At 44.1% G+C, this 144179-nt stretch overlaps 1 long non-coding RNA gene, 1 other non-coding gene and 2 pseudogenes across 4 annotated transcripts; 1 reads left to right on the top strand and 3 right to left on the bottom strand.

Moving 5' to 3' along the window:
- Window positions 1–59172: 59172 nt before the first annotated feature.
- LOC143657523 (tetratricopeptide repeat protein 19, mitochondrial pseudogene) lies at window positions 59173–59745 on the bottom strand (annotated as a pseudogene).
- An 18305-nt stretch (window positions 59746–78050) lies between these two features.
- On the top strand, window positions 78051–139521 carry LOC143673993 (uncharacterized). Of its 3 annotated transcripts, none has more exons than XR_013170813.1 (3): window positions 78051–78263; window positions 86806–86915; window positions 139225–139521. It is a non-coding gene; the product is annotated as an uncharacterized LOC143673993 (long non-coding RNA). The 3 variants fall into 3 exon arrangements; XR_013170816.1 differs by lacking the exon at window positions 139225–139521 and adding an exon at window positions 132679–133111 and having other exon boundaries at window positions 86806–86911; XR_013170814.1 differs by lacking the exon at window positions 139225–139521 and adding an exon at window positions 103923–104182.
- LOC143675156 (5S ribosomal RNA) lies at window positions 109509–109627 on the bottom strand. The gene has a single exon (XR_013171400.1). It is a non-coding gene; the product is annotated as a 5S ribosomal RNA (ribosomal RNA).
- On the bottom strand, window positions 124529–125494 carry LOC143654299 (sterile alpha motif domain-containing protein 5-like; annotated as a pseudogene).
- Window positions 139522–144179: the final 4658 nt, after the last annotated feature.

The following is a 144179-nucleotide window of genomic DNA, read 5'->3' as shown; positions in this document are numbered from 1 at the left end:
TAGATACCTTTTCCAAAGATATAAAAATGGCCCATAAACACATGAAAACATGTTCAATATCATTAGCCATTAGGGAAATGGGAATGAAAACCATAGTGAAATACTACTTCACACCCACTGAGATGGCTATATTCAAAAAATAGAAAAAAACAAGTGCTGGTGTGGATGTGGAAAAAATGGAGCCCTAGTATAGTGTTGGTGGGAATATAAAATGGTACAGTGACTGCAGAAAACAGTTTGGTGGTTCCTCAAAATGTTCAACATAAAGTTACCATATGATCCAGAAATTCCACTGTTAGGTATATACCCTGGTCTACTGAAAACATATGTTCACACAAAAAGTTGTATATGAATATTCATAGCAAAATTATTCACAATAGTCAAAAACTTGAAAGAGCCCAAATATCCATCAACTGATGAATGAGTAAAATAGTGTGGTATATCCATCCAGTAGGATATTATTCAGACATAAAAGGGAGATAGATTCTGAAACATGCTTCGATTTGGATGCACTATGAAAACATTTTGCTAAGTGAAAGAAGCCAGGCCCAATAGTTGCATATTGTATTTGATGGTTTGAAAATATTATGTACCCTGGAAAAGCATATTTTAATCCTGATCTACCTTGTGGAAGCAGCCATTTCTTTTAATTCTAATTTGATAATATAGGTTGGAATCTTTTGATTAGGTTATCTCCATGGAGATATGACACACCTGTTTGATTTCAGAAAAGGAATCCTAAGAGCAAAAGTAACTCTTGATGTAGACCCCCCTCCTCAGCATCATTGGCAGGTCCAAGGATCCAGATATGAACTAATTGCCATACTAGCTAGTATTGTATCCTCCAGACAGCACTGCTGCTAACACCCTCTCCTGCCAGAGTCTCATTCTGCCCAATACATGCACCTGTACATTAAAGGAGAATATTTCAGCAATCTATCATATGCTAAGTCAACAAGACCCCATCCAATCAAGGGGCAACACACCACCTAGTGGGCACCCTCCCATCCTGGCATCACTTACCTTTTAAAACACAGCTCCCAGAACAAAGAGTCAGAGCCATTTTTCTAACTTCCACAGACCTTTGTGTTGGTGGCTCCCTTCTGCTTCTTCCTGCTTTCTCTTCCCCCAATAAATCTGTTAAGCTTTGACTCGCTGTCTCATGTGCCTAACAAACCCATTTGTAGGTATTTTGATTAGATGGAAATGTGACTCCACCCATTCCAGAGGGTGTTGATTAGATTACTAGAGCCATTAAAAGAGGAAACATTTTGGAGAAATTACAGATATGGCAGAAGCAACAGAGCCAACAGAGATAGAGCCAACAGAAACTTCAGAGCAGAGCTGACACAGATACTGACACTTGGAGAACAGAGTCATGGGTGTTTGAAGATGCTTGGAGCCCAAAAGATGTCACCATGAGATGCTAAGCAAGCCAAAATCTGGATAAAGTCAAAGGAAAACAAGAGATGGAAGCCAGCCCCAGAGAAGCAAAGTGAAGAGCCTCCTCAGGGACAGAGGCTGAAAGTAATGAATCACAAGAGCAAGCGACCAACAGATACCAGTCACATGACTGCTCAGTTGACAGAGATGTTCTAGATCCATCTATCTTTCTTGAGTGAAGGCAACTTCTTATTTATGCCTTAATTTGGACACTTTCACTTCCTCAGAACTGTAAAATTGTACTTCATTAAATTTCCATTTAAAAGCTATTCTGAAATAGAGAAAACTCTGACCTACCCAAGAAAGCAACTGAGCCTCTGAGAAGTGGACAAAACTTTATTGTTGCCAGACCCAAAGGACTCTCCATCAAAAATCTGAGCCCCCATTATTCTTTGTTTCTAGATTATATAGGCCAGTGAGCAAGGCAGGAGTTACTAAGGGAATTGGTGGTAAACACTGGAAAAGTACAGAGACAGAACTTGCAGGGTGGGCATTTATATCTGGCCCTTAGCTGAACTCTTTCATCTGAGATAAGGGCAGCTCCTGTTCATGGCAAGAAACAGACCTGGCAGCCTCCCTGTTTGCACACCAATATCTTCAGACATGCTTGAGTAAGCCTGGACATGATTTCCAGCACTGCAGACATTCTGATTTTCTTCCTTTGAGAAAGCCTACATTTATGTACCTTTATGAATGCATAAATTTATAGTGATGCACACAAATATACAGGGTAATATGCATAAATGTATATAAAGTGATACACATAAATTCATAAAGTTATACAATAATACTGAGGTTAAACTTGTAAACTATCTCATTCTCCCTTTTAATGATAATATTTATCATATTTTATTCTATAGGTGTAGCACCATTTTTGCTTGTGGGGGCTAATTCATAATTGTGATAGTTCAAGGGGTGCCAGCCTCTGAGATGAAGTAAGTGGGAGGCAGTTTTTCTGTCCACTAAGGCTTCTATAGTTTGACTTATACTTTTTAGCAAACAAGGGAGGAGGCAAGGGAGGATAAGACATATACAGAGCAGCCCTAAAACACTTCCAATTAGGGTTTTGAACCTTCCAAAAGCTGAGAACCACCCTCTGAATACATTTTTGGGGTACCAGCCATTACAGGTTTGTTTTACTAGGACATGGGCTAGGGTTCTCATGCAATTGGTGACTTCCTCTATTACTTTTCCTTGGCTGTCTAATTCCAAGCAACAGTTGGAAAGGTTGAATTTTCCACAGACTCCACCTTTATTGGCTAACAGATAATCAAGAGCCAACTGACTCTGATAGATGGCTGTTCTAAATTTGGTCTGTTGCTGTGCCACAGATTCAGAGCATGGGCAGTTTCATTTGTGATTAGTTCTACCACTGCCTGAAGCCAAATAATGCAGTTTAGCACATAAATTGGGGTTTGATATCCCCATGATCCATCCTCCATCCATGTTGCTAGCCCATAATACTGGATAATGTGCTTGGGAGGCCACTTGTTGTCTTTCCAATTCCCTATTTGCATGTCTCTTTTTTGGACCCAAGTTAATTTCTGATTCATAGACTGGGTATGAAAGCAATAATTCCCCTTGCTTCCCATGGCTATTTGTTCCTGATATTTGTTCCTTCCTCTACAGACATAACAGGAGGACACATTTAGGGATGAGGCCACCTGTTCTGCTAGTTGAAAGAACAGATTTTGATTGTTTATGGAATTAGCTGGCAGGTCATTCTTGTATTTCCTTATAGAAGGAATGGAATACCTGAAATTTTTATCATTATAAGGTTCATGGTTCTTTTCATATATAGGCTGGGGCCAGTGATGACTTTAGGGGACCACTTCACTCCAAAGAGCACCTGGACTTTTTTCCCACTGAGTATCATGAATATTTAAAATGGTAAGACTAGTGAGGTTGCAATGCTTCATCCTGCAACTGGGGGTACTTGGTGTTATTTGTAAGAGGGTACATTGGGAGTTTTCCATTTGGTAAGCACACAGCAACTGGTGGTACTTAGTGTTCTCGGTAGGAGGGCACCTTGAGGGCTTCCTATTCATTGTAACACACAGTGCCTAGCCAGGCCTATGGCAGGACAGGCAATGAAAGTGTTAAAGAGTAGAGACACTGCTTGTTGGCTTATCGAAGCAGTGGCTTTGCCCACTATTATTTCTTCCCCCTCTTTGTGGAATTTTAATTCTATCACCATTTTGTGCTCAACCTTGTTAGGGTTGTGGCAGATGTAGTGATGGTCCCTCCCAGGGTCACAGATTGAGTATGTGATCTGATTGTAGGTACAGAAGCCCTTGGGGACACCTTGGCAAGTGTAATGAGTGTGAAATACCAACGTGGAAGTAACTGTGTCTTCCAGCTGGGTGATGTGGATGCACTCATGGCAGGAATCTGGGGCAGCAATTCTGAAGGGACCTCGGGAAAGTACAAGCAAGATTAGATATAAAAACAGCATTCTGCAACTTATATAGGAAGGGGGAAGCTGCCTGGATATGAGGGATCCCCCAAATTAGAGTAAAATTAGTTCTTGGGAAGAATTCTAGACAACCTACTTCTAGGAGGGCTAAAACTGCTAAGTGAAAAACAAACACAAAGAGTAAGAAAAAGGCAGTAAGTCCACAGACCCAGCAGGCCGGGATGTCTATCCACTGATTCCTCAATCTTCAGCTGTGCATAGATCAGTCAGCTTCCAGGATGACTGAAGCAAGACTCAAAGATATTCTCAGCCTCTGGCTTTGGCCCTGCATAGACAAGCCAATTTCCAAAGCTGTGGGGTCAGGGCAGGTGGTTTTCTTACACAAAGTCAGATGCACTGGGTTCTCTGGTTCAGCTTGGCATTTCCAAGATGGAATTGAGCCATTTCCAGGCTTCAGCCAGGAGTGGTGGATCTAGGGGATGATGTCGGCAACCTTAACAGCTATAGGAGCAGAAAGAAGGACCATATAAGGCCTTAACCAAGTAGGTGTTAGTGTGTGATTTTTCCAATCTTTTACCCAGACTGGCGATCCTGGGGTGAAGGAGTGCACAGGGGGCTTTAATTGTAGTGGGAATCTTTCATTTACCCAGCTGTGCAACTTAGAGAGAGTGGAGCTGCCTTTGTAAAGTTAATTCTCCAAATTGTGTAATATTTCCTTTGAGTTCTTTTATCAGCAGTGGAGGCCATCTGAACAGAACTTCAAAAGGGGAAAAGCCAGTTTGTTTTGTGGGACTGCATCTTATTCTCAGTAAGGCCATGGGGGAGTACATCAGTCCATTTTAGATTGGTTTCCTGACAGAGTTTTTTCAGAAGTGACTTCAGGATGCAGTTCATTCATTCCACTTTTCCTGAACTCTGCAGTCTATATGCTGTGTGGAGATTCCAGTTTACATGGAGGGCTTTGCTGAGATTTTGTATGATCTGGGCTACAAAGGCTGGTCCATTGTCAGAGCCCAGGTCATACCTCAGAATGATTTATGTGCATAAGAAATGGACCAATTCCTGGGCTTTTTCTGAGTAAGTGGGATGGCTTCCACCCATCCTGAGAAGGTATAGACTCCTACTAGCAAATAATGATACCCCCTTGCCCAGAAGAATTCTGGGAATTCTATTTGGGTGTTGTTGAATAGCATCTGTCCCACGACTTAAATTCCCAAAGGATGGTTTTGGCCCTTGTCAGGTGTTGTTTTGAGCACAAGTTCCACATTTAGCAAAGGCTGCTTGGGCAAGCTGGTGCAGTCCAGGAACATAAAAGTACTGTTGAAGAAACTGCTCCAGGGCTGTTTTTCCATAGGGACTATTTTCATGAACTTGTGAAACCAGGGTTTGGCTGAGTGTTTCTGGAATTGTTAATCGACCATCACTGAATTTCCACTGTCCATTCAGTAGGAGGACACTGCCTTCATGGCTTAGCCAGGAATGTTCAGTGTCAGAATATTTTGGCTATATACCACTTATAGGTTCAGGTAGGAGTGCTGCTGCTGAAGAGGTGTAGGCTCCCCTTAAGGGTGTTGCTTTGGCTTCCTCATCATCCAGATGGCTCTCTCTGGCTACTGTTGTGCTTTCTGACTGATATTTGGGGAAGTGGATGACTGCAAACTTCAAGGGAGCCCATACTGCTTCCAGGAGGGCCAAGATTTCCAGGCTGTGTTTTATTTCCTTTTCTCCAGCATTGATCAGTCCTCTTTCTTTGTATAGGGCCCTGTGCACCTGAGCAGCATTGAAGGCATACCTCAAGTCAGTGTAAATGTTGACAGTAGAATTTGCCCCTAACATCAGGGCTCTGATAACTGCAATGAGTTCATCTTTTTGAGCTGAGGTGCCTATGCAGAGGGGCCCAGAACCCATAATTGAGCCCAGGATTACCACCACATACCCTGCTTTTTGCATCCTGTTGTGGACAAAACTGCTGCTGTCTGTATAGTATTCTACATCAGGGTGGGAGAAAGGCTGGTCCTTTAAATCTGTCTGTTAGAGAACACTTCTATGGTTTCTGTACATTCATGCTCAAGCAGCCCTTCTCCCATTGTCAAGAGAGTAGCTAGGTTTAGGCTGCATACAGCTTCCACTTGAATATTCAGTTTGCCACATAAGAGGGCCTGATATTTTAGCAGCTGGGAAATAGAAAGCAAATGATGTCCCTTTTGCTGGAGAACTGCTTTGATTTGGTGTGGAATGCAAAGGGTTAATTGCTGGCCAAAAGTTAACATCTCAGCATCAAGAGTTAGAATGACAGCAGCCACTGATAGCCTGCAGACAGGGAGGCAATCCTTTGGCCACCGAGTCTATCTGCTTCGATAAATGAGCTACCAGGTGATCCCAGGAGCCTAATTTCTGAAGTAGGACCCCTATGGCTGTTCCCTGTCATTCATGAAAGTGAAAGACTTGTCAACACCCAGGAGACCCAAGGCTGGGGCTTAGATGAGTTCCTTTGTTAAGAGTTTCAAAGGCTCTTTGTTGTTCTGCTCTGCAGGGCAGAGGCAAATTCTATGCTTTTTGCATAGCCTCATACAAGCAACTTCAGTGAAGTTAGGGACCCAGATGTGGCAGAACCCTGCAAACCCTAGGAATTCTCATACTTGTCCCTGAGATGTGGGTATAGAAATTTGACAAATGACTTGCTTTCTTTCAACCCCAGGTGTCTGGTGCCTTGAGCAAGGTGAAATCCAAGGAATTTCACCTATTTCTTGCAAATCTGGGCTTTTTCTTGTAGCCTCTTTGATTTAAGTGGGTCAGGAGTGCTTTAGTACCTTCTAGTCAGTCTTGTGAGGTGGTGCTGGCTAACAGCAGATCATCCAAATATTGGACTAAAATGTGATTAAACTTTTTGTCATGGAATTCCTGCAAGTCCTTTCCTAGGGTCTGGGTAAATATAGTGGGAGAATTCTTGAACACTTGAGGCAGGCACATCCAGGTGAAATATTGTTTTCTTCCAGTGCATGGATGTTCCCACTCAAAGGCAAAAATGGGTTGGCTGACTGGTTCCAGATGAACACAGAAGAAAGCATCTTTCAGGTCAAGGCAGGAGAAAAATGACGCTGTTGCAGGAATTAGGCTCAATAGAGTATATGGGTTTGGCACTATGGGATATAATGTAACAGTCACTTTGTTGATGGCCTGAAAATCTTGAACAGCATGGTAATTATTGGTTCCAGGTTTTCATACTGGTAGCAGAGGAGTGTTCACAGGGACTGGCACTTCTGTAGTATGCCATGAATAAGCAGGCAGTCGATGTGTACCTGAATTCCCACCTGGGCTTCCCAGGGGACTGGATATTGTTTAAGACACACTGGGGCAACTCCCAGATGGAGTTCCATGAGGACTGAAGGGGCATTTTTTGCTAGCCTCAGTGAACTATTTTCTGCCCAAACAAAAGGATCAACTCCTGGCATTTATGGATGGTCAGGCAGGTTTTGGTTTTCTTTGGTGAGAAAGAGGCACCACTCTTCCATCTTGGGGGCTGTCGGGGTCACCACAATTTTTCTCTCTGGGTTCTTTTAGCATCGGGAAATGTTATCCTTCTGCATTGAAACTTATCTGGGCCTGGAACTTTGTCAGGAAGTCTCAGCCCATTAGGGCTACCGGACAGTCAGAAAGGCAAAGAAATTGATGAGAAACTTCATGAGATCCTAGCAGACACTTGCAGGCTGTTAAAAAGGGATGTTGAACCAAAATGCCAGTGGCCCCAATAATGGCCCCAATTGGGCCTTTTAGTTTTAGGCCCAATTTGCTGCATGACAACAGAATGTTCTGCTCCTGTGTCTACCATAAAGTCCATTTTTGGGCCCCCTGCCTACTGACATCATGACCATGGGCTTCCCAAGACCAAGTATGAAGTGTCCCAGTCTGTCTCAGTCTGAATTATCTTCAAGGCCTATTAGGCCTACAAATCCAGTAGCTATGGGATCCTCATAGCTAGCGGGATGCTTGCTTCCCCTTTCCCAGTTTTTTGTTTGGGCATTCTGCTTCTCTGTGTCCCTCCTCTTTACAGAAAGCACACTGATTCCTTCCCAGTGGAGCTGCTCCTCTTCATTCTCCAAGTGGCCCCCAATAAATGGGTGTTTTATTTTCTGGCCCTGGACACTTGAAGGTTCCAGGTTTCAAGAATAGGCACTTCTCTGTGCCCTGGGCGAGTGCTGCAGCAAGCAGGTCTACTTTTTTCTTTAGTCGGTTTTCTGCCTCTCTCTCTGTGCCTCTTGGTCTCTGTTCATGTAGACTTTTATAGCTCCTTCAAGGAGCTGGAATATATTCATCCCAGAAACCCTTCTAATTTCTTCAGGTTTCTCTGGATATCAGGTTGGGCTTGCCCAACAAATGCAGAGGTAACAAGTTTCTGGTTTTCTGGCACCTAAGGCTCAAAAGGAGTATATAGTCTAAAGACTTCACAGAGGCACTCATGGAACTGGCTAGGGGCTTTGTCTGGCTTTTGTAGAACTTCAGCAGTTTTGACATAGTAATTGTTTTTCTGGCTCCCTTTTTCATGCCTTGAATGATTGTATCTTGGTAGAGATTCAAACTGTTTCTTCCAGGTTCAGTGTTTGGGTCCCACCATGAGTCAGCATCTGGGAAGGAGTTTTGAACATATTTAGATGCATTTATGGCCCTTTTGGGAACACTTTCTTCTAACCACTTCAGAGCAGCTTGTGAAATTAATCTGTGCTCTTCTGTGTTGAAGAGGATGATGTAGAACTGATGGCAATCTCACCAGGTCAGTTGATGGGTGTGTAAAATTGACTGGAGCAGGTCGATCATAGCCTGGGGCTTCTCAGTGTAGAAGGGAGTGTCATTTTTCCAGTTGATGAGGTCAGAAATTGAAAAAGACTGGTAGATTAACATGGGCTGGCTTCCTGTCACATGAAAGGCAACACAATTTTTGTGGCCACTTAATTTGGTTTGGATTTGTGGGACAACACAGACTTCAGTGTTTTATATCACTTCAGTGTTTTATATCACTTCAGTGATATAAAAACCGATTTTATTAGGAAAGTAATTAGAGAAAATAATTGAAAGATAGTAATTAAAAGAGTTTTAAAAAATAAAGCATAGTTACATCATCAGATAAGATGGCACTAGCAACTGGAAAGAAATGCTGGAGAGTTTCAGAAGCAGCACTCCAAGTCTCACTCATAAAAATCCACAGCAATCTTAGAGACAGCATTCAGAGTCTCCTTAGTTAAAATCCATAGCAGAGCATAAGATTCTGATGAGGTGCTCTCCCTCTCTCATAAGATTCTTCTCCCTATGTAACTGCTTGCATGCAGTTTTTATATCTTTACACAATAGTGACCAAATTCTAATTTACTTACTTGACTGGACCCAGTTTGGTCCTCTGGGAACTGGCTAGGGACCAGGAGGAGTTTCCTGGGACCTAGATATCTTTATCAAATTATGCTCCCTTCCAGGAGGATAGCCAGTCTTCACAGTTACAGTACACATTTCAACCACTTTTTTTTTTTACAAAGGTCATATAATAGCAACATCCATTGCATGCAATGGCAACATCAGGTGAATAGAAAAGACCCTAGAAATGTATCTTTCCCTTACATTTGGTCCTTAGGGCCTGATCTGTTCATGCTGTAACCCATGGTCATTTTGGGGATAAATTTAGTTTATACATATATTTTCATTAAAATACAGGACAAAGGCCAGTACCCAGGCCTCCACGAGCTTACAGGCTGGGGGCAACAGTACAGGGACGGGGTTTTGGGTGCAGAGAGATCTAGGTCTCTGATCAAGAGTGCCAGTGAAGCCTCCAATGTCCCCATCATCCTGCAAGAAAGGGCAGACCTGTACTTCTGCGTCTCCAAGTTCTTTTCGGTGCTTCACGTGGCCAAGGCCACAAAAGTAACCCCTGAGGAAACCTATCGCCAAGGCTGGGACTCTCTGGAGACGATGAGTCTGGGATGTTCTTTGGGGTCAGTCAGTGTAACCCCCTAGGAGATTTACTAGACACAAGGAGATAAGCCATGGACCGGTGGACAGAGGGGAAGGGATTATTTACCTCATCTTGAGTAAGAAAGGTCTCATTTTGAAGCGGCTCTAAGTATAATTCAAAGAGGTAGCTCAGATCCTGAAAGTCAAAAGAAGAGTCTCTTCAGCACGCAGAGCCCCACCATACCCAAGATCACCGTGGCCCGGCCGCAGCTCCAGATGCTCCTGCTGGGAAGGACGACGTCATGTCTGGTTAAAACCCTGACCCTAAGAGTGGCTGTTACCTCCACCCTCACTCGGAGAGGTGACCGTCACAGGTACAGCCAACAGCTGGAGGCCACTTTTCTCTTTATGTCTTGATCACCTGCTCTGCTGAACTAAATATGCTCCCAGACCAGACCTGGGAAGCTCTGTAACTTGGTGGTTGAGGCAGTAGCAGAATTTCCATCTCTCATATCCAGAGGCAATGAAAGTTTTCCAAAGATGAACAGTTGTCATATTGATAATTGAGGCCATAGCTGGGTCCTAGTAAACTAGGCAGTGCAGACAAGTGGGAGGGCACTGTATTTATAAAATCTTTAAATAAGATTTGCTTTTCATTTGATAATGTGAAGCCAAGCTCTGGATATAATTCAGTGCTAGAAGAGACTTCTTTTTCTTGTTGCATTTATTCTCAAGAATTTTGGGGCCCAAAATATTAGTAGTAGTTAGCTACAAAACCACCTACTTTGCCTCCCTCATTTGACAAGGAAAGATCCAAGCCCCCAGAGAGCTCTGCAAAGCCTGAGGGCCCCCCATGTCCTCAATGATGGAGCTGGGTGCTAAAGTCTGGCTGACGCCCCAGAACCCGGGCTGCAGGCTCTGAGAGCAAGTGGATGGGCCCCTGATGTAACAAAAACCTCCCTAGCCTTCCCTCCTTCACCCTGTTCCACAAGTGGCAGCTGCAGTGCAGAGAAGTTACTGAATCATACATCTGGGAACACAAAAGTGCTGGAAATTTCAAGTAGTATGCAGGGATCCAGGTTAGATGAAACAACAAACACAAGGAAAATTCAGGGTTAGATGTCAGCAACAAAAAAGAAATTTAAAAAAATTTAAAGAATGTGTGTGAATTTCAGTGGGCACCAGGTGCTGGTTATTTCATCAGAGATTGTGGTGGACCGGTCACTCATTCCTTATCAAGGCTAAGCCCGCGCAGGAGGACTTAGTGCACACTCAGGGCAGGTCTGCACTGAGCTGGGGGTGGCAAGGAGCCGCGGCACTGGGAGCCTATGGAAGCAAAGTGCAGGCTTCTAGCAGAGAAGGAAGAGTCGGTCCTTTCTGCCCACTTCACACGTAGCACCCATCTTGCCACTCACCGTGACACCCCATCAAAATGACCCGGTGCATTGCAAAGAGATGGAAACAACCAAAATGTCCATCAACAGACGAGTGGCTAAACAAACTGTGGTATATACATACGATGGAATATTATGCAGCTTTAAGACAGAATAAACTTATGAAGCATGTAATAACATGGATGGACCCAGAAAACATTATGCTGAGTGAAACTAGCCAAAAACGAAAGGACAATTACTGTATGGTCCCGCTGATGTGAACTGACATTTGAGAATAAACTTGGAATATGTCATTGGTAACAGAGACCATCAGGAGTTAGAAATAGGGTAAGATAATTGGTAATTGGAGCTGAAGGGATGCAGACTGTGCAACAGGACTGGATAAAAAAACTCAAAAATGGACAGAACAGTACTACCTAATTGTAATGTAATTATGTTAAAACACTGAATGAAGCTGCATCTGAGCTATAGTTTTTGTTTGTTTGTTTGTTTTTTATTTTTTATATATTTTTTGTATTTTTTATTTTTATTTTTTCTCTATATTATCATTTTATTTCTTTTTCTGTTATCTTGCTATTTCTTTTTCTAAATCGATGCAAATGTACTAAGAAATGATGATCATACATCTATGTGATGATATTAAGAATTACTGATTGCATATGTAGAATGGAATGATTTCTAAATGTTGTTAGTTAATTTTTTTAATTAATAAAAAAAAATGACCCAGAAAAAAAAAATACAGGACAAAGCATTAAAATATTTTATATAGGTTTCATATTATTTAAACATTATTTAACTGGTACAAAGAGAGTTTTAAAAGATTAAGCCACCTGGTCTGGGGCAAGAAAAGAAACATCAGCCAGCCAGTACAGTATTCTTCAATTCTTCTGCCATGGCATAATATTCTCAGATCAACATTCTCAAATCAATATTTTCAGATCTGTATTCTGAAATCAATATATTAAGCAGAGTACATGGAACCCCAAGTAGTGACTCACACTTTGTAGAGTTTCCCATTAAATGTTTGACGAAGAGTACAGCAACAGGAGAATAAACAGCAAATTAGAATCTGAGATACTATTATATCAGCTAATGTCATTAATATTGAATGCCAACTTCCAGGAAGGAAGTTCCACCATGACTGTAAAGGGTCCTCAGAAGGGGTGTTGTGGTGGTTAAATTCACATGTCAAATTGGCTAGGTGCTAGTTCTATTGCTGTGGACATGAGCCAATGGCATGTGACCCTCATCTGTTGCTGTTTACATCTGCAGTTGGCTAGGATGTGTGCCAGCTGCAATGAATGATGTTTGATTTAATTGGCTGGTGCTTAATGAGAGAGCTCAATATAGCACAGCCAAAGCAGCTCAGCATACTTCATCTCAGCACTTGCAGCTCAGCCCAGGCCCTTGGAGATGCAGAAAGGAATCACCCTGGGGAAAGATGTTGGAACCCAGAGGCCTGGAGAGAAGGCCAGCAGAGATCACCCTGTGCCTTCCCATATAAGAAAGAACCTCAGTTGAAAGATAGCTGCCTTTCCTCTGAAGAACTAATGAAATAAATCCCCTTTTATTAAAAGCCAATCCATCTTTGGTGTGTTGCATTCCAGCAACTAGCAAACTAGAACATGTGTGCATAACTTTTACTTCCTTATCTATTTCTTGTAAAGCATTTTCAACAGAATCTTGATTATCAGGGATATATACACAACATTTTACATGTATAACAGCACAAAATCCTCCTTGAACAGCTGTTAAAATATCTAAAGCCATTCTGTTTTGCAAAACTATTTTTTTTATTTGAGTGGCTTCATCTAACATTAAAGCTAGGGCTTGCCTAGTTTGATTAAGAGCCCAAGCACTATGTTCAGCCAAGTCTTCAATATCTAATTCTACTTTAATATCTCCAGCCCCTGGAAGAAATATAGTTAGAGGGTAAAACCACCAAGCAACATATTTTTCTCTCTGCCATTGGTGGTACACTGTGTCCCAATTAGAAGAGGTTTTTGGTAATGAATTAAGAATTTGTCCTTCATAAAAGGCTGCCCCCAGGTACATCTACTCATCCAGTTAGCTGGTAAATAAGAATATCCATATCATCCACATACCTACATATATCCTTGAGGAAGTCGGTCAGTAAGGGCAGATCCATACCATAACAATGACCATACCACCACTTGTTGGGAATAGCTGACAATAAGTAATGTTACAAAATGATTCTGGAGTCCACCCTGCTACCCACTGAGAGTCTTGCTGATGTTGTTCAATACATCTTGGTACTTTTTCTCTTAAATTTACATGTTCAGCAGTTAGCCACCCAAACCCATTGTGTGTAGCATGCTCCACCAGGGGAGGGGGTTTGTTCATATTGTTAGTAATCTGTTTATCAACAGCTCTCTGTCCTTCCTCCCAAGCTGAGGAACTATATCAGTGTGTACCAGCCAAGTCCAGTTCTGTTCAGTAGTTGGTGTTATTCACCATGGAAGCCTTTCAGTGGCATCGTTGAGAACTCAGTACAGATCCAGCAGTGAGAGACGTCATGTACTTGTGCATAGGTATGTGTCTAAGATGCCATATTATTAGTTGCTCCTTTAGCAATTATCCAGTTGAAGATGATGAACACTGTAACATACTTATTCATGAAGAAAATGTTGGTTAGTAGGCAAATCTCTATATTGTTTTGTCCTGAATATGCTATTACTACAGTGTTATTTATTCCTTCTGCAGGTGTCAATCTATCTCGTGGATATTTTTTCACCCATACTTTGCAGCCAATCTTCATCTCTGTAGATCCAAAACCACCACTTCTAGTAGTGATATCTGGAGGCTTTGCAATTGTTCCCATTCTCCTTATTTATATGGTGTTATAACTAATTGAGCTCTTCCTTGAGTCATCACGTACTGGTTCTTTAGAAACATTATGAAATAGTACTTTTATTTCCCCATCATATTCAGCGTCTATTACTCCAGCCATAATTTGAATATCTTTTAATGCCAGATTAGACCATAGGAGAATATGTCCAAAATAACCATTAGGAATTTTAACACCAATTCCAGTATGTATAATTTGTTTTATTAAGATCAATCCACACCTCTTTAGCGGCATATAAATTATTACCTGCTGAACCCAAAGTCCCCAAATATAGGGCTTGGGTTTATGGAGTTACAGCCCACCATTCTAGTATTACTCCTGTGTATTGATCCCTTATTTGTAAATTTGGAGTCATCATTCCTGCCAATGGAGTAAAATTCCATAGAGGTCAGTTATTCAATTGCTGTAATGCAATGAACAAATTATCTTTCCAATTTTTATATGAATTTCCTCCTAATTTATGCAATTTTTCTTTTAATAAATCATTCATTCATTTGATCAATCCAACAGCTTGTGGATAAGAAGGGATATGATATATCCATTCTAAATTATGTTGGTGACAATAATCATCTATTTCTTTTCCTTTAAAATGTGATCCTTTATCACTTTGAATTTGTAAAGGGGGTCCATAATATAAGGTAATAATGTCTAAAGTTTTACAAGTATTCCCTTGGATGGCATGTTGGTATGCACAGGCAACAAGCACTCAAGAGTAGGTATCTATACAGGTACATATATATTGATACCCTCTATTAATAGGCAATGGTCCAATATAACCAGTTTACCATATTTGAGTGGGTAGTGTTCCTCTTGCCAATATCCCTGTTGCTATTTTTATATTGTTTGTAAAGTATCTTTTTTACAAATTTCACATTGATTTTTAATCTGATTTAAGATAGAAAAACGTAAATCAATCCCTCTGGCTTCAGCCTACCCATGCATAGCTTGTGCGCTTAAATGTCTAGATTGCCAATGCACCCATTGTGCAGGAGCAGAATCTTCTTCAGTAATAGAATTCACAGCAATTTTTGCCAAGACATCTGCAGTAGCATTATGCCTCATTCAGGTGAATTTAGAGTTGAGTGGGCATCTACATGAAAACCAGATATTTAGTACACTGGACAATTTCTCATATCTCTTCCCATAATGTTTTTCCCCATAATTCCCTTCCAGGTATTTTCCAATTGTTCTGTTTCCAAATAAGCAGCCAAGTAGTTAATCCATTAATCACTGCCCATGAATCAGTACATGACATCCACCCCCTTTCTTTTGCATTGATACCTGACGCACTGCTTTCAGTTCTGCCAATTGACTACTACCTTTTTGTCCTGTAATTTCTAGAGTAACTTTAATTTGAGGATTATAAAATATAGCCTTCCATAATCATATTTGTCTAATATATTCAGCTGTTCCATCAGTAAACCATGCATGTTCCTTTTGTTGAGGAGATAGAGAAGCTATCCTTGCCCCCTTTTACAGGAGACCTTTGCCTAGTCTTTGGTTCTGGCAAGGGATTGTCATTACTATTGCTAGTAGCCACCTGTTCATGTAAATTATCCACTCCTCCCTTTCCTGCTTTAGCTCTGTTTTGTATGTACTGTTTCCATTTTATAATACTCGCTTCTTGGGCATGTCCTATTTTGTGGGATACAAGGGAGCTCATTTTCCAATTCAGAATGGGGATTCCATGGTGGAGCAATACATCATGCCCTAAAGTCATCTGTCCTGTTTCAGTTAAGCCCCCAAAACAGGGAGCACTTGTTGTTCAGAGGGAGTGTATGATTCACTAGAGGAGGGCAGCTTTCTAGATCAAAAGCCTAAGGGAACCTTTTTCCCTCTTGTCACTGCCATATACTCTAGTTAGCATATGAATCTTTCACAGTTACATGAATTTCTATTGGTCCTTGTTTCAAAGGCCATAAATCCATGGCAGTCCGGATTGCCATTTTTGCCTCTTCAAAGGCTTTCTTCTGTTTTTCTCCCCATTCAAATTTATATTTTTTCTAGTTATTTCATTTAAGGGCCTTAAAATTGCACTCAAATGAAGATCGTGATCTCTCCAATCTCCAAATAACCCTATGAATTTTTGTGCCACTTTTTTTTTGTCTAGGTGGGAGAAAATCCAGAATTTTCTGTTGAGTTTTAGGCAGTATTTCTCTATGTCCTCGATTCCAATTTATTCCTAAAAATTTTACTTGCTGTGCAGATCCTTGTATTTTAGCTGGATTAATTTCCCATCCTTTACTTTTTAATTGAGCTATTAAGTCTTGTAGAGTCTGTTTTACTAGGTCCTGACTCTCAGCCTGTAGCATGATATCAATATAAAGAGTTAATTGAATATCAGGAAGAAAGGGGAAAGTATCTAAATGTTCCACTACAGTTTGATGACAAATGGTTGGACTTTGCAAATATCCCTGCGGTAGTCTAGTAAAAGTATATTGACAACTCTGCCAAGAGAATGCAAGTTGATTCCATTGTTCAGGATTTATTTGAATGGTAAAGAAACCACTAGCTATATCAATAACAGCATACCAGTGTCCCTTATACTTTTGAATTCATTCAATTAAGGTAATAGTATTGGGCACTGCTGCAAACAAAGGAGGAGTTACTTTATTAAGTTCTCTATAATCAACTGTCATCTGCTGGGAACCATCAGATTTGCATATGGACCACACAGGACTATTCCATTGAGTGGTAGTAAGAACTAATACAGCAACCTTTACATATTCTTTTATTGTATTGCTTATTTCTTCTTGCCCTCCAGGGATTGTATATTGCTTCATGGTAATTATTTTAGCTGGAGTAGGCAATGTTACTGGAGGCATATATACTTTTACCACCAGCACTATGGACACCTATTAAGGCTCATACTGCAAACTGATATTTTCCATCAGGCAAACATAAAGTCATTCCTTTTAGCACATCTCTTCCAATAATATATTCAGGTATTGGAACCATAACAACAGAATAATCTTGCCATGGCAATTGCCCAATTTTCATTGATAATGTTAATTGCTTAGCTTTAATTTCAGCTCCACCTAGACCAGTAATAGTAATAGGAACACCTTTGAACTTAGAGCAATTACCATATATTAAATTGGCCATGTGTCCCAGTATCAATTGAAGCTAGAGCTTGAATTGAGCTCTAGCAATTGAAGTTGATCCATTTTTCCAATATATAGTTAAATTTATATGAAGGCAAGAATTTCATATATGTATATCTTTGATAGACAGTGAGGCTTGGCCTGATCCCTATGCCTGAGTCTGAAAGAAAGGGGTTAAATCAGAGTATAAAGGTGCTGAGGGAGCTGGAGACAAATCTTTTCTTTTGTCAAGAAGGAGGGTATTATCAGCATCTACTTTATGATTATGACTCAGTTTACATTTTTCTTTATACATTCTCCACATTTCATCAATACTCTCTGGTTTGACCCCAGCTTTTAGCAGGGCATGGAACATGTCTCTGTGAGAAATTTTGTCATTTGTGTTAGAAAACTGGTTTCCATTATATCTTTCAGTTTCTCCTTCCCCTGTTGTCCAATCTCCTATATCTCCTAACTCTGCTAGTTTATCCAGAACCTCATTAAACGGATGGCTTGTTTCTCCTGATAAAGTCATTACCAAATGTTTATATGCTGGAGGTGCTACCTTAATTATCACATTTCTCTGTGAGGCAGTGTTCTAGTTTGCTAGCTGCCAGAATGCAACACACCAGAGATGGATTGGCTTTTAATAAAAGGGGATTTATTTTGTTGGTTCTTCAGAGGAAAGGCAGCTAACTTTCCACTGAGGCTCTTTCTTACGTGGAAGGCACAGGATGGTCTCTTTCCAGGCCCCTGGGTTCCAACAACTTTCCCTGGGGTGACTTCTTTCTCCATCTCCAAAGGCCTGGGCACAGCTGCAAGTGCTGAGATGAGGAATGCCGAGCTGCTTAGCTGTGCTACATTGCAATCTCTCAGTTAAGCACCAGCCAATTAAGTCAAACGTCACTCATTGCAGCAGACATGCCTCCTAGCTGACTTCAGATGTAATTGGCAACAGATGAGGTTCACGTACCGTTGGCTTATGTCCGCAGCAACAAGATTAGGTATGCGTACCTGGCCAAGTTGACAACTGAATCTAACTAACACAGGCGGTAATTGTAATAAGGTGATATTCCTCAGCCTCCTCTATCATGATTGCTGACTTCAAAACTTCCTCTTTTACTTTCTGCATGGCACTTTGTAATTTGTACCAAGGCTGATCACTTCACAGCCACATGGTATCAGTAGGGTATTGTTTATTACAACCCTGTGCAGTCAATGCTAGCAAGTTAGAACTTTCTCCTGCCCACTGACTAAACTCTAAGAAATCAGTCTGTATAAAGGGATTGATGCTCATTCCTATAAATTTCATACAATCAGCATAATCCAACACCACTCCTCTAACCCCTGCGTCAGTGATTCTAACCATCCAGGTAATTAATAGCTCACCAGTTTTCTGAGAGAAATGGCCAAGAATGCCAGTTATTTCTTGTTCTGTAAAATCTTCTATGGTGGTTTTGAAAGTAATCTGATCACACTCTTTGTCTTCCTTTCACCTTTGTATTGGGCACACTCCCATTTCTGGAGGATATTTATTTACTCTTTTCTTTCTGACAAACTTTCTCATCTAAAGTATTCCAATTTTGCTCATCATCATTCTCATCATCTGTTTTATCCCACACATCACAATCCCACTTATCAGGGTTCCAATTAACAGTGGCAGTGGCTATTACCATATGTACTTTCCTTTTGTTCACTTTACCTCATCTCTTTGTATGTTTATATTGGGCCACATGAACTGCAGCTTTTTCAGCTACTGTCCAATAATTACAAACTTGATCTTCCAGCACCAAATTGTGTCACTGTAGCATATTTTCCCCTGTAATTCTGTCAATTCTTTTTCATAATTCTTTTTTTTTCAAAAATTGCTTGATCTCTCTGTTCACACATTTTTCTAAATGCTGTTAAGAAAGCCCATCCTCTTCTACACACTCCAATCATTTTTTCCCTTTTTCTAGTGGAATATTTTATAGACAAAGAGTAACCTAAGTAGGTTCTCCCTGTTTAATTCTAGTGTCCCAATATTCATAGGGTCCTGTATATTTTGCCCATTCCCTTGCAAGTGAGGAGAAAAGTAGCTCATCCCATCCTGGGATTTCCTGGCTCTTTACTGTGGGCTTAGAAGAATTTTTTACAAAGAACTTCTTTAAAAATGACATTTATTAATTGGTATCCAAAGCTTATGACCCACTATTAATCTCTTGGTAGTATTTGGATGAAGGCCATGGGCCCTTGCATCAGATATTGCTAAATGCCTCTGCCAACTCCTAAATAAATTTCTTACTAATATTTGTAACAATGAACACACAGCCAAAACGGATAAAGGAGATGGCACTTTTTTATTTTTACAGAGATTTTGACCTTCACTGCTCTCACATCAGTGAGACTCTCTGACATACAGGAAGTTTGTACTGACCTACAAACTCCCAAATGTCTTATAGCAGTAGAAAGCAGAATGCAAGGGGATATCTGAAACTACCTTATTCATACAAAAAGGACAGGAAACTGACAATTTCAAATCTATCAAAAATGGTCCTAATAAAGCATTAAAATATTCAGAAGGGCACAATCCATATGTTTTACACAAATCTTCCAAAGTTCGTCTTATTGACATTCACCACTATGAAGCTGTGCTGAAATGCGAATCCTGATCACAGCACCAATTTTGTCACATGAAAGACAATGTAATATTTATGGCCACTTAATTTATAGGTCTGGGTTCATGAACAACACAGACTTCAGTGATATAAAAACAGGTTTTATTAGGAAAGTAATTAAAGAAAATAATTAAAAGATAGTAATAAAAAGAACTTTCAAAAATAAGGCATAGTTACATCACCAAATAAGATGGCACCAACACCTGGTGAGAAATGCTGGAGAGTTTCAGAAGCAGCATTCCAAGTCTCATTCATAAAATCCACAGCAATCCTAGAGACAGCATTCAGAGTCTCCTTAGTTAAAATCCATAGGAGAGCATAAGATTCTGATGAGGTGCTCAACCTCTCTCATAAGATTCTTCTTCCTCTCTAACTGTTTGCATGCAGTTTTTATGATATCTTTACACGATAGTGGTTGAATTCCAATTAGTCTACCTGCCCAGGCCCAGTTTGGTTCTCTGGAAACTGGCTAGGGACAGAGAGGACTCTCCTGGGATCTAGATATCTTTATCAAAGTACACCTCCTTCCAGAGGACAGCCAGTCTTCTCAACTAGAGTGCACATTTCAACTGCTTTTTTACCAAGCTCACATAATAGCAACATCAGTTATATGCAATGGCAACATCAGGTGAACAGATGCACACATCTGTTCTACAATGTGTAGAATGTATCTTTCTCTTATACCTCTACAAATGTATCTTTCTCTTACACCTCTCTGCAACTTGCCTTCTGGATCATAGTAAAACAGTGCTTGGGTTTCCCACAGGGGCAGCTGTAAAGCCCCTAGGGCACCACAAGCTTTTCCAGCTTGGGAGTAAAGGTTTCAGGTTTGTGGGATCTCTGGAGAGAGTTCGGGCAGACTGGGACCTGGCGAAATGGGAAACAGCTGTGGAGAGCTGGCTGGGGTCCCTGATGAGGTGGGGTTCTCAGTAGAGGGCATCAGGGGAGCTGATGGTACCTCCAGAACCAAAACTGGTACTTGTGGTGGGGGTTGGGAGGCTGGAGCTGAGTAAGTCAGAGGCAATGGGTTTTCTTCTTCAGCTGGGAGGACTGGAGGTTTTTCTGGGGTTGAAGACTTAGGAAGGCCAGGGTAAAGAGTCTCTGTGGGCAGCGGGGAGGGTGCCAAGGCTCCAATGATCATGCTCTGATGTGCACAGTCACGGAGAGCTTCTGTCGGCAGTGGGGAAGGTGCCAGGGCTTGGGCTTCTGTGCCATGACTCGCAGCCGCCAGCAGTGAGTGTCAAGAGTGGAAGCAGTGGTGGCAGTTTCTCTGTCTCTTTATCTAGGTGGTCGGAGTGCTTTTCTCTCCACAGCAGAGATCTTTCTAGGGTTGAAACCTTCATGGCTGTGCAGGCTAAATTCTTTGTGGCAACCTCTCCTGGGAGTGGAACACCCAGGTTGGCATGGGCCACTAGGACTGTTGCATGGCTTTCAATGCAAGCTTTTAGCCATGGTGGTGAATTTTGAAGAGTTTGGAGCCAGAAGTCAATATATGGAAATTGGTCAGGTTGTCCAGGCTGTCCCGTGACAACTTGCCAGATGGCTCGGATCAGCTGGGAGTCAAACAATCCCTCCGACAGCCATCCAAATCCAAAAGAGGGCCAGTCCAAATGGCAGAATTTACACAGCTCCTGGGGCTTGAGCTTCACTCCATAGTCTCCAGAAAAACTTCCCTCAAGTTCTTAATGAGGCATGCTAAGGGAGTTTTGCTCTCAGTACCACCCATAGTGATCCTCCCGGGAAACCAGATGACAAATAAACAAATAAACAAGATGACAATTGTTCATCTGTCTCTGACCATTTCCCTCACGGGAATTTAGGGTTCTCTTGGCATAAGGTGGGTTGGTATAACCCCCCAACCCGGACCCTCACAACTCTCTCATTTGATCGAGGGCACCGCCGTGCAAGCCATAACAAGAACCCACAGAACTGCAGATTGGGACACACACTTCATCACGTGGGTGATGAAACTCCAAAGCCTCTGGACAGAGCCACAACTCATTCATGCACTTTCACACACCAGGAACTCAACAATATGACAAATTATGTATGACTCCCTCCCCAAACCAGTGTGTTTCTAACTACCTGAGGTTTCTCTTCCAGCTTCTCTGAAGGTAACTTGGCCTGGTTTAGGAGGAGATCAGCCTCCTCCTCTGCCTGAAAGGCAGAATCTGACAGTTCCTATACCTGCTCAATAGGTGCTCAGTGAACAGCTGTTCTTACCAGTCCAATGGGTGGAGCTCTGGGTCAGTTCTCAGGGCTGCAGAGGGCCTTCCCAAGTCCAGGCAAGCCAGAGCCCCATTCCAGTCAGATGATCTCAAACTGTAAAAAAAAGTTCTGGGAGCACCCTGAAGATGATTGAGATCAGTACACAGCAGGGAGGGGACATAAGGGTATCTCTTCCTTGGGGTGCAGAGTTTCCCAGCCAATGCATTAGAAATGAAGTAGGAAAAACTCCAATCCACCCAAGACAGCACCTGAGCCTCTGAGAAGTCAGCAAAACTTTATCACAGGAAGGCCCAGAAGACTCTCTGTCCAAAGTCTGAGTCCCCATTATTCTTTGTTTCTAGAGTATACAGGCTAGTGAGGAAGGCAGGAGTTACTAAGGGAATGGGTGGCAAGCACTGGAAAAGTATAGAGACAGAACTTGCAGGGTGGGAGCTGCTATCTGGTCCTTAGCTGAACTCTTTTGTCTGAGATAAGGTCAGCTCATGTACATGGCAAGGAACAGGCCTGGCAGCCTCCTTGCTTGCACACTGATATTTTTTAACATGCTTGAGTAAGCCTGGATGTGATTTACAGTAATGCAGACATTCTGCTTTTCTTCTTTCAAGAGAACCTACATTTATATACCTTAATGAATGTATAAATTTATAGAATGATGCACACAAATATACATAAATGCATAAAGTGAGACACATAAATTCATAAAGTTATACAACAATAATACTGAGGTTAAACTTGTAAACTACCTCAGTTCCAGTTCTGATATATTGCATTCTGGCAGCTTGCAAACTAACATGTATAATTCCATATATATGATATGTTCAGAATAGGTAGATCTATAAAGACAGAAGCAAGGTAGTGGGTCCCAGAGTGTAGGGGAGGGGGGAAATTGGGAGGGACTGTTAACTGGTATTGGCCTTATTTGGAGACTGATGGAAACATTATAAAAGTAGTTAAGTGATGATGGTTGCACAACATAGTGTATATTCTAAAAATCAATGGATTGGAGGAAGACTAACAGTATAAATTTGTGGCAGTGTAACAGGGTTCACCCCCAAAGAGAAACCTGGCAAGATAAGAGAAGTCCCTGTGATGCACCTGTCATGGTCAGGTTGATGTGTCAACTTGGCCAAGTGGTGGTACCTGTTTGTCTGGTTGGGCAAGTGCTGGCCTGTCTGGTGCAATGAGGACATTTCATAGAATTGAATCATGATCATGTCATCTGCATCCACAGCTGATTCTATTTGTAATCAGCCAAAAGGAAGTGTCTTCTGCAATGGGTGATGTTTAATATAATCACTGGAAGCCATTTAAGGAGGATTCAGAAGAGACAGGCTCTCTTCCTGCTTTGACTGGTGAGCCTCTCCTGTGGAGTTCATCCAGACCTTCCATCAGAATCATCAGCTTCAAAGCATGCCCTGTGAATTTTGGACTCTGCATTCCCACAGTCACATGAGACACTTTTATAAATTTTATATTTTTGACTGTTCCCTGTTCTTTAGAGAACCCTGACTAATACATCTTGGTACCAGAAGTGGTTCTTAAGAAACAGAATCTTAAAAATGGATTTTTATGAATGGTTTTCTACTCTGACTGGACTCAAAGACACGAAGGATTCTGATACCCATAATCAGAATGACATTCCCAATTCATGGAGTGAGTTGGCAAAAGAGATAGTCAAAATATCACCATTTGATTCTCCTAATGCTTCATTTGTACGAGGCCAGGCTCTGGAGGAAAATGTTTTTGATACCTTTACAGAGTTTTGTAGAAATAAGAGGTATAGAGATGTTGGTTGGTTGTTGTTAGATACACTGGCTACATTAAGGAGTGAAAGGGATGGGCTTAAGGCCTCAAACAAGAAGCTTAAATGCCGTCTAACAGATGTAGATGTTTCTATGAGTATCCTGAAGAAAAATCTTATTCCCTGTAGTCATAGACTGGAGATCTCTGAAAATCAGACTCAGAATCTTATTGTTAGAGTAGCAACTTTACCACATAAACTGAAATCTCAATCTTGCATGGTGTCTGCCATTAAAGTGAGGGCATTGATTGGAAAGGAGTGGGACCCTGAAAAATGGGATGGGGACATACGGATTGATAATGATGTCAGGGGTGAGGTTGAAACCCTAGATCATGCTGAGTCTTCTCTAGATTACCTTGTAATAGTTTGTCCTGAAGACATAACTGCCCCACTTCCAGCCTCCATTGAGGAGCTGGCCACCCAACCTCCTCCTGAAGGGATAAGCTCTAGAGTGTTTCCCCAGATGAAACTGCAAATGAAGGCCCTGAAGCAAATAGCTTGAAAGATATTTCTAATTCTTTTCATGACCCACCCCCACCACTCCTCATTTCTTCCAGACCTATAACTAGACTAAAGTCCCAACAGGCCCCTAAAGGTGAGGTATAAAGTATCACACATTAAGAGGTGTGTTATACTCCAAAAGAACTGTGTGAGTTTTCCAATTGATATAGACAGAAATCAGGGGAATATGTGTGGCAATGGATTTTAAGAGTGTGGGATAATGGTGGGAGGAATATAAGGCTGGACCAGGCTGAATTTATTGATATGGGCCCACTAAGCAGAGATTATGCATTCAATGTTAGAGCTTGAGGGGTTAGAAAAGGTATTAACAGTTTGTTTGGATGGTTGGTTGAAACATGGATCAGAAGGTGGCCAACATTGCCTGAAGTTGAAATGCCAGAACTGCCCTGGTATAATGTAGATGAAGGGATCCAGAGGCTTAGAGAGATTAGAATGTTAGAGTGGATTTATCATGCAAAGCCTGCTCTTATACCCCAGGAATGTCTGGAGGATGCACTTTTTACCAGAACAGTGAGAAATAAATTTGTGAGACTAGTGCCATCATCCCTGAAGAGCTCTGTAGTTGCACTTCTCTGTAGGTCAGATATTACTGTAGGAACTGCTGTCACTGAGCAGGAATCCTTAAACACAGTGGAGATGACTAGATCCCGAGTTGGGAGAAGCCAGGTGGCAGCACCTAATCACCAAAGACAGAGAAGACGTGGCTATTATAATAGACAGCAAACTCAAAGCAAAAGTCAAAATTATATGACTCACAGAGATTTGTGGCATTGGCTAGTAAATTATCGGGTACCTAGAAATACAATAGAAGGGCAGTCTACTAAATTCTTGTTTGAGCTGTATAAACAAAAGAGTTCTAGGTCAAGTGAACAGAAGTCTAACCTGAATTACAAAACACAGAGTCAAGGCCTCTTAATCAATTTCCAGACTTGAAACAGTTTACAGACCCAGAGCCCCTTGAATGAAGGGAAGGCCAGGTCCCTTTGGGGGAGAACCCTGTTTCACTGCCACAAATTTATACTGTTAATCTTTCTCCAGGCCTTCCCCAAGGAGACTGATGACCTTTTACCAGGGTAACTGTGCATTGGGGAAAAGAAAATGATCAGACATTTAGAGGATTATTAGATGCTGGTTTAGAAGTGACATTAATTCCAGGGGATCCAAAACATCGCTCTGGTCCACCAGTCAGAGTGGGGGCTTATGGAGGCCAAGTGATCAATGGAGTTTTAGCTCAGGTCCATCTCATAGTGGGTCCACTGGGGCCCAGGACCCATTCTGTAGTTATTTCCCCAGTTCCAGAATGTATAATTGGTATAGACATAATGAGCAACTGGCAGAATCCCCGCATTGGCTCTCTAACTCATGTAGTGAGGTGAATAATGGTGGGAAAGTCCAAGTGGAAGCCACTAGAACTGCCCCTACTGAGAAAAATAGTAAATTAGAAGCAATGCTGGACTCCTGGAGGGATTACAGAGATTACTGCCACTCTTAAGGACTTGAAGAATGCAGGGATGGTGATTCCCACCACATCCCCATTCAACTCTTCTATTTGGCTTGTGCAGAAAACAGATGGGTCTTGGGGGATGACAGTGGATTATTGTAAGCTCAACCAGGTGGTCACTCCAATTGCAGCTGCTGCTCCAGATGTGGTATCATTGCAAAGCAATACATCCTCTGGTATCTGGTATGCAGTTATTGATCTGGCAAATGCTTTTTTCTCAATAGCTATTAGTAAGGACCACCAGAAACAGTTTTCTTTCAGTTGGCAAGGTCAGCAATATACTTTCATTGTCTTAACTCAGGGGTATAGCAACTCTCCAGCCTTATGTCATAATCTTGCCCACAGGGACCTTGATCATTTCTCCCTCCCACAAGACATCACACTGGTCCATTATATTGGTGATGTCATGTTGATTGGACCTAGTGAACAGAAGTAGCAACTGCTCTAGACTTACTGGTAAGGCATTTGCATGTCAGAGGATGGGAGATAAATCCAACAAAAATACAGGGGCCTTCCACTTCAGTGAAATTTCTAGGTGTCCAGTGGTGTGGGGCATGTCAAGATATCCCTTCTAAGGTGAAGGATAAGTTGCTGCATCTGGCACCTCCTATGACCAAAAAAGAAGCACAATCCCTAGTTGGTCTTTTTGGATTTGGGTGACAACATTTTCCTCCTTTGGGTGTGCTACTCCAGCCCACTGATCGAGTGAATGAAAAAGCTGCTAATTTTGAGTGGGGACCTGAACAACAGGAGGTTCTGCGACAAGTCCAGGCTGCTGTCCAAGCTGCTCTGCCACTTAGGCTGTATTATCCAGCAGATCCAATGGTGCTGGGAGTGTCAGTGGCAAATACAGATGCTGACTGGAGCCTTTGCAGGCCCCTATAGGAGAATCACAACACAGACCCTTAGGATTTTGGAGCAAAGCCTTACCATCTGCTGCAGATAACTACTCTCCTTTTGAGAAATAGCTTTTAGCCTGCTACTGGGCCTTTGTAGAGACTGAACACTTAACCATGGGCCACCAAGTTACCATGAGACCTGAGTTGCCTATCATGAGCTGGGTGTTGTCTGACCCACCAAGCCATAAAGTTGGGCGTGCACAGCAGCACTCTATTGTAAAATGGAAATGGTATATACGAGATAGGGCCAGAGCAGGTCTTGAAGGCACAAGTAAGTTACATGAAGAAGTGGCCCAAATTTCCATGGTCTCCACTCCTGCTACATTACCTTCTCTTTCCCAGACCAGAGATATGGCTTCTTGGGGAGTTCTTTACAGTGAATTGACTAAGGAAGAGAAAACTCGGGCCTGGTTTACAGATGGTTCAGCATGATATGCAGGTACCACCTGAAAGTGGAAAGCTGAAGCACTACAACCCTTTTCTGAGGTGTCCTTAAAGGACAGTGGTGAGGAGAAATCCTCCCAGTGAGCAGAACTTCAAGCAGTGCACCTAGTTGTTCATTTTGCTGGGAAGGAAAACTAGCCAGAGGTGCATTTGTATACTGATTCATGGGCTGTTGCTAATGGTTTGGCTGAATGGTCAGGGACTTGGAAAGACCGTAATTGGAAAATTGGTGACAAAGAGGTCTGGGGAAGAAGTGTGTGGATAGACATTTCTGAGTGGGTTAAAAACATGAACATATTTGTGTCCCATGTGAATGCATGCCAGAGGATGACTTCAGCAGAGGAAAATTTTAATAATCAAGTGGATAAGATGACCCATTCTGTGGATACCAGTCAGCCTCTTTCCCCAGCAACTCCTGTCATTGCCCAATGGGCTCATGAACAAAGTGGTTGTGGTGGTAGGGATGGAGGTTATGCATGGGCTCAACAACATGGACTTCCACTCACCAAGGCTGACCTGGCTACAGCCACTGCTGAGTGCCCAATCTGCCAGCAGCAGAAACCTACCCTCAGCCCCTGATATGGCACCATTCCCTGAGGTGATCAGCCAGCTATGTGGTGGCAGGTTGATTACATTGGACCACTCCCTTCATGGAAGGGGCAGCAATTTGTTTTAACTGGAATAGACACATACACTAGATATGGGTTTGCTTTCCCTACATGTAATGTTTCTGCCAAAACTACCATCTGTGGGCTTACAGAATGCCTTATCCATCATCATGGTATTCCACATAGCATTGCCTCTGATCAAGGAACACACTTCACAGCAAATGAAGTGTGGGAATGGGCTCATGCTCAAGGAATTCTCTGGTCTTACCATGTTCCCCATCATCCAGAAGCAGCTGGATTGATAGAACAGCGGAATGGCCTTTTGAAAACTCAATTATGGTGCCAACTAGGTGGCAATACCTTGAAAGGCTGGGGTTATGTTCTCCCATAAGCTGTATATGCTCTGAATCAGCATCTGCTGTATGGTGCTGTTTCTCCCATAGCCAGGATCCATGGGTCCAGTAACCAAGAGATGGAAATGGGAGTGATACCACTCACTATTAGCCCTAGTGATCCACTAGGAAAATTTTTGCTCCCTCTCCCTGTGACTCTGAGCTCTGCTGGTCTACAGGTTTTAGTTCCAAAAGGGGGAGTGCTTCCACTAGGAGAAACAACAATGATTCCATTGAACTGGAATCTAAGACTGCCACCTGGTCACTTTGGGCTACTTATGCCACTGGATCAACAAGCCAAGAAGGAGGTTACATTATTGTCTGGGGTGATTGACTCTGATGTCAGGGGGAAGTAGCACTGCAACTATATAATGGAGGTAAAGAAGAATTTTCTTGGAATATAGGCAATTCTCTAGGGGGTCTTTTAGTACTACCATGCCCTGTGATTAAAATCAATGGAAAAATGCAACAAGCCAATCTAAGCAGGACTACCAATGGCTTTGAAACTTCAGGAATGAAAGTTTGGGTCACTCCACCAGGCAAAGAGCCATGGCCAGCTGAAGTGCTTGCTGAAGGTAAAGGGAACATGGAATGGGTAGTGGAAGAAGGTAGTGATAAAATGAACTTCGACCGCCTGATCAGTTACTAGAAACAAGGGCTGTAATGCTGTTTTGTTCACGTTACACTATTTAAGTTGTAAGATATCAAGTTAAAGGATAAATATTACCCAAGGATTTGCATCTTATTCTAGAGAGATTTAATGTGTTTCCAGTTATATGCAGGACAATTGAGTATTGTTAGATGAAAGAAAAATTGTGCATTTTGTTGTTTTTTATTTAGAAATTTGGTATGGTTTAAGGTGATATGTATAGCTGCCAAGTTGACAAGGGGTGGACTGTCATGGTCAGGTTCACATGTCAATTTGGCCAAGTTGTAATATCTGTTTGGTCAGGCAAGCACTGGCCTGTCTGTTGAGATAAAGACATTTCATAGAATTGAATCATGATCTTGTCAGCTGTATCCACAGCTGATTCCATTTGTAATCAGCCAAAGAGGAGTGTCTTCTGCAATGGGTGATGCTTAATCTAATCACTGGAAGCCTTTTAAGGAGGATTCAGAAGAGACACACTCTTCCTGCATGGGCCGGTGAGCCTCTCCTGTGGATTTCATCCAGACCTTCCATCAAAATCATTGGCTTCACAGCTCGCCCTGCGGATTTTGGACTCTGTGTTCCTGTGGTCATGTGAGACACTTTTATAAATTTTATATTTGTGAGTGTTCCCTGTTGATTCTGTTTCTTTAGAGAACCCTAACTAATACAGTGCCCTACCTACCCACACCCACCCCCCGGCTGCACATCTGCTTCTGTAAACCCAGTTTTGTGCCCTTCCTGATTTAAACCAGCCAATCATTTACCCTGTCTTTAACATGTCATCTAATCTATAAAAACTGATGTTAACCTTTTGTTTGGGGCTCAGACTTTCAGAGGCTATTCAGCTGAGCCCTATGGTCATAGACAATAAAATCTACTTCCTGAAACTTCACAGCCTTGGCCCCAGTTTATTCTGTTTCCACATAGCATTCCAGGAGCCTTGAAGCCTTGCCCCTGTTTTGCACAACATTTCTGGGGGCTAGTCCGGGATCGAGAGGTTGGTGAATTATCACCTCCCTTACCCATGGTGGTGGTGGCACCCAAACTAGAGACCCAACAGATCCAGTGCTGGCAATGGGGCTTTTACTCATATCTCAGATTCCTAACCTCCCCAGGTAGGGCACCTGTCATGGCCAGAGTGGCAATGGATCTGGGACAGTTTCTGGAACCAGGTTTCTGGGCTTACCACCTATCTGTCTGGTAAGTGCCCAGGTGCATCAGTTTCAGCCCACTCATAAAAGGTTAGGAGAGCCTAAGTGGAAGGGGATCCTGATCTCTGAGTACCAGTCTCCTGTTGGAGAACCAGGAGAAACAGAAGTTTTCAGGTCCAGATTTGGGAAGGGCAGTGCAGGAGGGGTGTTGGAGTGTGTGAATGAAAGGAAGTCCTGGGCCATGCACCAGGCTGTGAGTGAATTCGGATTCTGCAAGTTCATGGTGATCCTCATATGGCTTAGGGTGGGCAACCCCAAAAGGGGGCCTGCTGGGGGGTTATACCAGACCACAAAAGCCAAGAGGCACTCAACATCCCCACTAGGGGAGTGGCCTGACCAAACGAAGTGACAGTTTATTCAAAACACTTTGTTGTCTGTAAGCCCTCTCACTAATCATTGGCACCACTGATATGAAAGAGAAAGTCAGTAAGACACCGTTGTGGTGCATGATTTCTAACTTTAAGAAAGCTTTTACTGATGACTGGGGAAACAGAATGACCGCTGACTGATTTAAGAAATTGTGTGAATTAAAGTGGACCACTTTTAGGAAGGATAAAAAGAAATTCTCTTGTATTATGGCTTAATATTATTCTGTCTCATGAAATTTTTACATTTCAGAGTAAGAGGAAAACATCTGTGTTTGGGTTTTAAAATTGATCTCATTAAGAGAGTCTGTTCTGTACAACTGATGTTGACATTGCCTGACCTTGGTAAGAAACAGCTGAAATGTGCACTCCAGCTGGGAGGATTAGCTATCCTCCTGGAAAGAGGTATACTTTAATAAAAATATCTAGGTCCCAAGAAGCTCCTCTTAGTCCCTAGCCAGTTCCCAGAGGACCAAACTGGGCTTAGTCACATAAGCTAATTGGAATTTGGTCATTATTATGTGAAGATATCATAAAAAGAGTAGAGAAAAAAACTGCATGCAAGCAGTTAAAGAAAGAGGAGAAACTTAGGAGAAGAAAAGAGAAAAGAATCTTATGATAAAAGGAGAGCACCTCATCAAAATCTTATGCTCCGCTATGTATCTTAACTAAGAAGACTCTGAATGCTGTCCCCAAGATTGCTGTGGAATTTTACCAATGAGAGTTAAAATGTTGCTTCTAAACCTCTCCAGGACTTCTCTTCAGGTGCTGGTGCCATCTTATCTGATGATGTATGCTTTATTTTTGAAGACTCTCTTAATTATTTTCTTTAAAATCTGTTTTTGTATGACTGAAGTTTGTATTGTCTGCGAATCTGAACCTATAAATTAAATGGCCACAAATATCATGTTATCTTTCTGCCACAAAATTGTCACTGTGAGCAGAATTCACATTTCTCATGGCTTCATAGTGGTGAAGATCTGTAAGATAAACTTTTAAAAATTTGTGCAGAAAATGTGCACTATGTTCACCTAAATATTGTAATGTTTTATTAGGACCATTCTTGATAAATTTAAAGTTGCCGGTTTCTTCTCCTGTTTGTATGCAGAATGCTTTGGATTTAAACATTTTGTCTCCCTGGGTTGTACTTTCTAATGCTACAAGGCACTTGGGAATTTTTAAGTCAGTAGCCCCTCATCAAAATTTACTTAAAGAAAATTAATAATTAGCCATAAGCTTTAGACATAGATTAAGAAATAATCCATTAAAAAAAAGTCCTCTAAGCTCAAAGTAAAGAACCAAGAAATCCCAGGATGGTATAATTTACTTTACTCACTTGCAGAGGAATGAGCAAAATGCACCGGAACCTGTAAAGTTTGGGAGAATAAAATTAAACAGGGAAAGTCTATTCAGGTTGCTCTGTGTCTAGAAAGCATTCCATTAGAAAAAGGGAAAGAAATAATTGGAATGTATATAAAAAAAAGATGGGCTTTGTTAATGGAATATAGAAAAATATGTGAACAGAGAGATCAAGTAGTTTCTGAAAAAAAAAAGAATTATAAAAGTGAACTGGCAGAATTGCAGAAAAAAACTGTCCATGCTGCAGAATCAAAATTTTGTTTTGAAAAATCAAATTTATAATTATCAGTCAGTAGCTGAGATGGCCACAGAAAAGTACTTTTGGTATTAACCACTGCCACTGCTGATTAGAAGCCTGATAGGTAGAGTGGGGATGTGTGGAATGAAGCAGATAATGAAAAAGATGGGAATATTTTAGATGAAAAAGTTTCTCAGAAAGAAAAAAGTAAATATACTCCAAAAATAGGACCTGGCCCAATACAAAGGCAAAAAGGAGGAAAACAGGGCAATCAGGTTACTTTCAAAACCACTATAAAAAAACAAAAAATAACTGACATTCTTAAGCATTTTACTGAAAAAAAAAAACCAACAAACTGGTAAGCCATTAACAACCTGAATGGTCAAAATTGCTGATGCAGGGGCTGGAGGAGTGGTGTTTGACTATGCTAATTGCATAAAATTCATAGGAATTAGCACCAATCCCTTTATGCAAATTACTTTTCAGGAGTTTAGTCAGCAGACTGGAAAAACTTCTAACTTGCTGGCATTAGCTGTGCAAAGGTGTAATAAGCAATGCCCTGTTGACACCATATGGCCACAAAATAATCAACCCTGGTACAATTTGTGAGATGCTATGCAGAAATTAAAAAAGGAAGTTAAGAGGTCAGCAATTATATTAGGAGAGGCCAACACATACCACCTCCTCCTTGTCAATGCTTCACAGAAAAATGCTATCATTAAGGCAGCACTTCCAGCATATATACACTTGATAATGGCTTTATTATTAGGAAAAACAGGCAATCCACTAACAGTGTCTTAAATAAAATGGCAGAGCTGGGAGACATGGGAGACTGGAAAACAGGAAAAGGAAAGGCCAAAAACTTTAATGGGAAATGGTTCCCCAAGACCAGCAACAGAATTTCCCACAGAGACATGTTCCAAGCCCTGTTGGAAGCTGGGATCAACCAAAAAAAATACTAATGTTTTGTCAAATAATGAGGTAAAGAGAATGTATGAAGAAAAATATAAACCAAGCTGTAATTATAAAGTAAATGCTGCTCCTACTCCTGGCAAGGGAGAAAACCAGTGTCCAGCTCCTTTGGCACCTCTGTACCCTCATCTAATCCCTTTCTTCCAAACAAAGGGATTAGGTCAAACCCCATTATCTTTGACTCCAAATTTGTGGCTCCCCTTTGGTTTTATGTTTCATATTTTTTAATTGGGGAAGTTGTTAAATATTGAAAAACTCCTTGCTTGCAAGTTTTATCCTTACAGTTTTTTTTAAAGTCTTGATATGTGCCATCAATCCTTTTAAAAAAAATTATAGACTGAGGTTTCAAATATGCATTAATTAAAGAATTTTATATGTTTAACATTATTCTGACAAATTCAATTTTGATGTTAATTGTATGTGATTAAATGTTTGTTTAAAGTAATAACTTAAGTATAAAGGATGTGTTTTACTAAAAGGAAAGGGAGAGTAGTTTTGTCCTAAGATAAAATAAAAGGCTGTTACAGAATAAGGAAAATGTAAGACAAAGTCTGAGCAAATACAGTAAGTTGCTGAAGGTTTGTGAAAAAGGAAATTATGGTCAAAGTTAGGAAAAACTTTAGGTGAACTAAAAGGGGTGGTAGTGAAAGGAGTACCCAAACTCTAGCACCTACACTCCCTTACATGAAGTTAAGCCAGGGAACGTGATGTGGATAAGAGACTGGGGAAAAAAAGGCTCCCTCCTTACCATGTTGTTTTAGTAAACCCAAAAGCTGTCAGAGTCGTGGAAAGCATCCCATGATTCACCACTCTCAGGTCAAGAGGGCCACCACAGACAGCCCTTGGAAGTGCACCCCTGATCCTGAACACCTGACATGCATCATTCTCCAGAAGCCACTGCATCATTCTCCATTGCAGCCAAGATTAGCCATATCTGAGGCCTAAATGACCATCATTGTCCTGCTCTAGCTCACCTGAAGCAGCTAGTCAATGCATAGCCAAAGTCTAAGAAGACCTCCGAACCTGCCTCAGTCACCCCAGAAGCTGACTGATCTATGCATGGCCAAAGATTGAGGAATCAACACATGGACATCCCAGCCTGCCAAGTCTATAGACTAATTGTCTTTTCTTGCTCTTTACATTTGTCTTTCATTTAGCAGTTTTTGCCCTCCTGGAAATAGGTTGCCTGGAGTTATTCCTGAAAACCTTTACTCTAATTTAGTGGAATCCCTCCTACCCAGGTAACTTCCCCCTTCCTAGCTGCTGCCCAGAGTGTGTATCTCCATTCTTTCCCTGAGGTCAATTGTACCTTTATGTGGTGGCACTCCCCATTGGCAGCAACATCTGCCTTACTCCTCTATTTCCGCTTGGCATGGTCATAAGCCCTTCCAAGGGGAATGATGCATACCAAGCATGCCTCAGAACCACCTATATTGGGAAAAAGGTGAAAACTATAACCAGTATTCATGCCAGGCCAGTTCTCAGACCTGTATTATTCTGCATGTACCCTAAAGGAAGATCCCCTAGTATGCTATAATCCCAGCAGGTTCAGTAGTGCTGTTTTTGTTACTCGAGGGTAGCAAGGCTATTGCCATAAACCCTAAAAAGTGAAACAGTTCCCATGTTCACCTGATCTTCAACACAGGTACAGTTTTACCCTCCAGCCCCCACCAAATTTGACATCTTTCCCAGTGCAGTCCTCCTGGTAATGCAATGCATACAACATCAGGAGGGACCTCTTGACTGTGCTGAGGTGGAGGCCTCCTGGAAGCTGGTGTCATGCAGTTTGTCTCTTGCCCAAAGCTATGAGCTAAGCCCTCACTGGGCAAAAAGCCTGGGTTCCCTAAAACGTGTGATAAAAGCTGGAGCCCCACCAGCAGGTGAAGGAATCCCAAAGCAGGTGCTGGGCATGGATGCCAGGGGTCATAGGCTGTCAAGGAGACAGATTGGGCCCTGTCAGGGGGACATTGTCCCTCCCTCACTTGCACACCTCACATTACCCTGCTTGGCCCCAGAAGATGGCTGGTTAGCCAAAGATGGGTACGATTCTTCAGGGGAGGAACACCCTAAGACAGGCACAGTCACAAATGGGCCATCAGGAGAAAACTTGGGGCCCACAGAGGGGGGCACAGACCCTTACCCCACCTTTGCAGGGGGCCTAAACCTTGCATGGCTACAATGTTTCCCACACCCAGCTCAGATTGACACATATCCACACTTGCAACAAGAAAAGGACTAAATATAGGTGATGCTATAACCCCTTCTTCTAAGTCAGGGTAAATATCAAAGGGAGGAGTGTTGCAGGCAGCCCCTGTTTGTTAAAGCCACTTCCTGTTGCAGCAGGCAAGTCCCTGTTTATTCGGGCCACTCCCTGTTGAAAAATCTCCCAGGTCTTGAGGGCAGTCAATAGGCAGGATAAGAGAAGTCCCTGTGAAGTCCCCTCCCCTCAACTGCTCATCTGCTTCTGCAAACCCAGCTTCACACCTTTCCCAATTTAAACCAACAATCATTTACCTTGTCTTTAACATGTCATCTTGTCTATAAAAACTGATGTTAACTTTTGTTTGGGGCTCAGACTTTCAGAGCTACTTGGCTGAGTCCTATGGTCATAGAAAATAAAACTTATTTCCTGAAACTTTGGAGCCTCAGCCCCAGTTTGTGTAACATTCCAGGAGGCTTGAAGCCTTGTCCCTGTTTCACACAACAGTACCAGATGGGAATTCCATTCTGTGTAATCATGTCTTTAAAGATCAGGCATAATGTTCATTATACTTGATAGCCACTATCCAATCTATGAAGGGTTTGCATCCTCCTCATCATAAAATAAGAAACTCCCACTTTAACAAAAATCAAAACACACACATACCCACTCAAAATAATCTATAACACTTGCAAGGATAGATCTACTACATGACTTAATCAGTCCATTTCCATCCATTTATTTCCTTTCCCCTAAAGCTGGAAACTCCATAACATTTTTTTTCTAAAATATTATTCATACATCTAATTTTTGTGCATTCTGTATAGAAGAAGATACAAATAGAAAGATATAGCCACTGTATTGGTTTATTTTCTTACTCTTGCTGGCCTACCACACATATGGAGTATTCATTAGAATCATAGTTTGCATCCTTAACAATGTAAATTATATATCTCTGAACTCAGAGAAGTTATAGTGTCCCATGAGTTTCTTTATTTGAATAATTCTACACACAATTTGCTAAGTGACTATTAACCTAAGTGGGGTCCTTTTCATAAGAATTAGTATATAGCTCTAAACTCCTGCTCAAATGTTAATAGTCAATAATAAGAAAGCAAATTTCAAACAGAGAATGCTATTTTAAAATTAGGTAACAGATTGGACAGAAATATTTGCAAGTCATGCATCTGATAAAGAATGTATAATATAACCCTTGCAGTTCAATAAGTATAAAACAATAAGCTAAAAAGAGCAAAAAATTTCAATAACACTTTACCAGACAGATCTACAGAGAGCAAATATGTATATAAGAAGATGTTCTTCATCATTATGAAAATGCAAATTAAAACAACAATGAGATAACATTATGTAGCACTAGAATGCTATAATCAAAGAAACAATAACAAATGCTGGTTAGGATTTTGAGAAACAAGAAATCTCATACAATGCTTGAGGAAATGTAAGCTTGTACTAGCCACTTTGAAAAACACCGACAGCTTCTTCAAAAGGTAGTATAAATGTACTATATGACCCACTCCTTGGTATCCACCTAAAATAAATGAAAACATATGTCCACAGAAAGACTTACATGAACATTCATAGCAACATTATTGATAAAAGCCACAAAGTACACACTCAAATGCTCATCAACTAGTGAAGGGATATGCAAAATGTGGCATATCCATACAACATAACACTATTCAGTAATAAAAAGGAACGAAGTACTGACACAAACCAGGGTACTGATGAACAAAAAGATTAAGCTAAATGAAAGAAGGCAGCCACAGAAGACCACATATTGTATGATTCCATTTACATGAAATGTCCAAAATAGATGCAGCTATAAAAATAGAATGGTACTAAGAGTGGAAATATAGAGGGATTGAAAATGGGCACAAGGGATCTTCTGGGGTGATGAAAATGTTCCAAAATTTAGTTGTAGTGAGATTGTACAATTTGGTAAATTTACTAAAAATTGTTTAATTGTACTTGTAAAATGGGTGAATTTTATGGTATGCAAATTGTGCTTCAAAAAATTTGTTAGAGAAAAAAGCATTATTAAAAATACAAGCTAAAAATTAATTTCCAAGTCCCCAAAATATTGCTCCATTCTAAGACAAAGAGAGACATGATTTTGTCCTGTTAGGAAAATTGCTCATGCTCTGGATATCAGATGAGTAAGTAGTATTTCTACTAATAAATGTGAAAATCCTGTCAAGGAGTCTTCTTCAGAGAGTCACCCTGAATTGCAAATCCTTGCAAGAGTGCATACAAATAGAACAAGATTCTTCTCAAGAGGCAGTTGTAAATAGACTCTAAACACATAACCATGCAGCCAGCTGAATCTCCACAGCACTCAATGGCACAGAATTGGCTTCTCAAAAAATACTTGTAGTAAAGTACAATTTTTTTTCACGCAATCTCTTCCAGACTGATTCTTTTAAAAATGCATTTAAAATATTGTGAAGATGTCATATTGTTTTTTCTAGATGCTTACTCTCAATATCTGAATTTATCAGTTACAGACCAGTAACAGTTTACAGACTAGCATCAATTTGTGAATCACACTTTGAGCAGTATATTACATTGATATAAAGCATGGTAAAGATGACTAAAAGCAGATATTATCCAAAACTCATCACTCATTTAACAAATATTTAGTGAGCAGTCATGTGCTAGATAAATACCTCAGGAGTGATCCTGTAAAACTTCTGATTCTCAGCAAAAATTTTTGCATGACTCTGCCATAACTTAGTGGTCATGTTTCTCCAGTCAGCTGAAACAGGTAGCTTATTAAATGGAGTTATCTTTAATTAACCATGTATATTTTGGATAACAATTTTAGTTTTGATATAATTGGTTCAAATCTTCTAACAATATTCTGGCATAAACTCCTTTATGCTCCTAAAACCTGCTCATGAATTCATCCATTTAACAATTTTTTATTGATTACCTAATACTTCTCTGGACACTAAGTATATACTGAAATCATAACAGACCCCATCCCCAATACCCTGCCCTCAAAACACTTACATTCTAGCAGGGAAAGAGTAAACAAAATAAATAAGTACAATATACTGTATTTTAGATGGCTATAAGTATTATGGGGAAAACAGAAGCAGAATACAGGGTAAGAAGTACAAGACTGAGGTAGAGGAGTGCAGGTTTTGCAATTTTAAACACAGTGGCCAACAAGGGGCTGACTGAGAAGGCAACCTATGAATAAACACTTGAAGGAGGTGACCAAACAACCCATACAGATATAGGGAGAAGAGTGTTCCAAACAGAGAAAAAGTACAGGCACACTAAGGCAGAAGCAGCCTCAGGAAACAGCAAGGAGTGTAGTAGCACCTACTCTTTACATACTCCTGTTACAATATTGCCCAGTTATACTTAAATCCTTCTTTAGACTCAGTGCTTTCAGGGCAGGAATCATTCTTATTCATCTTTGTAATCTTTACTTGTTATATTATGAGATGGTTGAAGCTATAGTATCATCACATTATGACAGCAGAAACAGGCTGGCTCCCTCCTAGACACTCCCAACCCCCTGAAAATCCACCTATGTTGTATGATTATAAAAACATTACTGCTTAACCAATTAGAAATCCCAATTATCCTAGACTCTTCCCCTTTCTTTACTCTCAATACCCAATCAGTCACTAAATCCTGTCAATTATTGTTTCTATTAATACAGTGGCCCCCAATTGGTCTCCTTTATCCCATATTTTCTTCCTAAATAGATAATTCTAAGTGAAAGGCCAATTTTCTTTAATGTCTGGATATAGTAGATAATTTTAACCTCCTGACTTCATTTTATGTGATCTGTATATGTTTACCACATTTAAGCCAATCATTAAAAATTTCCATTCAAATTTGACATTGGTAGTTTTTTTATTAGACCTTTATTCTCCATTAAGTGGTGTTAATACAAAAAACAACAGTATAAAACTGTGATAGTGATACAGTTGAACATAAATCCCACTCTATTATAGTTAACTTTAGTATAGCAACTTTATGAAAATAGTGAGCCATTTCTCTTCTACTCTTAGGAATAACATTACTCAAATCAAAGATTTGTCTTTTATGAATGTGTGTGTGAATCTTTTAATTAATCATGTCTTCCTCTTTTCTTTGGCTAAGAAGCCTGGAGTCCCCTTTTCACCTTTTGTAACTACATAGGAGTTTAAGGAACGAATTTAGGTACTTAATCCCTGGCTTTGTTTAGTTGTTTTTCCTTCATTCTGATTCCTTCTATTTATTTTACCCTGATATACATATGATCTTGTAAATTGCATCACATCCTTTTCAGAACATTATATAAATTCAAACACACATATCACCATTCTAGTTTGCTAGCTGCTGGAATGCAACACACCAGAGATAGATTGGCTTTCAATAAAATGGGATTTATTTAGTTAACATACAGTTCTTCAGAGGAAAGGCAACTAACTTTCAACAGAGGTTCTTTCTTATGTGGTAAGGCACAAGGCCTTCTCTGCTGACCTGCTGTCCAGGCCTCTGGGTTCCAACAAATTTTCCCTGGGGTAATGCCCTTCTGCATCTCCAAAGGCCTGAGATGAGCTGCAAGTGCTGAGATGAGGTATGCTGAGCTGCTTGGGCTGTGCTACATTGAGCTCTCTCATTTAAGCACAAGCTAATTAAATCAAACATCATTCATTGCAGCAGGCATGCCTCCTAGCTGACTGTAGATGTAATCAGCAACAGAGGAAGTTCACATGCCATTGACTCATGTTCACAGTAATAGAAGTAGGCACCTTCACGTGGCTAAGTTGACACTTGAATCTAACTACCATATGTCCACCCCTGTCAACTTGGCAACTACACACATCACCTTAAACAATATTGAAGTGCAAAAAATTCCCTTCTAGCTGTGGACCTATGAATCTCAAAACAAGTTATCTGGTGCCAATATGCAAAGGAGGACATTCACAGGATACAGGTTTTTATTTCCATAGGGAGAAATTGGAAGCAACACAGGAGTCACAAGACCCAAACAGTTCTGAAAACCTGCAGGGCAAACACCATTGGATTTCAAAGTCTGAAAGTCACTTATCCTTCAGCTTTAGAAAGTGGCAGTCCCACCCTTTTCAAGGGCCTATGCAGTGGTCAACCTTTTTTCAAATCAACCTCAGGGGACACTGAGGAGACCATGTTTTTCTAGGTTCTACCCTCTCCAGGCATTGGGTCCACACCTGTGCTCTCTGCCATTTCTGGGGTACACACTCAACCCCTCCATGTGGTGGCAGCCAGACTCTCCCCAGTCCCCAAGGAGCATGCTGTACCTTTTCTAAGGCCTGAGGTGGCACAACTCTTCCACTGAAACAGTGTGGGAAACTCATCCTCTCCAGGTATATGGGTGGGTCCACTCTCCTGGCTGAGGTTTCTTGGCTTCAGACCCAAGCTTCCATGGTTCTCACTCTGCAAACTCCAATTTGTCCCTTTTGTGTCCCCTTTGTACAGATTGGCAGTGGTTTCATTTACACCAACATTCTCTTCAAGCACTCCAGGAGTTCTCCATAATTCTCTTCACAGTTCCTCCAAAATCTTCCCCTTCTCCATCCAAAAAAAAAACTGGTCCAACATGTCTCTGGTGTTTGCAAACTGTAGCAGCACCCCACTTCTCTGGTACCAAATCTGCTCTGGTTTGCTAGCTGCCAGAATGCAACACACTAGAGATGGATGGGCTTTAAATAAAAGGGGATTTATTTAGTTAACATATTCTTCAGAGGAAAGGTAGCTAACTTTTAACTGAGGTTCTTTCTTACATGGAAAGGCACAGGGTGATCTCTGCTGGCCTTCTCTCCAGGCCTCTGGGTTCCAACAAATTTTCCCTGGGGTAATGCCCTTCTTCATCTCCAAAGGCCTGAGATGAGCTGCAAGTGCTGAGATGAAGTATGCTGAGCTGCTTGGGCTGTGCTACATTGAGCTCTCTCATTTAAGCACAAGTTAATTAAATCAAACATCATTCATTGCAGCAGGCATGCCTCCTAGCTGACTGTAGATGTAATCAGCAACAGAGGAAGTTCACATGCCATTGGCTCATGTCCACAGTAATAGAACTAGACACCTTCACGTGGCTAAGTTGACACCTGAATCTAACTACCACACCATCCAAACTGATTTATATAGTCAAGGATATTCATAGTCTGTCTCCAATCTATTTTATCAGCCTTATACTCCTGCCCTAATATGTATATGGAATGGTCCTATTTTGTCTGAACTTAGCATGTAGATAGATTCCTGCTTGGATGTAATCAGAAAGAGCATGGGATTCAAAGACAAGGAGACTTGGTTTTGAATCTTGATCTGCTTACAAGCTATGTGGTTTTAAACAAATTACTTAGCCCCTCTGAACTTCAGGTTGTTAATCTGCAAATCTAAGGGTTTGTCACATTTTATGTAAAACACTAAAATGTAAGAGTCCCTCAAAAACAGCAGACATTAATAAAGAAATAATTATTAAGCCCCAGATTTGCCATTCAGTGACTAGATGATATTGGTGGTTGAAATAAATGGTATATGTTTCCATTAAGATATGGGGAAGTTATCCACAAGAGTTTGCCCAGTAATTTAAAGAATATATATATATATATGTAAACATATGTGAGCATATATATATATACCACCTGGCACAGAAAGACCTTTCATTAGTTTTTCCCCTTACCTTGTTCCATTTGGAAAACCCTTTCTCACCATTTTCTAAGATTCATTTAAAAGAGTCCTTTCCTATTTTTCCAGTTGCAATTATCTTGCCCTTCTCTTTGTTTTGTTTTTTTTGGCCAAGCAGACTCCAAATTTTTGTGTGGCAGGCAGTTTGTTTTCCCCTTCTATGCTCCATTACCATGCATACAGTTGGTCAGCATTTGTTGCTTTGGATTACTTTTACTGAGAACAGTGAAATCACGTTAAACTACTTACTTTTGGTTTATTTGAGCAAACATTGGTTTCTTCTTTGATAATTTACCCTCTATCAACATCACCTAGCCCTCTACTGCTTGGCGGTCATATTTCTGAGTCAGAAGTTGGTGGAAGGTACAAGTACGGTTATTCTAGTTTGCTGGCTGCTGGAATGCAATATACCAGAAATGGACTGGATTTTAAAAAGGGGAATTTAATACATTGCTAGTTTATAGTTATAAGGTTGAGAAAATGTCCCAATTAAAGCAAGTGTGTAGAAGTGCCCAATCAAAGGCATCCATCCAGGGAAAGATACCTTGGTTTAAGAAGGCTGATGAAGTTCAGGGTTGCTCTCTCAAGTGAGAAGGCACATGGTGAACACAGTCAGGACTTCTCTCTCAGCTGGTAGGGCACATGGAGAACATGGCATCACCTGCTAGCTTTCTCTCCTGGCTTCCAGTTTCATGAAGTTCTCCAGGAGGCATTTTCCTTCTTTATCTCCAAACGTCACTGGCTCGTGGAATCTCTGCTTCATTGTGCTGCAGCATTCTCTGCTCTCTCCAAATCTCCTTCATTCTCCAAAATGTTTCCTCTTTTACAGGACTTCAGAAACTAATCAAGACCTACCCAAATGGGTGGAGACATGTTGTCACCTAATCCAGCTTAACAACCACTCTTGATTAAATCACATCATCCAGGGAGATGATATGATTACAGTTTCAAACATACAGTATTGAATAGGGATTATTCTGCCTTTATGAAATGGGATTTAGATTAAAACATGGCTTGTCTAGGGAACATACATCCCTTCAAACCAACACATTCCACACTCTAGACCCTAAAAAAGACAGTTTTTCCCATATACAAAATACATTAATTTCATAACAATATCAGAAATGCTTAAACCATTTCAGTAGAAATACAAACGAAATACAAAGTTAGAAACAGTACAAACTCCTATCAAAGTTAGTTGCAGGCATGGTTTGTTCTAAGGCAAGGTTCTTCTCTGTCTCTGAACCTATAAAAACTCAAAATAAATTATTTTTTGCCAACATACAAAGGAGGAACATTCATAGGATACGTATACACATTTCCATAGGGAGGAACACAGGGGTCACAAGACCAAGCAGTTTTGAAAATCTGCAAGGTGAAGTCCATTAGATATCAAAGTTTGAGAGTCATTTGTCTTCAGGACTTCTGAAAGCAGCAGTCCCACTCTTTCCAAGGGCCTAAGCAGAGGCCTGCCTCTCTTCAAATGCAACCTTAGGGGACACTGGGAAGACCACCTTTTTCTCATCTCCACCCTCTCCAAGCATTGGGGCTGCACCCGGGCTCTCTGCCATCTCTGGGGCACATGCTAAACCCTTCCATATGGTGGCAGCCAGGCTCTCCCCAAACCCCAAGGAATGTGCTTCACCCTCTCCAAAGCCTGAGGCAGCATGGCTCTTCCATTGTAATGAGGTGGAAGGCCCATTTTCTGCCTTTGGGGCAAACTCACCTTCTCCATGGGCTTGGGTGGGTCTGCTCTCCTGGCCTGAGGCTTCTTGACTTCAGATCCCAGTCTCCATGGTTTTGCCTCTAAAGTTATTTTTCCTCCAATGTGTCCCTTCTCTGAACACCCCAGTCCAGACTGGCATTGGCTCTGTTTATACAGTTCCCACAGCACTCTCATTGGCTTTCTATGCAGTAGCCTTGGATCATGACCATTAGACATAAGCAGTTTCCACAAATCCTTCCTGGATAACTCCATGTCTAGTCCTGGCTTTCTCTGAGATGACTGACTGGTTCCACATTTGGTTAAATCCTCACACAGGGCACTATTCTCTGCAGTCTCCCTTTCTGGAGGTCCAGAATTTTCCAGAACATCAATTTCTAGTCTGTTTGTACCCAAGAGTTCAGTTCTCAGCTTATCTCTTTCCTGTCACATTTCAATATAAGCTGTGAGGAGAAGCCAGTCTGCATTTTTTACGTTTAATTTGGAGATCTCTTCTGCTAAATATCCAAGTTCATGGCTTTTAAAATCTGCCTTCCAACCAAAACCAGTAGTCAGTTTTGCCAGGTTATCTGCCATTTTAAAACAAGGTTTGTCTTCCTTCCAGTCTGAAATAATACATGCCTCATTTCTGTCTAGAGCTTTGTCACAGGTAGCTCTAGAGTCCACATTTCTACCAACAGTGTCTTCAAAGCATTCTAGACCTTCTCTATCAGCCTTCTCACAACTCCTCCAGATTCTTCCCCTTATTCATTTAAAAAGCTGTTCCAATATGTTTGGTATCTGCAAACTGCAGCAGCATCAACCGACTCTCCAGTACCAAAATCTGTTCTAGTTTTCTAGCTGCCAGAATGCAATATACCAGAAATGGGATGGCTTTTTAAAAAGGGGAATTTAATAAGTTGCTAGTTTACAGTTCTAAAACTGAGAAAATGTCCCAATTACAACAAGTCTACAGAAATGTCCAATCAAAGGCATGCAGGAAAAGATACCTTGGTTCAAGAAGGCCAATGAAGTTCACAGTTTCCTTCTCAAATGGAAGGGAACATGGTGAACACAGTCAGAGTTTCTCTCTCAGCTGGAAGGGCACATGGTGAACATGGCATCATCTGCTAGCTTTCTCTCCTGGCTTCTGATTTCATGAAGCTCCCCGGAAGGCATTTTCCTTCTTCATCTCCAAAGGTTGCTGGCTTGTGGACTCTCTGCTTCATGGTGCTGCTCTCTCTGAATCTCTTTCTCCAAAATGTTTCCTCTTTTATAGAACTCCAATAAACCAGTCAAGACCCACTCAAGTTGGTGGAGACATGTCATCACCTTATCCAGCTTAACAACCACTCTTGACTAAATCACATCATCCAGGGAGATGATATGATTACAGTTTCAAACATACAGTATTGAATAGGGTTTATTCTACCTTTATGAAATGGGATTTTGATTAAAACATGGCTTTTATAGGGGGCATACATCCTTTTAAACCAGCACAACAGCCAATAACAGAAAGACAAGTCCACGCTTTTGAAAAAGACTGTTGATTTTAGTTTTACATTAGAGGAAACAAAGATTATCAATTTCTTCCATGTTCTGGATAAACGCTGGTTCCCAGGCTCCAAGCCACACAGAGTGATGGGCAAAGGCCCCTTGGCTGGGTTGGCCAGGGAGCACTGAGAGCCAGGTGGGCTGTAAAGCCCAGAGGCAGATAGGAGACCACAGCCTCCTCGGGCCCAACAGGTATTGCATGTCCAACGCTGCCCTGTCCCCCACCATGCGCCTTGCTCCCAAAGACCCTGGTGTGGGCCTCTGGGCCATGGAATTCACTCGAATTGGCACCATTCTGGCTCCCCAGTTCTGTCATTTGAGGCCCTGCCCCATGCCACCCAGTGGGCACCCTGACAAGGTGCTGTCTAGGGTAAGCTGTGGCCCAGACCTCACTCTTCAAGTCCCACTCATGCATGCACCCGCGTGTCTGTGTTGAGTGTGGGCTCCACAGGGGATTATCTGTGCCACACTGCACCAGGAACCATGCCACTGGGTCAACCCTGAAGCCCAAGGAAAGCAAGACAGGCAGTCACACCAGTAAGGTGGCCCCAGAGCCCCAGTGTTCAGCCCTCCTGCAGTGAGCATGCACCCTGTCCAGGGCCCCGGAGGCCAGCAGGTGGCCACCATCATGACTACCAACATTGTCAGTTTTACTATAGTTTGGGAACTACTCTAAATCACGAAGTTCAGAGATTAATATTGAGGTCCAACAATGGATTTGGTTTGTGTGTATCTATTACCATTATTCAGATGTGCTCAAGAAATTTCAACTAAACAGCTTGCATATTCAGTTTTTCTTTGTAATGTCAATGGGACATGGTGTAAGGGATCAGGAGCTTGACCCCAGCTGAGTGGAAAATCCGCCCCCCCCCCAGGCCGATGAAGAACATTTGGTAATGGGGTCAGGATGTAGGAATCACACAAACTAGTTTTTGCAAAAGCTAATAACAATTTTTGCTTCTGTAGATAAGCTTGCTTGCTTACAGCTGCAAAACCAGGATGTGGGTCTGTGAAACTAATGCCACTTCTCTGTTTCTGTGAATAAGCTTGCGATTTCAGCCTTTATAAGCCCACCCTGCAAGCCCCATGGTGCTGCTCTCTGAATTTTCTTTCTTGAGGGTTTCTGAAGCAGTCGCCGGATAGCTGATAAAAACTCCAAATTGGCTTGCAGTTTTGAATTGTGTGGTCTCTCTTTTGGTGCATCCCACAACACTTTGGAGGCCCCAGTGAGATTATCCCTAATGGTACATCTGGTGACCACCGGTCCTGGGGATCACCACTGGAGCTGAGGTCTGACCTAGAGGAAGGCCTCAGAGAGATGTTTCTCTGCCCCAGGCAAGGACTGGAGAGCAGGCCAGTCCTACAGGACCCTTCAAAATTATACAAAACCTGGTATCTGGTGGAGCCATCTGTTTCTGGAAACCTTACTGGTGAGTACAGGTCTGTTATTGGATTCAGTTGGGGACCTCTGGAAGGCTGGACGCAGCATTACTTCCAAGGTCAGGTAACAGAGCAAGACATTGCTCAGGGCTTCTGGTTAGGAATCAATTAAGGATAAGACTTTTGTGCATCTTGGTTTGGTCTGTCCCTTCTCTCAACTGTTGGTCTCATTGCATTCTGTGTCGTTCTTGTTATAATTGCCATGGGTCAGTCAAGTTCATCTGTCTACCTCCCCTTCAATGTTTTTTGAAAATTTTTCAGGAATTTCAGTGGAAGGTTGGTGACTACAGAGCCCCTATCAATGGCTTCGACTTGGAGAAATTCTGCTCATGAAAGTGTCCAACTTTTGGTTCTGGGTAGCCTTCTGAGGGAACCACTGACCTGTCTATAGCTTATAGAGTCCAAAGGACGATTTTTGGTAATCCAGGCTACTCTGACCAAATCCCCTATATACTAATTTGGATTGAAATTTTAACAGAAAAACCCAAGTGGTTACAGTCGTGCCTGGAGTCCCAAAAAGGAAGACCTCCCCCCCCCCCCCCAGAGCCCAAATGGCCCTCGTACTAAAGAACTCTCAGAAAGAAAAGATTAACAGGGTCCCAGTATTGACAGGACCACCGGAGGATCCACTCTTAATGGACCTTCCCCCATATCCAACAGCCCCTCCGCCCGCTCTGAGGCCAGAGGGGAGAAGTGGCCAAGAGGCAGCAATAAGCCCCTCTGATAGCTGGGAGGTGACCTTCAGTTCCCATCCACACCAGAAATGGTTCTGATTACCACCCCTTTTCTGGTGCACAGTCACTGGATTCTTCCGGGGCCCCATTTTTACCCTTGAGACAGGCTGGCCCTGCCCTGGAGGATGACTACCCACCTTTCATGGTCTATGTCCCCTTTACTTCAAGCAATCTATATAACTGAAAAAATCAGAACCCTCTTTCTCCAAAAAACCCCAACGACTCATCTCCTTCATTTTTACCCATCAGCTCACCTGGAATGACTGCCAACTGGCCCTCTTCACCTCTGAGAAACATGACTGATTTGGGAAAGATGTGAGGAAATTAATTTTTGAACCTGATGGACAGCCTACTGCCAAGCCAACCTGATTAGAAGCTGCGTTCCCCTCCACCCATCCCCGATGGGACCTCAACACTGATAGAGGTAAGGAGGCTCTTGATTGGTATTGCTAGACTTTGTGGCAGGGAATATGTGCAGCAGCCAGGAAGCTGACCAGCTTATCTTGGGTAAGTGAAACCATACAGAAGCTAGACGAATCCCCAGCTGCTTTCCTTGAATGCCTCCTTGAGGCATACTTCTTGTACACCCCTGTAGATCCAGAGGTGCCTGAAAACAGGCGAGCTGTAAATATAGCATTTGTTACCCAGTTGGCCCCAGATATAATTAGAAGAATTTGAGGGAAAGGTGCTGTCAAAGTTAATAGAGATTGCCCAGAAAGCCTTCAATAACAGAGATGACCCCAGGACCATGCAGTCAAATAAAATAGCTAGAATTCTGGTAGCCACAATAGTCAAACAGAAGAATCAAAAAGGCAAACAGAAATCTGCTAAGGAAAGGAGGGGAAACCAAGGAAGGAAATTGGGCCTAGGTGCAAACCAATGCACCTACTGCAAAGAAAATAGACGTTGGAAAAATGAATGTCTTAAAATAGGACCTAAAGGGCTGAAGGTGGCCCTTGTTCTAGTAGAGGAGGCAAATTGACAGGGCTGGGGCTCCATTCCATTGAGCCTCCAGGAGCCCAGAGAGCCTTAGAAATTGGGGGCAAGCCTATAAAATTTCTTGTGGATACTGGGGCACCCTTCTTCATCCTCCAGCAGGCAGAAGGACCCATATCTAAGGAAAAAAATCCCCATACAGAGAGCAATGGGAAAGACAAAATCTTACCCATGGACAAAGACTAGGATCACTAACCTTGGGGAAGGAACTGTCACCCACTCACTTCTTGTGATGCCAGAGTGTCCATACCCGCTTTTGGGAAAGGACTTTCTCCAAAAATTACAGGCCACCATCTCTTCCAGAAATGATTCGGCTGAGCTCTCCTTCAATACCAACCCCTTGGCAATCCTCCTCACTTGCCATTTTTATTGGAAGAATATTTACTTACTGAGGAGGTGGCACTGCCAGCCCCAGGCCCGTACCTGTGGGAATTTAAAGAAAAAATACTGGGCATATGGGCAGAAACTAAGCTACCAGGATTAGCCTCCCACCAGCCCCCCATTGTTGTCCAGATGACTAGCACCACCACATCCATCAGAGTCTGACAATATCCAATAAGCTTAAAGGCTAAAAGAGGCATTGCAGTCCATATCAAAAGACTCCTAGAGGCAGGCATCCTAGTCCCCTGCCATTCGGCCTGAAACACCCCCCTTCTCCCAGTCCAAAAAGCCGGGACCAAGGATTACCAGCCAGTACAAGACCTCCGGGAAGTGAACAAAAGAGTTGAAACCATTCACCCTACTGTGCCTAACCCATATATACTCCTGAGCCTGTTACCTCCCAGCCAACAGGTTTATACTGTTCTGGACTTAAAGGATGCCTTCTTTTCAATTCCCCTGGCTGAGGTAAGTCAACCCATTTTTGCTTTTGAATGGATTGACCCAGAGGGGGAGTTCTCTGGACAACTCCCTACAGCCGGTTGCCACAGGGTTTTAAAAATTCCCCCACACTGTTTGATGAAACCTTAAGTCAAGATTTGGTCAGCTTTAGACAAAAACATCCAGAAATAACCCTCCTAGAATATGTGGATGACCTTTTACTGGCAGCTGATAACCTGACAGACTACAAAGAGGCAACCGAAGGCTTGTTACTGGAATTAGCCCGGTTGGGCTATCAGGTTTCTGCCAAAAAGGCCCAACTGTGCACCAGTTCAGCAACATACTTAGGGTATAAATTAGAAGGGGGAAAAAGAGCTCTTTCTTCCAACAGGATTGAAACTATCCAACAGGATACCACAACCAAAAATGAAGAGGCAGGTATGGGAGTTCTTAGGGGCAGCTGGATGTTGCCAGCTCTGGATTCCTGGGTTTGCAGATATAGCAAGACCCTTGTACAGTAGCACAAGGGGTAAGGAGGAAGCTCTAACCTGGACTGAAACTGAGCAAAAGGCTTTTAAAATGCTGAAACAGGTGATTGTAAGCACTCTTGCCTTAATCTTGCCTGACCTGTCAAAACCCTTTCAACTGCATATTGCTGAGGCCCAGGGAATAGCAAAAGGGGTCCTAACCCAAATATTAGGACCGTGAAAAGGCCGATTGCCTGCCTGTAGCAGATGGATGGCCAAACTGCCTCCGGGCCATTGCCACCACTGCTATTTTGGTTAAAGAAGCATCCAAATTAACTCTGGGGCAGGACTTACAAATAGTGACCCCACATCCAGTAGAAACATTACTAAAACCCAGTGAGGACACTGCAGATATTTCCTGTTTTACCAGAACAGGTACTGCTGAGTCTTCCAAATCATACCACGGAAGAAATTAAACTGAGCAAAACTTTGAGCACTAAAACAGATCTGGATGGTTGGAAAATCCTCCCAGATGGGAGAATCTTGGTGCCAGAACACCTGGGGCACAGTTTGGTTGCCCAGGCTCACCAAAGTACACACCTGGGCAGTATGAAACTAACTGAGCTCTTACAGAGAGATTACTACATTCCCCAACTGCAACAACAAGCCTGGCAGATATCATCCAGATGCCACATCTGCACCCAGGTAAATTCTGGCCAAGGGAAGGAGATGCCCCAAGGAACCAGGCTGAGGAGACAAGCCCCAGGAGAACAGTGGGAAATAGACTTCACAGAAATACTACCTGGTCCATATGGATACAAATACCTGCTGGTTTTCATCAACATCTTCTCTGGATGGACTGAGGCATTCCCTACCAAAACCAAGACAGCACAAATAGTAGTAAAAAAACTAGTTACTAAAATTGTCCCCTGATTTGGCTTCCCACCTGCAATGGGGTCTGACAATGGGCTGGCGTTCATCACCCAAATTACCCAATTGCTAGCAAAAATATTAAATATCAAAAGGAAATTACATTGTATTTATAGGCCACAGAGTTCATGGCAAGTTGAGAGAATGAATAGAACAATAAAAGAAACTTTGAATAAACTAAAGCTCGAGACTGGTGAAAACTGGGTGAGTCTCCTTCCATTTGCCCTCCTAAGAACTAGATGTACTCCCTATGTTAAGGGAATTACCCCATATGAAATCATGTTTGGGCAACCACCCCCACTAATTCCTAAATTGGGGAAAGAGAAAATAGCTGAATTAAATAACCATTCTCTTCTAAAATCATTACAGGCCTTGTAATCTGCCACCCAGAATACCCAGGAACTGGTGAAGGCAGCTCATCCAGGACCAACAAATCCTGCACCTAACAAAGATCTATTTCAGGTGCAGCCCAGACATCTAGTCTGGATTAAAAGCATCAGGCAGCCACCTTGGAGGCCCGGTGGACGGGACCCCTGACAGTGATCCTCACAACCCTGACAGCAATAAAAGTTGTGGGAAACGACACTGGATTCGTCACACCCAGGTCAAGAAGGCTGCCCCAAACCAGCTCCCCAGAAAATGGACCATCCAGCAAACTGAGGATCCACTAAAGATAAGACTTTGCAGAAACCCCTCTGGGTCCTCCTGATATCCCTGGTGGGGGTCAGGGGGAAAAACCCTCACCAGGTTGTAGTCTATCCCTAGTTCATGGTAGGTTACGAGAGCAGGAGGAACGCTGAAAAAATGAAACCAACTGATATGAAAATGTGTTTTCCTGGTCCCCATGGCTAACCACACTCTTAACCACCATAACAGGACTCCTAATTCTCATATTATTAGGTTTAATATTTGGACCCTATATAATAAGCTGTCTGACAGCATATAATAAAAAAAATAATAGAAGCAGTAAAATTACTGGTCTTGCGAACCCACTATCACCACATCCCCACACAAGAACAAGATCCGTAAACGATGATTCAATTCTTTCCTAAAAACCGGTGGGGAATGTAAGGGATCAAGTGTTCAACCCCAGCCGAGTGGAAAATCCTCCCCAGGCCCATGAAGAACACCTGGTAATGTGGCCAGGATGTGGGAATCACACAAACATGTTTTTGCAAAAGCTAGTAGCACTTTTGCTTCTGCAGATAAGCCTGCTTGCTTACGGCTGAAAAACCAGGATGTGGGTTTGTGAAACTAATGCCACTTCTCTGCTTCTGTGAATAAGCTTGCGGTTTCAGCCTTTATAAGCCCACCCTGCAAGCCCTACGGTGCTGCTTTCTGAATCTTCCTTCTTGAGGGTTTCTGAGGCAGTCACTGGCCAACTAATAAAGACACCAAATTGGCTTGCAGTTTTGAATTGTGTGGTCTCTCTTTTGACGAGCCCCACAACAATGGTATTCTCCACTTTCCATTGCAGCAGCTGTTGCAGAGTGCCAAGAGCTGCTGGGACCCAATCCACCTACCACAAGTGAGAGGCAGCTTTATGTTGCAGGGTATGCAATCTTGGGTGACATGTTGACTGATGAAACTACAGGTGCTCACTGTCTAATTGGCAGTATGGAAGGCTATGTTCTTTGGTAATGAAAGATGTCCTCTAATTTGTCCAGTTCATTAAAAAAACTGCTGTATCAGTGCATCTTAAATAAAGCACCTTAAGCCCTGTGTGGTAGAGAAGACAGCATTTGGAATGTAAAAATCCCAGATTTTAATGACACAATTTTGTGACCGTAGTAAACTGTATAACTCAGCTTCAGTTTCCTCATTTTGTAAAATGAAAATAATAATGGTACTCTCACTAGGTAATTGCAAGAGCAAATAAAATCATGTGAAAGTGCAAAACAAATGTAGTTGTTAAACATAGCAAAAAGGCCCAGATCCTGGTTGTTTTCAGGGGCATTTGAAATTACAGGCACTTCATAATCAGTAGAATTGATGGTAGAGAATATTCACACATTTAAATTATCTTAATGGTCAGAAAAAGAATTGTGGGATGGGATAAAAATTCAGATCCTCCAAGGACCAGTAATGTATTATTTCCAGACAACAATGGAAAAACAAGATTTCATTCACACATGGTTTTATACTTGATAGAACCTCAAACAATAACTTACTCTAAGCCAAGTAGTGCTTAATGGCAACAATTCACAAACAGCAGCATTTTGGTAGGCCATGTTTATTTTCAGTAAAACACATAGGAAAAGCAAGATTTTATATATACATAAAACTTGTCTTCTAATTTTAAAAATATCCCTGAAGTATTCTTGAGGAAACCAGAAAGGGAAAGAAATCGGACTTTGGTTGATCAAGGGAACAGGTACTCACATGCCCCCTGCGACTATACATTATCCACAGGAAAAGGAGGAGGGACTCAAGGAGGGAGTGGGGGCCCCTGTGCATGGTCTATTCATGCACATTTTGCTCTCTTCTGTTCACATCCCGAGCAGACTCCACCTAAAGTAACTGAGTGAAGGAGTCTGGGGTGTGGGACTCACCCCTTGCAAATAACAGTCCCAGAAACTATGAAAGCATGGTTCACAAGAAAACTGGGTTGAGAAGGTGCAAGAGGCACCCTTCTTTTGACAGGACAGTCATTTTTGAACTCGCTTCTTCTTGGAGGGCAGTACGCTCCTCAATCGCCACACAAACACACACAGCAAGAGGGTGTGAACACAAAGCCACTCATCCTCCAACATGGGCAGAGAACAACACATGATCATCTTGATTGATGCAGAAAATGCATTTGACAAAATTCAACATCCTTTCTTGAGGAAAACACTTCAAAGGATAGGAATAGAAAGGAAATTCCTCAACATGATAAAGGGAATATATGAAAAACCCACAGCTAACATAATCTTCAATAGGAAAAGACTGAAATCTTTCCCTCTAAGATCAGGAAGAAGACAAGGATGCCCACTGTCATCATTATTATTCAACATTGTGCTGGAAGTTCTAGCCAGAGCAGTTAGACAAGAAAAAGAAATAAAAGTCATCCAAATCGGAAAGGACAAAGTAAAACTCAGATATATTCAAGAGTTGTAACTGTTACTCCTAAATTCTGAGATACTGAGCTCTTTGTTTATATCCTGGTCATTCCCAGAAACTTCAGATTTTGATGTGACACCAGACACTCAGAATTACCACTCTGAAGCTATGAAAGTCAGCAGTACCCCATATAGGAACTATTTAAAAAGTTGAAAAGGGGGTCTGACTTCGAGTAGAGATATGAATGAAGCTGATCTGGATAGGACTAAGGTAAATCAGAAGACTGGGTAAAGGATGATATCATCCATATTTTAAAACTTTAACTTCTGTGTGAGACTGAAGGGAGAGATGTTGATTTGGTGCAAAATTTATATTTTGGGTACCACATTACCAAATTTAACTTGTATGGTCAGTTTAGTTGAAGACCATAAGTATATGGAATCTTGAATAGGACATGAGATCTTCTTGGCTGTTTGGGTTAGTGTGATACCCTAATATATCCCAGAGCAATTTGGGCAGTGAATAAAGAAGTATTTGCAAGTTTCCCTTGGGGCACTGGGGATAAAGGAGGACATATTCAACTTCCCCATTTGGGCAATTACTGCTATTCTCACAAGCAGTGGAGACAACCAAACCAATAAGCAGAACCTTTGATCCTGGGGTTTGCCCCTATGAAACTTACTTCTGCAAAGGGTAGACTAAGCCTACTTAAAATTATGCCTGAGAGTTACCCCCAGAGAACTTCTTTTGCTGCTCAGATGTGGCCTCTCTCTCTAAGCTGACAAGCAACTGAATTTACTTCCCTCCCCCATGATATGGGGTATGACTCCCTGGGGTGTAAATCTCCCTGGCAACATGGGACAGAACTCATGGGATGAGTCAGGACCTGGCATCAAGGAATTGAGAAAGTCTTGATCCTAAGGGAGAAAGGATAAATGAGACAAAATGAAGTTTCAGTGGCTGAGAAATTTCAAATAAAGTCAAGATATTATCATGGAGGTTATTGTTATGCATTATATAGATATCCCTTTTTAGTTTATGGTGCTTTGGAGTGTCTAGAGGGAATTACCTGATATTGTTGAGTTGTGTTCCAGTAGCCTTCTGTTCTGGTTTGCTAGCTGCTGGAATGTAATATACCAGAAACAGAATGGCTTTTTAAAAGGGGAATTTATTAAGTTGCAAGTTTACAGTTCTAAAGTAGTGAAAATGTCCCAATTAAAGCAAGTCTACAGAAATGTCCATTCTAAGGTATCCAGGGAAAGATACCTTGGTTCAAGAAGGCTGATGATGCTCAGGGTTTTTCCCTCAACTGGAAAGGCACACGGCAAACATGGCAATACCTGCTAGCTTTCTCTCCTGTTTCTTGTTTGATGAAACTCCCCTAGGGGAGTTTTCATCTCCAGAGGTTTCTGGCTTCATGGGTTCTGGCTTTTGTCATTCTCAGGCTCTCTCCAAAATATTTCCTCTTTTAAAGAATTCCTGTAAAGTAATCAAGACCCACCTGGAATGGGTGGAGTCACATTTCTCTCTAATCCAAGGTTAATATAATTGGGTAAGTCACATCTTTATGGATATAATTTAATCAAAATATTCCATCCTACATTATTGAATAGGGATTAAAGAAACATTGCCCCCACCAGATTGGATCAGGATTAAAACATGGCTTTTCAAGGGTACATAAATCTTTTCAAACCAGCACATCCCACCCTCTTAACCCTAAAAAAGACAGATTTTCCTGTATGCAAAATGCATTCATTCCATCACAATATCAGAAATCCTTAAACCATTTCAGTAACAATACAAATACAATACAAGGTTAAAACGAGTACAAAGTCTCATCAAAGTTAGTTGCAGGCATGGTCTTTCCTAAGATAAAATTCTCCCCTGGCTCCGGACCTGTAAACCTCAGAACAAGTTTATCTATTGCCAACACACAAAGGAGGGACAGTCACATAATACATATTCCCATTTCCATAGGGAAAAAAATTGGAAGGTAAACGGGGGGTCACTGGACCCATAATAGTTCCTAAAACTCCATTAAGTTTCAAATCTGGGAGTCATTTATCTTCAGGGCTTTAGAAAGTGGCAATCCAACCCTTTCAAAGAGCCTATGCAGAGGCCTGCCTCTCTGCGAATGCAAACTTGGGGGACATTGGGGAGACCATCTTCTATTTTGCTCCACCCTCTCCAAGGATTGGAGCTGCACCCAGGCTCTCTGCCTTCTCTGGGGCACATGCTCAACCCCTCCATGTGATGGCAACCAGTCTCTCCCCAACCTCCCAGGAATGTGCTCCACCCTCTCCAAGACCTGAGGGGGCACCACTCTTCCACTGCAATGAGGTGGAAGGCCCATCCTCTGCCTTCAGAGCAAACTCACACTCTCTAAATGCTTAGGTAGTTCCACTCTTCTAGCCTGAGGGTGCTTGACTTCAGACCCCAGCCTCCATGGTTCTGCCTCTGAAGATGTTTTACCTATACATTGTCCCTTTTCTGAACCCCCCTGTCCAGACTGACATTAGGTCTATTTATACAGGTCCCACATCACTCTTGTTGGCTTTCTACGTAGTAAGCAAAAATCATGCCCATCAGACAGCAGGAGTTTCCACAAATCCTTCCTGCATAACTCCATTTCCAATCTTGGCTTTTTCTGAAATGGCTGACAGGTTCCACATTTGGTTCAGTCCTCACATGTAGTACTATTCTCTGGGGTCTCCCTTCCTGGAAGCCCAGAATTTTCCAGAGCATCAACTTCTGGCTTCTTTGTACCCAAGGGTTCAGTTCTCAGCTTATCTCTTCTGTCACATTTCACTATAAGCTGCAAGGAGAAACCAGGCTGCACGTTCCACATTTAATTTGGAAATCTCTTCTGCTAAATATCCAAATTCATGGCTTTGAAAATCTGCCTTTCAACCAAAGCCACTAGTCAATTTTGCCAGGTTATCTGCCATTTTAAAACAAGATTGCCTTCTGTGCTGGTTTGAAAGGACTTATGCACCTTAGAAAAGCCATATTTTAATCCTAATCAACCTTGTGAGAGCAATGATTTCCTCTTAATCCCTACTCAGTAGTATAGATTGGAAACTTGATTAGGTTATCTCCATGGAGATGTAGGTATTCAACTTGATTAGATGGAGACATGTCTCCACCTATTCTACATGGAACTTGATTAGTTTACTGGAATCCTATAAAAAAGGAGACATTTCAGAGAGAGTTCCTTTTGAGAATGAGGAGAGAGCAGCACAGAATGATGACAGAACCAGAGTTCACCACGCAGTGACTTTTGGAGATAAAGAAGGAGAATGTCCCTGGGGAGCTTCATGAAGCAAAAGGCCTGGGGAGGAAACTAGAAGACATCACCATATTCATCAGGTGCCCTTCCAGCTGAGAGAGAAATCCTGAACCTCATCAGCCTTCTTGAACCAAGGTATCTTTTCCTGGATGCCTTAGATTGGCATTTCTACAGACTTGCCTTAATTGGGACATTTCCATGAACTAAAAACTGTGAACTTGCAACTTCTTAAATTCCCCCTTTTAAATACCATGCTGTTTATGGTATGTTGTATTTCAGCAGCTAGCAAACTAAAACACCTTCCTTCCAGTTTGCAATAATGTACCTCATGTATGTCTAGAGACTTGCCAGAGGTATCTTTAGAGTCCACATTTGTACCAACAGTTTGTTCAAAGCATTCTAGTCCTTCTCCATCAAGATCCTCACAACTCAAAAGGGGGAAAATTCAACTTCCCCAAGTTGAATTCTTGATATTCTCACAAGCAGTGTGGACAACCAAAGCTATAGGTTGAGCCCCTGTCTTGGGATTTGTTCACATGAAACTTAACCCCACAAAGGACTGTGGGTTTGTTCATATGAAACTTAACCCCCACAAAGGATTGGCTAAGCCTACTTAAAATTATGCCAAAGAGTCACCCCCAGAGAACCTCTTTTGTTGCTCATATGGCCTCTTTCTCTAAGCCAACTTGGCAGGTGAACTTACTACCCTCCTCACTATGTGGACATGACTCCCAGTGATATAAATCTCTCTGGCAATGTGAAACAGTACTCCTGGGATGAACTGGGACCCAGCATCATGGGATTGAGAAAGTCTTCTTGACCAAAAATGGGGAGAGAGAAATGAGACAAAAAGTTTCAGTACCTTGGAGTTTTCAAATAAAGTCTTGGGGTTATCCTGGAGATTATTCTTATGCATTATATAGATATCCCTTTTTAGTTTATAGTGTACTGGAGTGGCTGGAGTTTCAGGAAGTACCTGAAACTGTTGAGCTGTGTTCCAGTAGCCTTGATTCTTGAAGATTACTATATAAATATCTAACTTGTGGTGGTAGTGGTGGTACAGTCTCTAGTTTATTATGAAAGTATTCTTCCATTGTGTACAAAAGGAACCAAAAATATCACCATCTCAGTCCACTCAGCCCCAAAAGCAGTGCTCCTTAGTGATACATGCAAAACTACCTTTTCCCTAGGTAAATGACTATTTGCAAGACTGCTGAGGTAAGAACATATATTTTGAGGCAGTGTGATGAAACCATTTCAATAGCAGTCTATTCATATAAAATCATAAGCTCAAATACCTTCTCCCATAGCTAAGAGAGAATCTCAGTCATTTTCCACTTTACAGATGAGGATATTAAAATCCAAAACCAAAAAGCCAGGGGTAAAATCCAGGGCAGCAGAGCTTCCACTGCACTGGTGGCCCACAGTATTATTGGAAAGGTTCTAAATACTATTATTGCAGGGCCTGTCCTGACTTGGAAGATCTACATGCAGCCAGACCATGTTTATCTCTAAAGAGCTACTAGGTGATTCCTTGCTGTGTGACCTAAATTGCACGGGAATGTGAATTGCTCAGATAGCCATGAAAAACAAGGGTTTAAATCATTCCTTTTCTTTCTTTTTTAATCATTGTTAAAACTAGATACATTTAAAAAAGCATGCAGTTCATTTTTAAAATAATCATATGGTGGTATATTTTCAGGGTCTAATTTTCATTTTAAAACTTCATGATGGAGGCAATAAAGATATCAGTTTTCCTTCTTTATGCATAGTAAAATCCCACTCTGGCTTCATGAATGAAATAAGTGGATTACAAGACAAACAACTCACCATACTCCACCTTTACGATGAGGCAGGTAGCTCTGGTCTGCCAGATATTGATAAAAAGAAGAGAGGGCAGCAAATCAATGGACCAAAATCTTGTGATAGATTTGCCAGGCTAGATCATCATCCCACAGATACCCAGATACCCAGAGGAAAGCTGCTAGTCCATCTGAATTGAGTTATGTCTAGACCAGCATGGACTGCTCTCAGCCAGATGTTAACAACTGAAAACATTGCTTCACATACAATCATCAGAAGTCAATATCAGTTGGTGGCAGAAGGTAAAAGTCTTTTTCCTTAAAAAATAAAAGGGGTAGAATCTATACAAATTGTTCTTCACCAAGGATAAGTTGAGGAAATGTCAATACCATGGATAGAATACTTTAAGTCCTTGATTTGGGTGCCACTGAGGATAAACAGCTATCATGCTATTCCTCTAGGTTACTGGAAGTTACTCTTCTTAAAACAAAAATGCATTTGGAGCATAATAAAATTAAATCAAAGGCCTTGTTTTTGACAGCTCAGCCAACTCTTTCCTGATATGTTTTACAGAAACCTCATTTCAGCTTTGCTTGCTTCAGTGCTTTCTGGAAGACCTTTCTTGTTTGTGCATATTGTTCTCCCTGTAATCACAATTGCAGCTTGATTGCTTACCACTGTGTTTAGTTCAGGGCCTTATATCTGTCTTGCCAGGTCTGATGCCCCTTCCATATATGTGTAGGTCTCATTTAAGTGAGGGAAGCCCAGGTCAGGCTTTCATGGTTGGGTTCCCAGTGTTGGGTTTCCAGGGTTGTGGACAGCTCACTCATCAGCATGATGGTCTGTGGGTGTCTTTCTCCTTGTATTTCTTCTTTACAGAAATCTGTAAAGCTTTTTCATACATCTTCTATGCCTGAGAACACCTCTTGCAGAAGAGAAGGTAGTGGGCATAGATGTCCAAGCATATGCCCAGGAGGAGGTGGGGATTGGCTTTCTCTTCCTCTGATATAATGTCTTCTGCTAATTCCTCTTCTCTTTCAATTTTTCCCTCTTGAGTTGAAATGCAGTATTCATTGCTGAGGAGCATAGATACCAGCCAGCTTCAGGGAGATTTCCTTTTTTTTTTTTTATTCTTTTTTGCATGGGCAGGGACCGGGAATCAAACATGGGTCTCTGGCATGACAGGTGAGAACTCAGCCTGCTGAGCCACCATGGCCTGCCCCTTCAGGGAGATTTTATTGGCTGCACTGCCTTTCAAGTCACAAGTGTAGATGATGGTCAACTTGTTCTTACTCTGATAGGCAGATGAAGAATTCCATGCAAAGTCTGCTCACACCATTCAAGCTCATCTTTCATGATGTTCAACTTGGCTCATTTCAGCAACTGATGATCTCACCCTCTGCCTCTTCTGCTGTATCCAGGGCCATGTCACCGCCCACTCCCTGCTGCTCCTGCTCCTCCTCCTGGCCCACAGCAGTCTTCCAGAACCAGATGAGCACTGCCAGCAGTGGCAGCAGGCCTGGGCCTGGCCCTTGGGGTGTAACTCAGGGTGACAGCACCTCCACCATGGGGTGCGGGCCTCCTGCAGGTGGTGGAGACATGAGCGCCAAGTAGCTGCAGCACTACCAGTCAGTGGCCTGCAGGAGACCTGGACCCAGACCCTGGTTCAGCACCCAGTACATGCTCCTGCTATGCCTTCTGCACACTGCAGGCCTGGCTGGACTTCCCAGATGCCGCCAAGATGTAATCTTTACAATGTGACTGTCTGATTGTGAAAACCTTGTGTCTGGTGCCCCTTTTATCCTGGGTATGGACTTATGAGTAAAATGTATGGATAAAAAATAATAGGGGGATAATAGGAAAATAAATTGCAAATGCTAGTGCTCAGTGAGAGGGCGGGGTAAGGGGTATGGTATGTATGAATTATTTTTTTCTTTTTATTTCTTTTTCTGGAGTGATGCAAATGTTCTAAAAAATGATCATGGTGATGAATGCACAACTATGTGATTATATTGTGAGCCATTGATTGTATACCATGCATGGATTATATATGTGTGAAAATGTGGCAGTAAAAATATTTTTTTAAAAAAAGACTTAGAGGGAGCACAGAGTGGCTTGGTTGATCATTGAAGTAATTTTTGTTGTTGGCTGTGGCTGTTCATTGGAGTGGCTCATCAGTCAAAGAAGCAGTCTAAAGCTTCAGCTTTGGGTAGAGGAAAATGGCTTGAACCAAGCAGACTGCCTGTAAATCCACTGGTGGGTAAACCCCCTGCAAACAGGCCACCAAGGCTGCTCAGAAAAGCAGCCCCTCTACTGGCAGGGTGAAAAATACCCTTTGTTACAGGCCAGGAGTGATTGCGCTTCGAGAGTTTCATTGCTACCAGAAGTCCACCGAGTGTCTGATCTGGAAGTTGCCTTTCCAGAGGTGGGTGAAGTAGATCTCCCAGGATTTCAAAATGGACTTGAGGTTTCAGAGCATGGCCATTGCTAGTGAAGTGTACCTGGTGGGTTTATTTGAAGATACCAGTCTGTGTGTCATCTATGTGAAGAGAGTTACCATCATGTCCAAAGACATCCAGTTGTCTTGTTGGATACTGAGAGAGAGCTTAAGAGAAGGCAGTTTTTGTGACATTTTGTAGTAAATTCTGTAAAATACTTTGGTTTTAATTTATGATTTCTTTTGTAAGAAATTGTTTATAAAACGTTACATTTTTATTTAAGTCATTCCATCTTTCACTCAGGATGAATGGCAAGTGACTGTTCACAGACCTCAGTGATATGAAAACTGTTACTTGGGAGTGACAGGATGCTAATATGTAAAAGGTGTAGGTGATGTTTCTTTCTTCTCATGATGGATGTTTCTGTATGTTACTGACTTGTTGGGTAGCTATTAAGGTACTAAAATTGATAAATGTATATTGGGTCCTGTTCTGGTTTGCTAGCTGCCAGAATGCAACATTCCAGAGATGGATTGGCTTTTAATAAAAGGGGATTCATTTTGTTAATTCTTCAGAGGAAATGCAGCTAACTTTCCACTGAGGTTCTTTCTTACGTGGAAGGCACAGGATGGTCTCTGCTGGTATTCTTTCCAGGCCCCTGGGTTCCAACAACTTTCCCCGGGGTGACTTCTTTCTGCATCTCCAAAGGCCTGGGCTGAGCTGCAAGTGCTGAGATGAGGAATGTCGAGCTGCTTAGGCTGTGCTACATTACATTCTCTCATTTAAGCACCAGCCAATTAAGTCAAACATCACTCATTGCAGCAGACACGCCTCCTAGCTGACTGCAGATGTAATTAGCAACAGATGAGGTTCACGTACCATTGGCTTATGTCCGCAGCAACAAAACTAGGTATGCTCACCTGGCCAAGTTGACAACTGAATCTAACTAACACAAGTCCTTTTACAAAAAAACTAGTTATGACCTGATCCAAGTGTTTAACAGTTGGGGTTCTTAAGTATGACCATATCACTGTGACAGATAGTGGCTTTTTCAAGAGTGAAGACACAAGTCTTAACCATTTACAGTTTCCTTTAAAAAAGGCAGCTATAGAATACACTGTGCATTTATAATAGCTATTTTATATATTATAGTATCGACATTTTTAAATTAAATATTTTATATTCATATGTGGTAAGGAGTTTTGTCTTTAAGGTGTATGTGATTTTAGAGTCTAGTTGGTTTTCTCCTAACTAGACTGCACTTTGTTCATAGTAAGAAAAGCTATGTCACATTATACCTTGCTTAAGTCCTCATTCTACCACATGTTAATTAACCCTCTAGCAGATAATGCAGACACTAATGGTGGATATTATTTATAGCGGCTCTACAATATAGAAGTTTTTCACACCAGCATCATCTATTACTAATAATCTGAACTCATTAGTGCAGCTTTTCATTGTGTCATGGATGGTCTCATAATTCATTGAGAACTTTTTCCTCTGCCAAGAGGAAAAATAACAAAGTTCTTTTCCTTCTGCAGTTTGTGTTATAATAACCCTTACAGTAAACTTGTTGTGGGAGAAGTGCACACAGTTTCAGCTTATTGAACCTTTATAAATTAAAATGCTGGGTTAGGCATCCTGGGAAAATCACTTTTACAGAGATGGCATTCAAAGTGATTTTAAAATTTATATTCTTCTATTGAAGTTTATAAATCTATTACGTATGTTGACTAAATTTTCAAAAAAAAACATGTTTATCAAAAAAAGATCTAGAGATTAGAAAAACATATGTTATGAAAACAGTAACAGTAATGTTAAGTATAACCATAAACCTAACACTATCTCACAAATGTGTGCAAGTAACGAAGAATACAATTTTCAAGCTTTACAGGTTGCACTTGTTTATAATTGTATAACTGAGTCAAGATAAGTGTATAAATAATTATTTATGCACCAAGCCAGAGTGCTCCAAAATATATGAGGTAAACACTGAAAAGAGAAATAGACACATCTATCATAACAGTTGGAGACTCAATTCCCCACTCTCATCAATGGACAGAAGATCTAGGCAGAGCATCAATAAAGAAACAGAGAATTTGAATAATACAATAAATGAGCTAGATTTAACAGGCATTTATAGAACATTACACCCTATAACAGTAGGATACACATTTTTCTCAAGTGCTATGGATCATTCTGAAAGATAGACCATATGCTGGTTCACAAAGCAAATCTGAATAAATTTAAAAAGATTAAAATCACACAAAACACTTTCTCAGATCATAAAGGAATGAAGTTGGAAATCAAAAATAGGCAGAGGGCTAGAAAATTCAAAATATATGGAGGCTAGACAACACATTCTTAAACAACCAGTGGGTCAAGGAGGAAATTACAAGAGACATTAGTGAGCATCTCGAGGCAAATGAAAATGAAAGCACAAGATATCAAAATGAAAATGAAAGCACAGTAAAGGCAGTGCTAAGAGGGAAATTTGTTGCCTTAAATGCCAATATTAAAAAAGAAGAAAGAGCAAAAATCAAGGAATTAGCTATACACATGGAATAACTAGAGAAAGAACAGCAAACTAATCCCAAAACAGACAAAAGAAAAGAAATGATGAGGATTAGAGCAGAAATAAATGAAATTGAGAACGTGAAAACCATCAAGTAAATCAACAAAACCAGAAGTTGGTTCCATGAGAAAATCAATAAGATTGATGGACCCTTAGTGAGACTGACAAAAAGAAGAAGAGAGAGGATGCAAATAAATAAAACCAGAAGTGGAAGAGGAGACATAACCACTGACCCTGCAGAAATAAAAAAGTAATGAGAAGATACTATGAACAACTTTATATTAATAAACTAGACAATGTAGAAGAAATGGACAACTTCCTAGAAAGGCATGAACAACCAACATTGACTGGAGAAGAAATAGACGACTTTAACAAAACAATCACCAGTAAAGAAATTGAATTAGTCATTAAGAAGCTCCCAAAAAGGAAAAGTCCAGGACCAGATGGCTTTACATGTGAATTCTACCAAACATTTAAGGAAGAATTAGTGCCAATCCTACTCAAATTCTTCAAAAAAAAATTGAACAGGAAGGAAAGCTACGAACTCATTCTATGAAGCCAACATCACCCTCATACAAAAGCCAGACAAAGATATTACAAGAAAAGACAATTACAGACAAATCTTTCTAATGAATATAGATGCAAAAATTCCTCAAGAAAATTCTTGTAAATCAATCCAGCAAACATTAAAAGAATTATACACCATGACCAAGTAGGATTCATCTCAGGTATGCAAGGATGGTTCAACATAAGAAAATCAATTAATGTAATACACCATATCAACAAATCAAAACAGAAAAACCAAATGATCATCTCAATGGATGCAGAAAAGGCATTTGACAAAATCCAACATCCTTTCCTGATGAAAACACACTTCAAAGGATAGGAATAGAAGATAACTTCCTCAATATGATAAGGCAATGTATGAAAAATCCACAGCTAACATTATCCTCAATGGGGAAAAACGGAAAACTTTCCCCCTAAGATCAGGAACAAGACAAAGATGTCCACTATCATCACTGTTATTCAACATTGTGTTGGAAGTTCTATCCAGAGCTACTAGACAAGAAAAAGAAATACAAGGCATCAAAATTGGAAAGGAAGAAGTCAAACTCTCACTGTTTGCAGATGATATGATATCATACATTGAAAATCCTGAAAAATCCACAGAAGAACTATTCTAGCTAATAAATGAGTACAGCAAAGTGGTAGGTTACAAGATCAACACTCAAAAATCTCTAGTGTTTCTATACACTAGTAATGAACAATCTAAGGGGGAAGTCAAGAAAAAAAAATTCCATTTACAATTGCAACCAAAAGAATAAAATATGTGGGAATAAATTTAACTAAGGATACAAAAGACATATACAAAGAAAACTACAAGAAATTGCTAAAAGAAATTACAGAGGACCTAAATAAATGGAAGGGCATACCATGTTCATGAACTGGAAAGCTAAATATAGTTATGATGTCAATTCTACCTAAATTGATTTATAGAATCAATGCAATATCAATTAAAATCCCAAAAACTTACTTTGAAGAAATAGAAAAACCAACAACCAAATTTATCTAGAAGGGAAGTGTGCCTCAAATGGCTAAAAATATTCTGAAAAAGAAAAATGAAGGCAGAGGTCTCACACTACCCAACTTTAAGGTGTATTATGAAGCTACAGTGGTCAAAACAGTACTGGCATAGAGATAGATATACTGACCAATGGAATCAAATAGAGTGCTCAGATATAGACCCTCTCATCTATGGACAATTGATCTTTGGTAAGGCAGTCAAGCCAACTCACCTGGGACAGAACAGTCTCTTCAATAAATGGTGCCTACAGAACTGGATATCCACATGCAAAAGAATGAAAGAGGATCCATATCTCACACCCTATACAAAAATTAACTTAAAATGGATCAAAGACCTATACATTAGATTTAGGACCATAAAACATTTCAAAGAAAATGTAGGGAAATTGTTATAAATCTTATAATAGGAGGTGGTTTCCTAGATCTTACACCCAAAGCATGAACATTGAAGAAAGGAAGAAAGAAATGGGAACTCCTCAAAATTAAACACTTTTGTGCATCAAAGAAATTTGTCAAGAAAGTAAAAAGACAGCCTACGCAATGGGAGGCAATATTTGGAAACAATGTATCAGATAAGGGTCTAGTATCCAGAATATATAAAGAGATTGTTCAATTTAACAACAAAAAGACAAGCAACCCAATTACAAAATGGGCAAAAGACATGAGTAGACACTTCCCAGAAGAGGAAATACAAATGACTAAAAGGTACATGAAAAGATGCTCAACTTCACTGGATATTAGGGAAATCAGGTCAAAACCACAATAAGATATCATCTCATACCCACCAGAATGGTCATTAGCAATAAAACAAAAAACAACAGGTGCTGGAGAGGATGTGGAGAAAGAGGCACACTTATCCACTGTTGATGGGAATGTAAACAACCACTGTGGAAGGCAGTTTGGCAATTCATCAGGAAGCTAAGTATACAATTGCCATATGATCTGGCAATACCATTACTAGGTATCTACTCAGAGGACATGAGGGCAAGGACACAAATGGACATTTGCATGCCTATGTTTATAGCAGCATTATTTGCAATTGCCAAGAGATGGAAACAGCACAAATGTCCATCAACAGATGAGTGGCTAAACAAGCTGTGGTATATACATACATTGGAATATTATGCAGCTGTAAAACAGAATAAAGTTATGAAGTATCTAACAACATGGATGGACCTTGGGGACACTATGCTGAGTGGGATTAGCCAGAAACAAAAAGACAAATATTGTATGGTCTCACTGATATGAACTAATGTTAGTAAATGAACTTGGAGAATTTCAGTTAAGAATAGAGACCATCAGGAAATAGAAATAGGGTAGATATTAGGGAATTGGAGCTGAAGGGATACAGATTGTGAAACAAGACTGATTATAAAAGTTCAGAAATGGATAGCACAATACTACCTAACTGTAATACAATAATATCAGTACACTGAATGAAGCTGAATGTGAAAATGATAGAGGGAAGAGGGGTGGGGGCACAAATGAAATCAGAAGGAGAGACATGATAAAGACTGAGATGGTATAATCTAGGAATGCCTAGAGTGTACAATTATAGTGACTAAATGTACAAATTTAGAAATGTTTTGCATGAGGAAGAACAAAGTAATGTCAATATTGCAGGGTATTGAAAATAGATGGTAATTTATATTTTAAAACTTTAACTTATGTGTGAGACGAAAGCAAAAAATGTTTACTGGGTACAAAATATATATTTTGATTTGTGCATTTCCAAATATAACTTATGTGGACAGTTTAATTGAACACCCTAAGTACATGGAGTTGAGTAAGGCATTAGATGTTGTAGGTTTGTCCAAACTGATGCCCTGGATAAATCCCAGAGTGATTTGAACAGTGAATAAGAAAGTTTTGGCAAAGTCCCCTTGGGGGAATGGTGATAAGGGGGGAAATTCACCTTCCCTATATGGAGAATTCCTGATATTCTCACAAGCAGTGGAGACAACCAAAGCAATAGACTGAGCTCTCAATCTTGGGGTATGTTCATATGAAACTTATCCCCAGAAAGAATAAGCTAAACCTACTTAAAATTAGGCTTAAGAGTCACCTCCACTCCTCCGCCGGCACTCCCGCCGCCGTCGAGCCCTCCTCTTCCTCTTTCTCCGCTGGCGCTCCCGCCATCATCTAGCCCTCCTCTTCCTCTTTCTCCACCAGTGGTGCTCCTGCCGCCATCTAGCCCTCCTCTTCCCCCTTCTCCGCCGGCGCTCCTGCCGCCATCTAGCCCTCTTCTTCCTCCTTCTCTGCCGGCGCTCCTGCCGCCATCTACCCCTCCTCTTCCTCTTTCTCTGCCAGCGCTCCCACCACCATCTAGCCCTCCTCTTCCCCCTTCTCCGCGGGTGCTCCTGCCGCCATCTAGCCCTCCTCTTCCCCCTTCTCTGCGGGTGCTCCTGCTGCCATCTAGCCCTCCTCTCCCTCTTTCTCCACCGGCGCTCCTGCCGCCATCTAGCATTCCTCTTCCCCCTTCTGCTCCGGCGGCTCTCCATCTGCCATCTTATTCTTCCCTTTCTCCTCCTACTCCAGCGGCTCTCCAACCACCACCGTGCCCTCTTCCACCTTCACTGTCTCCTCCGCCACCGTCCTCGACAGCCTTGCCATCCTCACCTTTCCTCCTCCAGAACAGCTACAAGGGGAGTAGAAATGATACAGAACAGCTCCCAGAGCCATGACAGAGATAAAAAAGACAGCGTACCCCATCCTGGAATGGCTGACTGGTTGGGAGAACCCGCTCCAGTGAGATCGCCGACGGGCGCGGGCTTCCCCGGGCGGGGTGGCAAGCTGCCGGAGTCCCTCCCTTCCTCCTTCCCGGGCCAGCTGGCAGAATTGGGCAGGCGGTCCCCTCAAGCCGCAGCGGCTGGCGCACCCACCACACGCAGCCCCCCGGACCAACTGAGAGAATTGGATTGGAAATCCCCAGGCCACGGAGAACGGTGACTGGGGGGTTCCCTTCCAAACACGTGAATCCCCGGTTTGGCTGGGAACGGTGCACTCTCCCAGGCCGCAGCGGCTGGCGCCCTCCCACCACGCTTGGTGCCCTGGGCTGACTAGGAAATTCGGACGGGCGCTCTCTCGGGCTGTGGCGACCGGTGACCCTCCCCGCGTTCGGACCCCCGGGCCTGCTGGCACTCTTCCAAGCCACTTTGGCTGGTGAACCCCCCCCCCCCATGGTGAGAGTTTTCCAAAGTTAAAAGACCCACAGCACCTTTTACTGGTGGGACCCGCAGAGAAACGTGTGCCATGAGCGCCACCTACTGGGCAGGATAAGAAAAACAGAACCCAGAGATTTCACAGAAAAATCTTTCAACCTGTTGGGTCCAACACCCAGGGAAATCTGACTAAATGCCCAGACGCCAGCAGAAGATAACGGATCACGCTCAGAAAATTGAAAATATGGCCCAGTCAAAGGAACAAACCAATAGTTCAAATGAGATACAGGAGCTGAGACAACTAATGCTGAATATACGAACAGAAATGGAAAACCTCTTCAAAAACAAAATCGATAAATTGAGAGAGGACATGAAGAAGACATGGGCTGAACAAAAATAAGAAATAGAAAAACTGAAAAAACAAATCACAGAACTTATGGAAGTGAAGGATAAAGTAGAAAAGATGGAAAAAACAATGGATACCTACAATGATAGATTTAAAGAGACAGAAGATAGAATTAGTGATTTGGAGGATGGAACATCTGAATTCCAAAAAGAAACAGAAACTATCGGGAAAAGAATGGAAAAATTTGAACAGGGTATCAGGGAACTCAAGGACAATATGAAGCGCACAAATATACGTGTTGTGGGTGTCCCAGAAGGAGAAGAGAAGGGAAAAGGAGGAGAAAAACTAATGGATGAAATTATCACTGAAAATTTCCCAACTCTTATGAAAGACCTAAAATTACAGATCCAAGAAGTGCAGCATACTCCAAAGAGAATAGATCCAAATAGACATACTCCAAGACACTTACTAGTCAGAATGTCATGTGTCAAAGAGAAAGAGAGGATCTTGAAAGCAGCAAGAGAAAAACAATCCATCACATACAAGGGAAACCCAATAAGACTATGTGTAGATTTCTCAGCAGAAACCATGGAAGCTAGAAGACAGTGGGATGATATATTTAAATTACTTAAAGTGAAAAACTGCCAACCAAGACTCCTATATCCAGCAAAATTATCCTTCAAAAATGAGGGAGAAATTAAAACATTCTCAGACAAAAAGTCACTGAGAGAATTTGTGACCAAGAGACCAGCTCTCAAGAAATACTAAAGGGAGCACTAGAGTCAGATATGAAAAGACAGAAGGGAGAGGTATGGAGAAGAGTGTAGAAAGAAGGAAAGTCAGATATGATATATATAATACAAAAGGCAAAATATTAGAGGAAAATATTATCCAAACAGTAATAACACTAAATATTAATGGACTGAATTCCCCAATCAAAAGACATAGGCTAGCAGAATGGATTAAAAAACAGGATCCTTCTATATGCTGTCTACAGGAAACACATCTTAGACCCAAAGATAAACATAGGTTGAAAGTGAAAGGCTGGGAAAAGATATTTCATGCAAATAACAACCAGAAAAGAGCAGGAGTGTCTATACTAATATCCAACAAATTAGACTTCAAATGTAAAACAGTTAAAAGAGACAAAGAAGGACACTATCTACTAATAAAAGGAACAATTAAACAAGAAGACATAACAATCATAAATATTTATGCACCGAACCAGAATGCCCCAAAATACGTGAGGAATACACTGCAAACACTGAAAAGGGAAATAGACACATATATCATAATAGTTGGAGACTTCAATTCACCACTCTCATCAATGGACAGAACATCTAGACAGAGGATCAATAAAGAAATAGAGAATCTGAATATTACTATAAATGAGCTAGACTTAAGACATTTATAGGACATTACATCCCACAACAGCAGGATACACCTTTTTCTCAAGTGCTCATGGATCATTCTCAAAGATAGACAATATGCTGGGTCACAAAGCAAGTTTTAACAAATTTAAAAAGATTGAAATCATACACAACACTTTCTCGGATCATAAAGGAATGAAGTTGGAAATCAATAATAGGCAGAGTGCCAGAAAATTCACAAATACATGGAGGCTCAACAACACACTCTTAAACAACGAGTGGGTCAAAGAAGAAATTGCAAGAGAAATTAGTAAATACCTCGAGGCGAATGAAAATGAAAACACAACATATCAAAACTTATGGGACACAGCAAAGGCAGTGTTAAGAGGGAAATTTATTGCCCTAAATGCCTATATCAGAAAAGAAGAAAAGGCAAAAATTCAGGAATTAACTGTCCACTTGGAAGAACTGGAGAAAGAACAGCAAACTAATCCCAAAGCAAGCAAAAGGAAAGAAATAACAAAGATTAGAGCAGAAATAAATGAAATTGAAAACATGAAAACAATAGAGAAAATCAATAAGACCAGAAGTTGGTTCTATGAGAAAATCAATAAGATTGATGGGCCCTTAGCAAGATTGACAAAAGGAAGAAGAGAGAGGATGCAAATAAATAAGATCAGAAATGGATGAGGAGACATAACTACTGACCTCACAGAAATAAAGGAGGTAATAACAGGATACTATGAACAACTTTAGGCTAATAAATACAACAATTTAGATGAAATGGACGGGTTCTTGGAAAGACATGAACAACCAACTTTGACTCAAGAAGAAATAGATGACCTCAACAAACCAATCACAAGTAAAGAAATTGAATCAGTCATTCAAAAGCTTCCTAAAAAGAAAAGTCCAGGACCAGACGGCTTCACATGTGAATTCTATCAAACATTCCAGAAAGAATTAGTACCAACTCTCCTCAAACTCTTCAAAAAAATCGAAGTGGAGGGAAAACTACCTAATTCATTCTACGAAGCCAACATCACCCTCATACCAAAACCAGGCAAAGATATTACAAAAAAAGAAAACTACAGATCAATCTCTCTAATGAATATAGATGCAAAAATCCTCAATAAAATTCTAGCAAATCGTATCCAACAATGCATTAAAAGAATTATGCATCATGCCCAAGTAGGATTCACCTCAGGTATGCAAGGATGGTTCAACATAAGAAAATCAATTAATGTAATACACCATATCAACAAATCAAAGCAGAAAAATCACATGATCATCTCAATTGATGCAGAGAAGGCATTTGACAAGATTCAACATCCTTTCCTGTTGAAAACACTTCAAAAGATAGGAATACAAGGGAACTTCCTTAAAATGATAGAGGGAATATATGAAAAACCCACAGCTAATATCATCCTCCATGGGGAAAAATTGAAAACTTTCCCCCTAAGATCAGGAACAAGACAAGGATGTCCACTATCACCACTATTATTCAACATTGTGTTGGAGGTTCTAGCCAGAGCAATTAGACAAGAAAAAGAAATACAAGGCATCAAAATTGGAAAGGAAGAGGTAAAACTATCATTGTTTACAGACAATATGATACTATACGTCGAAACCCAGGAAAAATCCACAACAAAACTACTAGAGCTAATAAATGAGTACAGCAAAGTAGCAGGTTACAAGATCAACATTCAAAAATCTGTAGCATTTCTATACACTAGTAATGAACAAGCTGAGGGGGAAATCAAGAAATGAATCCCATTTACAATTGCAACTAAAAGAATAAAATACCTAGGAATAAATTTAACTAAAGAGACAAAAAACCTATATAAAGAAAACTACAAAAAACTGTTAAAAGAAATCTCAGAAGACCTAAATAGATGGAAGGGCATACTGTGTTCATGGATTGGAAGACCAAATATAGTTAAGATGTCAATCCTACCTAAATTGATTTACAGATTCAATGCAATACCAATCAAAATCCCAACAACTTATTTTTCAGAAATAGAAAAACCAATAAGCAAATTTATCTGGTAGGGCAGGTGCCCCGAATTGCTAAAAATATCTTGAGGAAAAAAACGAAGCTGGAGGTCTCACGCTGCCTGACTTTAAGGCATATTATGAAGCCACAGTGGTCAAAACAGCATGGTATTGGCATAAAGATAGATATATCGACCAATGGAATCGAATAGAGTGCTCAGATATAGACCCTCTCATCTATGGACATTTGATCTTTGATAAGGCAGTCACGCCAACTCACCTGGGACAGAACAGTCTCTTCAATAAATGGTGCCTAGAGAACTGGATATCCATATGCAAAAGAATGAAAGAAGACCCATCTCTCACACCCTATACAAAAGTTAACTCAAAATGGATCAAAGATCTAAACATTAGGTCTAAGACCATAAAACAGTTAGAGGAAAATGTAGGGAGATATCTTATGAATCTTACAATTGGAGGCGGTTTTATGGACCTTAAACCTAAAGCAAGAGCACTGAAGAAGGAAATAAATAAATGGGAGCTCCTCAAAATTAAACACTTTTGTGCATCAAAGAACTTCATCAAGAAAGTAGAAAGACAGCCTACACAATGGGAGACAATATTTGGAAATGACATATCAGATAAAGATCTAGTATCCAGAATTTATAAAGAGATTGTTCAACTCAACAACAAAAAGACAGCCAACCCAATTACAAAATGGGGAAAAGACTTGAACAGACACCTACCAGAAGAGGAAATACAAATGGCCAAAAGGCACATGAAGAGATGCTCAATGTCCCTGGCCATTAGAGAAATGCAAATCAAAACCACAATGAGATATCATCTCACACCCACCAGAATGGCCATTATCAACAAAACAGAAAATGACAAGTGCTGGAGAGGATGCGGAGAAAGAGGCACACTTATCCACTGTTGGTGGGAATGTCAAATGGTGCAACCACTGTGGAAGGCAGTTTGGTGGTTCCTCAAAAAGCTGAATATAGAATTGCCATACGACCCAGCAACACCATTGCTGGGTATCCACTCAAAGGACTTGAGGGCAATGACGCAGGCGGACATTCGCACACCAATGTTTATAGCAGCGTTATTTACAATTGCAAAGAGATGGAAACATCCAAGATGTCCATCAACAGAAGAGTGGCTAAACAAACTGTGGTATATACATACGATGGAATATTATGCAGCTTTAAGACAGAATAAACTTATGAAGCATGTAATAACATGGATGGACCTAGAGAACATTATGCTGAGTGAATCCAGCCAAAAACTAAAGGACAAATACTGTATGGTCCCACTGATGTGAACCGACATTCGAGAATAAACTTGGAATATGTCATTGGTAACAGAGTCCAGCAGGAGTTAGAAACAGGGTAAGATAATGGGTAATTGGAGCTTAAGGGATACAGACTGTGCAACAGGACTAGATACAAAAACTCAAAAATGCACAGCACAATAATACCTAATTGTAAAGTAATCATGTTAAAACACTGAATGAAGCTGCATCTGAACTATAGGCTTGTTTTTTTTTTTAATGTTATTATTACTTTTATTTTTTTCTCTATATTAACATTCTATATCTTTTTCTGTTGTGTTGCTAGTTCTTCTAAACCAATGCAAATGTACTAAGAAACAATGATCATGCATCTATGTGATGATGTTAAGAATTACTGATTGCATATGTAGAATGGTATGATTTCTAAATGTTGGGTTAATTTCTTTTTTCCGTTAATTAATTTAAAAAAAAAAAGAGTCACCTCCACAGAACCTCTCATGTTGCTCAGATGTGGCCTCTCTCAGCCAACATGACAAGCAAACTCACTGCCCTCCCCTCTCTACATGGGACATAACTCCCAGGGGTGTAAACCTTCCTGGCAACATGGGACAGAAATCCTAGAATGAGCTAGGACTCAGCATCAAAGTATTGAGAAAAACTTCTTGACCAAAAAGGGGGAGAGAAATTAGATAAAATAAAGCATCAAAGGCTGAGAGATTTCAAACAGAGTTGAGAGGTTATCCTGGAGGTTATCCTTATGCATTATATAGATATCACCTGTGCTGGTTTGAAATGATGTATGTCCCTAGAAAAGCCACGTTTTAATCAAAATCCTATTTCATAAAGGTAGAATAATTTCTATTCAATACTGTATGTTTGAAACTGTAATCATATGAGCTCCCTGGATGATGTGATTTAGTCAAGAGTGGTTGTTAAGCTGGGTTAGGTGATGACATGTCTCCACCCACTTGAGTGGGTCTTGAGAAGCTTCTGGAGTCCTATAAAAGAGGAAACATTTTGGAGAATGGGAGATTCAGAGAGAACAGAATGACATAGCCCCGATGAGAAGTAGAGTCTACTAGCTAATGACCTTTGGAGATGAACAAGGAAAATGCCTCCTGGGGAGCTTCATGAAACAGGAAGCCAGGAGAAGAAGCTAGCAGATGATGTCATGTTCACCATGTGCCCATCCAAGTGATAGAAGAGCCCTGACTGTGTTCACCATGCACCTTTCTAGATGAGAGAGAAACCCTGATTGTGTTTGCCATGTGCCCTTCCACTTGAGAAAGAAACCCTGAACTTCATCAGCCTTCTTGAACCAAAGTATCTTTCCCTAGATGCCTAGATTGGACATTTCTATAGACTTGCTTTAATTAGGACATTTTCTCAGACTTAGAACAGAATGAACTAGCAACTCATTAAATTCCTCTTTTTAAAAGCCATTCTGTTTCTGGTATATTGCACTCTGGCAGCTACCAAACTAGAACATTACTTTTTTAATTAAAGTATATTGGAGAGGCTGGAGGGAAGTGCCTGAAAATGTAGAGCTGTGTTCCAGTAGCCATGTTCCTTGAATTTGATTTTATAATGATATAACTCTCACAATGTGACTGCGTGATTGTGAAAACCTTGTGTCTGGTGCTCCTTTTATATGATATGGACAAATGAGTAAAACATATGGATTAAAAATAAATAAATAATAGGTGGAACAAATGTTAAAATAAATTGAGTAGATTGAAATGCTAATGATCAATGAAAGAGAGTGGTAAGGGGTATAGAAAAAAATAGGGGAAACATAGGCTAAAATATATTGGTCAGATGGAAATACTAGCAGTCAATGAGAGGAAGGGGTAAGGGATATGGTATGTATAAGTTTTTCTCTTTTTTCTTTTATTTTTCTGAATTGATGCAAATGTTCTAAGAAATTATCATGGTGATGAATATACAGCTATGTGATGATATTGTGAGTTATTGATTATATACCAAGAATGGAATGATCATATGGTAAGAATGTTCATGTTTGTATGTTGTTATATTTAAAAAAATAAAAAAAATTTTAAAAAGATAAGTGCATAAAACTTATCAGGTATCTCACACACTTTCTATGCAAGATAGCAACTTGTGAAACTGGTATTTTAACAGTATTACTGAGTCAATAACTCATATAGCTCCCTCTGTTTCCAAAACTATGCACAACACCAATTTCACAACTTTGTATTTGAAACTAGGGATTTAAAGTATTACTAAGTCAAGTCCATAGAAGTAAGTGAATCATGTGTATCACTCCATTTCCCAAACTGTGCAAGTTACCAGTTTCACAGCTTTCTAGGTGAAACTAGTTTTTTAATTATTTTACTGAGTCAAGATGAATGGATAGAAGTCAATAAATTATGTATATCACACAGTGTCCTAAATGATGCAAATTACTAATTTCCCATCTTTCTATGTCATGTTTCTGTTTAAACAGTGGCACTAAGTTAACATAAGGACCTAGATGCTAGGGAAACCTGTTATCCATCAGGTTAACGGGCACTTGGTGATGGAAACACCAAGAGCAATGTTACCTGTAACACTATCCTACAAATTTGTGATGTGAGGAATGATGCCACTTCCCAGCTGTACAGGAGACATTAATGTATAACTGTATTACCGAGTCAAGACAAGTGCATAGAAGTCAGTCAATGATGTATATCACCCAAATTCTGAAGCTATACAAGTTACCAGTTTCCCAGCTTTCTAAGTGGAACTGGTATTTTAAATGTATTCCAAAATCAAGGTAAGTCCACTGACAACAGTAATTCATGAATATCACTTCCGTTCTGAAACTGTGTAAGTTACCAGCAGCACAACTTTCCAGATCTAACTTTTGTTTCAACTGAGACACTAAGTTAATACAATGGCCCAGATGTTTAAGAAACCTGCCATGAAATGAAAACATAATCAGTAATGCCTACCCAAAAACAATCTTACAAATTTGTGAAAGTAAGGAAGCAAGTATTTTCCCTGTTTTACAGGTTCCATTTTTGATAATTGTATCTCTGAGTCAAGATAAGTACATAGAAATCAGTAAATCTTGTGTATCACTCAGTTTCTGAAAATATGCAAAATATCATTTTCATAGCTTTGTGGGAGAAACTAGTATTTTAACTCTTTTATAGAGTCAAGATAGATATGTAAAATTCAGTGAATCAGGCAAAACGCTCAGTTTCTGAATCTCTCCAAGTTATCAGTTTTGCAGTATTCTATATCAAGCTTCTCTTTAAACTGTGGCATTAAGTTTACATAAGAGCCTAGATTTTGAAAAACATTTCATGTAATAAAAACACAAACAGTAATACCAACCCTAACATAAACAGTATCTTTAAAAGTAGTGAAAACAAGGAACAAAGCTGTTTCCTAGCTTTACAAATGACACTTGTGTATAACTGTATTCCTGAGTAAAGTTAAGTTCATAGATGTCAGTGAGCCATGTATTTCTCTCAGTTTCCAGAAATACCTGCTTTGCAACTTTCTAGGTAAAGTGATGTTTTGAGTGTATTACTCAGTCAAGAGAAGTGCAAAGAGTCAGAAATCCATGTATGTCACTCAGTATCCAAAACTATGCATGATAACAGCTTCTCAGCATTCTACATTCACTGGTGTTTGAACTGTATTACTGAGACAAGATAAGTCAATAGAAATCAGTGAATCATCTATAACACTAAGTTTCTGAATTGTGCAATTTACCAGTTTTGCAGCTTTCTAAGTTGAACTTCTGTTTGAACGGTGGCACTAAGTTAACATAAGGGCCTGGTTATTAGAAAAAAATTATGTAATGAAAACACTAATCCAATCTAACCCTAATCCTAACCCAATATTATCTGATAGATTTTATCCTACTGGTAAAAACCATTTTCTCAGCTTTATAGATGATAGTCAAACTTATGTTTTAACTGTGGTACTAAATTAACATAAGGGCCTAGGCAGTTGGGAAACATAAAATGTCATGTAAACACTAACAGTAATACTATCCTGACCCTGAAACAAATGCTATCTAATGTATTTTTGAAAGTAAGGACTATAGCAGTTCTGAAACTTTCTAGAAGAATGTTCTCGGTTAACTGTATTACTGAGTCATGATAACTGCATACAGGCCAGTGAATTATGTGTATCACTCAGCTTCCAAAACTGTGCAAGGTCGTAGTTTTGTGACTTTCTAGGGGAAGCTTGTGTTTTTACTGTATTACTGAGTGAATAGAATTGTGTAGAATCAGTGAATCAAGTATGTCACTCAGTTTCTGAAACTATGCAAGTTACAAGTATCCCAGTTTTCTAGGTGAAACTTCTCTAGTAACTGTGGCACAAAGTTATCACAAGAACCTATAGAAATATGTCATGTAATGAAAACACTAACAGAGATGCTAACTAACCCTAAATCTGACAGCATCCTATAAATTTGTGAAAGTAAGTACGCTGGTTTGAAGCTATTTTGTACCGCAGAAAAGCCATGCCATTTAATCCTCATTCAATATTTCTGGATGGAATCTCTCTTACTGTTTCCATGGAGATATGACCCATCCAATTGTAAGTACTAACTTTTGATTAGATGGTTTCCATGGAGATCTGTCTCCACCCATTCCAGGTGGGGTTACTTACTGGAGTCCTTTAAGAGGAAACCACTTTGGAAAAGCTTTAGAGCTGCCAGAATCAACAGACACCTCACAGTCAGAGAACTTTGGAGATGAAAAATGAAAATATCCCCAGGGAAGCTGTTGAAGAAACCTGGAGAGAAAGTTAGCAGGTGTTGCCATGTGCCTTTCCAGCCAAAAGAAAAACCCTGAACATCATCAGTCTTCTTGAGCCAAGGTATATTTCCAAGGATGCCTTAATTTAGATAATTTTAGAGCTTTGTCTTAATTTGGATATTTTCATGGCCTTGGGATGGTTAAGTTGAAACTTAATAAGGTCTCCTTTTTAAAAGCCATTCTGTTTCTGACATATAACATTCCAGTAACTTTTACAGATTAACACAGTAAGGAACAAAGTGATTTCCCAGTTTTACAGGGGACACCTGTGTATAATTGTATTAATGAGTTAAGATAGTTGCAGAAAAGCCAATGAATCATGCATAACATTCATATGCCAAAGCTATGCATAGAACAGTTTCAAAGCATTCTAGAAAGATTAACAGTAATGCTAACCCTAACCCTAAACCTAATAGTGCTGTATTAGTTAGGGTTCTCTAGAGAAACAGAATCAACAGGGAACACTTGCAAATATAAAATTTATGAAAGTGTCTCACGTGACCATAGGAATGCAGAGTCCAAAATCCACAGGGCAGGCTGCGAAGCCGATGACTCCAATGGATGGCCTGGATGAACTCCACAGGAGAGGCTCACCAGCCAAAGCAGGAATGCAACCTGTCTCCTCTGAGTCCTCCTTAAAAGGCTTCCCATGATTGGATTTAGCATCACTAATTTGCAGAAGACACTCCCCTTTGGCTGATTACAAATGGAATCAGCTGTGGATGTAGCTGACGTGATCATGACCTAATCCTATGAAATGTCCTCATTGCAACAGACAAGCCAGTGCTTGCCCAATCAGATGAACAGGTACCACAACTTGGCCAAGTTGACACCTGTCCCTAACCATGTCAGTCCACCCCTTCTCAACTTGGCAAATATATATATATATATCACCTTAGACCATACTTAATTTCCAAATGAAAACAAATAAGCACACATTTTTTCTTTTACCTGACAATACTCAACTGTCCTGCATATAACTGGAAACACATTAAATCTCTCCAGAATAGCGTGCAAATCCTTGGGCAACATTCATTCTTAAACTTGATATCTTACAACTTAAATAGTATAACACAAACAAAACAGCATTACAGTCCTTGTTTCTGTAACTGATCACGTGGTCGAAGTTCATATTTATCACTACCTCCTTCCACTACCCATTCCATGTTCTCTTTCCCCTCAGCAAGCACTTCAGCTGGCCGTGGTTCTTTGCCTGGTGGGGTGACCCAAACCTTCATTCCTGAAGTCTCAGAGCCATTAGTGGTCCTTCCTGGATTGTGTTGTTGCAGTTTTCCATTGATTTTAATCACAGGGCATGGTAGTACTAATAGACGCCCCAGGGGATCTCCTATATTCCAAGAAAACTCTTCTTTACCTCCATTATGTAGTTGCAGTCCTACTTCCTTCTGATAGTCAGGGTCAATTACCCCAGACAATAATGTAATCCCCTTCTTGGTGTGTTGATCCAGAGGCATAAGTAGCCCAAAGTGGCCAGGTGGCAATCTTAACTTCCAGTTCAGTGGTATCACTGTTGTTTCTCCTGGAGAAAGCACACCCCGTTTTGGAACTAAAACCTGTAGACCAGCAGAACTCAGGGTAGCAGGGACAGGAAGCAAAAATTTTCCTAGTGGATCACTAGGAGTAATAGTGAGTGGCACCACACCCATTTCCACCCCTTGATTCCTGGACCCATGGATCCTGGCTATGGGAGAAACAGCACCATACAGCGGACGCTGATTCAGAGCATACACAGCTTCCTGGAGAACATTACCCCAGCCTTTCAAGTTTTTGCCACCTAGTTGGCACCGTAATTGAGTTTTCAAAAGGCCATTCCACCGTTCTATCAATCCAGCTGCTTCTGGATGATGGGGAACGTGGTAAGACCAGAGAATTCCATGAGCATGTGCCCATTCCCGCACTTCATTTGCTGTGAAGTGTGTTCCTTGATCTGAAGCAATGCTATGTGGAATACCATGACGATGGATAAGGCATTCTGTAAGCCCACGGATAGTAGTTTTTGCAGAAGCATTGCGTGCAGGGAAAGCAAACCCATATCCAGAGTATGTGTCTATTTCAGTTAGAACAAATCGCTGCCCCTTCCATGAAGGGAGTGGTCCAATGTAATCAACCTGCCACCATGTAGCTGGCTGGTCACCTCGGGGAATGGTGCCATATCGGGGGCTGAGTGTGGGTCTCTGCTGCTGGCAGATTGGGCACTCAGCAGTGGCTGTAGCCAGGTCAGCCTTGGTGAGTGGAAGTCCGTGTTGCTGACCCCATGCATAACCTCCATCCCTACCACCATGACCAATTTGTTCATGAGCCCATTGGGCAATAACAGGAGTTGCTGGGGAAAGAGGCTGACTGGTATCCATAGAACGGGTCATCTTATCCACTTGATTATTAAAACCTTCCTCTGCTGAAGTCACCCTCTGGTGTGCATTCACATGGGACACAAATATCTTCATGTTTTTAGCCCACTCAGAAAGGTCTATCCACATACTTCTTCCCCAGACCTCTTTGTCACCAATTTTCCAATTATGGTCTTTCCAAGTCCCTGACCATCCAGCCAAACCATTAGCAACAGCCCATGAGTCAGTATACAAACGCACCTCTGGCCAGTTTTCCTTCCAAGCAAAATGAACAACCAGGTGCACTGCTCGAAGTTCTGCCCACTGGGAGGATTTCCCCTCACCACTGTCCTTCAAGGACACCCCAGAAAGGGGTTGTAATGCTGCAGCTGTCCACTTTCGGGTGGTACCTGCATATCGTGCTGAACCATCTGTAAACCAGGCCCGAGTTTTCTCTTCCTCAGTCAATTCACTGTAAGGAACACCCCAAGAGGCCATAGCTCTGGTCTGGGAAAGAGAAGGTAATGTGGCAGCAGGAGTGGAAACCATGGGCATTTGTGCCACTTCTTCATGTAACTTACTTGTACCTTCAGGACCTGCTCTGGCTGTATCTCGTATATACCATTTCCACTTTACAATAGAGTGCTGCTGTGCACGCCCAATTTTATGGCTTGGTGGGTCGGACAACACCCAACTCATGATAGGCAACTCAGGTCTCATGGTAACTTGGTGGCCCATGGTTAAGCGTTCAGTCTCTACTAAGGCCCAGTAGCAGGCCAAAAGCTGTTTCTCAAAAGGAGAGTAGTTATCTGCAGCAGATGGTAAAGCTTTGCTCCAAAATCCTAAGGGTCTGCGTTGTGATTCTCCTATAGGGGCCTGCCAAAGGCTCCAGACAGCATCTCTATTTGCCACTGACACTTCCAGCACCATTGGATCTGCTGGATCATTTGACCCAAGTGGCAGAGCAGCTTGCACAGCAGCCTGGACCTGTCGCAGAGCCTCCTCTTATTCAGGTCCCCACTCAAAATTAGCAGCTTTTCTGGTCACTCGATAAATGGGCCGGAGTAGCACACCCAAATGAGGAATATGTTGTCGCCAAAATCCAAAAAGACCAACTAGGCGTTGTGCCTCTTTTTTGGTTGTGGGAGGGGCCAGATGCAGCAATTTATCCTTCACCTTAGAAGGGATATCTCGACATGCCCCACACCACTGGACACCTAAAAATTTTACTGAGGTGGAAGGCCCCTGTATTTTTGTTGGATTTATCTCCCATCCTCTGACACGCAAATGCCTTACCAGTGAATCTAGAGTAGTTGCTACTTCTTGCTCACTAGGTCCAATCAACATGATATCATCAATATAATGGTCCAGTGTGATGCCTTGTGGGAGGGAGAAACGATCAAGGTCTCTGCGAACAAGATTATGACATAGGGCTGGAGAGTTGATATACCCCTGAGGTAGGACAGTGAAAGTATATTGCTGACCTTGCCAGCTGAAAGCAAACTGTTTTTGGTGGTCCTTACTAATAGCTATTGAGAAAAAAGCATTTGCCAGATCAATAGCTGCATACCAGGTACCAAGGGATGTATTGATTTGCTCAGGCAATGATACTACATCTGGAACAGCAGCTGCAATTGGAGTTACCACCTGGTTGAGTTTACGAGAATCCACTGTCATTCTCCAAGACCCATCTGTTTTCTGCACAGGCCAAATAGGAGAGTTGAACGGGGATGTGGTGGAAATCACCACCCCTGTATCTTTCAAGTCCTTAAGAGTGGCAGTAATCTCTGCAATCCCTCCAGGAATACAGTATTGCTTTTGATTTACTATTTTGCTTGGTAGGGGCAGTTCTAGTGGCTTCCACTTGGCCTTTCCCACCATAATAGTCCTCACTGCACGAGTTAGAGACCAACGTGGGGATTCTGCCACTTGCTCAGTATGTCTATGCCAATTATACATTCTGGAACTGGGGAAATAACTACAGGATGGGTCCGGGGGCCCACTGGACCCACTGTGAGACGGACCTGAGCTAAAACTCCATTGATCACCTGGCCTCCATAAGCCCCCACTCTGACTGGTGGTCCAGAGTGACGTTTTGGGTCCCCTGGAATTAATGTCACTTCTGAACCAGTGTCTAATAATCCCCGAAATATCTGATCATTTCCTTTTTCCCAATGCACAGTTACCCTGGTAAAAGGCCGTCGGTCTCCTTGGGGAAGACTTAGAGGAAGGTTAACAGTATAAATTTGTGGCAGTGTAACAGGTTTCTCCCCCATAGGGACCTGGCCTCCCCTTCATTCAAGGGGCTCAGGGTCTGTAAACTGTTTCAAGTCTGGAAATTGGTTAAGGGGCCATGACTCGGTGTTTTTGTAATTCAGGTTAGACTTCTGTTCCCTTGACCTAGAACTCTTTTGTTTATACAGCTCCAACAAGAATTTAGTCGACTGCCCTTCTATTGTATTTCTAGGCACCCCATGATTTACTAGCCAATGCCACAAATCTCTGTGAGTCATATAATTTTGATGCCTCCTTTGAGTTTGTTGTCTATTATAATACCCACGTCTACCCTGTCTTTGGTGATTAAGTGCTGCCACCTGGCTTCTGCCAACTTGGGATCCTGTCATCCCCATTGTGTTTAAGGATTCCAGCTCAGTGACAGCAGTTCCTACAGTAATATCTGACCTACAGAGAAGTGAAACCACAGAGCTCTTGAGGGATGATGGTGCTAGTCTCACAAATTTATTTCTCACTGTTCTTGTAAAAGATGCATCCTCTGGACATTCCTGGGGTGTAAGAGCAGGCTTTGCATGATAAATCCACTCTAACATCCCAATCTCTCTAAGCCTCTGGATCCCCTCATCTACATTATACCAGGGCAGTTCTGGCATTTCAACCTCAGGTAATGTTGGCCACCTTTTGATCCATGTTTCAACCAACCACCCAAACAAGCTGTTAACACCTTTTCTAACTGCTCTAGCTATAACATTGAATGCAGAATCTCTGCTTAGTGGGCCCATATCAATAAATTCAGCCTGATCCAGCCTTATATTCCTCCCACCATTATCCCACACTCTTAAAATCCATTGCCACACATATTCCCCTGATTTCTGTCTATATAAATTGGAAAACTCACACAGTTCTTTTAGAGTATAACGTACCTCCTCATGTGTGATACTTTGTACCTCACCTTTAGGGGCCTGTTGGGACTTTAGTCTAGTTATAGGTCTAGAAGAAATGAGGGGTGGTGGGGGTGGGTCATGAAAAGAATTAGAAATATCTTCCAAGTCATTTGCTTCAGGGCTTTCATTTGCAGTTTCATCTGGTGAAACAGGATTAATAACTCTAGGGCTAATCCCTTCAGGAGGAGGTTGGGTGGCCAATTCCTCAAGGCAGGCTGGAGGTGGGGCGGCTATGTCCTCAGGGCAGACTATTACAGGGTTATCTAAAGAAGGCTCAGCATGGGCTAGGGTTTCAACCTCACCCCCAACATCATTATCAATCCATATGTCACCATCCCATTTTTCAGGGTCCCACTCCTTTCCAATCAATGCCCTCACTTTAACGGCAGACACCATGCAAGACTGAGATTTCAGTTTACGTTGTAAAGTTGCTACTCTAACAATAAGATTCTGAGTCTGATTTTCAGAGATCTCAAGTCTACGGCTACAGGAAATAAAATTTTCCTTCAGGATACTCATAGAAACCTCTAAATCTTTCAGACGGCACTTAAGCTTCTTGTTTGAAGCCTTAAGCCCATCCCTTTCATCCTTTAATGTAGACAGTGTATCTAACAACAACCAACCAACATCTCTATAACTCTTATTTCTATAAAACTCTGTAAAGGTGTCAAAAACATTATCCCCCAGAGTCTGGCTTCGTACAAGCGAAGCATTAGGAGAATCGAATGATGATATTTTGACTATCTCCTTTGCCAACTCAGTCCATGGATTGGGAGTGTCATTCTGATTATGGGAATCAGAGTCCTTAGTGTCTCTGAGCCCAGTCAGAGTAGAAAACCATTCATAAAAACCAATTTTTAAGATTCTGTTCCTTAAGAACCACTCCCGGTACCAAGATGTATTAGTTAGGGTTCTCTAGAGAAACAGAATCAACAGGGAACACTTGCAAATATAAAATTTATGAAAGTGTCTCACGTGACCGTAGGAATGCAGAGTCCAAAATCCACAGGGCAGTCTGCGAAGCTGACGACTCCAATGGATGGCCTGGATGAACTCCACAGGAGAGGCTCACCAGCCAAAGCAGGAATGCAACCTGTCTCCTCTGAGTCCTCCTTAAAAGGCTTCCCATGATTGGATTTAGCATCACTAATTTGCAGAAGACACTCCCCTTTGGCTGATTACAAATGGAATCAGCTGTGGATGTAGCTGACGTGATCATGACCTAATCCTATGAAATGTCCTCATTGCAACAGACAAGCCAGTGCTTGCCCAATCAGATGAACAGGTACCACAACTTGGCCAAGTTGACACCTGTCCCTAACCATGACAAGTGCCCTACAAATTTGTGAAAGTTACAAAGAAAGCATTTTCCCAGCTTATAAGTGACGCTTGTGTATAACAGTTTTAGTCAAGGTAAATACATGGAAGTCAGTGAATCATGCATATCATTCAGATTCCAAAATTATGCGTATAGCAGTTTTGAAGGATTCTAGGTGAAAGTGATGTTTTAAATGTATTACTGATTCAATATAAGTGCATAGAGGTCAGTAAATCATGTATATCACTCAGTTTCTGAAACTCTACAAGAGCAGTTTCACAGCCTTCCAGTGAAACTGGTGTTTAAACTGCATTCCTAAGTTAAGAGAAGTGCATAAATGTTAGAGAATCATGCACATGTCTCAATTTCCAGAACTATGCACTTTACCTGTTTCATCGCTTTTGCAGTCAAACCTCTACTTAACTGTGGCACTAAATTTACATAAGGCCTAGAAGTTAGAGAAACATTTCATGTAATGAGAACTCTACCAGTAATAGTAACCCTAACACTAACCGTAATGGTATCCTACAAATTTATGAAAATAAGGAACAAAATCATTTCCCAGCTTTACAGGTGACACTTGTGTATAATTGTATTAATGAGTCAAGATAAGTAGACAAAAGTCAGTGAAATGCATACATCACTCAGTTTCCCAAACAATGCAGATTAGTAGTTTTGCAGCTTTCTATGTGAAACGTGTTTTAACTGGCACTTGTTACCATAAGTGCCCAGATATTAAGGATATATGTCACAGAATGAAAACACTAACAATGGTCCACATGCTTATCCTATTCCTAACAGTATCCTACTACTTTCTGATAGTTAGCAACATATCATTTTCCTAGCATACAAGTGAAACTTGGGTTTCAGTGACTTCTTCCAGCTGTATAATATTCCATCATATATATGTTCCACATTTATTTTATCTAGTCTTCAGTTGATTGACACCTGGTTTTAAAAATATATATTTATTAATTTAAAAAATTTAACAAACCAAATAAAACATTAGCATATATAATCAGTAATTCACAATATCATCACTTAGTTGCATATTCATCATTTCTTAGAACATTCACACCAATTCAGAAAAAGGAATAAAAAGACAATAGAAAAAGAAATAAAATGAAAACAGAAAAAAAAATTATACCTACCATATCCCTTACCCCTCGCTTTCATTGATCACTAGCATTTCAAACTAAATTTATTTTAGCATTTGTTCCCCCTATTATTCATTTTTATTCCATATGTTCTACTTGTTTGTTAACAAGGTAGATAAAAGGAGCATCAGACACAAGGTTTTCACAATCACACAGTCACATTGTGAAAGCTGTATCATTATTCAATCATCCTCAAGAAACATGGTTACTGGAACACAGCTCTACATTTTCAAGCAGTTCCCTCCAGCCTCTCCATCACATCTTGGATAACAAAGTGATATCTGTTTAATGCAAAAGAATAACTTCCAGGATAACCTCTTGACTTTGGAATCTCTCAGCCATTGCCACTTTGTCTCATTTCGCTCTTCCCCCTTTTGGTCGAGAAGGTTTTCTCAATCCCTTGATGCTTGGTCTCAGCTCATTCTAGGGTTTTTCTCAATCCCTTGATGCTGAGTCTCAGCTCATTCTAGGATTTCTGTCCCAGGTTGCCAGGAAGGTCCACACCCCTGGGGATGCCTGGTTTTTTCCATCTCTTGGTAATGCTATGTAATAATGCTATGACCACCAGTGTGCAAATGCTTGTTCACATGCCTGCTTTCAGTTTTTCTATAGATTGTGGTATCATACGGCAGTTATATATATTGCCTACTGAGAAACCAAGAAACTGTCTTCCACAGTGGCTGCACCTTTCTACATTCACACTATCAGTGAGTAAGTGTTCATATTTCACCTCATCTTCTCAAACACTTACAGTTTTGTTTTTTTAATAGTGGTTATTTTAGCAAGTGAGAAATTATATTTCATCGTAGTTTTGATTGTCATTTCCCTAATTAACAACAATGCTGAATAACTTCTCATGTGATTTTTAGCCTTTTGCACATTCTTTTTTGGAAAATGTATATTGCTGTATTTATTGTTTGTTTTTACATGGAATTTTATTGAAATTAACTGAAATTTAAACTGCTTTAATTACTCCAAAGAATATAAGAAGGTAAAATAAAAATATAAAGGAAAACCCAAAACATACTATACCATATAATCTCCTCTATTATTGACCCCATGTATTGGTGTGGTACATTTGTTACCGTTGGTGAAAGAATATTAAGATATTACTGTTAATTATAGTTCTTAGTTTGCAATAGGTATATTTTATCCCATATACCACTCTATTACTAACTCCTTGCAATAGTGTCATAGATTTGTTCCAGTTCATGAAAGAAAGTTTTAATATTTGTACTGTTAATCACAATCATTGTTCACCACAAGATTCATTGTTATGCAGCCCCATGTTTTAACATCTAGCCTTCCTTCTTGTGACAAATATGACTCCAAACCACCCCTTTCAACCACATTCACACAAAATTCAGCACTGTTAGTTATTCTCACAATGACATGCTCCTGTCAGCTCTATTTCCATGTTTAAGTTCAAACTAGTTAAAAATTCTGTACATATCAAGCAACTCCTCCCCATTCTCTAGCTCGTTCTATCCCCTGGTACTCTATATTCTAGATATCATGTCTGAGTTTACATATTTATAATTAGGTCTTATTCGTGAGATTGTACAATATTTGTTCTTTAGTTTCTGACTCATTTTACTCAATGTAATGCCCTCAAGATTCATCCATGTTTCCATGTGCTTACAGGACTTCATTCCTTCTTTTTACTGAATAATATTCCATCATGTATATATAACACATTTTGTATATCCATTCATTTGTTGATGGGCATGTGGGTTATTTTCCATGTGTCTTAGCTTCTAAATGCTCCCACAATTCAATATATCAGATATGAAATGTCTTTTAAAAGGGAAATTTACAAAGTTATAAGTTTACAGTTCTAAAGCCATAAAAATGCTCAAACTAAGGCATCCAAAGAAAGATACTTGACTCAAGAAAGGCTGATGTCTGTCACATGGGAAGGCATGTGGCTGGCATTTGCTGGTCCTTGTTCCAGTTTTTTTGCTTCCCACTTCCATGCCAGTGGTGTCATTTTGAAGAGTCTGTGGGCCTTCACTTACCTCCTCTGGGGCGCAACTCTGGGTTCTGACTTGACTAGCATCTCATAGGAAAGCACATAGCAAGGTCTGCTGGGCTCCAAACATCCCTGTATAGGCATCTTCTCTCTCTGTTAACAGTCCAAACATCTCCAAATGTCTGCATCTGTCAGCTCTGAAGCAACTGTGTTTTCTCCAGAACGTTTCCCCTTTTAAAGGACTCCAGTAAACTAAACAAGACCCACCTTGAATGGGCAAAGTCACCTCTCCAGAAAATCAAAAGTCCATATTACATCTCCAACTGTAATCTAATCAAAAGATAATGCCCACAATTGAGTGGGTCCATCTTCATGGAAACAATCTTATCAAAGTTTTCCACACTACAATATTGCCTCATCATTAAAGGACATGACTTTTATGGGGTACACAATACATTCAGACCAACACATTCCACATTTTGGATCCCAAAAAAGACATGTTCCTCCTTATAGAAAATATATTCTCTCCATTACAATATCACAAAGACTTAAATTATTTCAGTAACAATACGAAGTAAAAAAAACACTACAAAATATCATCAAAGTCAGTAAAAAACAGTACAAAATACCATCAAAGTCAGTTATAGGCATGGTCTGTCCTAAGGCAAAATTCTCTTCTGGCTGTGGTCCTGTGGAACTCAAAGCAAGTTAACTGCTGCCAACATACAAAGGAGGAACAGTCATAGGATATATGTTCCCATTTCCATAAGGAGAAATTGGAAGAAACACAGGGGTCACTGAATCCAAACAGTTCTGAAATTTGCAGGGAAAACTCCATTAGATTTCAAAGTCTGAGAGTTATTTTTCATCCTTAAGGTTTTAGAAAGCAGCAGTCCTACTCTTTCTAAGGGCTTATGCAGCAGTGCTGCTCTCTACAAAGGCAGGGGTGAGGTCTGCAATACTGGGGATCATTGAGAAGACCACCTTTTTCTTGGCCCTGCCCTGTCCAAGCATCAGGGCAGCACCTGGGCTCTCTGTCATCTCTGTGTCACATGCCACATGCTCAAACCTCTAAAACATTGTAGTGATCACCAGAGTCCCACCAATCCCAGGGAATTTGCTTCACCAAGGTCTGCCCTCTCTGCCTTCTGGGGAAATTCATCCTTTCCATATGGATGGGTGGCTCCACTCTCCTGGTCTGTGATTTCCTGGCTTCAGACCTTAGCTTCCATAGTTCTGCTTTCAAAGATGTTTTTCCCTCAACCTGTCCCCTTTATGTCTCTTTTAGTCCAGATTGGCAGTGGTTCCATTCATACAGATATCACAGAAATTTGTTGATTTTCCATGTAACACATAGAGATCAAAGACAACATCAGACAATATCAGACTCTCCACAAGTCCTTTCTACATAAATCCATTTCCAATCCTGGCTTTTTCTGAATGAACTGTTTCCATATTCGGTTGAATCCTCATGTGGAGCCCTATTTTCTGGGGTCTCCTTTTCTGGAAGCCTAGAATTTTCCATACCATCAATTGCTGGTTTCTTTGTAATGAAGAGTTCAGTTGTATGTCCATCTTTATCCAATATCATGCTGTTTTTGCCACTGTACATTTATAATATGACTTAAGGTCAGGAAGTGAGAATTTCCCAATTTTATTTTTCCTTTTAAGGATGTTTTTGACTATTCAGAGCCTCCTAATCTTCCAAATAAACGTAGTAATTGACTTTTCCAATTCTGTAAAGTAGGCTGGGATTTTTAAAAATTATTTTTATTAAAACAACAAACAAACATAGATTCTTTTTAAATTTTTTATTAATTTTTAAATTTAAAAAAATTACAAGAAAGAAACACAAACATTCTTAATATATGATCATTCCATTCTACATATATAATCAGTAATTCACAATATCATCACATAGTTGCATATTCACCATCATGATCATTTTTAGAACATTTGCATCAATTCAGAAAAAGAAATAAAAAGACAACAGAAAAAGAAATAAAATGAAAACAGAAAAAAAAATGGACATACCATACCCCTTACCCCTCCCTTTCATTGATCACTAACATTTCAAACTAAATTTATTTTAACATTTGTTCCCCCTATTATTTATTTTTATTCCATATGCTCTACTCATCTGTTGACAAGGTAGATAAAAAGAAGTGTCAGACACAAGGTTTTCACAATCACACAGTCACACTGTGAAAGCTATATCATTATACAATCATCATCAAGAAACATGGCTACTGGAACACAGCTCTACATTTTCAGGCAGTTCCCTCCAGCCTCTCCATTACATCTTGGATTACAAAGTCATATCTGTTTAATGCAAAAGAATAACTTCCAGGATAACCTCTTGACTTTGGAATCTCTCAGCCATTGCCACTTTGTCTCATTTCACTCTTCCCCCTTTTGGTCGAGAAGGTTTTCTCAATCCCTTGATGCTGGGTCTCAGCTCATTCTAGGGTTTTTCTCAATCCCTTGATGCTGAGTCTCAGCTCATTCTAGGATTTCTGTCCCACATTGCCAGGAAGGTCCATACCCCTGGTAGTCATGTCCCACATAGACAGGGGGAGGGTGGTGAGTTTGCTTGTTGTGTTGGCTGGAGAGAGAGGCCACATCTGAGTAAGAAAAGAGGTTCTCTTGGGGGTGACTCTTAGGCTTAATTTTAAGTAGCCTTGACCTATCCTTTGTGGGGTTACGTTTCATATGAACAAACCCCAAGACTGGGGGCTCAGCCTATAGCTTTGGTTGTCCACACTGCTTGTGAGAATGTCAAGAATTCAACTTGGAGAGGTTGAATTTTCCCCCATTCTCACCATTCCCCAAAGGGAACTTTGCAAATACTTGTCCACTCACTGATCAAATCACTCTGGGATTCATTGGGGCATCACTCTGGAGAAACCAACAGAATCTCATGTCTTACCCAAGGTTCCATGTACTTATGTTGTTCAATCAACTATCTACATAAGTTATATTAGGAGATGCACTAGTTAAAATATAAATTTTGTACCAAATAAACATTTTTTGCTTTAGTCTCACACACAAGTTGAAATTTTGAAATATTAATTACCATCTGTTTTCAGCACCCTGCAGTAATGATATTCCTTTGTTCTTCCTCATGCAAAAACATTTTTTAAATTTGTACATTTAGTCACTATCATTATACACTCTAGGCATTCCTAGATTATACCATCTCAGTCTTTATCATCTATCTTTCTTTCTGATTTCATTTATGCCCCCAGCCCTCCTCCCTCTATCATTCTCACATGCAGCTTCATTCAGTGTTTTAACATAATTGTATTACACTTAGTAGTATTGTGCTGTCCATTTCTGAGTTTTTATATTCAGTCCTGTTCACAGTCTGTATCCCTTCAGCTCCAATTACCCAATATCTTACCCTATTTCTATCTCCTGATGGTCTCTGTTACCAACGAAATATTCCAAGTTTATTCACTAATGTCAGTTCATATCAGTGAGACCATACAGTATTTGTCCTTTGGTTTTTGGCTAATCTCACTCAGTATAATGTCCTTAAGGTCCATTCATGTTGTTACATACTTCATAACTTTATTCTGTCTTACAGCTGCATAATATTCCATTGTATGTATATACCACAGTTTGTTTAGCCACCCCTCTGTTGATGGACATTTTGGCTGTTTCCATCTCTTGATAATTGTAAATAATGCTGCTATAAACATTGGTGTGTAAATGTCCATTTGTGTCCTTGAGTAGAGACAGCATATAGATGGGTCCTGTTTTTTAATCCATTCTGCCAGTCTATGTCTTATGATAGGGGAGTTTAATCCATTAACATTTAGTGTTATTACTGTATGGGTAGTACTTTCTCCTACCATTTTGCCTTTTGGATTTTATACATCATATCTAATTTTCCTTCTTTTTACCTTTACTCATAGTCTTCCTATCTACACTCTTCTCCATACCTCTCTCTTTTGTCTTTTCGTATCTGTCTCTAGTGCTCCCTTTAGTATTTCTTGCAGAGCTGGTTTCTTGGTCACAAATTCTCTCAGTGATTTTTTGTCTGAAAATGTTTTAATTTCCCCCTGATTTCGAAGGACAAATTTGCTGGATATAGAATTCTTGGTTGGCTGTCTTTCTCTTTTAGTAACTTAAATATATCATCCCACTGTCTTCTCACCTTCATGGTTTCTGCTGAGAAATCTATGCATAGTCTTATTGGGCTTCCCTTGCATGTGATGGATTGCTTTTCTCTTGCTTTCACGATTCTCTCTTTCTCTTTGATGTCTGACATTCTGATTAGTAAATGTCTTGGAGTATGTCTATTAGGACCTATTCTCTTTGGGGTACACTGCACTTCTTGGATCTGTAACTTTAAGTCTTTCATAAGAGTTGGGAAATTTTCAGTGATAACTTCCTCCATTAGTTTTTCTCCTCCTTTTCCCTTCTCTTCTCCTTCTGGGACACCCACAACATGTATATTCATGCGCTTCATATTGTCCTTCAATTCCCTGAGTCCCTGCTCATATTTTTCCATTTTTTCCCTATATGTTCTTTTTCTTGTCAGATTTCAGATGTTCCATCCTCCAGTTCACTAATCCTATCTTCTGCCTCTCAAAATCTACCATTGTAGGTTTCCATTGTTTTTTTCATCTCTTCTTCCATGCCTTTCATTCCCATAAGTTCTGTGATTTGTTTTTTCAGACTTTTGATTTCTTCTTTTTGTTCATTCCTTGCCTTCTTTATATCCTCCCTCAATTCACTGATTTGGTTTTTGATGTGGTTTTCCATGTTTGTTTGTATATTCTTAATTAATTGTTTCAGCTCCTGTACCTCATTTGAATTGTTGGTTTGTTCCTTTGACTGGGCCATATCTTCAATTTTCCTAGTGTGATTTGTTATTTTTTGTTGGCATCTAGGCATTTAATTACCTTAATTAGTTTATTCTGGAGATTGTTTTCACTTCTTTTACCTAGGGTTTTCTTGATGGGTGAATTTGTTGTCTATCTGTTCTTTGACATTCAGTTCAGCTTTTTCTGGACCTCTAGCATAGGTTTTGTTTAACAGAGAAAATTTTTCAGTTCTTGTTTCTTGCCCTGCTTGTATGGTGCCTTTTTCCCTCCACCCTTAGGAGGGTCTACTTACATATTATAGACCCCAGCCAGATTTTCCCAGGACAAACTGGCCTCCCATAAGGAGAAAAGAGTCACCTGCATCGGTTTTCCCTGAGGGTGAGACCCAGCAGTTTCAAAGACTTTCCTGTGAAGTCTCTGGGCTCTGTTTTTCTTATCCTGCCCAGTATGTGGTGCTTGTCTGCCTGCAGGTCCCACCAGCATAAGATGATGCAGTACCTTTAACTTTGGCAGACTGTCCCTGCTGGTAACGTGGTGGAGACAGAGGAGAGGTTTTAGACTGGTTTTAATGGCTTCAAATTAGCAAGCCCTGGTGTCTGAATTCCTTGTGGGAGGGATTCCTCCTGAGTTGGGCTTCACCCCTCCCTCGGGGAAAGCACAGGCTCCAGACAAGTCCTCAAATGAGCTTTTTTCTGCCTATGCCTGGAGCAATTGCAGCCTGAGAAGCTCTGCCACTATATCCAAAGGCAGTCAAGCCTTTGTAGAAACACAGCCACAAAAACCTCTGTTTCTTTATTTTTTTCTTTTTCCATCAGTACTGCTCCCTTGGCGCCAGGGCCAAAATGAGCACCCTCCACTTTGACCAGGTTCACCTTAGTTGGGGGCCTATTTTTAGTAGTCAGAATTTGTTAATTAATTCCACAACAGGTGTTTGGTTCGGCTCAGGCCCTGCTGCTGGTAACGTCCCTTTCCTTTCCCCTCTGGGAAGCAGCCTGTGGGGGAGGGGCACTGGCCGCCACAGATTGGGGAACTCACTGTTCTGGGTGGGCTCACAGCTGGTCCAGACTGGGGTATGCTGTGTGTCTGGTCACTGATGTGGCCCCAGGAGCTGTTCTGTACTGTTTCTGGTTATTTAGTAGTTGTTCTGGAGGATAAACTAAAACACACACATTGCTAAGCTGCCATCTTGGCCTGGTCAACCATACAAACATTCTTAACATACAAACATTCTTAACATGGTTACAATCAGTGGCTCAAAATATGACCACATAGCTGTGTATTCATTATCATGATCTTTTTTTTTAATTTGCATCTTTCAAGCAAAAAAAAAAAAGAAAAAAGAAAAATTCATACATGCCATACCCCTTACCACTCCCTTTCTAAGATTCCTATATTTCAATCTACCGAATTTTTTAACTTTTGTTCCCCTATTATTTTTTAATCCATATTTTTTACTCATCTGTCCATACTGTAGATAAAAGGAGCATCAGACACAAGGTTTTCACAATCACACAGTCACACTGCGAAAGTTATATCATTATACAAACATCTTCAAGAAACATGGTTACTGGAACATAACTCTACAGTTTCAAGTACTTCCCTCTAGCCACTCTAATATACTATAAACTGAAATGGGGATATCTATATAATGCATAAGAATAACCTGGTTAACCTCTCAAATCTGTTTGAAATCTCTCAGCCACTGACACTTTATTTTGTCTCATTTCTCTCTTCTCCCTTTTGGTCGAGAAGGTTTTTCTCAATCTTTTGAGCTGAGTCCCAGCTCATTCTAGGATTTCTGCCCCAGTGTGATCCAGGGAGGTTTACACCCCTGGGAGTCATGTCCCATATATATAGAGAGAGAGGGCAATGAGTTCGCTTGCCATGTTGTCAGAGAGAGAGAGAGAGGCCACATCTAAGCAACAAAAGAGGTTCTCTGGGGGTGACTTTTAGGTCTAATTTTAAGTAGGCCTAGCTTATCCTTTGTGGAGATAAGTTTCATAGGAACAAACCCCAAAATTGAGGATTTGGTCTATTGATTTGCTTGTTCCCACTGCTTGTGAGAATATCATGAATTCTCCAAATGGGGAAGATTACTTTTTCCCCCTTTCTCCCTATTCTCCCAAGGGGACTTTGCAAATACTTCTTTATTCACTGTTAAAATAACTCTGAGATTTATTAGGGCATTACATAAACCTGGATAAACCTATAAAGTCTCATACCCTAGTCAAAGTTCCAAGAACTTATGGCGTTCAATTATACTGTCCATATAAGTTAAATTATGAAATGCACAACTCAAAACATAAATTTTTTTACCAAATAAACATTTCTTGCTTTAGTCTCACACAGAAGTTGAAGTTTTAAAATATGAATGACCATCTGTTTTCAACACCCTGTAACATTGACATTCCTTTGTTCTTTATGCAAAAACATTTTTTAATTTATATATTGTCACTATCATTGTACACTCTAGGCATTCCTAGATTATAGCATCTGAGTTTTTATCATCTATCTTTCCTTCTGGTTTCATATGTGACTCTAGCCCTTCTCCCTCTGTCATTCTCACATTCAGCTTCATTCAGTGTACTTACATTATTGTGTTACAATAAGGTCATATTGTGCTATCCATTTCTGAATTTTTACAATCAGTCCTGTTTCACAATCTGTATCCCTTCAGTTCTAATTACCCAATCTCTACCCTATTTCTATCTCCTGATAACCTCTGTTCTTAATTGAAATTCTCCAAGTTCACTCATTAATGTTAGTTCATATCAGTAAGACCATAAGGTATTTGTCCTTTTGTTTCTGGCTAATTTCACTCAGCATAATGTCCTCAAGGTCCATCCATGTTGTTACATGCTTCATGACTTTATTCTGTCTTACTAGCTGCATAATATTCCAATGTATGTATATACCACAGCTTGTTTAGCCACTCATCTGTTGATGGACTTTTGGAATGTTTCCTTCTCTTGGTAATTACAAATAATGCTGCTATGAACATTGGTGCACAAATGTCCGTTTGTGTCCTTGCCCTCATGTCCTCTAAATAGATACCTAGCAATGGTCTTGCTGGATCATATGGCAATTCTATACTTAGCTTCCTGAGAAATGGCCAAACTGCTTTCCACAGTGGTTGTAGCATTTTACATTCCCACCAACAGTGGATAAATATGCCTCTTTCTCCAAATCCTCTTCAGCACTTGTCATTTTTGGCTTTTTCAATCATGGCCATTCTGGTGGGTGTGATTTGCATTTCCTCAACAGCCAGTGAAGTTGAGCATTTTTTTATGTGCCTTTTAGCCATTCATATTTCCACTTCTGAGACGTGTCTGTTCATGTCTTTTGCCCATTTTGTAACTGGGTTGTTTGTCTTTTTGTTGTTGAGTTGAACAATCTCTTTATATATTTTGGATACTAGACCCTTATCTGATATGTGGTTTCCAAATATCATCTCCCATTGTGTAGGCTACCTTTTTTTTTTTTTTTTGCATGGGCAGGCAGCAGAAATCGAATTGGGGTCTCTGGCATGGCAGGCGAGAACACTGCCTGCTGAGCCAATATGGCCTACCCTTTTTACTTTCTTGACAAAGTTTTTTGATGCACAAAAGTGTTTAGTTTTGAGGAGTTCCCATTTATCTATATTTTCCTTCTATGCTTATGCTTTGGGTGTAAGATCTAGGAAACCACCTCCTATTACAAGTTTTATAAGATAGTTCCCTACATTTTCTTCTAAATGCTTTAAGGTCTTAAATCTAATGTATAGGTCTTGGATCCATTTTGAGTTAATTTTTGTATAGGGTGTGAGATAGGGACGTTCTTTACTTCTTTTGCATACTGATATCCAGTTCTCCAAGCACCATTTATTGCAGAAACTGTTCTGTCTGAGGTTAGTAGTTTGACTGCTTTATCAAAGATCAATTGTCCATAAATGAGAGGGTCTATATCTGAATGCTTTTTTTCGATTCGATTGGTCAGTTTATCTTTATGCCAGTACTATGCTGTTTTGACCACTGTAGCTTCATAATACAACTTAAAGTCAGATTAGTGTGAGACCACTGACTTCATTTTTCTTTCTCAGAATATTTTTAGTTATTTGGGGCACACTGCCCTTCCTGATAAGCTTGGTTATTGGTTTTTCTATTTCTGCAAAGTAAGCTTTTGGGATTTTAATTGGTATTCCTTGAATCTATAAATCAATTTAGGTAGAATTGGCATCTTAACTATATTTAGTCTTCCAATCCATGAACGCCTATGCCCTTCCATTTATTTAGGTCTTCTGTGATTTATTTTAGCAATTTCTTGTAGTTTTCATTGCATAGGTTTTTTGTATCCTTAGTTAAATTTATTCCTAAATATTTTATTCTTTTGGTTGCAATTGTAAATGGATTTTTTTCTTGATTTCCCCCTCAGATTGCTCATTACTAGTAAATAGAAACACTAGAGATTTTTTAGTATTGATCTTGTAACCTGCCACTTTGCTGTACTCATTTATTAGCTCTAGTAGTTTTTCTGTGGGTTTTTCGGGGTTTTGACATATAGTATCATATCATCTGCAAACAGTGAGAGTTTTACTTCTTCCTTTCCAATTTTGATGCCTTGTATTTTCTTTTTTTGTCTAATTTTTCTGGTTAGAACTTCCAACACAATGTTGAATAAAACTGGTGATAGTGGACATCTTTGTCTTGTTCCTGATCTTAGGGGGAAAGCTTTCAATGTTTCCACATTGAGGATATTAGCTGTGGGGTTTTAATATATTTCCTTTATCATGTTGAAGAAGTTCCCTTCTACTCCTATCCTTTGAAGTGTTTTCATCAGGAAAGGATGTTGGATTTTGTCAAATGCCTTTTCTGCATCCATCGAGATAATCATATGGTTTTTCTGCTTTGATTTGTTGATATGGTGTATTACATTAATTGATTTTCTTATGTTGAACCATCCTTGCATACCAGGGATAAATCCTACTTAGTCATGGTGTATAATTATTTTAATATGTTACTGGATTCAATTTACAAGAATTTTGTTGAGGAATTTTGCATCCATATTCATTAGTGAGATTGGTCTGTGATTTTCTTTTCTTGTGGTATCATTGTCTCGCCTTGGTATGAGGGTGATGTTGGCTTCATAGAATGTTAGGTTGCCTTCCCTCCTCTTCAGTTTTTTTTTAAAGTTTAAGCAGGATTGGTACTAATTCTTTCTTGAATGTTTGGTAGAATTCACATGTAAAGCCATCTCATCCTGGACTTTTTTTTTTTTTTTTTGAGAGCTTCTTGATGACTGATTCAACTTCCTTACCTGTGATTGGTTTGTTGAGGTCATCTATTTCTTCTCGAGTCAATGTTGGTTGTTCATGCCTTTCTAGGAAGTTGTGCATTTCATCTACATTGTCTAGTTTAATAGCATAAAGTTGTTCATAGTATTCTCTCATTACCTCCTTTATTTCTGTGGGATCAGTTATTATGTCTCCTCTTCCATTTCTGATTTTGTTTATTTACATCCCAGCAGTTACTCTGTACTCTTCCTGGTTATTTATTAGCTACTCTGGGGAACAAACTAAATTCCTCGCCTCACTAAGCCACCATTTTGGAACCAAGCCTCTCTGTAGACTGGAACTTTGAAAGGGATCGCATTGAATCTGTAAATCAACTTGTAGAATTGACATCATAACAATACTTATTCTCACAATCTATGAGCATGTAATGTTCTTCCATTTATTTAGGTCTTCTTTGATTTCTTTTCACAATGCTTTGTAGTTTTCTGAATATAGGTCCTTTACATTCTCGGTTAAGTTTATTCATAGTTATTGGATTATTTTAGTTGCTACTGAAAATGGAATTTTTTATCCTGATTTCTTCCTCAGATAGCTCATTATTAGCGTAGGGAAACATTACTGATTTTTTTGCATGTTAATCTTATATTCTGTCACTTTGTTGAACTCATTTAGTAGGTCTAATAGCTTTGCTGTCGATTTTTCAGGACTTTCCATGTATAGGATCAGACATCTGCAATGGTGAAAGTTTTACTTATTCCTTTCTGATTTGAATGCCATTTATTTATTTTTCCTTCCTGATTTGCTCAAGCTACGACTTCTAGTAAAATGTTGAATAACAATAGTGACAGTGGGCATCTTGATCTTAGAGAGAAAATTTCAGACTTTCACACTTGAGTATTATATTAGCTATGTGTTTCTCACATCTCCTCTTTATCATTTTAAGAAAGTTAACTTCCTTAACTTTTGGAATGCTTTTTTATCAAGAAAAGATGTTGGATTTTGTCAAATGCCTTTTTTGCAACAATCAAGATATGATCATGTGGTTCTTCTCCTTGATTTGTTAATGCGGTATTGCTTTATTTAATTTTCTTGTGCTGAACTGCTCTTGCAAACCTGGAAAAAAACCCACCTGATCATGGTGTATAATTCTTATGCTGTGCAAACGGATTCGATTTTGTTCAGAATTTTTGCATTTATTCATTAGAGATTGGTCTGTAATGTTCCTTTCTTGTAATATCTGGTTTTGGTAATAGGGTAATGTTGGTTTCATAGAACGAGTTAGGTAGTGTTCCCTCTTCATTTTTTTTGAAGAGTTTGAGTAGGATTGGCATTAACTCTTCTTAGAATAATTGGTAGAATTCACGTGTGAAGCCATCTGGTCCTGGTCTTTTCTTTGTTCAGAACATTTTGAGGATGTTTCAATCACTTTGCCTATGATAGGTTTACTGTGATCTTCTATTTCTTTTGGACCAAAGTGACTGTTTTGTATGTTTCTAGAATTTTTTTCATTTCATATAAGTTGTCTACTTTGTTGGCATACAGTTGTTTATAGTATCCTCTTAGGATATTTTTATTTCTATGGGGTCAGTAGTAATGTGCCTCCTCTCTTTTCTGATTTTGTTTATTTGCATCTTCTCTTTTTGTTAGTCTATCTAATGGTTTGCCAATTTTGTTCCTCTTCTCAAAGAATCAGGTTTTACTTTTAGTGATTCTCTCTACTGTTTTTTGTTATCAATTTCAATTACCTCTTTTATTATTTATTATTTATTTTTTTATTATTTCTAGTTCCTCCAAGTGAAATAAGGTCTCTGATTTTAGCTCTTTCTTCCTTTTTAATGTCGACATTTAGAACTAACTTTCCCTCTGAGCACTGTCCCCACTGCAGCCCACACATTTTGATGTGCTGCATTCTTGTTTTCATTCATCTTGACATATGTACTGATTTCTCTTGCTAATTTCATCTTTAACCCTCTGGTTGTTTAAGAGTGTGCTGTTCAATCTCCATGCATTTTTAAATTTTCTAGTCCTCTCCCTCTTGTTGATTTCCAGCTTCATTCCATTATGATCAGAGAAAGTACTTTGTATAATTTCAAGCTTTTTCAATTTATTGAGATCTGTTTTGTGACCCAACATGTGGTCTCTCCTCGTGAATGATTTATGAGCACTTGAGAAGAATTATATCCTGCTGTTCTGGGGTGCATTGCTCTGTATATGTATATTAGTTCTAGTTCACTTATGCACTTATGGATTTTCTGTCTAGATTCTATCTATTGATGCTAGTGGTCTATTGAAGTCTCCAACTATTATTGTAGATATGCCTATTTCTCCCTTCAATTTTGCTACCATTTGCCTTATCTGTTTTTGGGTACCCTGGTTAGGTACTTATATGTTTATGATTGTTATCTCTTCTTTGTGGGTTGTCCTTTTATTAATGTATAATGTACTTCCTTGTCTGTTATAAGAGCTTTGCATCTAATGTCTATTTTGTTTGATATTAGCATAGCTACTCCAGTTTTTATTGGATTTTTTTTGCATGACATCTTTTTCTAGTCTTTTACTTGTAACCTATTTGTATAGTTCAGTCTGAGGTGAGTCTCTTATAGGTAGCATAAAGATGGCCCATATTTTTTAATGCATTCTTCCAGAATGCGTCATTTGATTGTGCAGTTTCATCCATGGACATTTCATGTAAATACAGTATTTGCAGTACTTCAACCATTTTATCCTTGGGTTTTTAAATGTTGCATTTTATTTTTCTCTCTTCATATACACTTTTAGTTACCTTTACTGAAAGTCTTTATTACTACACTCTTCTCCAAGCCTCTCTCTCCTATGCTTTCACTTTAGCCCACAGGACTCCTTTTACTGTTTCTTGTAGGGCAGGCCTCTTGCTAATGAATCTCTCAGCTTCTAATCTTCTGCTCTTCCTCTTCTTTTTTTTTTTTTTTTTTTTTGCGTGGTTAGGTACCAGGAATCGAACCCAGGTCTCTGGCATGGCAGGTGAGAACTGTGCCTGCTGAGCCACAGTGGCCTGCCCTTTTTTTTGGGGGGGGGGGGGTGGTGTTGCATTGACCATGAATCGAACCTGGGTCTCCTGCATGGAAGGCGTGTGTTCTAACCACTGAACTACCAGTGCACTCCCTTTCTCACATTTTTGAAAAGCAGTTTTGCCAGACAGAGAATTCTTGACTGGCAGTTTTTCTCTTTCAGTATCTTGAATATATAATACCACCGCCTTCTTTAGTCCATGGTTTCTGATGTGATATTAGCACTTAGTTTTATCAGGCATCCTTTTTATGTAATGTGTCACTTTTCTCTTGCTGTTTTCAGAATTCTCTATTTATATTTTGTAATTGGCATTCTGATTAGTATGTGTCTTGGAGTAGATCTACTCAGATATATTCAGTTTGGAGTATGTTGCATTTCTCAAACTTGGATATCAATGCCTTTTATATGCATTGGGGATTTCTCAGCCATTAATTCCTCAAATATCTTTTTGCTTATTTCCCTTCACTTCTCCTTCTAGGACACCCATGATGGGAATGTTTGTGGCTTCATGTTGTCAATCAATTCCCAGAGATCATGCTCAATTTTTCCCAGTATTTTCTCTGTTTGAATTTAGATATCCTCTTTACTAGCTCTCTTCTAGATCCTTTATTCTGCCTATTCAAATCTGCTGATGTATGCCTCTAATGTATTTCTATTCTCATCTATTGTGACTTTATTTCCCTAACATGTTATTTTTCTCTGCATCTTATGGAATTCTTCTTTATGCTCCCCTAGTATCAGCTTAATATCCTTTATCTCCTTAGCCATCTCCTTGATTTAGGAGATTTGTTTGAACGTCTTTGACTGGTTGTTCCAGACTCCAAATCTCCTCTGCCTTTTTGATTTGCTCCTTTGACTGAGACATATATTCCTTAAAGTGACTTGCATTTTTTACTTATGTGTGGACATCAGATCATCTTGCTGAGTTTTCTCTGAAGGTAAGATTCTCTCTCTTCTCAAAGCTTTTGTTATTAATTAAATTTGTGTTGATATTCTTTTTTGACACTTGGTTTGTCAGTATTACCCAACCAGGGCTGGGCCAGGGACCCACAAAGAGAGCACACACTAGTTCCAAAGGGCACCAAAGAGAAGGTCAGGTAAAGAAGCTAAAAATGGGCCACGGTGACTCAGCAGGCAAGAATGCTTGCCTGCCATGCCAGAGGACCCGGGTTCGATTCCCAGTGCCTGCCTACGTAAAAAAAAAAAAAAAAAAAAAGCTAAAAATTCCTTAATTCTGCTCCTTAGGGTGTGCTTTCCTGGCCTGTTGGGTGTGGGTTGTGGAAACTGCCAGTGTCAGCAGTCCAAATTCACTAGCACAGTGCTAGATCATGTCCCTTTCTGTTCTTGGGGAAGTGGACCTCTGCTGCCCTTTCAGTCTGGAACTGCCCACCAGAGACTGAAGAATCAGACATTTTCTGCCCTGAATGTGGGGGATAGGAACGAGGATGTGGGCTGAGGGGATTACTCATGATCTCTTATCACAGCTTCTCCATCTTTTCATCCCACACTTTCTTGGGTGTTGCAGAGCAGTCCCCTGATCTCCAGAGCCCCAGATCCATTGTTGAAGACCCTATCTGCCTGACTCTTAGTTGTTTTTCTGGCAGAAAAGTGAGCCCAGTCTCTTTGTAATCAGCCATCTTAGCCTCAGTTACTGAAGCTGTATTTTCTTGACTCAGCACTTGTCAGGCTAATGCAGTCTCTGCTAGTTTGGAAGGATGTGTGTCCCGTAGATAGCCATGTTTTAATCCTAATCCCATTTTGTAAAGGCAGCCATTTCTTCTAATCCCTATTCAGCGTGTATGTTTGAGACTGTAATTGGATCATCTCCCTGGAGATGTGATGTAATCGAGAGTAGTTGTTAAGCTGGATTGGGTGATGACATGTCTACACTCGTTTGGGTAGGTCTTGATTAGTTTCTGGAGTTCTATAAAAGAGGAAACATTTTGGAGAATGAAGGAGATTCAGAGAGAGCAGAGTATGCTGCAGCACCACAAAGCAGAGTCCATGAGCCAGCGACCTTTGGAGATGAAGAAGGAAAAGGCCTCCCGGGGAGCTTCATGAAATAGGAAGCCACGAGTGAAAGCTAGCAGGTGATACTGTGTTCACCATGTGCCCTTCCAGCTGAGACAGAAGCCCTGACTGTGTTCACCATGTGCCTTCTCACTTGAGAGAGAAACCCCGAACTTAACTGGCCCTCTTGAACCATGGTATCTTTCCCTTGATGGATGCCTTAGATTGGACATTTCTACAGACTTGTTTTAATTGGGAACATTTTCTCAGCCTTAGAACTGTAAACTAGCAACTCATTAAATTCCGTCTTTTAAAAGCCATTCCGTTTCTGGTATATTGCATTCCGGCAGCTAGCAAACTAGAACACAGTCCTTTAACTGTTTTCCATAGTTTTGAAGAAGCGGCTGTATTTAAGATTCTTCTGCAGGCTTTGTTCCAGGGAGATTGGAACAATGGTCCCTCTCAGAATGGCTTCTAGTCATCTGAAGGAGCTGATCAAATGGAGAGATGTGGGATCAGACCAGACATCCCTGGAGTTTGGAGGACTAGAGTTTTTTTTTTTTTATTTCCTACCCTGGCATCAGCAAGCTAAGCCAGAGCCAGAGCTCCAGTCCCCATTGCTGCCTGCCATGAAGTTGGAGTAAAAGGTGATGGCAGCTGCTGAAGGCAAGTGAAACTCACCAGTTTTTATGGAATTTACCAGCCTCTTCCTCTCACTCCTCCCTGGATGCTGCACAGTGTTGTCCAAGTGGAGTTTCAAAGTGGAGTTTTAAAGTGCCAGTTCACAATTGTTTTGATGGAGGAACTGATTCCTGAAGCTTCCCACACAACCACTTTCCCATATCCAAACTATACCTTCAATATAATGGTATTAGTTAGGGTTCTCTAGAGAAACAGAATCAACAGGGAACACTTGCAAATATAAAATTTATGAAAGTGTCTCACGTGACCGTAGGAATGCAGAGTCCAAAATCCACAGGGCAGGCTGCGAAGCCGACGACTCCAATGGATGGCCTGGATGAACTCCACAGGACAGGCTCACCAGCCAAAGCAGGAATGCAACCTGTCTCCTCTGAGTCCTCCTTAAAAGGCTTCCCATGATTGGATTTAGCATCACTAATTGCAGAAGACACTCCCCTTTGGCTGATTACAAATGGAATCAGCTGTGGATGTAGCTGACGTGATCATGACCTAATCCTATGAAATGTCCTCATTGCAACAGACAGGCCAGCGCTTGCCCATCAGATGAACAGGTACCACAACTTGGCCAAGTTGACACCTGTCCCTAACCATGACAATAATCTTACATTTAAACTAACTCTAAACCTATCTCTAACTATAACCCCTAAATCTAACTGAAACTTTACCATGAAAAAACCCTAAGCAAACCCTTTCCCTAACCCGACACTATTCTTAACACTAACCCTAAGCCTGAACCTATCCTAACACTAAACAAAACACTAATTCCTAAGCCTAAACAATACTAAATACTAAATCATGACTATAAATCTACACGATCTCTAATCTTATCTTTAGTCTTTACATAGTCCCTAACTTTAAGTATAAATTTAAAATAATGCATATCCTAACCACTAAACCTAACCCTAACCAAACCCTGACATAAAACCTCACAATATCCATAACCCTAATAATTCTAATCCCAAAGTGTAAATCTACCGCTGACAACAACCTAACCATAAACTCACCCTTAATATCCCTAACTCTAAATCTCAATCTTATCTCTAAAATGAATTGTAAAACAAATCATAACCCTTAATTGCAATGATAAACCTAATCCTAAACTGACTCTAATCCTGATCAAACACTACCATGATCTTAACCCCTAAATCTAAACTTAACATAAACACTAACCCTAACCCTAACTGTAATCTTGTCCCTAAACCTACCCCTATTCCTAAACTGAAGCCTAACATAAATTCTTAATTCTAACCCTAACTCCAATTTTATGCATAATGAAATCCTAATGCAAACCCTAATTCTAACACTAACTTTAACTTTTAACTCTAAACTTATGATCAACACTAACACAAACATTCCCTATAATTTAAGCTTAAGCTTAATGCTAAACCTACCTAACTCTAACATTAACCTTTTCTAAAATATAACACAAAATCTAAACCTACCTCTAACCTTAAAGCTATATCTAAGTATAACATTCTCAAACTCAAACCCTAAATCTTACAATACAACTAATCTTAACCTAACCATTAACATAATTCTAACAGTCAACCTATACCAAAATCTAAACTTCACCCTGCCCCTTAAACCTACCACCAAATTTACCCTAACAAAAACAAGCATAGCACTAAACAAAACTTTATTCTAAACCTAACCCTAAATCCTAATTATAACCATAGCCCTAATCATAGCAATAACCCAAATCCTAATCCCAAATCAAACACTAACTCTAATACTAATCCCAATCCTAACCCTACACTAATCCTAATTCTAATTTGCCATTAACATAATCTTAACCCCACCAAACCTTATACCTAATTAAAACACTAACTGAAAACTGATTTCAACCCTAACACTAACACTAATTCTAAACCTAAATGAAACCGCAACCTAAGTTCCTAATGATAACCCTATATCTAATCCCAGCCATAACCTGTACACTGTACCTGAACTCTAACATTAATGATTATCTAACCCCTGATCCTAAACTATCGCTAACCTTAAAGTTATCACTAACCCTAACCTAAACCCTAACCTCAACCTTACCCTAACTGTAACACCTACACTAACATTATTACTGATCCTAATCCTAACTGTAACCATAAACATAATCTTCAATGTACCCTAACATTAAGCCTAACCTTACCTTTCAGATAACTTTTTCTTAAATCCAAACCTAACTGAATCCTGTCAGTCTTAAGCCTATCCCAAGCACTATCTCCAAATCTAAAGTTAACCTTAACCTTCACTCCAGGGATAATCTTGACTGTAACACTAACATCAACCCTTACTCTGAGCTAATCCTAACCCTAAAACTGACTTAAAACTTAAACATTTACTCTTACACTAACTGTAACTCTAACATTAATTAATATAAACCAAACACTAAACTTAATCCATTAATCAAACACTAACCCCAACTTTAACTGAAACCACAGCCCTTTACCCTAAACCTAACCTTAACCTAATTTAATCCTATCCAATAACCTTAACTCAACATTAACACTAAACTTAAACTTAACGCTAACATTAACATTACTCTTAACAAAACTATAACCCTAATCCTAAACCTAACATAAATGTGACCATACACAATACATAACCATAATCTAGATTTAACCCTAGTCTTTTCCGTAATCTAATCTTAAACATAAACCCTATACTTAACACTAACCCTAACACATCCTTAACAAAACCCTATCTAATCCAAACCCTAAACCCAACACCTAACCCTAAACCTAACTCTAACATTAACCTTAAAACAAACTCTAACTCAGCCACCCCAACCTTAAACATAAAAGTAATACTTACCTTACCCTTAATACCATCTTACATCCTAACTCCAAACCCAACACTAACCATAACAAAACCTTTATTTCTAAACCTAACACCCATCATAAACCATAAACCTAAACTAAACTGAGATGCTAGCCACTAAGCCTAATCTAAACCTAACTTTAACTAAACCTATTTCTAACCATGCCCATTAACCCAAACCACAACCTGAATGCAATCTTTAACATAATTAAACTGAACTCTCACATTAATGATTATCTAACCCCTGATCCTAAACCATCGCTAACCTTAAAGTTAACACTTAACCTAACCCAAACCCAATCATAATTGCTAATAAAAACATAATTCTATACACAACTGCACTGATTTGAAAGGATTTATGTAACCTGGGAAAGCCACATCTTAATCCTAAACCAATCTTGAGAATTCTTTTAATTCCTATTCAGCACTATAGGCTGGAGACTTGATTAGATTATTTCCACAGCGATGTGGCTCACCCTATTGTGGGTATAAACCTTTCATTAGATAGAGATGTGATTCCATCCATTCCAGGTGGGTCTGGATTAGTTTACTGGGACCCTTTAAAAGAGGAAAACATTTTGGAGAGAGTCCCTTTATTAGAGCCACAAGAACCCATGCAGCCAGAGACCTTTGGAAAACATCCCCCGGGGAGCTTCATGAAATGAGGAACCTAGAGAGAAAGTTAGCAGATGCTGCCAGGTTTGCCATGTGACTTTCCAGTTCAGAGAGAAACCCTGAGCTTCATTGGCCTTTCTTGAGTAAAGGTAACTTCTTTTTGGTGCCTTAGATTAGACATTTCTATAGACTTGCTTTAATTAGGACATTTTCATGGCCTTAGAATTGTAAACTTGCAACTAAATAAATCCCCCTTTTAAAAGCTGTTCCATTTCTGGTGTATTGTATTCCAACAGGTAGAAAACTAGAGCAACAAATAAAATCAGTTCTAACGTTAACTCTTATCCTATACAAAACTATAACTCCAAATTCTCCCACCACCTATAACCATAAACATAAACCCCAAAATTAATGTAAACCTAACCAAAACCTTGTTCTAGTTTGGTGACTGCCGGGATGTAATATACTAGAAATGGAATGGCTTTTTTTAAAAAGGGGAATTCAATAACCTGCTAGTTTGCAGCTCTAAGACCATGAAAATGTCCTAATTAAAGGAAGACTATAGAAACCTCCAACCTAAGACATCCAGGGAGAGATACCTTGGTTCAAGAAGGCCCATGAAGTTCAGGTTTTCTATCTCAAGTGGAAAACCACATGGTGAACACCGCATCTATTAGCTTCCCCTCCAGGTTTTCTACTTTATGAAGCTTCCTGGGAGGCATTTTCCTTCTTCACCTCCAAAGTTGCTCGCTGGTGGAATCTCTGCCTTGCGGTTCTGCAGCTTTCTGTTGTCGTTCTCTACTCCCTCCGAATCTCCATTTTCTACAATATGTTTCCTCTTGTATAGAATTCCAGGAAAGAAATCCACACATCTAGAAAGGGTGAGCTATGTCTCCAGCTAATCCAGTTTCACACCCTCTCCTAAGGTAGTTACAAATCCAACTCCCTTGGGAATGAAACTCTCAAAAAAAAGTGATTAGAAGACATGGCTATGACAAACGGGATTAAGATTAAATCAGTCATTTCTAGGTTTTGGTTTGAGCTCCTACACCATTCACATATCTATACCCATTAATCGAATTTTCGGGCAGGATGGGGTGCCCACGGGCATCGGTGTCGGGGATCCGTTAGGGGAGGCGCAGCTCTGGAGCCCACCGACCGGAGTCCCTTGGCGCGGCCGCCACCCGGACGACGCCCGCCGGGGCTGCGGTGTGCGGGGCCTCTCGCACAGCTCCGGCCTCCGGTGGACCCCGGGGCGCCGAGGCTGCGGCCTCTGGCTTTGGAGCGGTGGTCGGCGGCGCAAGCTGCCCCCAGCGACCTCGCACCCCGCAAGCCCTCGGCCCGCCGGGCGCCCGGACGGCCTCTGGGGTGAGATGGGGTGGGGTGGGGTGGGGCGTGGTGGGGTTGGGCGGGCCGCGGCGGGGCGGGGCCGGGCCGGAGGGCGGGCACCCGAAGGTGGGTGGGGGTGGGGGCGTTTTCCGGGCAGGATGGGTTCCCTGCCATGCTTCTGGCCGCCCGCCCGTCCGTTCGTCCTTCTCCCACCGGGCTCCCTGGTGGCCTGGCCTTGGTCAGCAGGGGGGTCCCGGAGGGGGCCGAATGCGCTGGATGGGTTCCTGGAGAGCAGGCGCCCCTAAGGAAGGGACCTCAAGGAGCCGGAGGGGGTGGCCGGGTGGGTCTGGCCCCCTGGGGCCGGGAGTACAGGACAAGTCCGTGGCACGGCGTCCCGGTGCCAAGGCAGCGGTGCCAGGCAGGGGAAGGCAGCCATGCCGGCCTCTGACGGCCGGGGCGGCAAGGCGGGAGCGCCCTCTGTCGGGCACCGTTTGGGGCCAGGCAGGGGCGAACTCGTCCGGCAAGGGCACGACGGGCGAGAAGGGGTCCAGCGGGTTAAGGGGGTCTCGGCCTCGAGGCGAGGGACGCCCGCGAGGGACGTGGGCGGCCCCGGGACGCAGCCAAGCGCCCGGCCAGCTGGGGCGCCACGGGGGGCGGAGGCCAAAAGGAGGAGAGCGGGAGGCGCCAGGACTAGAAGTGCGCACGGCAAAAGCCTACAGCACCCGGTATTCCCAGGCGGTCTCCCATCCAAGTACTAACCAGGCCCGACCCTGCTTAGCTTCCGAGATCAGACGAGATCGGGCGCGTTCAGGGTGGTATGGCCGTAGACGTGGGCCGCTGCCACCGCCGGCCCCAAGAGCCTGCGCTGCCGAGGGCTGGCTGCGGGACCTGCACCGCGGCTCCGCGCGTCCCCAGGAGGCGGCGCCCTGCGACCCGTGGCGCCGCCCAGCCCGGTTCGGTCCCCGGAGTGTCTCCCCCGGCCCCTCCTCGCGACGCAGCCCCACCCCGGCTCCCACCCCACTTGCTCGCCGCTGCCGGGGTCCCGCTTTCCCCCAAGCCCCTCCCCCGCCGGAACGGCCTGCGGCCCCTGGCGGCTCGCCTGTCCAGCGAGCGGCCGGGCGGCCCCACCCCGCCCTTCCTCGCAGGGGGCCCACGTGCCTCCCAGGGCGCGTAAGGGGCCCGCCGACCCCGTGGACTTGCCTGAGCGCGGCCAACCCAGGCCGGGCCATGGGGGAGGGAGGCGCCCGAGGCCTGCTGGCTCGCCCAGTCCACAGGCACGTCTTCTGCCCCAGCTGGTGGCCTCGCTCCGTCCCCTCGACGGCCCTTCCCGCCCCTTTTATCCCTACCCTGCCTTGCCCCTGCCCCTGGCCCTCTACCAGCCCCTGTCCCTGTCCCTGCCCCTGCCCCAGCACCTGCCTCAGCCACTTCCCCTGCCCCTGTCCCTGCCCCAGCCCCTGGTCCTGACCCTGACCCTGCCACAGACCCTGGCCCTGCCCCTGGCTCTGAAACTGCCCCTGAACCTGGCCGCACCCCTGCCCTTGCCCCTGGACCTGCCCCTGCCCCTGCCCCTGCCCCTCCCCAAGTCCCTGGCCCGATCCCTGGCCCTAAACCTGAACCCGGCCCTGCCCCTGCCCCAGCCCCTGGCCCTGGCCCTAACTCTGCCCCTGGCCCGGTCATGCCCCGCCCCCTGACCCTCCCCCAGCCCCTTGCCCTGCCCCAGCCCCTGCCCCTGTCCCTACTCCAGGCCCTGCCCCTGTCCCAGGCCTTGACCCTTCCCCTGCCCCTGCCAAGCTCCTGCCACTGCCCCAGCCCATGGTCTTGCCAATGGCCATGTCCCTGCCCCTGCACTGCAACTTCCCTTGCCCTACCCTTGCCCCTGGCCCTAACCCAGCCCCTGGCCCTGCCCCAGCCCCTGGCCCTGCCCCAGCCCCTGCTCCTGCCCCTGGGCCTGCCCTAGCTCCTGGCCCTGGCCCTGCCCCAGTTCCTACCTCAGCCCCTGGCCCTGGCCCTGCCTCAATCACTGCCCCGACACTGCCCTGCTCCTGCCATGCCCCTGGTCCTGCTCCAGATCCTGGCCCTGCCTCTGCTTCTGACCCTCCCCTGTCCCTGCACCAGCCCCTGGCCCTGCCTCGTGCCCTGCCCCTGCCCAGGCCCCTGGCCCTGACCCTAGCCCTGCCCCGTGCCCTGCCCCTGCACCAGCCCTAGGCCCTTCCGCTGCCCCTGGCCCTGCCCCAGCCCCTGCCTCAGCCCCTTCCCCAGCCCCTGCCTCAGCCCCTTCCCCTGCCCCTTTCCCTGCCCCAGCCCCTGGTCCTGACCCTGACCCTGCCACTGCCCCAGTCCCAGCCCCTGCCTCAGCCCCTGCACCTGCCTTTGCCCCTGGCCCTGCTGCTTGCTATGCCCCTGGCCCTATCCCAGCCGCTGGCCCTGCCCTTGGCCCTGCCCCTGACCCTGACACTGGCACTGCTCCTGGGCATGCCGAGGCACCTGGCCCTGGCCCTGCCCCTAACCCAGTCCCTGGCCTTGGCCCTGCCCTTGCCCCTGACCCTGCACCAGCCCCTGTCCCTGCCTCTGCCCCAGCCACTGCCACTGCCCTGCCCCTGTCCTGCCTCTGCCTCTGGACCTGCCCCAGCCACTGCCTCAGCCGCTGCCCGTCTCTGCCCCTGCTTCAGCCACTGGTCCTGTCCCTGACCCTGTTCCTGCCCCTCCCATGACCCTAGCCCTGCCCCTTCCTCTGCCCCTTCCCCTGCCCCAGGCCCTGCCCCTGCCCCTGGCCCAGCCCTTGGCCCTGCAAATCCCCATGAACCTACCCTGGCACTTCCCCTGCCCCTGGTCCTGGACCTGCCCCTGTCGCAGCCCCTGGCCCTGCCCCAGCTCCTGGCCCTGCCTCTGGCCCTACCCAGCTCCTGGCCCTGCCCCTGCCCCTACCCCAGCCCCTGTCCCTGTCCCTCCCACCACCCCTGGTCCTGTCACTGCCCTGCCCAAGTGCCTAGCCCCGCCCCTGGTCCTTCCCCTGCACCTGCACTGTCCCTGCCCTGCCCCTGCCCCTGGCCCTGCCAAGCCACTGCCATTGCCCCTGCCCTTGCCATGCCCATACCCATGCCCCTCCCCTGCCCCTACCCTACCCCAGCGCCTGCTACTGCCCTGCCACTGCCCAAGTCCCTGGCCCGATCACTGGCCCTAAACCAGCACCTGGCCCTGCCCCTGCCCCTGCCCCTCGCCCTGCCCCTACCCCTGCCCCAGACCCTGGCCCTGCCCCTGCCCCAGCCCCTGCCCCTGGGCCTGGCCCTGCCCCTGCCCTTTCCCAGCCCCTGGCCCTTCCCCTACCCCTGTCCTAGGCCCTGGCCCTGGCCCTGCCCCTGCACCTGGTTATGACCCTGCCCCGACCCTAGCCTGACCCTGCCCCTGCCCCTGGCCTTTCCCCTTCCCCTGGCCCAGCCCCTTACCCTGCTCTGTCCCTGCCCCAGCCCCTGGCCCTGGCCCTGCCCAAGTCCCTATCCTGCCCTGCCCCTGCCCCTGGCCGTACCCCAGTCCCTGCCCCTACCTCAGGCATGGCCCTGCCCCAGCCCCTACTCCTGTCCCAGTCCTTGACCCTTCTCCTGCCCCTGCCCCTGTCATTGCCAAGCCCCTGCCACTTCCCAAGCCCGTGGTCCTGCCAATGGCCATGCCACTGCCCCTGGCCCTGCAACTTCTCTTGCCCTGCCCTTGCCCCTGGCCCTAACCCAGCCCCTGGCCCTGCCCCTACCCCTGCCCCTGTCCCTGGGCCTACCCCATGTCCTGGCCCTGGCCCTGCTCCAGTTCCTACCTCAGCCCCTAGCCCTGGCCCTGCCTCAATCACTGCACCTCACCATGCCCTGCCCCGGCCATGCCCCTGGCCCTGCCCCAGACCCTGGGCCTGCCCCTGGTACTGCCCCTGCCTCTACCCTGCACCAACCCCTGGCCCTGCCTTGGCCCCTGTACCAGTCCCTAGCCCTGCCCTATGCCCTGCCCCTGTCCAGGCCCCTGGCCATGCCTCTGGCACTGCCTCTGCCCTTGGCCCGCCATGCCCGTGGAGCTACCCCAGCTCCAGCCCCTTGTCCTGCTTCTGACCCTGGCCCAGCCAAGCCCGTGCCACTGCCCCTGCCCTGCCCCTGCCTATGCTTCTGCCCCAGCCCCTGCCCCTGGCCCTGGTTCTGGTTCTGGCCCTGCCCTACCATTGCCCATGCTCCATCTCCTGGCTGTGCCCCTGCCTGGCCCTTGACCTGCCGCTGCCCCGTCCCTGTCCCTGACCCTGGTCCTGCCCCAGCCATGACCCTGCCCCTGCCATGCCTCTGTCCCTGCCCCAACACCTGGCCCTGCGGCTGCCACTGGCCCTACCATACCCCTACCCTGTCCCTGACCCTGCCTGTCCTGACCCTGGCCCTTCCCCTATCCCAGTCCCTGGCCCTGTCTGTGCCTCTGCCGCAGACCTCGGCCCTGCCCCTACCCCTTGTCCTGACCATGACCAGGCCCCTGCCGCTGTCCCTGCCCCTGGCCTTGCCCCTGGCCCTCCCTCTGCCCTGCTCAGGCTCCTGCCCCTGCCCCAGCCTGTGCCCTTGACAATGCCCTGCTCCAGCCCCTGGCCCTGCCCCTGGCCCTGACCCAGGTCCTGGCCCTGGCCCTGCCCCTGTACCTGGTCATGACCCTGTCCCAACCCTGCGAAGCCCCTGGTCCTGCCCCTGCCTCTGCCCCTGCCCCTGCCCCAGCCCCTGGCCCTGCCCCTGCCCCTGGGCTTGCCTTTTCTCCTGCCTGGTACCTGCCAAGCGCCTGGCCCTGCCCCTACCCTTGCCTCTGACCCTGGCACTGCCCCAGCCCCTGCCCCTGCCCTTGGCCCTGCCCCTGCCCCTGTGCCTGGTGATGACCCTGTCCTGACCCTGCCCTGCCTCCACCCCTGCCCTGCCCCTGGGTTTGCTATTGCTCCTCCTGCCTCTGTCCCTGCCTCCGGCCTTGCCCCTGGCCCTGTCCCTACCCCAGCCCCTGGCCCTGGCCCTGCTAAGCCCCTGCCCCTACCCTGCCATACCCCTTCCCCTGCCCCTGCCCCTGGCCCTGGCCCTGCCCTTGGGCCTGTCTCAGGCCCTGGCCCTCGCCCTGCACTAGTCACTAACCCAAACCTGGCCATGGCCCATCCCTTGCCCCACCCTACCCCTGACCCTGCGCCTCCCCCAGCCCCAGGCCCTGCCCTTGCTCCTGCCCTGCCCCTGCACCTGACCGTGACCCAGCCCCTGGACCTGCCCTAGCCCCTGGCCAAGTCCCTGCCCATGCCCCAGCCCATGCCCCTGCCCTTGCCCTGCCCCAGCCCCTACCCCAGACCTGGCCATGGCCCTGTCCCAGGACCTGGCCCTAGCTCTGCCCCTGGCCTAGCCATGCCCATGACCCTGCCCCTATCGCAGCCCCTGGCCCTGCCCATACCTCTGCCCCTACCCCTGAGCTTGTCCCAGTCCCTGCCCCTGCCCCTGCCCCTGACCCCGCCCCTGACCCTGCCCCCGCCCCTGCACCTGTCCCTGCCAAGTCCCTTCCAATGGCCTTGCCCTGACCCTGCCTCAGCCCCTGCCCCTGGCCCTGGCTTAGCAAGTTCCCCTGCCCATGCCCCTGCCCCTGTCACTGCCCTGGCCCTACCCCAGGCCCTACCCCTGGCCCTGACCCTGCCGCTGGCTCTACCCCTGATCCTGCCCATTTCCCTACCCTACCCTGAGCCTCCCCTTGGCCCTACCCCAACCCCTGCCCCTGGCCCTGCCCCAGCAACTGACCCTGCCCTTGCTCTATCCCTGCCATGCCCCTGCCACTGCCCCTGCCCTGTCCCTGGCCCTGACTGTGACCCTGGCCCTGCCATGCCCCTGGACTGACCCTGCCACTGCCCTGTCCCTGCCCCTCTCCCTGCTCCTGTCCCTGCCCCTGGCCTTGCCCCTGCCCCTGCCACTGCCCTGGCCCTACCCCTGGCCCTGCGCCTCTCCCTACCCAGCCCTGCGCCTACCCCTGGCCCTAACCCATCCCCTGGCCCTGCCACTGCCCCTGCTGCAACCCTCGGCCCTTCCCCTGTCCTGGTCCCTGGCCTTGCCCCTGCAATTGACCCTGCCCCTGGCCCTGCCCCTAGCCTGGGCACTGCCCTTGGCCCTGTCTCAGCAGCTGACCCTGACGCTGCCTACCCCTGCCATTCCCCTGCCCCAGCCCCAGGCCTTGACTGTGACCCAGGCCCTGCCATGCCCCTGCCCTATCGCTGACCCTGCCCTTGCCCTGCCTCTGCCCTGCCCCTCTCCCTACCAAAGCCCCTGGCACTGGCCCTGACCCTGCCACAGCCCTTGGCCCTGTCCCTGCCCCTTTCCCAACCCTGGCCCTGATCATGCACCTGGCCCTGCCCTATCCCTATCCCTATCCCTGCCCCTGCCCTGCCCTTGCCCCTTCCCCTGTCCCAACCCTGGCCCTGGCCCTGCCCCCTGCACCTGGTGATGACACTGTACCAATGCTGCCCTGCCTCTGCCCCTTCCCCTGGCCCTGGCCCTGACCCTCTCCCTACCGAAGCCCCTGGCACTGGCCCTAACCCTGCCACTGCTTCTGCCCGTGGCCCTACCTGCCTCGCTCCTGCTCCTGACCCTACCCCAGCCCCTGGCCCCGAAGCTGCCCCTGCCCCTGCCACTGCCTCTGCTACTGGCCTTGCCTTTGGCCCTGCCCCTGTCCCTACCTGCCTCGCCCCTGCTCCTGTCCCTACCCTAGCCCCCAGCCCTGGCCCTGCCCCTGCCCCTGGCCCTGCCTTTAGGCCTGTCTCAGCCCCTGGCCCTCGACCTGCACCAGCCACTAACCCAGACCTGGCCCTGGCCCTGCCCCAGCCCCAGCCCCAGCCCCTGGCCCTGCTTCTGAACTTGGCCCTGCCAAGCTCCTGCCCCTTCCCCTTCCCCTGCCCCTGCCCTTAGGCCTGTCTCAGTCCCTGGTCCTCGACCTGTACCAGCCACTAACCCAGACCTGGCCATGGCCCTGTCCCTGGCCCTGCCTATAGCCCTGCCAAGACCCTGCCACTGCCCCTGCCCCTGCCCTTACTCCTTCCTACCCCTGCCCCTGTGCGTCCCCCAGCCCCAGGCCCTACCCCTACCCCTGCCTTGCCCCTGCACCTGGCCCTGCCCCAGCCCCTGCCTCAGCCCCTTCCCCTGCCCCTGTCCCTGCCCCAGCCCCTGGTCCTGACCCTGACACTGCCCCTGCCATTGCCCCTGCCCCTGCCCCTGTCCCAGCCCATGCTCCTGGCCTTCCCCAGGCCCTGACCATGTCGCCATACTGCCCCAGCCCCTGGCCAAGTCCCTGCCCCTGCCCCAGCCCATGCCCCTGCCCCTTGCCCTGCCCCAGTCCCTATCCTGCCCTGCCCCTGCCCCTGCCATGGGCCCTGCCCCTGGGCCCGCCCCAGCCCCTGGCCCTGGCCCTGCCACTGCTCCTATACCAGCCCGTGGACCCGAGCCTGCCTCTGGCCCTGGCCCTGCCCCTACCCCTACCCCACACCAGCCACTGTCCCTGCCCTGCCCCTGCCCCAGCCCTCAGTCCTGCCCCTGCTGCTGGCCCTAACTCTGTCCCTGTCCCAGTCATACCCCTGCCCCTGCTCCTACCCCTACCCCAGCCCCCGCCCCTGTCCCAGTCCTTGACCCTTCCCCTTCCCCTGGCCTTGCCAAGCCCCTGCCACTGCCCCAGCCCATGGTCCTGCCAATGGCCATGCCCCAGCCCATGGTCCTGCCAATGGCCATGCCCCTGCTCCTGGCACTGCAACTTCCCTTGCCCTGCCCTTGCCCCTGGCCCTAACCCAGCCCCTGGCCCTGCCCCTGGGCCTGCCTCATTTCCTACCTCAGCCCCTGGCCCTGCCTCGATCACTGCCCGACACTGCCCTGCCCCTGCCCTGCCCCTGGTCCTGCCCCAGATCCTGGCACTGCCCCTGCACCTGGCCCTCCCCTGTCCCTGCCCCTGCACCAGCCCCTGGCCCTGCCCCGTGCCCTGCCCCGTGCCCTGCCCCTGCTCAGGCCCCTGGCCCTGACCCTAGCCCTGCCCCTGCCCCAGCCCTAGGCCCTTCTGCTGCCCTAGCCATGCCCATGCACCTGCCTCAGCCCCAGCCCCTGACCCTGCTTCTGACCCTGGCCCAGCCAAGCCCCTGCCACTGCCCCTGGCCTTGCTCCTGCCACGGCACCTCCCCGTGTCCCTATCCTGCCCTACCCCAGCCCCTGTTCCTGTGCCTGCCCCTGGCCCGGGCCATGCCCCTGGGCCCGTCTCAGACCCTGGTCCTTGCCCTGTCCCAGCCCCTACCCCAGACCTGGCCCTGGCCCTGCCCCTGGCCCAGCCCTCGGCCCTTCCCCTGCCCCTGCCCCTGCCACTGCCTCTGCCACTGGCCTTGCCCTTGGCCCTGCCCCAGTCCCTATCCTGCCCTGCCCCTGCCCCTGCCCTCAGTCCTGCCTCTGCTGCTGGCCCTAACTCTGTCCCTGGCCCTGTCATAGCCCTGCCCCTGCCCCTACCCCAGCCCATGGCCCTGCCCCAGCCCCTGCCCCTGTCCCAGTCCTTGACCCTTCTCCTGCCCCTGGCCTTGCCAAGCCCCTGCCACTGCCCCAGCCCGTGGTCCTGCCAATGACCATGCCCCTGCCCCTGGCCCTGCAACTTCCCTTGCCCTGCCCTTGCCCCTGGCCCTAACCCAGCCCCTGGGCTTCCCCTGGCCCTTCCCCTATCCCTACTCTGCCTTTCCCCTGCTCGTGGCCCTCTACCAGCCCCTGGCCCTGGCCCTGGCCCTGCCTCTGCCCCTGCCCCAGCACCTGCCTCAGCCACTTCCCCTGCCCCTGTCCCTGCCCCAGCCCCTGGTCCTGATCCTGACCCTGCCACAGACCCTGGCCCTACCCTTTGGACCTGCTCCGGCCCCTGGCCCTGCCCCTGGACCTGCCCCTGCCCCTGCTCCAGCCCCTGGCATTGCCCCTGCCCCTGTCCCTGCCCATTGGGAGCCCTGGCCCCTGCCTCTGCCCCTGCACCTGCCCCAGCCCCTGGCCCTAACTCTGCCCCTGGCCCTGTCATGCCCCACCCCTGCCCCGACCCCAGCCCCTGGCCCTGCCCCAGTCCCTGACCCTGTCCCTGCTCCTAGCCCTGCCCCTGTCCCAGTCCTTGACCCTTCCCCTGCCCCTGCCCCTGGCCCTGCCAAGCCTCTGCCACTGCCCCAGCCCATGATCCTGCCAATGGCGATGCCCCTGCCCCTGGCACTGCAACTTCCCTTGCCCTGCCCTTGCCCCTGGCCCTAACCCAGGCCCTGGCCCTGCCCCAGCCCCTGCTCCTGCCCCTGTCCCTGCCCCTGGGCCTGCCCCAGTTCCTACCTCAGACCCGGGCCCTGGCCCTGACCTGCCTCAATCACTGCTCCTGACACTGCCCTGCCCCTGCCATGCCCCTGGTCCTGCCCCAGATCCTGGCACTGCCCCTGCACCTGACCCTCCCCTGTCCCTGGCCCTGCACCAGCCCCTGCCCAGGCCCCTGGCCCTGCCCCTGCCCTACCCCTGTCCCAGCCCTTGGCCTGCCCCAGCTCCTGGCCCTGCCCATGCCCCTACCCCAGCCCCTATCCTTCCCACAACCCCTGGTCCTTCTCCTGCCCCTGCACTGTCCCTGCCCTGCCCCTGCCTCTGTCCTGCCCCTGCCCCTTCCCCAGCCCCTGTCCCTGTCCTTCCCACAACCCCTGGTCCTGCCACTGCCCCTGCCCAAGTGCCTAGCCCTGCCCCTGCACTGTCCCTGCCCTGCCCCTGCCCCTGGACCTGCCAAGCCACTGCCATTGCCCCTGCCCTTGCCATGCCCATGCCCCTCCTCTGCCCCTGCCCTACCCCAGCCCCTGCTCCTGCCCTGCCACTGCCCTTGCCCCTGGCCCTAACCCAGCCCCTGCCCCTGGCACTGGCCCTGCCTCAATCACTGCCCCTCACGATATCCTGCCCCAGCCCTGCCCCTGGGCCTGCCCCTGGCACTGCCTCTGCCCCTACCCTGCACCAACCCCTGGCCCTGCCTTGGCCCCTGCACCAGTCCCTGGCCCTGCACTATGCCCTGCCCCTGCCCAGGCCCCTGGCCCTGACCCTAGCCCAGCCCCTGTCCCAGCCCTAGGCCCTTCCCCTGCCCCTGGCCATGCCCCTGGCACTGCCTCTGCCCCTGGTCCTGGCCCGCCATGCCCATGGAGCTACCCCAACTCCAGCCCCTTGTCCTGCTTCTGACCCTGGTCCAGCCAAGCCCCTGCCACTGCCCCTGCCCTGCCCCTGCCTATGCTTCTGCCCCAGCTCCTGCCCCTGGCCCTGCCCTGCCACTGCCCCTGCTCCATCTCCTGGCCGTGGCCCTGCACATGCCCCAGCCCTCATCACTGCCCCTGCCCCTGGCCCTGCCCCTGGCCCTGCCCCAGCCATGACCCTGCCCCTGCCATGCCCCTGTCCCTGCCCCAACACCTGGCCCTGCGGCTGCCACTGGCCCTACCATACCCCTACCCTGTCCCTGACCCTGCCTGTCCTGACCCTGGCCCTTCCCCTATCCCAGTCCCTGGCCCTGTCTGTGCCTCTGCCGCAGACCTTGGCCCTGCCCCTACCCATTGTCCTGCCCATGACCAGGCCCCTGCCGCCGTCCTGCCCCTGGCCCTCCCTCTGCCCTGCTCAGGCTCCTGCCCCTGCCCCAGCCTGTGCCCTTGACAATGCCCCTGCTCCAGCCCCTGGCCCTGCCCCTGCCCCTGACCCAGGCCCTGGCCCTGGCACTGTACCTGGTCATGACCCTGTCCTGACCCTGCCAAGCCCCTGGTCCTGCCCCAGCCCCTGGCCCTGCCCCTGAGCTTGCCACTTCTCCTGCCTGGCACCTGCCAGGCCCCTGGTCCTGCCCCTACCCTTGCCCCTGGCACTGCCCCAGCCCCTGCCCCTGTACCAGGCCCTGGCCCTGGCCCTGCCCCTGTGCCTGGTGATGACCCTGTCCTGACCCTGCCCTGCTTCCACCCCTGCCCTGCCCCTGGGCTTGCTATTGCTCCTCCTGCCCCTGGCCCTACCTCCGGCCTTGCCCCTGTCCCTGTCCCTACCTGCCTTGCCCCTGCTCCTGTCCCTACCCTAGCCCCTGGCCCTGCTTCTGACCCTGGCCCTGCTAAGCCCCTGCCCCTACCCCTGGCCCTGCTCCTGCCCCTGTCCCTACCCTGCCATACCCCTTCCCCTGCCCCTGCCTCTGGCCCTGGCCCTGGTCCTGGCTCTGCCCCTGGGCTTCCTACAGCTCCTGGCCCAAACCCTGCCCATTACCTTGCTCCTGGGCCTGCCTCAGTCCCTATCCTGCCCTGCCCCTGCACCTGACCCTACCCGAGTCCAGGCCCCTGCCACAGGCCCTGCCCCTGGGCCCGCCCCAGCCCCTGACCCTGGCCCTGCCACTGTTCCTACACCAGCCCGTGGCCCTGAGCCTGCCTCTGGCCCTGACCCTGCCCCTACCCCTGCCCCAGACACTGTCCCTGCCCCTGCCCCAGCCCTCAGTCCTGCCCCTGCTGGTGGCCATAACCCTGTCCCTGACCCTATCATACAACTGCCCCTGCCCCTACCCCAGGCCATGGCCTTGACCCTTCCCCTGCCCCTGGCCATGCCTCTGGCACTGCCTCTGCCCCTGGCCCGCCATGCCGTGGAGCTACCCCAGCTCCAGCCCCTTGTCCTGCTTCTGACCCTGGCCCAGCCAAGCCCCTGCCACTGCCCCTGCCCTGCCCCTGCCTATGCTTCTGCCCCAGCCCCTGCCCCTGGCCCTGGTTCTGGTTCTGGCCCTGCCCTACCATTGCCCATGCTCCATCTCCTGGCTGTGCCCCTGCACATGCCCCAGTCCTCATCACTGCCCCTGCCCCTGGCCATGCCCCTGCCCTTGCCCTAGCCCCTGGCCCTGCCACTGCCCCTGCCCCAGCCCCTGGCCCTTGACCTGCCGCTGCCCCGTCCCTGTCCCTGACCCTGGTCCTGCCCCTACCATGCCCCTGTCCCTGCCCCAACACCTGGCCCTGCGGCTGCCACTGGCCCTACCATACCCCTACCCTGTCCCTGACCCTGCCTGTCCTGACCCTGGCCCTTCTCCTATCCCAGTCCCTGGCCCTGTCTGTGCCTCTGCCGCAGACCTCGGCCCTGTCCCTACCCCTTGTCCTGCCCATGACCAGGCCCCTGCCGCTGTCCCTGCCCCTGGCCCTCCCTCTGCCCTGCTCAGGCTCCTGCCCCTGCCCCAGCCTGTGCCCTTGACAATGCCCTGCTCCAGCCCCTGGCCCTGCCCCTGCCCCTGACCCAGGTCCTGGCCCTGGCCCTGCCACTGTACCTGGTCATGACCCTGTCCCGACCCTGCGAAGCCCCTGGTCCTGCCCCTGCCTCTGCCCCTGCCCCTGCCCCAGCCCCTGGCCCTGCCCCTGCCCCTGGGCTTGCCTTTTCTCCTGCCTGGTACCTGCCAAGCGCCTGGCCCTGCCCCTACCCTTGCCTCTGACCCTGGCACTGCCCCAGCCCCTGCCCCTGCCCTTGGCCCTGCCCCTGCCCCTGTGCCTGGTGATGACCCTGTCCTGACCCTGCCCTGCCTCCACCCCTGCCCTGCCCCTGGGCTTGCTATTGCTCCTCCTACCCCTGTCCCTGCCTCTGACCTTGCCCTGGCCCTGTCCCTACCCCAGCCCCTGGCCCTGGCCCTGCTAAGCCCCTGCCCCTACCCTGCCATACCCCTTCCCCTGCCCCTGCCCCTGGCCCTGGCCCTGCCCTTGGGCCTGTCTCAGGCCCTGGCCCTCGCCCTGCACTAGTCACTAACCCAGACCTGGCCATGGTCCGGCCACTGGCCCATCCCTTGCCCCACCCTACCCCTGACCTTGCGCCTCCCCCAGCCCCAGGCCCTGCCCTTGCTCCTGCCCTGCCCCTGCACCTGACTGTGACCCAGCCCCTGGACCTGCCCTAGCCCCTGGCCAAGTCCCTGCCCCTGCCCTAGCCCATGCCCCTGCCCTTGCCCTTGCCCCAGCCCCTGGCCCTTCCCTTGCCCCTGTCCTAGGCCCTGGCCCTGTCTCTGCCCCTGCGCCTGGTTATGACCCTGCCCCAACCCTAGCCTGCCCCTGCCCCTGCCCCTCGCCTTTCCCCTTCCCTGGCCCAGCCCCTTCCCCTGCTCTGTCCCTGCCCCAGGCCCTGGCCCTGGCTCTGCCCCTGGGCTTCCTACAGCTCCTGGCCCTGACCCTGCCCATTACCTTGCTCCAGGGCCTGCCTCAGTCCCTATCCTGCCCTGACCCTACCCCAGCCCGGGCCCCTGCCCCTGCCCCTGCCACGGGCCCTGCCCCTGGGCCCACCCCAGCTCCTGGTCCTGGTCCTGCCACTGCCCCTACCCCAGCCCATGGCCCTGCCCCAGTCCTTGACCCTTCTCCTGTCCCTGGCCATGTCCCTGGCACTGCCTCACCGGTGCCCTGCCCCTGGCCCTGTCCCGCCATGCCCATGGAGCTACCCCAGCTCCAGCCCCTTGTCCTGCTTCTGACCCTGGCCCAGCCAAGCCCCTGCCTATGCTTCTGCCCCAGCTCCTGTCTCTGGCTCTGCCCTGCCACTGCCCCTGCTCCATCTCCTGGCCATGCGCCTGCACATGCCACAACCCTCATCACTGCCCCTGCCCCTGGCCATGCCCCTGCCCTTGCCCTAGCCCCTGGCCCTGCCCCATCCCACTCCCTGGCCCTGTCCGTGACTCTGCCGTAGACCTCGGCCCTGCCCCTACCCCTTGTCCTGCCCATGACCAGGCCCCTGCCGTTGTCCCTGCCCCTGGCCTTGCCCCTGGCCCTGCCCTGCCCCTGCCACAGACTTTGGCCCTGGCCCTGCCCCTGCCCCTGGCCCAGTTCCTGAATCTGCCAAAGTCCCTGGCCCGATCCCTGGCCATAAACCAGCACCTGGCCCTGTCCCTGCCCCTGCCCATTGGGCACCCTGGCCCCCGCGTGTGCCAAGACCCGAAGTTGGAGCACCGGCGCCGGCACGGGCAGCAGCGAGGTGTAGGAGTGGCTGCGGGTGCTGCGGCTCGAGCAGTATGCACAGTACTTCCTGGACACCGACTACGACGATCTGGAGATGTGCCGGCAGATCGGGGACCCCGACCTGGACGCCATCAGGGTGCTGGCGCCCGCGCACCGCCGACGCCTCCTGGAGGCCGTGGGTCGCCTGCGCGAACAGGACGCGGCCACCGCTGGCCTCTACTTTACTCTCGAGCCGCCGCCTCCGACCGACCCCAGGTCCCAAGTAGCCTTCCAAGCCCTTGGCCGCCGGAGCCAGCCCCGCAGGGATCCCCGGGCTGAACCTGAAGATCCTGATCCGGGACAAGCTGGTGCGCGATGGTGTGCGCTGGGGCAAGGCCCCGCACCCCTGCCAGGTGAGCAGGCACGCGCGGGTTCTGGCATCCGGCCTACGGCTTCTCTGATTTTTCTCTCGCGGCTGCTGATTCCTTCCTTGCAGGGTCACAGGTGCCGGTGAGGCGGACTGCACCCTTTGCCCTCTGCCGGGGCCGGGTCTCCGCGCAGCCCCCGGCGTGCCCCTGGCAGAACCGAGTCCTGGGCTCTTGCGGTGCTCTGGGGGCCGTGGGATCTGAAGGGCAGGAGAAGACTGGGTAATAGCTACCTTGTCTTGGGCCTTCCTTTTCTCCTTGTCTTTCTTTGCATTTTGAGTGACTCCCAAAGAGGGACTGGCTGTCGTGTGCCATTGTACTAGGTGCGCAGGGAAAGTGACCACCCTGCCACTGGGGTCTCCCCCACAGTGGGGCATCTGTAAAGTTGCCAGGGGTGGGGCGGGGGCACAGGTGTTGGATGGGGGGCATTAATGAGGCACATGCACGCTCCCTTGGGATGAGTTTTTTCCACAGAAGGGTACAGCACGCAGGCAGGCGCTATGGCCTGATGGTCCCAGGGCATCCCTGCATTTGGGAGGGGAAGGCTGTGCGCAAGGAGAGGAGCTTTTCAGGACTGATGGAGGAGCGTGCAGGGAAGCTCCGTGGCTGCTGGGCATGGTATGCCCAAGGGTGGGGCTTGGGTGTCAAAGCAACTACCAAAAAGTCCCCGTTCTCAGTGGTGCGGCCTCCGCCCAGAGTCTGCCTGGCGTGGGTCCCCATGGCTGCTCCACCGGCTGCTCTGCACGGCTGCGGCCCCAGCACCTCTGCAAGTTCCTCCTGGGCTTCCCAGGCAGGTGTCTTCCCGCGAGCCTGTGCACTTTCCAGTGTGGCCAGGGAAGGGCTCTGGTGAGCCTGTGGAGCAGCCATGGGGACCCACGCCAGGCAAACTCTGGGTGGACTGCGCGCCACTTGGAACTGGGTCTTTATGATAGTTACTTTGACACCCAAGCCCCATCCTTGGGCCTGCCACGCCCAGCAGCCATGGAGCTTCCAGGCCCTTCCTGGCGCCCTCCTCCCTCAGTCTTAAAAAGCTCCTCTCCTTGAGCACAGCCTTCCCTTCCCAAGTGTGGGACGCCCTGGGAACCCCAGGCCATAGTGCCTGCCTGCATTCTGTACCCTTCGGGGGAAAAAACTCATCTCAAGGGAGCTTGCCTGCACCTTATTAACGCCCGTCCCATCAAACCCCCATGTCTAGCCCCAACCCTGGCAACTTTACATTGAGCCGCTGTGGGGGGAGTCCCGGGCAGAAGGGAGGTCACTTTCCTTGCGCACCGAGCACAAAGACATACTACAGCCAGTGTCTCTTTGGAGTCACTCAAAATGCAAAGAAAGACAAGAAGAAAAGGAAGGCCCAAGACAAGGTAGCTATTACCCAGTCTTCTCCTGCCCTTCAGATCCCACGGCCCCCAGAGCACCGCAGGAGCCCAGGACTCGGTTCCGCCAGGGGCTGCACGGAGACCCGGCCCCAGCTGAGGGCGAAGGGTGCAGAGTCCGCCTCACCCGCACCTGTGACCCTGCAAGGAAGGAATGAGCAGCCGCAAGAGAAAAATGTAGAGAAGCCGCAGGCCCGACGCCCGCCCCCTGCTCACCTGACGTGGGTGCGGGGCCTTGCCCCAGCGCACACCATCGCGCATCATCTTGTCCTGGATCAGGATCTTCTGCTTCAGCCGGGGGTGGCTCATCCTCTCCCGGGTGCGGTGGGCCCTGCGGGGCTGGCTCCGGCGGCCGAGACTTCGGAAGGCTTCGGGGAACCCGGGGTCGGCGGGAGGCGGCGGCTTGAGCGTGAAGCAGAGGCCGGCGGTGGCCTCATCCTGCTCCCGCAGGTGGCCCACGTCCTCCAGGAGGCGGCGGCGGTGCACGGGCGCCAGCACCCCGATGGCGTCCAGGTCGGGGTCCCCGATCTGCCGGCACACCTGCAGGTCGTCTTAGCAGTTGTCCAGGAAGGACTGCGCGTACTGCGCGAGCAGCGGCGCCCGCAGCCACTTTTAAACCACGCTGCTGCCCGTGCCGGCGCCGGCGCTCCAACTTCGGGCCTCGGCGCGCGGGGACCGACAGACAGCGCGGAAGTTGTCCTCGGGCCGCGGGGGCCGCCGCGGGCGGCTCTGACACAGGTGCGAGCGCCTCCGGAAGCGAGCGGCGGCCGAGCGGGCGCAGCGAGCCCCGTGCAGCCGCCGACTCCGGGCGCGCGCCCTGGGGGCAGTAAGGGGGCGCGCCGCCGGATTGCGCCCGGGAGCGATGCGGGGTGAAGTCGGCGCAGCCGGGGGCAGCCGGGGCCGCCGCTCTGCCCGTGCGCGCCCGTCCCCGTCCGAGGCTGCGTCTCCCGTGTGCCCTGGCAGCGACACGGCTTCCTCCGCATGGCGGCGCACCGATGTGCAGCGCGAGACCCGCGTCCTCCCGCGGGGGAGGGTCCTGGGACCCGCCCGAGGCCCGCGGCGCCTTCGAGCGCCCCCCCGCGTTCGCTGCGATCCCGCCTCTGTCTGGCCGGGCCCCGCGCGCCTTCACCGGCCCGTCCCAGCCGGCGCGCTCCTGGCCGCTCCTAGGCCCGCACCGGGGTGGGGCGCGCCGGGCTTGGCTGCGCGGCCTCGGCTCCCTCCAGCCGCGTGGAAACCTCCTGCTGCTGTTACTGCCGAGCTCAGGTTCGGGGAGGTGGGGAGGTGGGGAGGTGGGGGGGTGGGGGGGTGGGGGAGTGGGGGGGTGGGGGGGAGCAGCACTTTCTCAGGATGGCGCATCCCTCCCTAGGGCACAACCTCCCCGCCCACGCGCTCCCTAACCCTGCTCTCTGGTGCCCCTGCCAGTCCCATCCCCTGTTCTTCCACTGCCCCTTCCCTGCCCCTGCCCCTGCCCCTGCCCCTGGCCCAGCTCCGGAACCTGCCCAACTCCCTGGCCCGATCCCTGGCCCTAAACCAGCACCTGGCCCTACCCCTGTCCTTTCCCCAGTCCCTGGTCCTGACCCTGTCCCTACCGAAGCCCCTGGCACTGTCCCTGCCCCTGTCACAGCTCTCAGCCCTGCCCCTGTCCCTACCCTGCCCCTGACCATGCACCTGCCCTGTTCCTGCTATGCCTGTGCCCCGGCCCCTGGCACTGCCCCAGCTCCTGCTCCTGCCCCTGCCTCAACCCCTGGCCCTGGCCCTGGCTCTGCCCCTGAGCTTGCCACAGCTCTTGGCCCTGGCCCTGCCCATGATCTTGCTCCTGGCCCTGCCCCTGTCCCTATCCTGCCCTGCCCCTGCCCCTGGCCCTACCCAAGCCCCACCCCCTGCCCCTGCCACAAGCCCTGCCCCTGGCCCTGCCCCTGCTCCTGCCCCTGCCCCTGTCCCAGTCCTTGACCTTTCCCCTGCCCCTTGCCCTGCCAAGCCCCTGCCACTGCCACAGCCTATGTTCCTGCCAATGGCTATGCCCCTGCCCCTGGCAATGCAACTTCTCTTGCTCTGCCCTTGCCCCTGGCCCTAACCCAGACCCTGGCCCTGCCCCAGTTCCTACCTTAGCCCCTGGCCCTGGCCCTGCCTCAATCACTGCCCCTGACACTGCCCTGCCCCTGCCGTGTCCCTGGTCCTGCCCCAGACCCTGGCCCTGGCCCTGCCCCTGCACAAGCCCCTGGCCCTGCCCTGTGCCCTGCCGCTGCCCAGGTCCCTGGCCCTGACCCTAGCCTTGCCCCTGCCCCAGCCCTAGGCCCTTCTGCTGCCCCTGGCCATGCCCCTGCCATGCCCATGCACCTGCCTCAGCCCCAGCCCCTGGCCCTGCTTCTACCCTGGCCCAGCCAAGCCCCTGCCACTGCCCCTGGCCCTGCCCTGCCACTGCCCCTGGCCCTGGCCTTGCCCCTGCCATGGCACCTGCTCGTGTCCCTACCCTGCCCTGCCCCTTCCACTGGCCCTACCCCAGCCCCTGCCCCTGTACCTGCCCCTGGCCCTGGCCATGCCCCTGGGCCCGTCTCAGACCCTGGCCCTCGCCCTGCCCCAGCCCCTACCCCAGACCTGGCCATGGCCCTGTCCCTGGCCCTGCAACTGCCCCTGCCCCTGGCTGTGCCCCAGTCCTCGGCCCTGCCCCTGCCCCTGCCCCTGACTGTCCCAGGACCTGGCCCTAGCTCTGCCCCTGGCGTAGCCATGCCCCTGCCCCTATCACAGCCCCTGCCCCTGCCCCTGGCCCAACCCTGGCTCTGGCCCTGCCCCCTGCACCTGGTGATGACTGTGTCCCAACCCTGCCCTGCCTCTGCCCCTTGCCCCTGCCCTTGACCCTGGCCCTGCCCCTGCCACGGCTCCTGGCCGTGCCCCTTGTCCTGTCCCAGTACCTGGCCAAGTCCCTGCCCCTGCCCCTGTCGTAGCCCATGCCCCTCGCCTTGCCCCAGGCACTGGCCCTGTCGCTATGCAGGGCAGGTCTGAGTTGGACAGTCTGGCATTAGGAGGCTGTGAAGGTGACAGCAACAAGATCTCACCCCGGGAGCAGAACAGACCAGCAGCTCCGAAAAGTCCCCGAGAGCCGAGCCAGGAGGCGAGGGTCTCTGGGGCGCCCAGGCGGCCTACTGGGGCTGCTGGCCAGAGCCGCCTGGGCAGGGATTGGGGTGGGTGGGGACCGCGACAGAGAGACTGAGGGGCCCAGAGAATGAGAAGGTGCTGGAGAGCGTTGGAGGGGACGGGCAGGGAGACCAGAGAGCGAGAGTTAGGGAGCGCGCAGGCCAGGAGGGGGTGCTGTCCCTGAGAAATGTTAATGATGCCATGACCACCTTTTATTCATATGGATTTCAGCAACACCATCATTTCCAAAGAGTATCTTGTATTTCATTCAATAAATCATTAAGTCAAACAGAGAGAATGGTTACTCGAAGGTGACAGGTCTTTAAATGTTTTACTTTATTACATCATAGAGTAGACCATAATACTGTCAGGAGTTTGAGGGAGAGGTCAATGAGAGTTCAAGTCATGATTAAGACAGGGAGAATGGTTTAATGGTTTACCCTTTTGAGATTTCGTTCACTTTTTTTTTAACTTTTTCATTGTATAATATAACATATATACAAAGCAAAGAAAGAAAAAAGCAATAGTTTTCAAAGCCCTCTTTGACAAGTAGTTATAGGGCTGATCCCAGAGTTTGTCATGGGCTACCATATGATCCTGTTAGATTTTTCCTTCTAGCTGCTCCAGAATATAGGAAGCTAGAAGGAATAAATATTTTTCTTATCTTCACAGTCAACTTTTTTTCTTTTTTATGAAAAATAGCATACATACAAAAAAAGCAATAAATTTCAAAGCACAGCACCACAGTTAGTTCTGGAACAGATTTCAGAGTTTGGTATGGGTTATAACTTCATAATTTTAGGTTTAAACATTTATTGGGGGGGGGCATTTTTGTAGATGGCATATTTTATTTCAAATCCCAATTATTCATTGCTGATATATTGGTAAGCAATTGTCTTTGGTACTTTGGCTTTTTTTGGGAGGGGCAGTGCATGGCCCTGGAATTGAACCCAGGCCTCATGCATGAAAGGTGAGCATTCTGTCGCTGAACCCCCCATGCACCCAATACATTGCCTTTTGTACAGTAGACTGACCTTCCTATAAACACTGATTTTTTTCCAGGAGTTTTTTTTTTTGGTGACATTTATGCCATCTTCAAATAAAGACAATATTATTCCTTCCTTTCTACTGTATGATTTCTTTCCCTTTTCTTGTCTTACTGCACTAGCTAGAACTTTCAGTATAATGTTGAATAGGAATGAGGAGATATATATCAAAGTATATCAACCATCTTTGATCTGTTGTTTATCTAAAAGAAAAGGGTCCTATGTCATCATTAAGTATGATGTTAGCTGTAGGATTTTTTTAAGATATGTGCTATGGAGTTGATGATGGTCCCCTCAATTCCTAGTTTTCTGAGAGTCTCATTCATTAATGGTGTTTGGACTATATCAAATGCTTTTTCTGTATCAATTGATATGGTTAAATGTTTTTTTTTCTCCCATTAATCTGTTGATATGGTCAATTGCATTGATTTTTCAAATCTTCAATCAGCACTGCATACATGGAATAAATCAAGTCACTTGATCCTGGTTTATCATCTTTTAAAACATTGTATTCAAATTGCTAATATTTTGTTGTGGAATGTTTAAATCTATGTTTATAGAAGATATTGGTCTGTAATATTATTTTCTTATAATATCTTTATCTGATTTTGGCATTAAGGCAATGCAGGCCTCATCTGGAGGTGATTATGGTGCTTTCTTTCTCTTTTTGGTGCATTTTTAATTATTGATTCCATTTCTTTAATTTTGTTCTCTTGTGTGAAGCTTGATAGTTGGGGCCTTTCAAGGAATTGATTTATTTCACCTAAGTTGTCAAATTTGTGGACATAGAGTTGTTAATAGTATCTCCTTTTCATACATTTAATTTCCATGGTATCAGTTGTGATGAACTGTCTTAGTTTTTGGCTTGAGCAATTTGTGATGTCTCTCTTCTTTTGGTAATCATGGTGATAAATTTATTAAATTTTATTGATCTTTTTAAAAATCAGCTTTTGACTTCATTGGTTTTCTCTATTGCTTCCCTGATTTCATTAATTTATGCTTCAATTTATATTACTTCCTTTCTTCTCTTTGTTTTTTATTAATATTCTCTTCTGTATCTAGTTTCCTAGATATTTATGTATTGTAGTTTAATTTATTTCTAATCTGTGCATTTGCATTTACTGCTATAAATTCCCTCTAAGCACTCCTTTTGATGCATCCCCAAATTTGGATTTCTGTGAATTATTGTCTGTTCAAAGTTAGTAATGCCTATCATGAGTACTCTAGCATCAGTCAATATTTATTATATTTTGTTTTCATTTTCAATGTCTTTGTTATGCACTTTTGTATATTCAAGAAATATGACATCATGAAGCATAAAAGAAATAACATCTGTGAAGGCACAGGAAATACACCATCATGAACAACTACAGGAAATTTTTATTTCTGTAAAGTTTATACTGTCAAGGATGTTTAATTTATTAAAATAGTTTGTATAACTAGAATATCTTATTGAAGTTAGAATCAAATTACTTGAATAGTATAGATTTAAAACAGTGAATCTCTGGATTAAAAAAATTCTTTCTTTTCTTTATGATAAAAATTAACCTTAATATGTAGTTATCGGTTCCAAACACATCATTTTGCAAGACTGGCTAAATCAAATAAAAAATTTGAGGATATAGGAACTATGAACCTATGATTAGATGCCAAATTAAATTATTTGGGCAGTATGCTGGTTTGAAACTATTGTGTTCCTCCAAAAAGCCATGCTCTTTTAATCATAATCTAATCTTGCGGGGGCAGCCATCTCCAATATTTTAGGGTAGGACCTCTTGATTAGGTTGTTTACATTGAGATGTGACACACCCAATGTGGGTGTGAACTTTCAGTTAGATGGAGATGTAACTCAGCCCATTGAAGGGATCCTAATTAGTCTACCGGAGTCTCTAGGAGAGCACCCAGAGAGCAGAGGACCAACACAGCTGAAAACATTTGGAGATGCAGAGGCAAACATCAGAAGGACCCATAGGACCTGCAAGAGCTGTTTGAAACCCAAAGCTGAGAGAGGATCCCAGCAGACATTGCCATGTGCCCTCTCATGAGATGCTAAGCAAACAAGAACCCAGAGCTTTGCCTTGGAAAAGCTAAGTGAGGGCCCACAGATGCTTAGAGAGGAAGCCACCAAAATCAGAAGCACAAAGTAATGAAGCAGGAGCCAGATGCCAGCCACATGCCTTCCCAGATGACAGAGAAATCCCACATGCTATTCAGCCTTTTCTCAGAGTCATGGTATCTCTCTCTGGATGCCTTAGTTTGGACATTTTTATAAATAAACTTGAAATTTAATGAATCTACTTTATAAAAGCCTTTACCTTTCTCGTATATTGCATTCTGTCAGCATTAGCAAATTAAAACAGGCATCATAAGACATATTTTCCCTTCATTGTTCTACTTACCCTTGTCATCTCCCATCCTCCAATATCAGCTCTCACGTGGAGCATATGTGTGTGTGTTAAGGGATAGAGTTGGTTCCACTAAGAGAAATATTGGAAATCTAGAATTCAGAATCAAAATTTTCTTTGGCTTAGACTGAACTTGTGTATCTCTAAAAACAAATCATCACAAAGCAACTTCAATAAGGTAAACAGATACACATTTGTTACATGATTGAGCTGGTCCAAACAGATTTTAGGCATCTTCATTTTCTAAATACCCAATATTCTTAATGACAGAATAGCTTATAAAAGGACAAAGGATATACCTTCTATATCATCAAATTGCATTGGTAACATTTCATTTTTGCATATAAGCTCTGTGAATAATTTAGGTAATCTAGCTTTCAGATTCATGCCTCTGTCCTGAGTTAGCAAAAAAAAAAAAATTCTGTCCAGTTAATGCTCACTTGAGAGTATTTGTGTGTGTGTGTGTGTGTGTGTGTGTGTGTGTGTGTGTTACAGTGATAGAGTTGGTCCCACTGAGAGAAAACTTGGGAATACAGAATTCAGAATCAAGATTCTTCAATCACACTTCTTTTCTCTATAATTACCCCCTTCCATCCCAAACTTCACAACCCCACAGAACCTTCCTTGGGATTCTAGGTGTACTTAAGAATATGATCCCAGTGAAATAACACTGCTTAGCTGTCCTCAACTTCCTAATGGATAAATTGGAAAGAAAGATGTTTTCTCTACAACTCTCCCAGCTATAACAGTATCCTTTTCCATGATTCCTTGAGTGATTTATTTGCCTGTAATACTATAGAAAAATTTTCATCTAAATATATATTGACTCTCAAGCCAAGGCTGGGTTTAAACATACACGTTTCTGGATGTATTTTCTGTGAAAATATTACCAAGTGAAAACTACTGTGGAATAAAAGTAAACAAAAGATATATTTATTTAAAGTATTGTTTACAAATTTATGAAAACACATCCCAGAATTTCAATTGCATAATTTTTGACTCTCATTTTAAACTGGGGACATTTTAAAGAATGCTTACTTGAAATAACTTTTCTTTCTATTTTTTATGATAAAAATAATACATATAAATCAAGAAAAAATGCCAACAAAATTTTGAAAAAATTAAAATTGAAAGTACCAGTGATGGTTAGGTTTTGTTATCACCTTGGCTAGGTAATGATGCCCAGCTGTCTAGTCAGGCAAGCACTGGCCTAACCATGGCTGGAAAGATATTTCATGGCTGGTTGATAAACTAGAAGGCTGTTTTATTAAATCATCAGTTAGCTTTTGCAGCTGGGGCTAATTTCATCTAGGATCAACTAAGGACACATTTCCCACAAATTAGGTCATCCAATCAGCTGGGTTTAATCCAGTCAGTTGAATATTTTTTTTAAAAGAGAAGAGAGAATTTTCAATGCTTCTTCAGCCTCAATGCTCTCCTGTGGAGTTCGTCCATACCCTTTTTCAGAGTGGCAAGCTTCACAGCCTGCCTATGGATTTGGGACTTTTCTATTCCCACTGTAGTATGAGACACCTTAATAAATCTCATATTTATAGATAGCTCCTGTTTGTTCTGTTTCTCTAGATACAACTTGGTACTGGGAGTAGCTCTTGAGAAACAGAATCTTAAAATTGGATTTTTACAAATGGCTTTCTACTCTGACTAGACACAAAAGCACTAATGACTGTTTCCAATAATCAAGACAGCAATGACAGACCACAGGGTGAGTTGGCAATAGAGACACAGAGTATCACCACTAGATTCTGCTAATTGTACACTTCCATGAGGCAAGGCTTTGGGTGTGAGTGTTTTTGACACCTTAATGGAGTTTTGTGGAATTAGGAATTATGATGATGGTGGTTGCTTGTTAGATACACTGGATACAACTATGAGGGAAAGGGATGAGCTGAAAGCTTCAAATTTGCAACCTAAGCATGGTCTGAAAGACGTAGAAGTTTCCATGCATGCCCTGAAAGAAAATGTTATTTCCTGTGGTTGCAGACTTAAGAGCTCTGAAAAGCACACACAGAGCATCACTGTGCAAGTAGCAGATTTACAACATAAACTGAAATCTCAGCTTTGCAGGGTATCTGCTGTTAAGGCTAAGGGCTTTCATTGGAAAAGAATGGGATCCCGAATCTTGGACTGGGGACATATGGTTTGATAATGATGGCAGTGGGGTCATGGAAACCTGGAATCTGCTGAGCTTTTGCTAGATAATCCTGTAATGGTCTATCCTGAGGACCTCTAGCCTGCCTTAAGGAAATGGCTTCCTGGCCACCAGTCTGCTCTGAGGAGTCTGCTAGCCAAATTCTACCTATGAAGAGATTAACCCTATAAACCTATAACCTATAAACCTGTAACCACCTCGCCTGGGGAAACAGCCCTCACTTCTCCTTTTAGAGTGATTAATCCTGTTACACCAGATGAAACTGCAACGGGATGCCTTGGGGTTTTCATGACCCACACCCACCACCCCTCTTTTCTTCAAAACTTGTACCTAATCTAAAGTCCCAATAGGCCCCAAAAGTGAGGTACAAGGTGTGACTCATGAGAAGGTATACTCTACTCCAAAGAACTGCATAAGTTTCCCAATCTATATAGACAGAAGTCAGTGGAGTATGTGTGGGGATGGGTATTAAGGGTGTGGAATAATGGTAGAAGGACCATAAAGTTGGAGCAAGTTTAATTTATTGATGTGAGCCCACTAAGCAGAGATTCTGTATTCAGTATTGTAGCTCAAGGAGTTAGAAAGGGCATTAACAGTTGGTTTGGATGGTTGGCTGAAACATGGATCAAAAGGTGGCCAACATTACCCGAGGTCAAAATGCCAGTACTGCCCTGTTATAATGTAGATGAGGGGATCCAGAGGCTTAGAGAGATGGGAAAGTTAGAGTGAATTTATCATGAAAGACCAGCTCACACACCCCAGGAATGTCCAGAGGTAACATCTTTCACCAGAATTTTGAGAAGTAAATTTGTGAGACTAGTTCCATCATCCCTGAAGAGCTCTATAGTCACCTTTGTCCGTAGGTCAGATATTACCATGGGAACTGCTGTCAGTGAGATGGAATCCTTAAACACAACAGGGATGATTGGATCCTGAGTCAGCACAAGCCAAGTGGTGACAATTAATCACCATAGAAAAGTTAGATGTTGCCTCCAAAATGGACAGCAGACTCAAAGCAGTAGTCAAAATAATCTGACTCACAGAGACTTGTGGCATTGGCTGGTAGATTGTGGGGTACCTAGAAGTAAAATAGATGGGCAGTCTACTGAATTCTTATTTTAACTGTATAAGCAGAAGAATTCTAGGTCAGGTGAATGGAAGCCTAACATGAATTACAAAAGCAGAGAGTCATGGCCCTGTAATTCCCAGACTTGAGCTAATTTACAGACCCAGAGCCGCTTGAATGAGGGGAGGACCAGGTACCCTTGGGGAAGGATCCTGTCAGACTGCCTAAAATTTACACTGTTAGTCTTCCTCCCAGCCTTCCCCACGGAGACCTACAGCCTTTCACCAGGGTGGCTGTGCATTGGGGAAAAGAAAATGATCAGATATTTCAGGAATTGTTAGACCCTGGCTCAGAAGTGACACTAATTCCAGGAGACCTAAAATGGCACTCTGGTCCTACAGAGTAGGGGCTGATGGAATCAGGTGATCAATGGAGTTCTAGCTTAATTCCATTTCACAGTGGGCCCACTGGTCCATGGACTCATTCTGTGGTCATTTCCCCAGTCCCAGAATGCTTAATTGTAACTGACATACTCAGAAGTAGAAGGAATCTCCACATTGGTCCTCTGACTTATGGAGTGGGGGCTATTATGGTAGAAAAGGCCAAGTGGAAGCCAGTAGAACTGCCCCTACCTAGCAAAATAGTAAATCAGAAGCAATATTGGATTCCTGGAGGGAATGCTGAGATTAGTGCCACTGTTAAGGACTTGAAGGATGCAGGGGTGGTGATTCCCACCACAGCCCCATTTAACCCTCCTATTTGAACTGTGCAGAAAACATATGGTTCTTGGAGGATGACAGTGGAGCATTGTAAACTTAACTAGGTGGTGACTCCAATTGCAGCTGCTTTTCCAGGTGTGCTATTATTGTTTGAGCAAATCAGCACATCTTCTGATACCTGGTGCTATTGATCTGGAAACTGCTTTTTTTCTCAATAGTTGTCAGCAAGGACCACTAGATTTGTGATCAGTAAGAGTCACAGTTTGCATTCAGCTGGCAAACCCAGCAGTATAACTTCCCTGCCTACCTCAGGATTATATCAATTTACCCGCCTGATGTCATGGTCTGCACAGAACTTGATCATTTCTCCCTCCCACAAGACATCACACTATATTGATGATAGCATGTTGTTTGGACCTAGTGAGCAAGACGTAGCAAGTATTTTAGACACTGGTAAGACATTTTGCATGTCCAAAGATAGGAGAAAAATCCAAGAAAAATATAGGGGCTCTCCACCTCAGTGAAATTTCTGGGTGGCCAGTAGTTTGGGACACATCAAAATATCCCTTCTAAGGTGAAGGATAAGCTGCTGCATCTAGCCCTGCCTAAGACCAAAAAAAGAGGCAAAATGCCTAGTTGGCCTCTTTGGATTTTGGAATCAAAATATACCTCATTTTGGTGTGCTACTCCAGCCCATTTTCTGAAAACCAGAAAAGCTGCTAGTTTTGAATGGGGATCTGAACAAGAAGAGGCTCTGTGACAGGTCCAGACTGCTGTGTATTCTGGTATGACAATTGGGCCATATGATCCAGCAGATACAATGGTGCTGGAAGTGTCAGTGGCAAAAAGCGTTGCTGTCTGGAACTTTTGGCAGGTCTCTATAGGAGAATCATAATGCAATCCTTAGGATTTTGGAGTAAAGCCTTATCATCCATTGTAGATAACTATGTTACTTTTGAAAAACAACTTTTGACCAGCTACTGGGCCTTAGTAGAAACACTTCAACCTGGGCCACAAAGTTACCATGAGACATGAGTTGCTTATCATGAGCTGGATGTTGTCTGACCCACCAAGCTATAAAGCTGAGTGTGCACAGCAGCACTCCATCATAAAATGGAAATGGTATATAAGAGACAGGGCTCAAGCAGGTCCTGAAGGCACAAGTAGGTTACACAAAGAAGTGGTCTCCCATCACATTACCTTCTCTTTCCCAGATTAGAGTTATGGTCTCTTTCCCAGACCAGAGCTATGGCTTCTTGAGGACTTCCTTACAGTCAGTCAACTGAGAAAGAGAAAACTCAGGTGTGGTTTACAGATGTTTCTGCAGGATATGCAGGTACCACCTGGAAGTGGACAGCTGTAGCACTACAACCCCTTTCTGGGATATCCTTAAAAGACAGTGGAGAGAGGAAAACCTCTCAGTGGGGAGAATTTCAAGCAGTGCACCTAGTTGTTCATTTTGCTTGGAAGGAGAACTGGCCACAGGTGCATCTGTATACTGATTCATGGGCTACTGCTACTGGTTTGGCTGGATGGTCAGGGACTTGGAAGAAGCATGATTGGAAAACTGCTGAAAAAGAGGTCTGGGGAATAGATCTGTGGAGAGATGTGTCTGAGTGGGCAAAAAACATGAAGATATTTGTGTCCATGTGGATGCTCACCAAAGGGTGACCTCAGCAGAGGAAGGTTTTAATAATCAAATTGATAAGATGACCCATACCCATTCTGTGGATACAAGTCATCCCCTCTTCTCAGTCACTCCTGTCATTGCCCAATAGGCTGATGAACAAAGTGGGCATGGTGGTAGGCATGGATGTTGTGCATGGGCTCAGCAAATGGACTTCCATTCTTTAAGGCCACACTGGCTATGGTCATTGCTGAGTGCTATATCTGTGAGCAGCAAACACTCACACTCAGCCCCTGATATGGCACCATTTCCCAAGCAGATCAGCCTGCTACCCTGGTGACAGGTTGATTACTTTGGACCACTTCCATAATGAAAGGGGCAGTGATTTGTTCTAAATGGAGTAGACATGTACTCCAGATATGGGTTTGAATTCCCTGCATGCAATGCTTCTGCCAAAACTATCAACCATGGATGTACAGAATGCCTTATCCATCATCATGGCATTCCACATAGCATTGCTTCTGATTGAAAACAGTTCATAGCAAATGAAGTACAGCAAAGGGCACATACTCAGGGAATTCTTGGTCTTACCATGTTCCCCATCATCCAGAGGCAGTGGGTTATTAAAATGGTGGAATGGCCTTTTGAAGACTCAATTATGGTGCCAACTGGTTGGCACAACCTTGCAGAGCTGGGGCAATGTTCTCCAGGAGGCTGTGTATGCTCTGAATCAGCATTTACTATACTGTGCCATTTCTCCCCCAGCTAGGACTCACGGGTCCAGGAATCAAAGGGTGGAAATAGGAGTGTCACCATTTACTATCACCTCTAGTGATCCACTAGAAAAGTTTTTGCTCCCTGTCCCTGCAACCTTAAGCTCTGTAGTTTACAGGTCTTTGTCCCAAAAGGAGGCATGCTTCTACCAGGAGACACAATACAATTGAACTGGAAGTTAAGACTGCCATCTGGCCACTTTGGGCTTCTCATGCCTCTGAGTCAACAAGCAAGGAAAGGAATTACTGTACTGTGTGGGGTGATTGATCCTATCAACAGGAAATAGGACTATAACTACACATTCAAAGTAAAGATGAGTTTTTCTGGAATTCAGGAGATCCCCTAGTGCATCTCTTAGTACTACCATGCCCTGTGATGAGTCAATGGAAAACCATAACATCTCAACCCAGGTGGGACTACCAATGGATCAAAACTTCAGGAATGAAGGTTTGGGTCACCCCACCAGGCAAAGAACCATGATCAGCTGAAGTGCTTGCTGAGGGTAAAGGGAACATGGAATAGGTAGTGGAAGAAGGTAGCAATAAATATGAACTTCAACCACATGATTAGTTATAGAAACAAGGACTGTAATACTGTTTTGTTCATGTTATACTGTTTAAGTTGTAAGAAATCAAGTTTAAGAATGAATATTACCCAAGGATTTGCACTCTATTCTGGAGAGATTTAACATGTTTCCAGTTATATGCAAGACAGTTGAGTATTGTTAGGTAAAAGAAAAAAATGTGTGTTTTATTATTTTTTATTTAGAAATTTGGTATGGTTTAAGGTGGCATGTATAGCTGCCAAGTTGACTAGGGGTGGACTGTCATGGTCAGTTTCATGTGTCAACTTTGCCAAGTGGTGGTACCTGTTTGTCTGGTTGGGCAAGTGCTGGCTTGTCATTGTTGTGAGACCGTTTCATAGAATTAAATCATGATCATGGCAGCTGCATCCACAGCTGATTCAATTTGTGGTCAGCCAAACAGGAGTATCTTCTGCAATGAGTGATGCTTAATCTAATCACTGGAAGCCTTTTAAGGAGGATTCAGAAGAGACAGGCTCTCTTCCTCCTTTGGCTGGTGAGCCTCTCCTGTGGAATTTGTCCAGAACCTCCATCAGAGTCGTCAGCTTCACAGCCTGCCCTGTGGAGTTTGGACTCTGCATTTCTGCAGTCATGTGAGACACTAATATAAATTTTATATTTGTGAGCATTCCCTGTTGATTCTGTTTCTCTAGAGAACCCTAACTAATACATCAACAAAAATATATTTCCTTAGTTAAACAAATTTCTGTCCAGTGCTTGACAGGGCCTGATGCATTGGAGGTATTTGATTGTTTTGTTGAATTAATGAATAAATGAAAGAATTTCATACTTAATGAAAAATCAGCAACTTGTCAATCTGTGAGGGGTTAAATAGAATAAAATTGCCTAATTTGCAGGTGTTTCATGTAAATACTGATTCTAATATTCACTTAAGTGCCAATCTATAAATATAGGGCACTTTGATAAAGTTTAATTCAGAAAAACATCTTTGACCATTTAGGAAGTATAAGGCTGAATTAAAAAAAATAGTAATATAACTGAAGTTACCCTAGTCTTATTAGGATATTGTTGCTTTAAAAAGAAATTAAACAGATTCTACTTTAGGTAGAACTATTGTGGTCATGTTTGTTTTATCTTTTATGTTTTCTATTTTGCATGGTTGTAATGACAGTTTTTTTAAATATTCTAAAAATAATGTACTTGAATTGCTGCATTCATTTCTTTTCATAGTCCACGGATAGATGGGGCTACACTAGCACAAATTTACCTAGAAATTACCCCGACTGAAGAAGAGAGCTGCTATACATCATATCACCTTGTTTGCTACATTCAAATAGTCTGTCACTGGATAGACTGGATAAAGGGACTGTGGAAAAATGTAACAAAGAAAAACCCAAGAAAACTGCAGGAAGGGTTGATAAACAGCTGTCTATGATTTAACATTATGATTCTTAAGCAAAGATGGAAGAAAAACATTCCCAGAAAGAGTCTACAATCTCTGGGTTTTTTCCAAGTTTCCAAGTCTCATGTGAATTCTTTGTTTTCCTCTTCTTTTCCCAGTTTGTATGTCTATTTTTTTTCCATTTACTTTTTGTGAAAAGTTTAATATTTGTAAAAGTTTAAAGTCTATCATGTGATATTCCAGGTCAATCATCCATCCATCAAATAATGTCTGTTGTGTCTCTTTCCTCCAAGGTTCTTTGAGGTCCAGAACAGCATCTTATTCAATCCTGCATTTCTAGCCCTGAAAAACAAGTATGCAGCATTAAATCCTCAATATCAGAATTGTCAAATTATTAATACTTGTATGCATTAAGTACATATCAATAAAATGGCCTTACATAAGTCATTTTAGCAACTCAAACAGACTTTACACAACAGTGTTTATAAAATGGTAGTTTGTTATAACCCTTTTTAGTTTCTAGCACAGTCCCTCTCTGCAGGAAAGGAATTGATCTCTTTATATGAGAATAGCATTCAGTCATGCATGGAACATCTTCAAAACCAACCTTCATGAGTGATCACACAGTATCTTACCTTATAAAACGAAAGCTTAGTCATTGCAAGATGTGATTAAATACATGTAAATTATGTAGCCATTAATGAAGCTCAATGAATTGAGTCTTCAGTTTCCTTCTTGTGAGGTCTGTTTTCTAATTTGGGAACTAAACTTTCCTTTAAATTGCCAGAACTCTTGCTAATGGGAAAGTTAGGCAATAAAAATTGTAAAATGCATATTTTAATGTACTTATTAAAGTATCAGATAGAAAAAAGTCCCAAAGTATGAAAACTCAAGGCAAAGTTATTTATCTTCTTTGTTCCTGATTTTGAAACAAATAACATAAAAGGCCTTGATTTTAAAATTTGTCATTAAGTGGTTCTCAATCATTTTTAATTTTGATGTCAAGTTCCTTTACTGGTACAAAAAAAATACTACTCCACCTTCCACCTCAGTTTCTGTACCTGTGAAACAACTACAGTGTTTTGAGAATTGATTAATTTATATTTGAAAAGTGCTCTCAATGTGAAATCTTCCATTTAAGCTCACTGTTATTAATCAATGAAATCCAGATTCAGCAGTTTTCTTTTACTATTATAAATTCCTCAAAACTCTTTAAGCAAATATTACATTCCCTCTTTTCTTTATTTAGAAATCTCTATACACATTTCTAGACTGCTTTAAAAATATTCATAGCACATCATCCTTCTTTATTTTTTCTACAAAATATACAATGTAAAAATTCATAAAAATATTTTACACATGCATTTCTCTTGTTTTCTCTGCCTCCAAAACTCTGTAATGTTTGTAGCATCACTGTAATATAATTGATGGAGTTGATAAAGTTACCAACTTTTGAGGAAAATTGTAACTCTATCATCACTCCATTACTAATTTTTGCAGGTGATATGCATTATTTGTAAACATGTTCTATGAAATATTAATTACTACCTAATTCAGTGTAGATTTTCAAGATTTACATAGATACTCTTTTCAATTGAAGGGAAAATGTGAAGATCATGCTTTTGGCTCCACCATGGAGCTGAGACAAGTAATTGCAAGCTTTAGAGCAATAAATTTACATAACATGAACCCCGTCAGAAAGAACATCCTGATTTATAAGTCAATCTTATGTAATTCTCACTTTATATTTTATGAAATACAGTGCTATAATAGGCAGATAAACACAAGCATTTGTCTCTTTCAAAGGCATATACGCTATCTGGCAGTTAATTTGTCTTTAGATGTTTATTTCAAAACAAGACAGTAGAAGAGGAGAGATGGCCTTCTCACACAAAGTAATTTCCTAGCCCAAGAGGCTAGGCTCGTGAATTCTAGAAAACACTTAAGAAAAAAATAACTCCAAGTCTATACAAACTATACCAGAAAATGAAAGAACAAGAAACACTTTCCAACTCTTTGCTTTAATGTATTTTTTAATCCCCTTGATAGAAAACAGGACAAAAAGCCCAAGAAAAAAATACTGATCAATATTCACATGAATAGAGAAACAATTATCTTTACAAAAAAGTAAATCTAGCAACATATAAAATGGATAATGCATCACAATCAAGTAGATTATCTTGGGAATGCAAGACTAATCAAACTTCAAAAATCAAGAAATTCCCTGTATCATCAAATAAGAAGTAAAACCACATAATTATCTCAAATGAATACGTCCAGAAAAAACACTAAGAAAACTCAGCATTCATTTATGATAAAACAGTATCAATAGTATACCTTGCAAATAGTATAAACAGGAACATTCTCAACCAAATAAAGAGCAAAAAGAAATTTCTTAACCTAATAAAAGGTATCTACAAAAGACATACAGCTCACATCATACTTAATGGTGAAAGACAGAATGCTTTCACCTAATACTGGAGTAAGTCAAGAAAAAGAAATGAATAGCATAGAGATTATAAAGGAAGAAATAAAACCACCTCTATAAACTGATAACATAATTGTCTATATGTAAAAAGCCCTAATAATCTAAGTAAGCAGTTCCTAGAAACTCATATTAAGAAAGGTTAAGGATACAAAATCAATATATGAAAAAATCAACTGAATTTGTACATATTAGCAAAGAAAATTCAAAAACTGAAAGACTACTACTTAAGAGTAATGTCATTGATATGGCAACATAAGACATTTCCTGGAAAAGTATCCCTACAAAATCAACTAACAAAAAAGGACAAATCCCACTTGTTTGGATCTGTGGAGTACAACAGAGAATGGAGAACGGTTCCACAAATACTGAATTAAAAAAAATAAAATAAACAACCATTATCAGGTAGCAGACTTCCTTCTAGGACCTGCCAGCATGGGCGCCTCTCCCTCACTTGGTCCTGCTCAGGTAGGGAGTCACATAGAGGCAACCCACCCAGGCTCCCTCCTGCTATGGATGCAGACTATAGAGCCACTCACAGCTGCAAGTCAGAACCCTGCACATATCCAGAAGCAGGGACCAAATTCCAAAGAGACCCAGGGTGGAATACAAGCAGCTGAGGAGTGTCACAGACAAAAGTGCCTCCAGGGCAAAGAGAGACCACGTTCGACCTGGCAACAAGGGGTACACACTCAATCCTGTCTCTGTTTATTGGTTCACATAATGCAAAATGGACCTTTCTGGATTGACCCCACCTGGCTCCTCAGGTTGGGATACCCTAACAGGGAAGAAAACTTCTGGAGGCAGAATAGATAAATATCATGGATAAAGAAAAAGGGAGATGGGGAAGGAGGCAACTAATGAACTGCTCTTAAGACATGACAGGTCCCAGAATCAAAAAGTGTAATGGAAAGGGGATATTGAGTGAGGGAGAAAATTTAAACAAATAAGAGAAGCTGGGAAGAAAATTCTGCCCCAAAATAATTAAGATTCTTGGAGATGGAAAATTTATCAACTCTTATGAAAGACATAAATATACATGTCCAAGAAGTCCAACATCCTCCAAAGAGAATAACCCTAACAGATTACTATGAGACACATACTAATCAGAATGTCAAATGCAAAAGAAAGAATTTCAAAAATAGCAAGAGAAAAGCAATTCACCAGATACAAGGGATCCTCAAAAACAGTGTCAATTTCTCATCAGAAAACATGGAGGTAAGAAGATAGTGGTATGATATATTTAAAGTACCAAAACAGAAAAACTAAAATCTTTACCCAGCAAAACTCTCCCTCAAAAATGAGGGAAAGTTTAAAATATTCACAGGTAAACAAACTGAAAGAGTTCACCAAAAAAAAAAAAAGACCTGTGCTCCTTCTCGACCAAAAGGGGAAGAGTGAAATGAGACAAAGTGTCAATGGCTGAGAGATTCCAAACAGAGTCAAGAGGTTATCCTGGAGGTTATTCTTACACATTAAGTAGCTATCACCTTGTTATTCAAGATGTAATGGAGAGGCTGGAGAGAACTGCCTGAAAATGTAGAGCTATGTTCCAATAGCCATGTTTCTTGAGGATGATTGAATAATGATATAGCTTTCACAATGCGACTGTGTGATTGTGAAAACCTTGTGTTTGATGCTCCTATTATCTACCTTGTCAACAGATGAGTAGAACATATGGAATAAAAATAAATACTGGGGGAACAAATGTCAAAATAAATTTAGTTTGAAATGCTAGTGATCAATGAATGGGAGGGGTAAGGGGTATGGTATGTAAATTTTTTTTTCTGTTTTTGTTTTATTTTTCTGTTGTCTTTTTATTTCTTTTTCTGAATTGATGCAAATGTTCTAAGAAATGATGAATATGCAACTAAGTGATGATATTGTGAATTACTGATTATATATGTAGAACGGAATGATTACATCATAATGTTTTGGTTCATTTGTTGTTACTTTTTTTAAATAAATAAATTAATTAATTTTGATAAAAAAGACCTGAGCTAAAAGAATTACTAATTACTGCAGATTGATAGGAAAAGACAGGTGGGTGGCTTGGTGTACTGTGAAGAAATGAAGACCTTTAGTAAAGGTAATGAAAAGGCTAAATACAAACCCCAAGAGTACTGTATCCTAAATCCACAACTCTACTCTTTAACTCTCATAAGAATGAGAATACAATTGAACAAGAAAAAGGCATATTTCCTGAGAGAGCACACAAAATATGAAGAAGTAATATGTAACACAAACAACGGGAAAAAAGGATACAGAGGGATAAGAAAGCACAGACAGAATGCATAT

This window comes from Tamandua tetradactyla, chromosome 2 (assembly GCF_023851605.1).
Source record: "Tamandua tetradactyla isolate mTamTet1 chromosome 2, mTamTet1.pri, whole genome shotgun sequence".
Taxonomy (NCBI): Eukaryota; Metazoa; Chordata; class Mammalia; order Pilosa; family Myrmecophagidae; genus Tamandua; species Tamandua tetradactyla.
This window is presented reverse-complemented; position numbering and strand designations above follow the sequence as displayed.